Source organism: Hyperolius riggenbachi, chromosome 1 (assembly GCF_040937935.1).
Source record: "Hyperolius riggenbachi isolate aHypRig1 chromosome 1, aHypRig1.pri, whole genome shotgun sequence".
NCBI lineage: Eukaryota > Metazoa > Chordata > Amphibia > Anura > Hyperoliidae > Hyperolius > Hyperolius riggenbachi.
Genome location: NC_090646.1, coordinates 605380353 through 605524531, shown reverse-complemented (window position 1 = coordinate 605524531; position 144179 = coordinate 605380353). Strand labels below are relative to the sequence as shown.

The 144179-nt window shown below is 44.6% G+C and overlaps 1 long non-coding RNA gene across 1 annotated transcript; it reads left to right on the top strand.

The window, feature by feature from the left end:
* Window positions 1-26849: 26849 nt before the first annotated feature.
* On the top strand, window positions 26850-92970 carry LOC137559001 (uncharacterized). Its single transcript, XR_011029748.1, has 3 exons — window positions 26850-27001; window positions 61983-62033; window positions 92794-92970. It is a non-coding gene; the product is annotated as an uncharacterized lncRNA (long non-coding RNA).
* The last annotated feature ends 51209 nt before the right edge of the window (window positions 92971-144179 follow it).

Below are 144179 nucleotides of genomic sequence, written 5' to 3'. Positions count from 1 at the left end.
CCACATACTAATAATTAATTTGTGCTTATAGGTTACCTGAAGCAAGAAAAAAGAAAATAAAAGAAATGGAATACTTGCTTTAGTAGTAGGAAGCCTCTTGATAGTTTAGGGGTGTTCCTCTTCATCTAGGACTCCACCAATCCAGCGCTGGGAATCTCCAAATACTACTGGTGCACAGCTTTTTTCTACATGCATGAGTGACTGCGGCGACAAACAGAGGCGATAGTAGGATAAAAAAAAAAGGTAAAATGATTAAAAATAGAGGAGGCAGAAGTCGACTTGCCTCATCCAGGTAGACACAAATTAGTAATATTGTATTATCAACAAAATCATTTTTATAATAATTATATGATATTAATAATTCCAAAATTCGGTGCAACACATTTTGCAGTTTATCACGTTTCGCATCTATCCTCTCTTTTAACTACCTCTTTTAATTACTCACTACACACCCCCTCCCTTGCTCGGTTCTGCCACATCAAATAACTTCTTTCAGCGCAATATGTTGATACAGTTTTTTGTACTATTGCACTATTATATTGGATGAATATGAACCGCAACGCATCTTTTTATATGTACATTTTTTCCTTTATATTTATTTATCTGTATATTTATGTATCTATTTATGTTTTTATTTACTTATTGGTTCATTTTTCATGCAAATGCATGCCATATCTAAGCCTACTGTCTCTGAACCATAGCTGTATACTCCATTCCTATTTCCTAATGAAGCAGGGTCATTCCTGCGAAACGCGTTGTCCCGAATCTTCAAGTATATAAATAAATTATTTTGTTGATACAACATCATTACTGTTTTGTGTCTACTTGGAGGAGGTAAGTCCACCTCCGCCTCCTCTATTTTTAAACATTTTACCTTTTTTTATCCTTCTGGTGCCTCTATTTACCTTTACATTGTACAGGTCCACCCTTGGTGGAGGGGTGATACTCCTTTATCTGATCTACAGAGAGTAACTTCTTAATAATGAGTGGGGACATGTCTAATCTCCCCACCTACTTATACAGTGGTTTGCGTGAGTGGTAACCCTTGTTTGTGAGTATAACGATACTTACATTTCCTTATCTCATCCATAACCAGTACATATTACACTATATTGGGCTCTTGGTGTCCCCTTCTCTGTGTCATCATGCAATTATCCACTAAAAATGGTATAATTAATGGCCATCTTTAGTGAACATGCTGAAATAATTCATAATTACTGAAGAGGCCAGCAGCGGGGAGAAGGGCCCCAAACTTTTTCCCTCTTCCATCAGGGCCCCTCCTATGGTCCCCTGGCTCTGCCACCCAGACCTACAGATCAGCCTGGCTGCATTGATGGGATTACCTTTTCCCACGTCGGGTCTCTTTGGTATTCTTGCTGCAGCTACTAGGTGTAACTGTCTTCTCTGCTCCGTCTTTCTCTCGGTCTAAAGTCAGCTGAAAAGGTAAGCCTCGTCACTACAGCCGCGCCTACCTGTAAGTCTGTGTTGAAGAACACAACTAGAGGAGCAGAGAAGGGGGGTCCTTTTGGAGGAGGAGGAAGGAAGAATTCTAGGCCACTCCTCCCCGCCAGTCCCAGCCCAACCAACCCCCCCCCCCCTCCTGTAGTCACTGTAGTCACTGTAGTCATGGGGGTTGCTCCCCCATAGATACGCCAGTGGAAGAGATTATACCTTGCCCTTTCTATATTCCTACTGAACCTTAATTTAGAAGATGATGACACTTCTTTCTGTAAACCAAAGTGCAAATAACCAGGTCATTGGAGATTATAAGTTTCATGCATTCGATTCATGGGGACCAATCATTATTCTGTGCAGCCGGAATTTTGTTAAGCATGTCACATTATGACAGGAAGTCTGACATCCGACGCCTCCGTGTGTAGATGTGTCTTGCGAAAGTTTTCAGGGACATGTTAAAAGGTGACTCCATTGTTACAGATCCTATTGCCTGAAGACAAATGTTTGTGCTGCGAATCCCTCCGATGTTTTATCCATGAGAAGCTCTATCATTTCCTTGGTGATCAAAGCCTTAAAGTGCAGGCATTGATGTACGGAGCTCAGGATGTGTCTGGTGTTACGGGCAGCGCTAAGATTTAATTCACTACAACAAAGTTTTCCAGCTGTCATAGAAACCTCAGAGAAGAGACCAGCTTGGGTCTTCTGGGGACTGAGAAATTACAAAAATCAAGGGAACTTCAGCGGGCTGATTGCATTTAAGGAAGAACAAAGTATTCCCCGAATAATTATGAGAGAAAACAAGGGGCCAGAGACTTCGTAATTACTTTCCTTTTTGAAAATAATTACCATAGCTGTCAGGGAAAAAATGACATTGTATTTCACACAATTACATTATCTTTTCTTTTGATTGTGTGCTATTATGACTTTATACCGGAATTCTACTATAGCAATAGCTTCTAAATGATTCACACTGGCTGATGCTTTTCATGATCAATACATGGAATGAATATGATAATATGCTCACTGTAACTTTACTCATTTTTTTTTTCAGGATTTTTATTCTTTAGGTTTCTGAAAATATATTCATTGTATGTATCCATCTATCTCTTTCCAGAGAGCATAAGTAAAAATATATAAGTTTACAGTCCCTAGGGCCAAATTCACTCAACTTCGGTAAGATTGCCATGCAATTTTACTATTACTCACACAGTAGCAGAGTGCAATACGCGCAACCCATGCTACCTGGGTAGCGCTTGCATTGCTGGGGCAATGCTACTTGTAGTGCTCACGTTGCTAAGGTAATGCTACTTGTGTAGCATGTGTTGCCCCAGCAATGTGAGCATTACCCAGGTAATGCGGGCAGCCCTAATGCACGTTGCATAGTCTGCATAAGTAATGGTAAAATTGCCACGCACTGCCTAATTTTAATGAAATTAATCTTAATGAATCTTAATGAAATGTATTGAATGTGGCACACATAATCTGCAAGAAACAGTGACTTTGTACCCTCAAACTACAACCTTAGTGTACCGCGTGGTGAGGGATATTTTAGCCCGCTGAGTCTTATATCATCAATATTACAAGTAAACCATATTAAGATATCATCTAAACTTGCTTTCCTTCAAATCCTAGTAAAAACCTATCCTGACATACCTTAAAGTGAACCTGTGTCCAACTGTTCATGGAGAAAGGCTCCGACCGAAGTAAAAAAATTGTGCCCTTTCTTTTCTCACTCACTAAACTGTTCTCATTGGTTAACTGTCACCGTCTCCAGTCATGTGATATCCAGGATTAGTGGTAGTCACCGGTCTAGTGGTACCTGGCCAAATGAAGCAGCTTAGCTAGGTAGGGTCAGTCACAATTCCTAACAAAATACAGCTTAACTTAAGGGGATCTTTATATATTGCCAGAGGTGCTGCTTAGGTTCCAAAAGATCTGAGGCCCTTCTGGGCTCTAAAAGTAGCGAAGATTGAAGGCAAAAAGTCGGTATAGTCAGCGCTGCGTAATATGTTGGCGCTTTATAAATACAATAAATAAATAAATAAACCAGTTGTGGGTGAAAATTACATAACATAAAATGACATGAACTCAGGTTGCATACTGTAAGCATGGTTTTCATGTGGCATCCTCACTTTACCCATGCAATGTTCCTTAATTACTACTCAGCAACAAGCAAGTGTCTGTGTTCCTGGTACAATAATGTCACACACATTGCACCTGACTGACACCTGGCAGAGGCTGTACACCTGTTCCTGAAGTCGCTTCCCTCCTGATGCGTCAAGGACAACACAGTGTCAGATGTGCAGGAAGGGGATGGGGAACAGCTTATTAATGATTATTATCATTTAAAACATTAATAGAAGTGATCATTACAAGCACAGGGCCAGTAAAGAGCTAATACTGTGGTTGAGGGAGGGCCCTATGAGGCCCCTTTCTAGCCCAAGGGCCCCGCGGTGCAGTCAAGACCTCTGCAACCCCAATTGCTATGCCACTGGTCCAGCTACCTGTTCAGTTTGACCATTATTCATTGACCCACATAATGATTAATGGATGAACAATCAGTGGTGCTCAGCAAGATTTTAGATATCCGAACTACCCAGATAATCTGAACCTTTCCACTATCCGAACTTTGAATAGCAATTTGGATATTTTTTTAAATCCGAATAGACTATTCGAGTTAACTCGGAGTTCCCATCTGAAATCCGGGTGGATAGTTAGTTCAGATATCCGGGCAGAAGCCAAAATCACCTTCAATGGCAAAAAAACCTTTCAAAGGCATCCAGGCCGAGAGAGAGAGTGAGTGAGAGAGAGAGAGAGAGAGAGGGGGGGGGGGGGAGAGAGGGAGAGAAGGAGAGAGAGACATCCGAAAGAGGTTTTTGCCATTTGAAGAGACTTTTGGAAGCATTTTAAGCCATTTTCAGGTCACTTCCGTTTCTCTATCTGGATATCCGAATCTGGACGGATATTGGGTTCGGATATCCGAGTTTACTCGAATACCAAAAAGTTCGGATCCGGATATCTGGGTATCCGGATCCGAATCAATTCGGATTTTAAAAAGGGGTATCTGAGCACCCTTTGTGGACTGTGTTGCCCCTCTGTTTTAATGCTGCATAATAACAGAAGTACCTAATTGTGTGTTCCTTATCCCTGTACTTTCTACACAAAATACCCAAGTCTGTCTAGATTCATATTTGCCCATTCCTTGTGGATATTTATTAAGTGATACCCGCATTCAGAACTAGAACTTTATATTTAGAAAGTAGATGCCACTAGTCATGTGACCAAAGTTTCACATTATTTTTGAAGGTACATATTTCCAAATATAAAGCCTAAATTAGTGATTAAAAAGGCAAATCTGACTATCTGTAAGATTTGTTTGAATTGCTGTCTTGAGTACTGCGTTTAAATATAGCATGTGTGCATTTTTCTATAAACTATTAACTACTAACTATAACTGGATGGATCAAAGCAGAAATATTAGTTTGTTCTCTAACTACGTGTCTTACAAATGTTCCTTTCCACCCTTCTGCTTCATGGAACAAGAATATTGCTGTGCAGGTTCCAGTGTAACTTGTTTGTTCTGCTGGCTAATAAAAGTGTTTGCCCTTTCCAAAAATATTGACCTGACAACTCGTCTTCTCACCCAACCTTTTTTTATGTTTTGCTTTTTTGCTGAAGAAATATTTACTTTCCTCTTAAATGTTTTATTAGTTCACTGATTCATCGCTAAGTCTTACTTTCCAGAAAATGTTCTTCCTGCTTTGAAATGGAAAATAGGGTGTTGCTCCTAGGGATGGTCGGAAATGCCAATTTCCGATTCCGTGGAAATTCCGATTTCCGGCACTGCACATTACCAATTCTGCAGATTTCCGAATTTCCAATTGTCGATTTCTGATTTTTCAATTTCCGAGTTCCGATTTCTGAGGAGTCTTTGTTTTTTCATTTTATCTCTGATTGGCCATACACTTCCAAGTTGACTTGTAAATATTGGACCAATCAGAAAATGCTGAATTATACCATGGTAATTGGAAAACTAAAGAAATTGTAGGCCAATCACAAGACTCAGATATACTCGGTAGTATCAGAATCTTGTGATTGATCCACAATTACAGCGGTACTGCTACTACTGCTATTACCATCACCGGAACAGTTGCATAAGACTCGTTGTATGAAAAGGGCCAAAAACATTATCAAGGACAACACTCACCCTGGTAACGCCTTGTTTGAACACCTTCTTCCACCAGGTAAACATTTTAGATAAATCCGCATACAAGCGAGCAGGCCGAAAACCAGCTTTTTCTCTTCCGCCATAAACTTGATAAACTCTGAATCCTTGCTGAAATAATTGACACTGTGTACAATTTTTTTTTGTCTATCTAATTCTTCTTTTTCTACCTTTGTTACTATTACTATGTTATATTGAATGAAGGAGGCACTCAAATGGCGTATAAACTTGCGTTTATCAAATCGGTAGCAAAACACTGTGTTTTGCTACCGGTTTGATAAACGCAAGTTTATACGCCATTTGAGTGCCTCCTTCATTCAATATAGTATATTTCCATTGTGAAGTGGTGACTCACAGAGGGATTGTGCACCGGCAAACCAGGTGTCATACCTGGTGTAGGAGCCCAGCTCAGCAACCCCCTTGCTGTCGTGTACTATTACTATGTTCCCTATATGCACTGTGGGGATTTAAAATTTGCACACTGAGTGACCTCACGTGAACATACTAAGATCTGATAACTGTGCAATGTTTATCACATTCTCTTATTTTTGAAAAGACGCCACAGCAAGTAAGAATCCAACTTGCAATCGTATCCAAAACTGTTGTGATCGTATCTATGAAGAAAAATCCACCACTCCAATTGACCATTTCTTTACTGAAACAATTGGTAAAGTGATCATTCAGAATCAACTGGGCCCACCAGCCTTTTGTTTCATACAATACACTTTGATTAAAAATACAATTGTTCAATAAAAATTGTACCATTAACAGGCACTTTTAGACTTTTAGTAATCAGACATCACATCAAAGGTGGGGGGAAGCCCAGTCATACATAACCAGGAAAAAGAAGTGAATAGACAGCTATGGTTAAAGGACTCAATAATGGGTTTTGGGTTTGGGAGGGACATACCAAGTCATTGAACACCAAGCCTAGTGGTAGTTGTGACCCTTATAACATAAGGTTCAAAAGAGCAGGTATACCGCTACACTCCAATACGGACAGAGCTGGACCTGGGTAACCACCCCATGGATCAAAGAAAGTAAGAGGGGTCCGCTTCAATATCACATCAGGTTTATTGAGCACTTATCCCAAAACAGCACAAGAAACACTCTGCTGACATGTTTCGGACCTAAAATGGTCCTTAACCGGTTCAGCACCGCAGTCCGAAAATCTCATGCATCCGAGCAACGTTCACCTCCCATTCATTCGCCTATAACTTTATTGCTACTCATCACAATGAATTGATCTATATCTTGTTTTTTTCGCCACTAATTAGGCTTTCTTTGGGTGCTACATTTTGCTAAGAATTATTTTTTTCTAAATCTATTTTAACAGGAAGATTAAGAAAGAAATGAAAAAAAATCATTATTTCTCAGTTTTTGGCCATTATAGTTTGAAATTAATATACGCTAGCGTAATTAAAACTAATGTATTTTATTTGCCCATCTGTCCCGCTTATTACACCATTTAAACGATGTCCCTATCACAATTTATGGTGCCAATATTTCATTTAGAAATAAAGGTGCATTTTTTCAATTTGTGTCCATCACTGTTTATAAGCTTATAATTTTAAATAATATAATAACATATTCTCTTGACATGCATATTTAAAAAGTTCAGACCCTTGGGTAACTATTTATGTTGTTTTTGTTTTTTTTTAATTGTATTTTTTATTTTTATTTTTAATAAAAAAAGTGTATGTGGGTAATTTTTGGTGTGGGAGGGAAACTGTTAATTTTAAATGTAAAATATATATTTTTTTTAATTAAAAATGAACTGTGGTGCAGTTTACTATTCGGCCACAAGATGGCCACAGTGAAAAAAGTCCTAGATGCGAACGATTTCGCATCTAGGAACTTAAAAGTAGGGGAAATGTTTCCTGGGGGCAGAAATACCACGCTCTCTGGAGAGAAAGCGTCGGTATTTCTGCGGGGAAGATAGATCGGTGAATGGGAATTATATTCCCATTCACTGATCGGGGGGCTAGCGGCGGGCAGCGGGAGCGCACGCAGGGGCGCGCCCGATCGCGCGCACGAGGCGGCGGCAGCAGCAGTGCCTATCTGGACGAGGAAGCTCGTCCAGATAGGCCGAACTGGTTAATCATAGCACATTTCATGTATATGCTGTGAAATGTGCTATGGTTAAAGTGAACCTCCGGACTAAAAATTGACTCAGCAGCACTGAAAAGGCTTAGTGTTTCTTTAACAGTTTCACAGCATCAGAACTTTTGTTTCTCTTATACAAACCTCATTTTTAGCTGCACAGAAGAAAACTGCCCGGGCTTTTTTCCCCTGATGCTGTGCAAAGCATGATGGGATTTCTGATTTTGTTGTTCTCGTTCTGCTATTTTGGTGCACTTGTTTTTTACATTTTGAATTTGACATTTGAAGCCTAGCGCAAGCAGCTGGGAGGGGTAATCAGGACACAGGACAATTGGAACTATGTCTCCTGCTCCTTGTCACCTCCTTTCAACCAAAAAGATGACTGTCCCCATGACAAAGATGGCTGCCCCCATGAATCACAAACATTTCCCTGTTCTTTTAAAACAGGGTGGGTAAGAGATTATATTACCTATCTATTCTAATTAACATAACTAATTTAACTTGATGACAGTATGCTTGTTTAGGCTGAAGTTCCCCTTTAAGGACCATTTTATATCCGAAACATGTCAGCAGAGTGTTCCTTGTGCTGTTTTGGGATAAGTCTTCAATAAACCTGATGTGAAATTGAAGCGGACCCCTCTTCCTTTCCTTATAACATAAAATGTATTTTTTAATTTGTTCTTTAAATCACAGTTTAATTATCATTGACTCATATACAAAATACATAACTATATAAGAGAGCAGCATTTAAATCTTATATTGAATAGGTTGTAACTACGATTAGGCTTCTTTCACATTTAAACTCTTTAATTTTGTGTATTCCCCTGAAAGCTCTATTTTAGGGTATTTCAACCCATAATGCTCCATTCATGGTTTGAATGTTTTGATAGTATATTAGTTGAGGAGTTTATCTTTACGACCTACAACTCCACATAATAACTCCCCTTTATTTTGATATCTGATAACCAGAAAGTGCCCTGACCTGTGTCCAATGTTGGAACCATGCAGCAGTAGCAATCAGCAGGAGTAGGAAGGGTGAGTATATGAATTAAAAACTATTCTAAGATACATCCCGTTAATAATCAAAACAGAAATCAAAATTTTTGACTGGGTCACCACTCACCAGGCATATAAAGAACAGACGAATTATTATACAAAATTATATCACAAGGCTGTTATTAAAATTGATACTGATAGGTAGATGACACACCACTTTTCATTAATTAGAAGAATTCTCTTGGGGCCTCAACATTTTTCAGTCTTGTGGTTCGGAAGGTGTGGTTAGCTTACAATGACGATAAAGGATGATTTGCAAATTCAGCAGTGAAGCATCATGGGAGACATCATATGTTCACTCCAATCGGAATAATCGTAACTATCTTCTGTTTTAAGAAGGCAAGCTTTGGTTTTCCATAACATTTTAGTAAGACGGCTTTTTGGTCCTTTACACACTCCTAGGAGTTCTGATTAACCATGAGCTTGCTTGGTAATCTGTAGAAATAGAGAGGTTTGGGAGAAAGTAATGCTAGACTGATATTAGAAATAACAGCACCCATGTCTCTTCTTTTATGTGAAATGCTACTTGGCTTAAATTTGATATTCAAATATCTACCCTTTAAATCATCACTGACTGCTGAATATATAAAGAAAAATCATACCTAAAGGTTATCAATCCTGATGGGAATAAATATTTTGCCTTTAATACAGTGACACGACAAAAGAGAAATGTTAGGAAATATAAGCCGACCTTTAGCAATAAATACCATTGTGAATAACCATTATTGAATCATTTGTGTCTATTATATGCAATGTTTAGATTGTTATGCTTACACAAAAGATTGCATTTACTAAATATTCTGTCACAGTCCGGCGAGGCCTCACTATAAAATTTCTTTGATTTCTAAAATCTACACTTTGTGAAAAAGAGAACTTCTACTTAAAACCCAGTTGCAGCCACAACTTTTATCTTTTTACATTGCTTTAGAGTTGAAAGGTTAAAACCTCCTTACAGTATAAATCCTGTATATATTTATAAGTGAGCTGCGGAGAGAAGTTATTACATTTATCTCATACTTTGTATTTCCACTTCTGCCTTCTCCCTTGTGCCTTCTTCCCTGTTGTTGGCTGATGGTGTAATGGTTAAGGGCTCTGCCTCTGACACAGGAGACCAGGGTTCGAATCTCGGCTCTGCCTTTTCAGTAAGCCAGCACTAATTCAGTAGGAGACCTTTGGCAAGTCTCCCTTACACTGCTACTGCCAATAGAGCGCGCCCTAGTGGCTGCTGCTCTGCTCTGGCGCTTTGAGTCCGCAAGGAGAAAAGCGCAATATAAATGTTATTTGTCTTGTCTTGTCTTGTCTTGTTGTGACAGATTCTTCTCTGCAATTGGCACTGTGTCCTATTTCCAGGAAGAATGATGGGAAAGTACTGATAACTGCTTTGATTGACAGAGCTGCTATTCACTCAGTATGGCCATAATTCCTATGACAGGAAGTGGAAAGGAGTGGCAGGATATTGAAGAAGAAGATTCCTCTGGGCTATGGGGTGACCTGTTTGAATGGGGAACCAGAGGGAACAGAGGTAGAGTTGGGCCGAACGGTTCGCCTGCGAACGGTTCCACGCGAACTTCGGTGGTTCGCGTTCGCGTCCCGCAGGCGAACCTTTGCGGAAGTTCGGTTCGCCCCATAATGCACATGGAGGGTCAACTTTGACCCTCTACATCACAGTCAGCAGGCCCAGTGTAGCCAATTAGGCTACACTAGCCCCTGGAGCCCCACCCCCCCTGATATAAGGCAGGCAGCGGCGGCCATTACGGTCACTCGTGTGCTGCCTGCGTTAGTGAGAGTAGGGCGAGCTGCTGCAGACTGTCTCTCAGGGAAAGATTAGTTAGGCTTAACTTGTTCCTGTCTGGCTGCATACCTGTTCTGTGAACCCACCACTGCATACCTGTGCTGTGAACCCACCACTGCATACCTGTGCTGTGAACCCACCACTGCATACCTGTGCTGTGAACCCACCACTGCATACCTGTGCTGTGAACCCACCACTGCATACCTGTGCTGTGAACCCACCACTGCATACCTGTTCAGTGAACCCACCACTGCATACCTGTGCTGTGAACCCACCACTGCATACCTGTTCAGTGAACCTGCCACTGCATACCTGTTCTGTTCAGTGGACCCGCCACTGTATACCTGTTCATTGAACCCACCACTGCATACCTGTGCTGTGAACCCACCACTGCATACCTGTTCTGTGAACCCACCACTGCATACCTGTTCAGTGAACCTGCATACCTGCATACCTGTTCTGTTCAGTGGACCCGCCACTGTATACCTGTTCAGTGAACCCGCCACTGCATACCTGTTCTGTTCAGTGGACCCGCCACTGTATACCTGTTCAGTGAACCCGCCACTGCATACCTGTTCTGTTCAGTGGACCCGCCACTGTATACCTGTTCAGTGAACCCGCCACTGCATACCTGTTCTGTTCAGTGGACCCGCCACTGTATACCTGTTCAGTGAACCCGCCACTGCATACCTGTTGTGTTCAGTGAACCTGCCACTGCATACCTGTTCTGTGAACCCGCCACTGTATACCTGTTCTGTTTAGTGAACCCGCCACTGTATACCTGTTCTGTTTAGTGAACCCGCCACTGCATACCTGTTCTGTTCAGTGGACCCGCCACTGTATACCTGTTCAGTGAACCCGCCACTGCATACCTGTTGTGTTCAGTGAACCCGCCACTGCATACCTGTTGTGTTCAGTGAACCCGCCACTGCATACCTGTTGTGTTCAGTGAACCTGCCACTGCATACCTGTTCTGTGAACCCGCCACTGTATACCTGTTCTGTTTAGTGAACCCGCCACTGTATACCTGTTCTGTTTAGTGAACCCGCCACTGCATACCTGTTCTGTTCAGTGGACCCGCCACTGTATACCTGTTCAGTGAACCCGCCACTGCATACCTGTTGTGTTCAGTGAACCCGCCACTGCATACCTGTTGTGTTCAGTGAACCTGCCACTGCATACCTGTTCTGTGAACCCGCCACTGTATACCTGTTCTGTTTAGTGAACCCGCCACTGTATACCTGTTCTGTTTAGTGAACCCGCCACTGCATACCTGTTCTGTTCAGTGGACCCGCCACTGTATACCTGTTCAGTGAACCCGCCACTGCATACCTGTTGTGTTCAGTGAACCTGCCACTGCATACCTGTTCTGTGAACCCGCCACTGTATACCTGTTCTGTTTAGTGAACCCGCCACTGTATACCTGTTCTGTTTAGTGAACCCGCCACTGCATACCTGTTCTGTTCAGTGGACCCGCCACTGTATACCTGTTCAGTGAACCCGCCACTGCATACCTGTTGTGTTCAGTGAACCCGCCACTGCATACCTGTTGTGTTCAGTGAACCCGCCACTGCATACCTGTTGTGTTCAGTGAACCTGCCACTGCATACCTGTTCTGTGAACCCGCCACTGTATACCTGTTCTGTTTAGTGAACCCGCCACTGTATACCTGTTCTGTTTAGTGAACCCGCCACTGCATACCTGTTCTGTTCAGTGGACCCGCCACTGTATACCTGTTCAGTGAACCCGCCACTGTATACCTGTTCTGTTTAGTGAACCCGCCACTGCATACCTGTTCTGTTCAGTGGACCCGCCACTGTATACCTGTTCAGTGAACCCGCCACTGTATACCTGTTCTGTTTAGTGAACCCGCCACTGTATACCTGTTCTGTTTAGTGAACCCGCCACTGTATACCTGTTCTGTTTAGTGAACCCGCCACTGCATACCTGTTCTGTTCAGTGAACCCGCCACTGCATACCTGTTGTGTTCAGTGAACCCGCCACTGCATACCTGTTGTGTTCAGTGAACCTGCCACTGCATACCTGTTCTGTGAACCCGCCACTGTATACCTGTTCTGTTTAGTGAACCCGCCACTGTATACCTGTTCTGTTTAGTGAACCCGCCACTGCATACCTGTTCTGTTCAGTGGACCCACCACTGTATACCTGTTCTGTTTAGTGAACCCGCCACTGCATACCTGTTGTGTTCAGTGAACCTGCCACTGCATACCTGTTCTGTTCTGTGAACCCGCCACTGTATACCTGTTCTGTTCAGTGAACCCACCGCATCAGTGCGCATACCTGTGCAGTTAAGTGAACCCACCTACCTACGTGAGTGCACGCAGTGTGATATACCACTCCGTGCATACCCGATATGGACAAAACAGGTAGAGGAAGAGGTAGTGCCAGAGCCAGAGGAAGGCCACCCGGCAGGTCTTCGCGAGGTCGTGTAAATGTAATTTCGTGTGGACCTGGCCCACAGTACAGTGCTCGGAAGAAGGCACGTCCCATCACCTCCCAAGATTGTCAGGACGTGGTTGAGTATTTAGCGACACAGAACACCTCATCTTGCTCAGCCACCAGCGCTACCACTAGCACCACTTCCGCTGCATTTGACACTTCGCAAGAATTATTTAGTGGTGAAATCACTGATGCACAGCCATTGTTGTTACAGCCAGATGAATTTTCACCAGCTCATATGTCTGAGTTACGCGGCAACACTATGGATGTAACGTGTCAGGAGGATGAAGGACCTACTGATGGTGCAAGTTTGGATTTGTCTGAGGCAAGCGAAGCTGGGCAGGATGACTACGATGATGATGGTAATAGGGATCCTCTGTATGTTCCCAATAGAGGAGATGAAGAGGGGGACAGTTCAGAGGGGGAGTCAGAGAGTAGTAGGAGGAGAGAAGTTGCTGAAAGAAGCTGGGGCAGCTCTTCGTCAGAAACAGCTGGTGGCAGAGTCCGGCACCATGTATCGCCACCTATGTACAGCCAGCCAACTTGCCCTTCAGCATCAGCTGCTGAGGTCCCCATAGTGCCCACATCCCAGGGTGGCTCAGCGGTGTGGAAATTTTTTAATGTGTGTGCCTCAGATCGGACCAAAGCCATCTGTTCGCTCTGCCAACAAAAATTGAGCCGTGGAAAGGCCAACACTCACGTAGGGACAAGTGCCTTACGAAGGCACCTGGAGAAAAGGCACAAACAGCAATGGGATGGCCACCTGAGCAAAAGCAGCAGCAGCACACAAAAGCAAAGCCACCCTCCTTCTCCTCTTCCTCCTCCATCAGGTGCATTATCTGCTTCTGCCGCTTTCTCCCTTCCACCTTCACAGGCACCCTCCTCCACTCCGCCTCTGCCCTTGAGCGGTTCCTGCTCCTCTGCCCACAGCAGCAGTCAGGTGTCCATGAAGGAAATGTTTGAGCGGAAGAAGCCAATTTCGGCCAGTCACCCCCTTGCCCGGCGTCTGACAGCTGGCGTGGCGGAACTGTTAGCTCGGCAGCTGTTACCATACCGGCTGGTGGACTCTGAGGCCTTCCGTAAATTTGTGGCCATCGGAACACCGCAGTGGAAGATGCCAGGCCGCACTTATTTTTCGAGAAAGGCCATGCCCCAACTGCACCGTGAAGTTGAGAGGCAAGTGGTGTCATCTCTTGCGAAGAGCGTTGGGTCAAGGGTACCACGGATGCCTGGTCTGCCAAGCACGGGCAGGGCCGCTACATTACCTACACAGCCCATTGGGTGAACCTGGTGGTGAACGATGGCAAGCAGGGCGCAGCGGACCAAATTGTGACACCTCCACGGCTTGCAGGCAGGCCTCCTGCCACCTCCTCTCCTCCTGCTACATGCTCTTCGCTGTCCTCCTCCTCCTTGGCTGAGTGGCAGTTCTCCTCTCCAGCTACACAGCCCCAGCTCCGCAGGGCCTATGCTGCATGCCAGGTAAGACGGTGTCACGCCATCTTAGACATGTCTTGTCTCAAAGCGGAGAGTCACACTGGAGCAGCTCTCGGGCTGCTCTTAAGAAACAGGTGGATGAGTGGCTGACCCCGCACCACCTGGAGATAGGCAACGTGGTGTGCGACAACGGCAGTAATCTGCTTGCCGCTTTGCATATGGGGAAGCTGACACACATACCCTGCATGGCACATGTCATGAATCTAGTGGTTCAAAGATTTGTGGCAAAGTACCCTGGCTTAGCGAATGTCCTGAAGCAGGCCAGGAAGTTCTGTGGGCATTTGAGGCGGTCTTACACAGCCATGGCACGCTTTGCGAAAATTCAGTGCAAAAACAACATGCCGGTGAGACGCCTCATTTGCGATAGCCCGACTCGCTGGAACTCGACCCTGCTCATGTTCTCCCGTCTGCTAGAACAGAAGAAAGCCGTGACCCACTACCTCTACAACTACAGTAGAATGAAACAGTCTGGGAAGATGGGGATGTTCTGGCCCGACAACTGGACACTGATGGAAAATGCATGCAGGCTCATGCGGCCGTTTGAGGAGGTGACCAACCTGGTGAGCCGCAGTGAGGGCACCATCAGCGACTTAATTCCCTACGCTTACTTCTTGGAGCGTGCTGTGCGTAGAGTGGCGGATGAAGCTGTGAATGAGCGTGACCAGGAACCGTTACGGCAGGAACAGGCATGGGACCAATTTTCATCAGACCCAGCTGTTTCCTCAACACCTGCGGCAGCACAGAGGGGGGAGGAGGAGGAAGAAGAGAAGTCGTGTGCAGAAGACGAGTCAGACTCAGAGGATGATGAGCAAGGTGTTTCTTTGGGGGAGGAGGAGGGGACAGCGGCAGGAGAACAACCTCAGCAGGCATCGCAAGGGGCTTGTGCTGCTCAACCTTCCCGTGGTATTGTTCGCGGCTGGGGGGAGGAGGTTGACTTACCTGACGTCACTGAGGAAGAGCAAGAGGAGATGGAGGGTACTGGATCTGACTTTGTGCAGATGTCGTCTTTTATGCTGTCCTGCCTGTTGAGGGACCCCCGTATAAAAAACCTCAAGGGGAATGAGCTGTACTGGGTGGCCACACTACTAGACCCTCGGTACAGGCACAAAGTGGCGGACCTGTTACCAACTCACCGGAAGGTGGAAAGGATGCAGCACATGCAGAACCAGCTGTCAACTATGCTTTACAATGCCTTTAAGGGTGATGTGACGGCACAACGCCAGCAAGGTACCACTGCCACTAATCCTCCTCCCGTGTCCACGCAGTCAAAGACAGGACGCTCCAGCGATCTCATGGTGATGTCGGACATGCGGACGTTCTTTAGTCCAACGCCTCGCCGTAGCCCTTCCGGATCCACCCTCCACCAACGCCTGGAACGGCAGGTAGCCGACTACCTGGCCTTAAGTGTGGATGTAGACACTGCTGTGAACAGCGATGAGGAACCCTTGAACTACTGGGTGCGCAGGCTTGACCTGTGGCCAGAGCTGTCCCAATTTGCCATCCAACTTCTCTCCTGCCCTGCCGCAAGCGTCCTGTCAGAAAGGACTTTCAGCGCAGCTGGAGGCATTGTCACAGAGAAGAGAAGTCGCCTAAGTCACAAAAGTGTTAAGTACCTCACCTTTATCAAAATGAATGAGGCATGGATCCCGGAGGGCTGCTGCCCGCCCCAAGACTAAGTCAGTCCCCGCACTCACAGCATCTCTGCCTGCACGCCGTGTGACTGGCTGCTTGGCCTGCCCCAAGAAGACTAAGTCGCTCCCAGTCCCTCCACACAGCATGTCTGCCTGCAGGCCGCTTGACTACCTTCTCCGCCACCACCAACAGGGTCCGGGACTCCAGGCGGATTGCTGAATTTTTTAGGCCGCTGCTAGCAGCGGCCGCTGTAATAATTTTTCTGGTGCGTGAACATGACTGCCTAATTTTTCTGGCTGCACTGCGGGCAGCTGCAACAACAAAAGAAAAGGCATGTACATGCGCCCATTCCCCTTCGTGATCATTACCTTGCCGTGGTGAAGGGGCTTGCGTATCACAATGAAGCAATGACCGGCGCCTAGATGAGTGTCTCGGGGGGCACACCCACGATAATAAGGTCGTTGCCTCATTGTGGTCAGACCAAATTTGATCAGCTGGACAGTCACTGTTCTGTCATTCAGCTACATCAGCCAGGCGACCATATGGGCTGTAAAGCCACCAAAACCTGCACTCTCGCCATGGTGCGCACCAGTCCAGCACGGCCGTCACTACACAAACAGCTGTTTGCGGTGCGTTACACGGTGAGTTTGGTGTGTCAGTGTGAAGCAGTACCTTAATTACACTACCTGATTGATGTATACACATGCAAGATGTTTGAAAGCACTTTAGGCCTGTCATTTAGCATTCAATGTGATTTCTGCCCTTAAAACGCTGCTTTGCGTCAAATCCAGATTTTTCCCCGGGACTTTTGGCATGTATCCCACTCCGCCATGCCCCCCTCCAGGTGTTAGACCCCTTGAAACATCTTTTCCATCACTTTTGTGGCCAGCATAATTATTTTTTTTTTTTCAAAGTTCGCATCCCCATTGAAGTCTATTGCGGTTCGCGAACTTTAAAGCGAACCGAACCTTCCGCGGAAGTTCGCGAACCAGGTTCGCGAACCTAAAATCAGAGGTTCGGCCCAACTCTAAACAGAGGTCCAGTCTATAAAGAGGAACTGTGTACCCACTAAGACTACAAGGGTTAAGGTGATATTTTTTCACTTTTAACTGCAGTTTACCAGCAAGACTTTATAATATTGGTGTCCCTGATTATAAAGATTTTCTACATTTCCTGTTAAGGCAAGCGTTATGGTAAACTCTGGTAAACCTCCTCAACAAATACATAAATTAAAAAAAGACTTGGTGACTGGTGAAGCAACATCTGTTGAACCTCCTCCTAAGGTGGTAATCTCAACTAGTGCGGCACATCGAACATTCTCTCCCGCATAGCATTAGGGGGGGAGGCAGCAGTTGCCACCAGCATTAGGGACCTACATGGCCCAATTCAGTCAGGTTTCCAGGAAAATAAGCAAAAGCTACAAGAGCTTTATTGAGAAAAAAGCTTCTCATAAGCTTTAAGTGCTGTAAAGTTCAAATGGGAGATAATGTTGAATGCTTGAAAAGCAACTACATTTGGCATGTGTTCTGTAAGCATTTCATAGGTGGCCAGACTATTATTATTATTTAGTATTTATATAGTGCAGACATGTTCCGCAGCGATGTACAGAGTATATTGTGTAATCCCTACTATAGCCATATGTCTATATATAGTGCATTGTTATATTGTAGTCTAATGCTGGATACACACAATTTCCCGTCCGATTGACGGGTCGATTAATTATTTCCGACGTGTCCGATCGGCTCCCGGTCGATAAAGCAATCGATTTTGCACACTTATCGTTAGAAAATCGATTGCTTTATCGATTGAGAGCCAATCGGACATGTCGGAAATAATCAATCGATCCGTCAATTGGGTGGAAAGTTGCATCTTATGTACCCAGCATAAGGCCAAGTTAGGGTAAAGCCAATTAACTTATCTGTATCAGGAAACCGGAGTGCCTGGAGGAAACCTACACTGACAAGGGAAGAACATATAAACACTGCAGATAGTGCCCTGGCTGGCATTCAAACCGGGGACACAGCGCTACAAGGTGAGAATGCTAACCTCCACACCACTGTGCTGCCCACAAATAAAACACTTGTACACCACAATGACTGACATTTTCCCAGCATTCCTAGCGTTTGAAATGCTGTAAAAAAAAATGTTATGGAAACACAATAAAAATGTTCACCCAAATGCCAAGAAACATGCTGATCACATTTTCGTGGCATTTGAACACAGCCTTAAGCATTTACATCAGCTTTACGCTACCTGATGTGAGGGGAGTGAATTATTTCTCTGTTCAGCATTAGGTAATCTGATCTCACATCGAGCAATAAATTAGCAAAAGACTTTTCCGGCTGCTTCACACACAATCCCACTTGTTATGACCTTCTCATGAGTAGCATTTGATATTTACCGGATAATTAAACAAAAAGTATAGTAATACACATAATAAATGAATAAATAAATAAAAACATACACATTGGCCGTAATTCACTAAGCATTACCTAATTTGGTAATGCAGAAAACAGCTGATTTTACTGATCATCTTGCCAAATGCCTGTTACTGCACTGAAAAGTAGAATTACCGACTAGTGAGCTAAATTACTGACTTTGTGGTTAATACCTTAAGAAATGTGACGAAATTGCAATTCACAAGGGTAAAGCATTTAATAAGTCAAGTAAAAGTGTTTAATATTTATCTCCAGCTCTGACCAGCCGGTAACTCACACTCTCCATGTGGTAACATTGACAAGTGTAGGAAACAGCCAATAGGGAGAGCCACACAGTCCTGCAACTCACCCCATTTGGTCCGATACACTGGAAGGCGGGACTTCAGAATGCAGAGCAGGAGAAGGAGACATTATAGAAGGCTTTTCTGTATCCCTTTAGATGTTAATATCTATATACTGGTATACAGAAGAGCTCCCTCTGGTGGCTGCAGCACATCTAAAGGGAAGCCGGGGATGCACTGGACAGAAAAACCCAGACTCATGCACTTCACTTGTGGGAAGCCTCACAGCTTCCTGCCTGACCTGCTTCATGGCTGGTGACATAGCGGAGCGGTCACTCAGGGCGCCGGCTTCCAAGTGGGGCCTATAGCTAGTTACCTATATTGAGGGCACCTACACCTGATTTTCTATACTGGGGGCACCTATAGCTGGCTACCTCTACTGAGGGCACCAACACCTGGTTACCTATGCTGGAGGCATTACGCCTGGCTACCTATGGGGGGATGGAGACCTTTAACTGACTTCCTATACTGGGGGCACCTATACTTGGCAATCTATATTGAGGGCACCGACACATGAGATCCTATACTGGGTGCACCTATACCTGGCTATACTGAGTCTGAGGGCGTTTTTTTTTTTTGGGGGGGGGGGGCGGGTAGTGGGCGCACTGCGGCTATAACGCGTGGTGCAAATTGTTGGTGCTGTGCTATCATTCTAAATTGGGGGGGGGGAGGGGGGGTGAGAGGGAGGCTAACTTTCCCACTGATTGTTTTTATCAATATTCTTGAGAGGTTCTAGCCTTTATTTTTAAGTATATTCAGGATAATGCACTCTCTCCGTCCATAATAGTATTTATTCTATTATACATATGTGATGTGTCACGGAGATCTGAGAATTTGGCGTGATGTGTCACAACGTCAAAAAGGTTGGAACGACTGTCCTAGGAGATATCTTAGGAAAAAAGGTGATTTACATATGGGCCTGTGTTTGTGTGTGCGTGTGTGCGCGCATGCATGAAGAGGATGAAGGGGGCACAAAAATCAGGTTTTGCTCAGGGCGCCGTGAAACCTAAGGCAGACCCTGGCTGGTGAGGCTTACCGAACAGGCCTTAGTGAATTGAAGCATGTTTTTTTCTGTAAATTACCGAATTTCTACCACATGCGGGAAATCTTAGTGAATTTGTGAAAAAAGTGTTAAATACAGAATGTGATATTTTACAGATCTAAATTATTTTACCGAACTGCCCTTAGTGAATTGAGGCCGTTGTGTTTCAATAACACCTTATCTAAACACATTTACAACACGGCTGTCTTTATTATTATAGTGGATTTGCAGCTACTTGAAAATGAACATCTGCTAGAGTCAAGTAGAATGTAAATGTACAAGGGCAGGCTAATTGTAACGATCGGTGGGCGCAGAGAGTATCTGATTACCGGTGATCTGCAGTATCACCGGAAATACAGATATATACCAGATTATAAGTGATCTGCAGTCTCACCGATAATCCGATATACAAACTAACCTCTGTTCGCCTGAGTAGAGAGTAGTGTTTGGTGCAACAGTAACACTTAGAGGACAAGGCCTCAATGCAGCAAGGAGTACTGCACAGATTCCTTCCGCAGACCTGAGCTCTCCAAGACGGGAGGAGTCAGACTGACAGTAGGAAGGTATATCTGAAAGTGACCCTCAGGAGGAAGGATCGCTAACAGAGCGAGGAACCGCCTCTAACGGTAAGGTCGGTTCTCGAGGTCGGACAAGCCAGGTCGTACACACGGACAGATAAAGTACAAGATCAGGAGGCAAAGGCGGAGTCAAAGTACAGGCAGGGTTCAGCAACAGGGTATCAGATATATCGGGGTACAAAATCAGGAGGCAGAAGCAGAGTCAAGGAACGAGCCGGGGTTCGGCAACAGAGTATCAGAAATATCGAGGTACAAGATCAGAGTTCAGGAGGATAGTCAAGGCAGGCAAAAGTCATAACAGATAATCACAATCAAACTAGTACTTTAGCTATCAACAGAATCTAGCTAAGTGTAGGATTACAGCTCCAGCTGGTCCCGGCACACTTGCGGATCTGACTACGGATCTGGGTGCTCCCACATATGTGATCGCACGCCAGACAAAGAGCAAGTGAACAACCAGCAGTATTTATACTCTAGGACCTTTCCAGGACCTCCCTAATTGCTGGTCCAATGGGAGCAGTGGAATTTGTCAGCTGACCCAGCTGATCAGCCGACTCCCTTCTAACTGCTATTTAAACTCTGCCTCTGTGTTCGCGCGCGTGTAAGTCTGAATCTTGGTGGACTATCAGTCCCAGCCACACCAGTACTGTCTTGCAATGTATCTAGTGAACCAAGTGCGGGAGCCGCCTCCAATGCGGATTCCGCCGTTCCCAATGCGGATTCCGCCGCTGTCCCTGAGCGGCATGCAGCGTTTTTTCCGCGTTGTGGCGTCCTGCTGGACGCGGAAACAGCCGCCTCACCTTGAGAGGTCGCGGCTTTTCCGCGTTTCATTACAGTACCCCCCCCCCCGAGGAGTGGACTCCGGACAACTCCTACCAGGCTTCTCGGGGTGTAAGGTATGAAATTCTTCCCTCAACTCATCTGCATGCATGCGAGTCCCTGGGACCCATTGTCTCTCCTCGATGCCATACCCCTTCCAGTGTACCAGGTACTGTACCGAGTTCTGGACAATGCGTGAGTCCAAAATTTTCTCTATTTCGAACTCGGGTTGGCTGTCCACCAGAACCGGAGGAGGCGGAGTAGGGCCCACATGGACTGCGGGTTTGAGCAGAGACACGTGAAACGACCTTACGCCCCGCATGCTGGCAGGAAGATCAATAACGTAAGTGACGTTGTTAATTCTCCTAGTCACGGAAAATGGACCCACAAACCTGGGGCCCAGTTTGGCAGAAGGCTGCTTCAAGGTCAAGTGACGTGTGGACACCCAGACTAAATCCCCTGGCTGAAATTTCCATTCCACGGACCGTCTCTTGTCCGCTTGACCCTTCTGATTCTGGAATGCCTTCTGCAAGTTCCCCTTAACGATTCCCCAATTGTCCCTCAGTGACCTCTGCCAATCCTCCAGTGCTGGAAAAGGAGAAGAGACAATTGGAAAAGGGGAGAATTTGGGTGACCTCCCTGTCACAATCTGGAATGGAGAGAAACCAGACGAAGAATTCTTTAAATTATTTTGTGCGAATTCCGCAAAGGGTAAAAATTTTACCCAGTCACTCTGAGCTTCCGCAACGTAACATCTCAGGAATTGCTCCAAAGACTGATTAATTCGTTCAGTCTGCCCGTTTGTCTGTGGGTGGTAGCCTGACGAAAAAGACAATTTCATGCCCATCTGGTTGCAAAATGCCCTCCAGAATCCAGACACGAATTGGACTCCCCTATCTGACACAATGTCTTCCGGAATGCCATGCAGCCGGAAGACGTGAATGATGAACAATTCGGCCAGTTCTTGGGCCGAGGGGAGTCCTTTCAGAGGCACAAAATGGGCCATTTTGCTAAAACGGTCGACTACCACCCAGATGACCGACATGCCTTCGGACCTGGGCAATTCCCCCACAAAATCCATGGACAGGTGGGTCCATGGCTCACTCGGGGTGGGCAAAGGCTGCAACCTTCCTACAGATGCAAGCCGGGAGGGTTTACTCTTGGCACATACCGCACACTCCCTGACATACTCCTTGCAATCTGTTGCCAAAGAAGGCCACCAAGCGCACCTGGCAATCAGATCCTGCGTTCTGGCAGCTCCAGGATGACCAGCATTCTTATGGTCATGAAAGAGTTGCAGGATTTGTAAGCGAAATGGTAGAGGGATAAACATGACCCCTTCAGGTTTTCCCTCAGGAACATCCTGCTGAAAGGGACCCAACACCTCTGTCCAATCCTCCCAGGTTTCCGTTGCAGCTAATACTAGTTTCTGTGGGATGATGGACTCAGGAGCGGGGGACTGTGCTGTCTCTGGTTCAAAACACCTGGAGAGGGCATCCGCCTTGGTATTCTTACTACCTGGAGTATACGTAATCAGGAATGTGAACCTCGAGAAAAACAGAGACCATCGGGCCTGCCGAGGGCTTAATCTCTTAGCCCCCTCGATGTATTCCAGATTCTTGTGGTCGGTATAAACCGTGATCGTGTGCTCCGCTCCTTCTAGCCAATGACGCCATTCCTCGAAGGCTAACTTAATGGCTAGAAGCTCCCTGTTGCCTATATCGTAGTTTCTCTCCGCAGGAGAAAACCTCCGAGAAAAATAGGCACACGGGTGTAATCTACCCTGTAAGCCTGAACGTTGAGACAGCACAGCTCCCACTCCAACCTCTGAGGCGTCTACCTCAACAACGAAAGGAAAAGAAGTGTCCACGTGTCTCAGTATGGGTGCTGAGCAGAACAGTTCCTTTAACGTAGAGAATGCCTGTAAAGCCTCAGGAGGCCAGTGAGTGGTGTCTGCCCCTTTCTTTGTAAGACTGGTGAGGGGTGCGACTACTGTGGAGTACCCCTTTATGAACCTCCTATAATAGTTTGCAAACCCCAAGAACCGTTGCAAAGACTTCAACCCCACCGGCTGCGGCCACTCCAGTACCGCGGAGACTTTGGCAGGGTCCATAGACAGGCCCGAGGTGGAGATTATATATCCCAGAAAGGCGACAGACGTAACCTCGAAAATACACTTCTCAAGTTTTGCGTACAACAAATTCTGCCTCAGCTTGTCCAGTACAAATCTGACATGGGTTCTGTGATCAGGGAGATTGTTAGAAAAGATAAGAATGTCATCCAGGTAGATTAACACAAACTTTCCCAACACCTCCCTAAATACCTCATTAATGAGTTCCTGGAAAACGGCCGGGGCATTACATAACCCGAAGGGCATCACTAGGTACTCGTAGTGCCCGTTAGGTGTATTGAAGGCCGTTTTCCATTCATCGCCCTTTCTTATGCGCACCAGATTGTATGCCCCCCGTAAATCCAGTTTCGAAAAAATCCTCGCATCAGTGACCTGTGTGAACAAATCGTCTATTAACGGCAACGGGTAGCGATTCTTCACTGTGATTTTATTTAGGCCCCGGTAATCGATACATGGTCGTAAACCCCCGTCTTTTTTCTTAACAAAAAAGAAGCCTGCCCCGGCCGGCGACCGGGACGGGCGAATGAAGCCCTTGGCCAAGTTTTCACTGATATACTCCTGCATGGCTAGTTTTTCAGGTCCAGACAGATTATACAAATGGCCTCGAGGGGGCATACAACCAGAACGCAGGTCAATGGGGCAGTCGAAAGGGCGATGCGGGGGCAATTTATCCGCAGCCTTGGGACAGAACACGTCAGCATAATCCGAGTACTGTTCAGGTACACCTTCCACTTGTACCCTGGTTTGACCTATCGTCAGCCTCCCTAAACACTGCTGGAGACAACGAGGTGACCATGCTGTTAACTGCCCCGTGGCCCAATCTATCTGTGGTGAATGGATTTGTAACCACGGCATGCCTAGGATGATTGTGGAGGTGGACATATGTAATACAATGAACTGTAGTTTCTCTTTGTGCAGCACCCCTATAGTGACTCCCACTTCTGATGTCTGTGATAACGGATGATTCCTCTGCAGAGGGGAATCATCCACTGCAGTAACCTGGACGGGTGGTTTTACTGGGGTGAGTGGAATACCCAACCTTTTAGCAAACTCAAAGTCCATAAAATTAGCTGCAGCGCCAGAATCAACAAAGGCTTCCGTGAGCTCGGTCTTACCTTCCCATGTAATCGTACACGGGAGGAGCAACCGTTTATCCTCTAGTGACCGCTCCGACCGACCAATCTGTATTGACTCGAGAGAAGGTGGGGTCACTGGGGTTGTGGCGCAAGACACCCTTCTGACATGGTGACTACCCCTGGTTTGTCTTTGATAGCGCAACCTGCGGTCGATTCGAATGGCCGCTGAGATGGCCTCATCGACTGTTCTGGGCTCGGGTTGACTTAACATTAGGTCGGAGACCTCATCCGACAACCCAGATAGGAAGTAATCTAAGAGGGCATAGGTGTCAAACCTGGCCGTAACTGACCACCTACGAAATTCGGCCGCGTAATCTTCGACTGCACCCCTGCCTTGCCGTAAAAGCTTAAGCTTCCGCTCAGAGGTCGCAGCAAGGTCAGGGTCGTCGTAAATTACCGCCATGGCCTTAAAGAATTCCCCTACCGAGGTCAGAGCTGTATCTGTGGGGGGCAGGTTGTACGCCCAGGACTGGGAGTCGCCAGTTAACAAAGTTTTAATAAAGATGACCCGTTGGGTCTCAGTCCCCGAGGATCGGGGTCTCAACTCGAAATAAGATAACACTCTACTCTTAAAATTCCGGAAGTCAGACTTGTGGCCGGAAAATTTGTCTGGTACGGGCATACGTATGTCATCACTAGGAGGGGATCGCACTGAATCAACTGACGTCTGGAGGGTTCGCACAGAGCCTGAAAGGACATCAATCATAGTCTTGTGGCTACCCAGCACTTGGTTGATGTTTTCCACCGAAGTGGCAAGTGCGCCCAGACGGTCAGTGTGTGCGTCCATCTGCATTTTTTGGTCTGGCGTTCTGTAACGATCGGTGGGCGCAGAGAGTATCTGATTACCGGTGATCTGCAGTATCACCGGAAATACAGATATATACCAGATTATAAGTGATCTGCAGTCTCACCGATAATCCGATATACAAACTAACCTCTGTTCGCCTGAGTAGAGAGTAGTGTTTGGTGCAACAGTAACACTTAGAGGACAAGGCCTCAATGCAGCAAGGAGTACTGCACAGATTCCTTCCGCAGACCTGAGCTCTCCAAGACGGGAGGAGTCAGACTGACAGTAGGAAGGTATATCTGAAAGTGACCCTCAGGAGGAAGGATCGCTAACAGAGCGAGGAACCGCCTCTAACGGTAAGGTCGGTTCTCGAGGTCGGACAAGCCAGGTCGTACACACGGACAGATAAAGTACAAGATCAGGAGGCAAAGGCGGAGTCAAAGTACAGGCAGGGTTCAGCAACAGGGTATCAGATATATCGGGGTACAAAATCAGGAGGCAGAAGCAGAGTCAAGGAACGAGCCGGGGTTCGGCAACAGAGTATCAGAAATATCGAGGTACAAGATCAGAGTTCAGGAGGATAGTCAAGGCAGGCAAAAGTCATAACAGATAATCACAATCAAACTAGTACTTTAGCTATCAACAGAATCTAGCTAAGTGTAGGATTACAGCTCCAGCTGGTCCCGGCACACTTGCGGATCTGACTACGGATCTGGGTGCTCCCACATATGTGATCGCACGCCAGACAAAGAGCAAGTGAACAACCAGCAGTATTTATACTCTAGGACCTTTCCAGGACCTCCCTAATTGCTGGTCCAATGGGAGCAGTGGAATTTGTCAGCTGACCCAGCTGATCAGCCGACTCCCTTCTAACTGCTATTTAAACTCTGCCTCTGTGTTCGCGCGCGTGTAAGTCTGAATCTTGGTGGACTATCAGTCCCAGCCACACCAGTACTGTCTTGCAATGTATCTAGTGAACCAAGTGCGGGAGCCGCCTCCAATGCGGATTCCGCCGTTCCCAATGCGGATTCCGCCGCTGTCCCTGAGCGGCATGCAGCGTTTTTTCCGCGTTGTGGCGTCCTGCTGGACGCGGAAACAGCCGCCTCACCTTGAGAGGTCGCGGCTTTTCCGCGTTTCATTACACTAATCAGCTATATTTCATTCACATGTATATGTCTAATAGGTCACTAGATGTATATTATTCAGAAAAACTGCCATGAAATGTGAAACAGTGACTACAGTGCAACATTAACCTAAAATGCTACATTCTGTGTTATCTCTGCAGTACTGCCCCTTTAAATGCTAAAATATGTTAATCAACTCAAGTCACCTCTCACCCTGTCTAGATGCCACCTGTAACAGAACAGCTGAATGCTCCGACCCTGTCCATTACTCATTACCGTGGAGATCAGATTGTATTTGCCGCTTGACGCTGGGGCCTGAGTTGTCCTTGGCGCTCCAGCAACAGATGCACGTTTACAACAACAGGGCATGATGGGAAAACTCTCTGAGGTAAAGAAAGGTGACAACTCCCCATTATGTTATCATGTAAAAGTTTCACAGGATTAAAAATGAGAAGTGTGCTGTTAGTATTAAAGGACAACTATTGATAAAAAAACAACTTTTATTAAATACTCTGTATTAAGGTTCACATTACCACTAGTGCTAGCAAGGGAGTAACTTGAAATCACTGGCCTCTTCTGCAAAACTTTTGATGGGGCCCCCTCCCCCCTTTGCTAATTCTACACAGCTTAACTGAGAACCAATGTACACAAGACCTTGCTGGACACTGAATAGGGACTGTCTGCAGATCTTTGTCTACAAAACCTTGTATTATTCCTTATCAGTGGCTGAGAAGATGCAGTCATTAGAACAAATTGTGCAGAGAGCAGAAAGTTTTCTCTCTCTGTGCCTTTAGTTGTCAATCTCTCAGGACAGGGAAATGAAGGTTCTCCCCTCACGTCGCCCCCTGCGGCTTCTGGGCCCCCCTGAGTTACGCCCCTGAGTGCTAGGGTCACTTTCTTTATTCTCACAATTCTCTCTCTCTGCTTTGATATCATCCTTCACTCCTCACACAGGCAAGATGACAATGTACAGTATATCCATGCTATTTAGTAGGGATGAGCGCATGAATTTCATTTCATTTCATTGAGAGTCAGAGTACTGGTGTGCAATTTGTATAGTTTGTATAATGCACAAATAGTGAAGAATGACGACTGAACATGCTAAGATACATGAATGCAAAATTTCTATGCAAAAGCAACCATTAGATGCAAAATTGTAACCTATTGTGAGCTTATTTTCACAAATTCACACTTCAAGACTTCTACAGGAAGCCCTCTGACCAAAATTATAAGCAGGGAGGGGATGGTCATAGCCAAAAATCAACCATAACAGCAGAGGGAAAGCAACCCTATACAGTCATATACAGGTCCTTCTCAAAAAATTAGCATATTGTGATAAAGTTCATTATTTTCTGTAATGTACTGATAAACATTAGACTTTCATATATTTTAGATTTATTACACACAACTGAAGTAGTTCACGCCTGTACACAGTGGCTCTGGATGTTTCTACTCCAGACTTAGTCCACTGCTTCCACAGGTCCCCCAAGGTCTGGAATCGTTCCTTCTCCACAATCTTCCTCAGGGTCCGGTCACCCCTTCTCGTTGTGCAGCGTTTTCTGCCACACTTTTTCCTTCCCACAGACTTCCCACTGAGGTGCCTTGATACAGCACTCTGGGAACAGCCTATTCATTCAGAAATTTCTTTCTGTGTCTTACCCTCTTGCTTGAGGGTGTCAATGATGGCCTTCTGGACAGCAGTCAGGTCGTCAGTCTTACCCATGATTGCGGTTTTAAATAATGAACCAGGCTGGGAGTTTTTAAAAGCCTCAGGAATCTTTTGCAGGTGTTTAGAGTTAATTAGTTGATTCAGATGATCAGGTTAATAGCTCGTTTAGAGAACCTTTTCATGATATGCTAATTTTTTGAGATAGGAATTTGGGGTTTTCATGAGCTGTATGCCAAAATCATCAATATTAAAACAATAAAAGGCTTGGACTACTTCAGTTGTGTGTAATGAATCTAAAATATACAGTGGTGTGAAAAACTATTTGCCCCCTTCCTGATTTCTTATTCTTTTGCATGTTTGTCACACTTAAATGTTTCTGCTCATCAAAAACCGTTAACTATTAGTCAAAGATAACATAATTGAACACAAAATGCAGTTTTAAATGATGGTTTTTATTATTTATTGAGGAAAAAAAACTCAAAACCTACATGGCCCTGTGTGAAAAAGTGATTGCCCCCCTTGTTAAAAAATAACTTAACTGTGGTTTATCACATCTGAGTTCAATTTCTGTAGTCACCCCCAGGCCTGATTACCGCCACACCTGTTTCAATCAAGAAATCACTTAAATAGGAGCTATCTGACACAGAGAAGTAGACCAAAAGCACCTCAAAAGCTAGACATCATGCCAAGATCCAAAGAAATTCAGGAAGAAATGAGAACAAAAGTACTGTAATTGAGATCTATCAGTCTGGTAAAGGTTATAAAGCCCTTTCTAAAGCTTTGGGACTCCAGCGAACCACAGTGAGAGCCATTATCCACAAATGGCAAAAACATGGAACAGTGATGAACCTTCCCAGGAGTGGCTGGCCGACCAAACTTACCCCAAGAGCGCAGAGAAAACTCATCCGAGAGGCCACAAAAGACCCCAGGACAACATCTAAAGAACTGCAGGCCTCACTTGCCTCAATTAAGGTCAGTGTTTACAATTCCACCATAAGATAGAGACTGGGCAAAAACGGCCTGCATGGCAGATATCCAAGGCGCAAACCACTTTTAAGCAAAAAGAACATTAAGGCTCGTCTCAATTTTGCCTAAAAAACATCTCAATGATTGCCAAGACTTGTGGGAAAATACCTTGTGGACCACCGAGACAAAAGTTGAACTTTTTGGAAGGTGCGTGTCCTGTTTAATCTGTCGTAAAAGTAACACAGCATTTCAGCAAAAGAACATCATACCAACAGTAAAATATGGTGGTGGTAGTGTGATGGTCTGGGGTTGTTTTGCTGCTTCAGGACCTGGAAGGCTTGCTGTGATAGATGGAACCATGAATTCTACTGTCTACCAAAAAATTCTGAAGGAGAATGTCCGGACATCTGTTCGTCAACTCAAGCTGAAGCGATCTTGGGTGCTGCAGCAGGACAATGACCCAAAAGACACCAGCAAATCCACCTCTGAATGGCTGAAGAAAAACAAAATGAAGACTTTGGAGTGGCCTAGTCAAAGCCCTGACCTGAATCCTATTGAGATGTTGTGGCATGACCTTAAAAGGCAGTTCATGCTAGAAAACCCTCAAATAAAGCTGAATTACAACAATTCTGCAAAGATGAGTGGGCCAAAATTTCTCCAGAGCGCTGTAAAAGACTTGTTGCAAGTTATCGCAAACGCGTGATTGCAGTTATTGCTGCTAAGGGTGGCCCAACCAGTTATTAAGTTCAGGGGGCAATTTCTTTTTCACACAGGGCCATGTAGGTTTTGAGTTTTTTTTCTCACTAAATAATAAAAACCATCATTTAAAACTGCATTTTGTGTTCAATTATGTTATCTTTAACTAATGGTTAACGGTTTTTGATGAACAGAAACATTTAAGTGTGACAAACATGCAAAAGAATAAGAAATCAGGAAGGGGGCAAATAGTTTTTCACACCACTGTATGAACGTTTAATGTTTAGCAGTACATTACAGAAAATAATGAACTTTATCACAATATGCTAATTTTTTTAGAAGGACCTGTATATTAAACTATGGGCACTGAAGTTAAGAAATGACTACCACATTATTATTGCAGCTGTAAGTATCCACCATCACAATTCCTACTTTAACCTTTAACATGAACCTGAACCAAGTGAAGGTATTTAAAAGAAACACATGATGCACCTACAAATAAATATTAAATACTTATCTCAACATCAGTTCCTCTCAGAACCTCGCAATTTTCTTCTTACAAATGCTTCCATCCAATTCTGACAAGATCTTGGCAGACTTGTCTCTCAGGAAGCTGAAAGCCTTACCTGACAGAAACTATATCAGTTGCTGTCAGTTATAACTGAAAGGACAACTGATGCGCAAGGTAATGTCCATGGTTCTTTATGGCTCTAGCAATATTACTAGTTAACTGCTAAATTCTGATCAGAATGCTGTTAGAAGGTCATCACCATTTCTAAAAGGAGGATGGAGAATTCAATTGATCACAGTGGCCAAACAGAATGCAGGAAAGGAGAAAGATTGACGGAGGTATTGGAGAGATTGGAGGTAAGTATGACATGTGTATGTTTATTTTCACTTTTATTTTTCAGTTCAGGTTTGCTTTAAAGGGACTGTGCTCTCCTCTTTCATTTGATGCCTGAATCGCCGTTCTACACAAAATAGTTCTCATTCGATTTCAATTTAAAAATCACAGCTGCCATCTTGGCTATGTTATAACTTTTGGGTCACCCCTGTCTTCTCTGTTAGAGAAGTGCATCACTGAATGAAGCAGGAAGAGGAAGTGACATGCATGGCCAGTGCAAGAGGCTCCTCCAGAGGGATCATAGCATGACTTTGTTGGAAGTCGTTTGGCTTAAGGGCCTGTTTACACTACACGCAGATTGGATGCAGAATGGATGCAGAAAAACTGACTCCAATGAATGCCTATGGGAAAATCTGCATCAGAAAAATCACGTTTAGTGGAAACAGGCCCATAGGCTTTCATTGGAGTCCGTTTTTCTGCATCCATTCTGCATCCAATCTGCGTGTAGTGGAAACAGGCCCTAAAGGCATACCCATGAGAGGTGCTCGGAGTCCCTTTAAGTTGGACAATGATGACCATCACAATGTTACTAGGGATACTAGGAATTCGACAAACCCATTTCTTAGACAACATCCAGCAATGTAGAACTCATCTACCTAACCTCACACTTTTTCAGGGTAATTAACCACCTCCTAGTTTGTGGACCAACAATATAAAATACTTTTATAAATCATATTTGCTAGTCTCCCAGCTACTTTACAGATGAAACAAAATGGAAATTAGCAAAGTAAACTCACTCTGGAGTTGGAAACTCACACTGCCTAATGGAAATACACTATTCTCCAGAAATAAAAAAGATTTAAATCAATATTTGATGGCTTGAGGTACGAGAGTCTTCGTTGACATTCTGGAGTTCTGGGATGTCATTCAGGAAGGTTCCCTGTTGTGTAACAAGATTCTGCACATCCAGACAGGTCGCAGCTACTGAAGCAGATAAATGAGGAGGAACTGTGAGTAATACCAGCAGATGGTTCCAGGCAAAATCTTGCTCAAACCCCATGCTGACAAAATTAAATTTCTGATATCTGCCACCCATAAACATGCCGTGTAAACCAAAGATCTTTAATAACACATAATATTTTTAGCTGCCGCACCTGTCATACCTGCGGTGTGCTTTTTCAGCTGCGCAGCAGGTACATCAGCGGAAGAGAAAAGAATGCTGTATTCAGTATCCGTAGGTTTGTTTCCATCTCTGTGCTCCTGCTTAGAAAAACGATCCATAACTTTACTAAAACTAATGTAGCAGTAACATCAGCATGTACTGTAGGTAGTCCCCAGTTAATGAACAAGATAGGGATTGTAGGTGTGTTCTTTCCTGAAACTATCTATAAGTTAACACACTCTGCCATCTGTCCCCTGAACCTCCTCTATGCCCAAAATTCATGATTCCATGCTCTCACAATGCATATCAAATGTATTAATATCAAAAGCAAATATATAAATAATTCTTCTTGACAACACCCTCCCCTCCTACATTCGCTTCTGTGAGGACACATGCATCCCAACCAAAACCTTCAAAGTCTTCCCAAATGACAAGCCTTGGTTCAACAGCAATCTACGACGTCTCCGGAAAATCAAGGAAGAGGCGCACAAGTCGGGCACCCCAGAAGAGTTCAGGGAAGCCAAAAACACCCTGAACAGGGAACTGAAAGCTGCAAAGAGGACCTACTCTAACAAGGTAGGCCTCAGCCTCCAGTCTAACAACTCGCGGGAGGTCTGGAAGGGTCTCAGGGCGGCCATGAACCTTAAACCCCCCCCAGCAACACGCAGTCCCCAGCCTCCAACTGGCGGAGGAACTCAATGAGTTCTACTGCAGATTTGACCTCCAACCCAAGCAGCCCGGGGTCCCAGCATCCCAGCCAGCACTGGATCCCATGGCACCCGCGACAAAGGACTCCCGGGGCCCCCCAGTGGCCAATGCCATCCCCACTCTGACCTCAGTGCAAGTGGAGGATGTGCTACAACACCTTCGCAGACTCAATCCCAGGAAAGACTCAGGCCCGGACGGGGTGTCCTCACTCTGTCTGAGAACTTGCGCAAACCTACTAACTCCCATCCTCACCTCTCTCTACAACAGATCCCTATCAGAAGGGAAGGTCCCCCCTGCTTCAAAAGGTCCACAATCATACCAGTCCCCAAAAAACCAGGGAACACAGAGCTCAACAACTTTAGACCTGTAGCCCTGACCCCCATCATCATGAAGGTATTCGAGAAGCTAGTGCTGGACCACCTGAAGCACTCCACCAATACCTTCCTCGAACCACACCAGTTTGCCTACAGGGAAAACCGATCAGTAGACGATGCCTTCAATGTCAGCCTGGCATACATCTCAGAGCATCTCGACAGGCCAGGAGCCTACGCCAAGGTCCTTTTCCTCGACTTCAGCTCGGCTTTTAACACCATCTGTCCGGACATTCTGATCGACAATCTTGCGCACCTCGGGGCAGATTCCTTCCTCTGCAGGTGGATTAAAGACTTTCTATCCAACAGGACACAACGGGTTAAGCCGCACCTCCAGCGAGAGAATCACGAACGTTGGCGCACCGCAAGGGTGCGTACTGTCTCCACTCCTGTTCTCGCTGTATACTAACAACTGCACCTCAGCTACTGACTCCGTCAAAGTTATTAAATTTGCAGATGATACCACGCTTATTGGCCTCATTGATAGAAACGGGGAGGATGCTTATCTAAATGAAATTGAGAAGATCTGCGATTGGTGCAAGACCAACAATCTTGTTCTCAACACGGCAAAGACCGTGGAACTGATTGTGGACTTCCGGAAACTCCCTCCTGCCCCTCTCCCTGTGCTCATCGACGGGTCCGAGGTCTCCAGAGTTCAAAGCGTCCGGTTCCTGGGCACAACCATAACAAGCAACCTCAAATGGGAGCAGCACATTACCAGTACTCAGAAGAAAGCACAGCAGAGAGATAAAAACAGGGAACACCAAGAGCCCCAATAGTGTAATTCGTACTGGACAAGGTGGCAATAAGTTTGTATTGCTAAATACTCACAAGTCAGGGTCACCAGCAGGCAACCACTGTAAAGGCAGGTGGGGAGATTGTCCTGACCCCACTCAGGATTAAGAAGTTGCTCTCTGTAGACAGGAAGAAAGGGTAGCAACCCTCCACCAAGGGTGGACTCAAAATTGTATACAATGAACAGAGGCGCCAAAAGTATAAGATTAGATTAAATGAGCTTAAAAACCAATTTAAATGGCAAAATTGAAGGAGGAAGTGGTGGTCTTACCTCCCTCAAGCAGACATGACAACGACTGCGATTCAGACAGTCAAACACATTTATTAGGAACTCCAAAAAGAAATGCAACGCGTTTCGCAGGTTCAACCCCGCTTCATCAGGCAATATAGGGAGGAGTATCAAACAATCTGCACAAGGATTCAAATTAAGCGCCTCTGTAGACAGAGGCGCTTAATTTGAATCCTTGTGCAGATTGTTTGATACTCCTCCCTATATTGCCTGATGAAGCGGGGTTGAACCTGCGAAACGCGTTGCATTTCTTTTTGGAGTTCCTAATAAATGTGTTTGACTGTCTGAATCGCAGTCGTTGTCATGTCTGCTTGAGGGAGGTAAGACCACCACTTCCTCCTTCAATTTTGCCATTTAAATTGGTTTTTAAGCTCATTTAATCTAATCTTATACTTTTGGCGCCTCTGTTCATTGTATACAAAGCACAGCAGAGGTTATTCTTTCTACGCCAATTGAAGAAATTCGGGATGGCACGGGAGCTGCTTACCAACATTTACACCGCGACCATTGATCCATCCTCTGCTGCTCCATCATCGTCTGGTATGCAGGAGCAACCGCTAGGGACAAATACAGACTCCACAGAGTGATAAACACAGTAGAAAAGATCATTGGCACCCACCTGCCCTCGCTAGATCTCCTCTACTCCATGAGAATGAAGTCAAGGGCCTCCAAAATTTTACTCGACCCCTCCCACCCGGGCAGACGCTACTTCAAGCCTCTACCATTGGGACGCCATTTCAGATCCATCCCCTCCAAAACCACCAGGCGCATGAACACCTTCTTCCCCCAAGCAATTCTCCTGTTGAACTCACTGAACTCGAGACCCCCCCCCCTTCCCCCGGTCTACACCACTGAGACACTCTAGCCCTCAGGGCAAACCTTCCTCACAGCCGCAAACTCTGACCATCCCAAGACCCAAGCTTGAGCGGCCCTGCTTCACACGTTGACCTTGTATGTTTTGCTTTGCTTGCTTATGTCTGTCCTGTGTTGTTATATGTTCCTGAATTGCCATTTGCCATGTGAATCACAAGCAATTCCGGGTACACCATCCGGTGTACTTGGCGAGAATAAATTTGATTCTGATTCTGATTCATTAAAACCTATGCCGGCTTGAAAACCTGGAGCGCTCCTCACATCCATACATTCCAAAACACAGAGCTCATAGTTCTGGCCAGATTTTAGGTGGTCACTACGCTGTTATAAATGTAACCTTATGCAAGGTACACAACATACAATCTTCTGTTAGATAGATGGTTCGATAGAAAATTTCCGGCATGTCCGATCTTATTTTCGATCATTTTTCCGGTCGATTTCTCATAAAAGTGAAAGAAAAAGATAAGAAAAGATAAGAGAATCAAAAACCGATTGGACGGAAAATCAACCGAAAAAACGCATCGTGCGTACCTAGCATTGAGGACTGTTCCAAGACAATTTATCTCCTGAGATCTTAAGATAAGATAAGATCTTCCTGTACTGTTTCTTTATGGGCCAAGCTTCAAAGGACTTCCCATGTGCATTAACCGCACCTTTGAATACAAACTTTTATGCAGTCCTCTTCTACTAATTGCAGCCGCTATCGCAGCTTTCCTCTCTATAGACTTATTAAGCTTGCAAGGAACTGAACTATAGTCTATCACTGCATAGCAGCACTCTCCAAATTTCAACCACCCTGCTGGTAAGATGCCTCCTCCAGTTTGCATCTGCGGCTTCCCCCGGCTTTCCCCACCGTTAGTTTACCTTTCCGGGCTCTTTTACTTTCACTGGCCGGCCAGGCTGTCAGCATCCGCGTGTAAGAAGAGGGACGTGAGCCATCACCACACTGTCACTTCCTTGGCTAGATTGACCACGAATGCATACATGTTACGCCCACCTAGTCTAGAATAGATCCACAGCAAATGGATCTATCCTGACGAAGCCCACGTGACTAGGTGGACGTAACACGTATGCATGCGTGGACAATGCACAATGTTTCATAGTTAGTTTGGTGGGGGAAAAAAAGACACCCGTCCATTAAGTTCAACCAGAAAATAAATAAAATTTGTTAGACCCAGGGGCGTATCTGGGTAATATAGAGCCTATGGCAAAAACTTAAATTGCGCCCCCCCCCCCCCCTTCCCTCAGTTATAGCTCCATACCCATCTAAAAACAGCAGCCTTTCTTGCATACATGTGTTATGGTTGCCTGTGTTTTGGCCCGGGATATTGCTGAAGTTGCTTTTTTGTAAATATATTGCTTCTTATTTCCTTTCTGTCCTCTTTTCTAACACTAAGCCAGGTGCATTCTACATACATAAGTTAAGTAGCCATGTTCCTCAGATAACAGAATTAATCTGGTTTGAGGTCTGAGTGACGGGAGGCACAAGGGCAGGGATGGCGGCACAGCACAGGGGTAGGCATGAGGGTGCAGCATAAGGGCAAGCATGGCTGTGCAACACAGGAGCAGGAATGGCACCCATGGTGCTGTGGCGCCCATGGCACGAGCCATGCCTGTACCCCTCTAGATATGCCTCTGTCTGGACCCCCACACATCCCAACTGATCCAGATGAAAGCAAAACACTCGTACAAGGCTTAGTCCAATTAGCCTTAAAAGAGAAAAAAATCCTTCCCAAATCCAGATGGCAGAGATAAAGGGCTTGATTCACAAAGCCGTGCTAACTGTTAGCACGCTGGTGAAAAGCCCATTATCCCGCCTAAACTCAGTTTAGGCGTGATAAAATAAACTTGCGCGCAACTCCATTAAACCCCATGTGACGTTTTGCGCGCACCGGACTTTGCGCGCACGTTTTTCCCTCAAAGCGCTGCTACCCTACTTAGTGCAATGCTTATCAAGCCCAAAAGTCTTTAGGCATGCTAACTAGGTTAGTACCGCTTTGTGAATCAAGCCCAAAATCCCTGGACCAACACCGCCATTCCCGGTGTTGATCCAGGGATTTTATCTCTGCTATCTGGATTTTGGGAAGTATTCTTTTCTCTTTTAAGGCTAATTGGACTAAATAACCTAGTAATTATAGACATGGAGGTTTATCAATGCAAGAAAAGCATCTAAACAACCTCCTTCCAAACCCCACACAGCATCTCAATATCATGAAGACTGTACTGGCTTTTCCCTGTGGTCTTTAAAGGAGAACTGTAGTTAGAGGTATATGGAGGTTGCCATATTGATTTCCTTTTAAGCAATACCACCACAGAACTCAGCACACTCCCCATTGATGCATCACATCTCCCAGCATGTACCTATAGAGGCTCTGCAGCTCTGACTCTGCCTGGGTGACATCTGGGGCACCACAGAATAGATCCATAGCACGTGCCACTGATCTTTGGGGCTAGCAACGCCCCTGGTGTTTAGTTTAGAAAAGTATAAGCTGGTTGTAAATTGAAATAGAAAGGTAATTTTTAATAATATGAAATTCACACCCAAAAATTTGCACAGCACTGAAGCGTGTTTGCAACATGTTTCCGCCCTAGAGATAATATATTGTATAGAATTTATTTTCTTGCACTAAAAATACATACTTCAAAATTAAATGGCAATAAATGGAAAATGTACAAGCATCCGTTCCTTATTATTATTATTAAAAAAAAAAAAATCTAGTCACATGATGACAATCTTCACTAGTTATAAATAGATGCATTAAAGGGCACATTGCCTCCTGTGAACTACATCTCTCTGAAGTGGCATCAGGAGTGCAGCCTGCAAAGCTGCAGTAATTCACATCGAGACTTGCGGAAGCTTAATTACAGACTGTTCTCCAGTAATTGTGCAGCTAATGGAATGCCAGCCTGACAGCACGGTGTGCAGACAGCAGGCCTGTTTACTTGCTATTTCATTTACGTATTTCTGAGTATAGCTAAAGTCTGTGAATTTGTAAGGCTGCTGTCATTATTTTTTCGCTTCCCTTTTGAGTTTGCATTTTTATATGTACTGATGCGTTTTATTCATTTTCTTGTTAATGCTCCTGTTACGTTATTATCCTTTATTTCATTATTTCCCAGAAAGCTTTTTCTCTGAGCTAAAAGTAAACCTGACAGGAGAGAAATATGGGAGCTCCCTCCGCTTAGTTTTTTAGAAATTGCTCATCCTACAGATCACAAGAGATTCAGCAAACCTGGGCTGGATCTTTTGGAGTCAAACCACACCGGGGATCGTTGATACGAGCCGCTGATAAACACACACAGACACAGACCCACGCGAAGCACAGGCACGGTTTGATTCACCCCAATGACCTCTCTTATGGCGGCAGCCGCTGTGGCTCCTCCTACTAATCATAGCTGCCTGCAGACAGCCTCTGCATGAGCATAAACTACGCCAGTGCGAATTTACGCATCGTAGTTCGCATCTACGCATCGTAGTTCATAGGTGAAGTTTCAAAACTACGCTTATGAATTTACGCGTAGCGAAGTACAGCTACGCGTAGCTTGCACCCACTATGCGTAGTTGACAAGTGTATTGCGTAGTGAACTACGAATGCGTTACTCGCGTCTAATTTTCCACGTGTGATTGTATGCTTACAAATTAATGCATTGGAAAGGGGAATGAACGCATAGAAGAGTTCCCAGTATAAGCCTTTAAAGAGGAATTTAATGCGTACATTTTCTGCATACGGGCATAAGCATCCGCATAAACTACACTCCGCACTACGCATAATTGCGTATTTTAACGCGTAGTCTACGAAATGCATACGGAACGAATATTTGATTTTGAAGACGTAGTTTGGCGAAGCGTAATTGCGTTAAACTACGCATAAGTTCCAGCGTAGCGAAGTTGGCTGACTACGACCACCCCTGCTCTGCATCATGTTGTATGTAGTGTGTACACATGTGACTTGCTGCCCTCTAATTTTCTGCTGCCTAAAGCACACGTTTCACGGGTCGCGGACCACTTTCTCAGGTCAATACAAAATGCCTTGAACGAATAAGGGATAGAGTGTAGGAGCTTACACTCCATCCCCCATGCCAGTGATCTGCAAACTTGGCTCTCCAGCTGTTAAGGAACTACAAGTCCCGCAATGCATTTGCCTTTATGAAGCATGACTGTGGCTGTCACACTCCCCCAATGGATTGTGGGAGTTATAGTTCCTAAGCAGCTGGGGAGCCAAGTTTGCAGCTCACTGCCCTATGCTATCAAGGCATTTTGTATTGACCTGAGGAAGCGGGCCATGACCTGTGAAACGCATTGTCAAATTGCTTTTTGAATAAAAACATTTTTCCAGTGGAACTGGTGTCTATATCTCCTCCTGTAGAGGTAGCAATTATCTATCTTTTTTATTTTTTATTTATATTTTAAAACACTAAAATAGAAAACACATTGGGCACCTTTATCCTACCCATTATGAGCCATGGGTGCCACACTGGGGGTCGCTGCTCCGTAGCAACCCTGGTGTTCTCCATACATGTTCTAGCTTTTATCTAGGGGACATTCTGCTGCCTGGTTACATCGTTTGGGGAGATAAGCTGCTTAACTGTTATTTGGGGGATATGCATAGGCTGACCTATTGGGATACTCCATTCATACAGGCCATACTTCACCTCAACTCAGATACAACCAATTAAACCAAGACTGAATATTTGGAGTGTTCACTCCCTTCCCCAGGGGGCAGATTTATTTTTTATTATGATTAATTAGTATTTAGATAGCGCCGACATCTTCCGCAGCGCTTTACAGAGTATACAGTATATAGGCTCGTCACTAACTGTCCCTCAGAAGAGCTCACAATCTAGTCTCTACCATAGTCATATGTCTATGTATGTATTGTGTAATGTATGTATCGTAGTCTAGGGCCAATTTTGGAGGAAGCCAATTAACTTATTTGATTGTTTTTGGGATGTGTGAGGAAACCGGAGTGCCTGGAGGAAACCCACGCAGACACAAGGAGAACATACAAACTCCTTGCAGATGTTGACCTGGTTGGGAATTGAACCGGGGACCCAGCGCTGCAAGGCAAGAGCACTAACCACTATGCCACTGTGCTGCCCAATTTTCAGTGTTTGCTATAGGTGTTGTTTTCCCTAGATATGCCTCTCGGTGTCGGGTAGGGTAAAAGGATTGGCTAAAGTGAACCAGATGTGAAAATAAACTGATTAGATGAACAATTATATTTATCCTCCTATTCCTAAAAATGACCTTTTTTAAGTATCCCAGGTTTTTTGTTTTTTATATATTTAAACCTTTACAAAGTTTGTTAAATATTTTACTGTCTTTAATCAGTGGCAGCCTATTAAGAGTCCCAGAGTTAGAAAAAGGTCAATAGTTCATGTATTTGATCTCTCCTGCTCTCAGATCTTATATTCTGCCAGGAAAACTTTTATGGATGTAATTAGCTTATCAGTGATGTTTAATACAGTATATTACTGACAAGGTACCGACAAGACAGAAGCTGTCACTTCCATCCCTAGAAATGAACTCTTTCCGGCAGCCAAATAAAGCAAGTAAAACAGTCTGGTTATTATTATGTTTTGTTCTGTACATACATGTTAATCTCATGTCACATGTCGCCTCAGGTACACTTTCATTGGAGATAACTAATTAAAGTACTGTCCCAAAGAACATATAGAAGAGTGTTAGCAAGCATGATTTACTAATGGCTTTCTGGCCACCTGAATGAACGTGCCCCAGTTTTATGCATGGCATCTTCTATAAAGCGGCCATGCTGTACTATTGTTGAGAAACACTGAACTAGACTGCCAAGTTCTAACTTGCCATGAATAACACAACAGAGTTTTTGAAACAAACTTTTTTGTTTTTGTTTCTTTTTTTTCCGCCCTCAGTACTTTCAGCATGAATAAAACAGTGGCTTACTTTCTTTAAACTCCTTTTTAATAAGTTTTTAAAGGAGATGTTGATGGAGTTATTTAACTGGTAGCTGCCATTCGACAGTTAAAAAAAAGCTCTGCCAAGTTAGTGTGCTGTTTTATCAGCAGAACTGGCACAAGACTCCTGTGACATCCTTAATATTTCTTCCATCATCGGGGATTCCTGCCAAGAAACAGGATCCCAGAAGACCTTACTTTGGTTTTCTATATGAATCTTTTCTTTAAAGTGTGTATTTCACAAAGTTCAGAAAAAAGAATTAATGAATTTTACAACAAAATATCCACCGAGGATTCCCACCGTCGTTATTCTGGAAAAAAAATCTCTTGAGGAAAACTCATGATAATTTAATTTACAACACTCAAGAAAAGTCCTAAAATTAGTGTAAAAATGAGTGCCTGAAATGAAGGGGTGAACTTAGAATACCCAGGTTAAAATGGAGCTAGAGTGGTTAGGAAAAGCTGCTTCTGTGTAATGAGCTGCTCTGCTGTCTGCACAGGCAGACAGCTTTTTGACCATTTTGTAGCTCTGAGCGTTGCACGTCTCTGGAAAGGAGACCTGTTTTTACTCTGCAACTTGCTGAGCTGCTGTTCTGGTGAGGAATTTGCATCCACTTGTCATGCAAATTGCTTAGCTGCTTCCTTTGATGGCTTGCAGTATAAATGCCATTTCCTCTCAGAATCCCTTGCTGGTCATGATGGTTTGTTCCTGCTAACTTGCCTGGAAGTCTCAGCCCTCTGCTCATAGTAGGCTATTATTGCGATTTTTACTTTTTATTATATTCATCAAAAAAGACGTGAATTTTGTCAAAAAATGTTTTTTTTAACTTTCTGTGCTGACATTTTTCAAATAAAGTAAAATTTCTGTATACATGCAGCACGAAAAATGTGGACAAACATGTTTTTAATAAAAAAAAACCCATTCAGCCTATATTGATTGGTTTGGGTAAAAGTTATAGCGTTTACAAACTATGGTGCAAAAAGTGATTTTGAAGCATCTATGACTTTTCTAACCACCTGTCATGTTTCATGAGGGGCTAGAAATCCAGGATAGTATAAATAACCCCCAAATTACCCCATTTTGGAAAGAAGACATGCCAAAGTATTCACTGAGAGGCATGGTGAGTTCATAGAAGATTTTATTTTTTGTCACAAGTTAGCGGAAAATGACACTTTGTGACAAAAAAGAAAAAAAAAAGTTTTCATTTCTGCTAACTTGCGACAAAAAAAAATGAAATCTGCCACGGACTCACTATGCTCCTCTCTGAATACCTTGAAGTGTCTACCTTTAGGATTTCACAGGTCATTTTTGTTTCAAGACTACTCCTCACGGTTTAGGGCCCCTAAAATGCCAGGGCAGTATAGGAACCCCACTAATGACCCCATTTTAGAAAGAAGACACCCCAAGGTATTCCGTTAGGAGTATGGTGAGTTCATAGAAGATTTTATTTTTTGTCACAAGTTAGCGGAAATTGATTTTAATTGTTTTTTTTTCACAAAGTGTCATTTTCCGCTAACTTGTGACAAAAAATAAAATCTTCTATGAACTCACCATACTCCTAACGGAATACCTTGGGGTGTCTTATTTCTAGAATGGGGTCATTTGTGGGGTTCCTATACTGCCCTGGCATTTTAGGGGCCCTAAACCGCGAGGAGTAGTCTTGAAACCAAATGTCGCAAAATAGCGTTTACAGATAGTGACGGGGAGTGATCGATGGGTGATTAGGGGGGTGATTGGGTGCAAACAGTGGCATGGGGGGTGGGCAGGGGGGTCTGAGGGGTGCTGTGGGCGATCAGGGGGAGGGGGGGGGAAATCAGTGTGCTTGGGTGCAGACTAGGGTGGCTGCAGCCTGCCCTGGTGATCCCTCGGACACTGGGACCACCAGGGCAGGAGGCAGCCTGTATAATACACTTTGTACACATTACAAAGTGTATGATACACTTTGTATGCGGCGATCCGGGTGCTAGTAACCCGCTGGCGCTTCCGAACGGCCGGTGGGTTACAGTGCGAGGTGGGCGGAGCCAGTCCCCGGCGGAGGATCGCGTCACGAATGACGCGATCGCTCCGCCCATGCACGTACAAGGACCGCCGCCTCTGTGCATGCGGCGGTCCTTGCGGGATCCACTTGCCAGCCGCCCCTGTGCAGTGAATAGAATAGAGCTGGCCCCAGTAATGAATAAAGCTGCAATGAACAGACTACCTTTTTTTCAGCAATTATGAAATTAAACTGCACAAAATTGCAAAACAAAAAAACAAAACATGATTTGTCAGGTCAGCCATTTTAATGAGCTGTAGGTGTATAGGTGATGCTAGGATGTGGGGAGTCTGATAGGGTGCATGTCATGCATGTCTAGTCTCCCATCATCCTACAGTGATGTACATTATTGATTCACCAAAATGTGCTACTCTGGGCAGATTTACAGCTGAGGCATCAGCACATTAAAGGGCGTCTTATGCTATATAACCTGTGCTTGGCAGAAACAGCAGAATTTATGCAAGCAGTACAGTAAGTAAGTGAGGTCAAAGTTATGCAGGCGGAACACAATTATAGGAATGTCGATTGATTTCAATGGCAATGTATTGTTCATTTGACATCTCAATCACATGCACGTGTCTTGAACACATCCCTGTTGTAAATTAGGAACTTGTATTTTCTCTTTTCTTTACCTAGTGCACTTAATGTAAGCAGGCTAAACCCCTTCCTTTACAGCTAAAGCCTCTTTAAAACAGAAAGAATTTGTGATAATTCAGGTTGGAGTGAGCGCCGAGATGTCTCCCAGTGCATCACTGCTGAATATATGCAAATTCACAATTGTTGCCCTTAGAAGCTAAACACACCTCTGCTGATGTACATGGCCTTTTCCTTCTCTTTAGCCCTGCGTATTTCACTCCTTCATCCCCAATTTGGTGCAGAGAGTGAGGCAGAAGTGTAGGAACAGACTGGTATTCAAGGACTTTATTGCACACATGCGCACACAGAAGTTAAGGGACATTGAGTCAGGTGTGCAGCCAGGTCAGTAATTGAGGGAAGGGCAGCCAGTAGACTTACCTATCCAAGCTTACTGATAAACTATAGCGAGGCAGTTCAATTCTATTTTAAAGTCCTAGTTTTCTCTCCCAGATTTTTCATTGTTTGTGAGGGTCCATAAGGGACTATAAGGGACAATTTCCATATTTAGTCCAGTCTTTACATAGAAATCCCCTTTCAAAAAAAAATCAGTCACATGAGCCAGAGATCTGTGCACAAAGTATAGAGCTGTAAGTAGAATGGACTCTTTTTTTGCTGCGCAGGGCAAAACCTGACCCCAACCAACCACTCAATCTGCTCCCTCCTGTAGAGCAGTATGGGGAGTGGATGCTGATCCCTCCCAGCTCCTCCCTCTCTACCTCATGTGAAGCAAGATTGGTTGTCTAGGGAAAGTCCTTCAACCTTCTATACAGTTATATCCAGTTAGCACATTCAGTCCAATCAACCCCCAAGTTGATGATGACTGCCAAGACTGAACCTGGTCTACGAAAATCATCTTCACTTCTTATAGATTATTATTATTATTATCATTATTAAAACTATATAACAAATTCCAAGACACAAAAGTATGGGAGAGCCCTGCCCTTGCAATAGGTTTTTAATTTATCTAGTAAGGAATACGACTTGGCCAGAGGTTGAAGGGGGAATGACCTAAGTCAAAACATTTGCTTGTCGGAAAAAGCGAGTTTTGAGTGGTCTCTTAAAGATTTTGAAGGTTGGAAAGTGATGGATGTGGTTTGGAAGGAGATTCCAAAGGAGGGTGAGGCTCATGAGAAATCTTGTATACGTGACTGTGAGGAAGTGATTCTAGAGCAGGCCAGAAGAAGGTCGTGTGCAGTTCTAAAAAAAAAAAGATTCAACCTATTTTCACCAAAGAAATTGAAGTGCTGACAAATGCTACTATCTGACCTGTCAAGTGCAACCTGATAACATATAAAATATGGAGGTTAATCACTTAATATTTCTCAGAAATTCCTCCCTACTTGACATACATTATCCTCTATTCTATACAATGTTGACTCTATGAAGATAGATTCCTTTGTTTTCCCACCGCCTCATCTGCTCATTCCATGTTCTTCCTTAAGAATAGTAAATGATGGATTTTTGACATGCAGGCAGGTGGGTAAGAAGGCAAATAAATTGGCTGTCTGATTGCTTTTGTATCTTTTGTCATCATCAGGAATTGGAGTTTTACATAAAGTGCTCCTGTCTATGAGCGTAAATCTCACACAAAGAGTAAGAAGCTGTATCCTGCCGAGCTACACAAGTATGCATACCGCTTCCAACAAAGACTTACACAACTGATAGCAATGGGGACTGGAGAAGTGACTTGGTTCATGTCTTGTGTAAATACATATATGAGATTCCCATCAAAGTAATGCAAACAAATTTCTCAAGCAAAATAAAGGCAACATTGTTAATCTCTTGGAACTCCACTGGCCAGGCATCCTTATCACATACGTGAAAAAGGAAAAATGGGTGCCGGATTTCGTTAACTTAAAATCTACCAATATTCTTTGTTTTTAAAATCTAGAATGGCCTTGATTCATCATTGTCTTTGAGATAACTTTTTCCAGTTTGTTAAATTACCAAATTCGAAGTTTATCGACTTCTAGTTGTATTCATCAAGGTTTCTCCGTATTCGGTGTGAATTCGATAAAATATCGATAACAATTCGGTAACATGTCGATATTTCCATTTTACAGCAGTAATTTAACACAAGGCCATAAGATTCCCATGGAATTGTGGGTAAAAGGCAGTCCTTTGAACACTACGTAGCAACATTCTGAATAGGGCTTGACACCTGGACCAGGATTCTGGAAGTGGCTTGGGACAATCCCACAATTTCGCCAGCTGCGGCTTGATAGGAGCCTTTTCTAAAGAAATGCAGTGCAGCTAGCAAATTAATTAACCCTGGCACTGCCTGTGTTCTCTTACAAGATGATTCAAGAGAAATGCAGATGTCCTGTTATAGCAAATAAATCCATTCTCTTGCAAATTGATATGGTTCTAGACCTTATTCTTCCCCTTCTGCGCCTTTGAATCACTTTCAGCTGGTACATAACCACTTCAAATGGCTCCATCTTCTCTGTCAGCAATGATCTGACAGGAATAACAACAGAGCAGTGCAGGAGATAACTAATCCTAAATGTAATGCTAAACCACGCCCACTTTCATTTTTATGTATTGCACTTTCTTCCGTTTTCATGAATTGCACTTTCTTCCGTTCTCATTCAAAGGCCTCGATTCATAAAGCATTACCTCATGCGGTAATGCTGAAAACAGCAGACTTTACCGACCACTTAGCAAAATGTCAATTCATAAAGGCTGTTACCGCATGAAAAGCTGACATTACCGACCAGGGAGCTAAATTACCGACTTGGCTGCAGTTACCGACAACACATGTCAGTAAATTGTCAGCAAATGTCAATTCATAAAGCCTGCAACATGCGGTAAGCCAGGCGGTAGTTACCGACACCTCTGGTGAGGTCTTAACAAGTTACCGACAGCTCTGACAGCTCTGATTAATGCAAAGTGCAGAGATCCGAAAGTCTGTTTGATTCATCTGTGGAGAGAGCCAGAAAGCCCTCTGTGTGAATCATTTCAGCAGGCAGGGAAAGACTGTGTGACTCATCTGTCTGAGTCATCAGTGGTAAGAGCCGGCTGTGTGAGTAATTTCTGCAGGCAGGGAAAGACTGTGTGACTCATCTGTCTGAGTCATCAGTGGGAGAGCCAGAGAGAGCCGTCTGTGTGATTCATTTCTGCAGGGCAAAGAGGGAATCGGGACACTGCTCTACTCTACCGCTGAATGGGCTGCGGTAATTTACCGACCTCCAAGGGCAGCTGGGGAAATCTTTATGAATTAGCACACAGACCGGGAAAATACCGAGTGCGGTATTTTCCCGACAAGATTTTTGTTATCGCACTGCTGTTTATGAATCGAGGCCAAAGTCTCCGCCCCACTACCTGCGAGCTGGATCCTCACCCAACTGGATCCTTAATGCAATGCCCAGAGCTGATCAGGCTAGCACTTCACAAGATCACTCAGTGCTCCTTGCAAAGTGGACTTTTCCCAGAAGAACTAAAGAAAGCAATCATAAAACCTCTCTTGAAGAAATCATCACAAGATCCTGATTCTGTAACCAACTACAGACCTGTGGCGACCTAACCATTCCTATCAAAAGTTATCGAGAAAGCAGTCGCCAACCAGCTGGAAGCTAGGCTTACAGATAACAACATCTTTGATACTTTTCAGTCAGGATTCAGGAAAAGGTACAGCACTGAAACGGCATTAGTCCGAGTAATGAATGATCTACTTACTGCAAGGGACAAGGGTGATTGCTCAATTCTGATTCTTCTTGACTTGTCTGCAGCATTTGATATTGTGGATCATGAAATAATAATCCAGCGACTGAAGAATTACTGTGGCCTAAGGGGTACCGTTCTTAGCTGGTTTCAGACCTTCCTATCTGTCAGGACACAGCAAGTATGTCTGGGCACACAATACTCTAATCCAGTGCCACTTTCCTATGGAGTTCCACAGGGTTCTGTACTATCAACATTACTCTTTGCAGTCTACATGCTCCCACTGGGCAAAATAATCCAGAATTATGGCCTAGGATACCATTGTTATGCAGATGACACACAACTGTATCTGTCCTTCAAGCCTGGCACCCAAGACCCATCAGCATCCATAAATGCGTGTCTAGTGGATTTACAAAATTGGATGAACACCAGCTGGCTGAGGCTGAACTCTGACAAAACAGAGGTGTTGGTGGAAGGTGGTCCACACATGATGGATAAAGTTCAAAACGCTCACCACCTCAAACTAGCAATTGGGGGAGATACTGTACAGTATAAAAAGTCTGTGCGAAACCTTGGGGTGATCCTGGATGGAAATCTAAAACTCAAACAGCAGATATCAGCTGTCGTCAAGTCTTCCTTCTTCCATCTAAGAAATATAGCGAAAATCAAACACCTTATCCCAGCTGAAGACCTACCTGCCCTGGTTCATGCATTTGTATCCTCCCGCCTAGACTACTGTAACGCCCTGTTCATCGGATCTACAGATAAGGTTCTGCGCCCCTTACAGCTAGTACAGAATGCTGCAGCCAGACTCCTAGCCAATGCCCCCCGCAGCTCACACATCACCCCAGTACTGCAAACTCTTCACTGGTTGCCAGTAAAATGGAGAATCAATTTTAAGATCTGCCTGCTGACATTCAAGGCTCTACACCACATGGGACCCAAATACATAGCGGATCTATTGGAACTTTATGCCCCTCCACGCACCTTCCGCTCTGCCAACAAGATGAAGCTGGTTATTCCCAGGATACACTTAACATTTGGTGCTCGGGCCTTTTCCTATGCAGCCCCTACTCTATGGAACTCACTTCCACAATCAGTACGAGAGGCTCCCTCTCTGGACAGCTTTAAAAAAAGGCTAAAAACTCACCTCTTTTCCCTAGCCTTTGAGACTGCATAATGCAGAGTCCCCAGGGAGAAAAGCGCTATATAAATATTATTGTTATTGTTGTTATTGTTATTGTTTTAACGCATCACTAACGAATGATTACCAAATTATTACGGAATGCTCGCTAACAGCTGTAGATAAATTTGATGAATTCTGAAATCAACTTAACGAATTCGGTATTTTACCGAACTGTCGTTAACCAATTCGATAAGTCTTAATGAATCGAGGCCAATGTGTATATTATCATAACAATATTTCGGTAATAATAATATAATAATATTTTATTACAAAGTAACCTTACATTACAAGGTTACATTACAAAGATTCTGACCCTAATCATTCCTCTCTGCACACCTAACCCTAACCACCCCCCATGTCTAACCCTAACCAACCCCCCATGCCTAGCCCTAACCATACCCCCACGCCTAACCCTAACCGCCCCCCCACCTCAAACCCCAACCACCCCCCAATGCCTAGCCCTAACCACCCCCCACTTCTAACCCCCCACACTTCCAACCATAACCCCCACTTCTAACCCTAACCATACCCCACACAACCGCCCCCCCCCCCCCCCCCATGCCTAACACTAACCGTTACCCTCACACAGTGCCCAAAACATCCATGAGCCACGGGTTTCCAAATTTCCTGCTACCTCTCATCCCTTTGAAACATCTTTTTATGGCCAAAGGCCACAAACTCCACAAAATAACAGGATGATGATGTTACCCGTTACATTCTCATACACTGGCAGTAATTCAACTCCATGCAGGTATGTCTAAACATGCTAAAAGCAAGAACACCATTATACCTACAGCGTGCACTTATCTGGAGTGGATGGCCTCTTTTACAGATCACAAGGCTGGAACAGACTGTATTGTCTTTTATTGTAGAATACTCAGTACAGATCATTAACTTAATTGCAGCTTCTCTGTTGTCACTTGCATTTGCCTTATTACATTAATGTAGCCTCGTATCATTGTATGCCACAGCTGCTGCTAAATCTATTTCCAGCGATATCCTTGAATAAATGGCAAATGTAGACATATATCTGTGTACTTAAAATAAATGACATGTGAAATGTCTGTCCTGACATGTTTAAAGTGGACCTGAACTCTTGCACAGAAAAGAAGGAAAGCCAGAAGTTGACAGGCAGAAGAGAAGGCAGAATGTAATAAAAGAAGGTGTCAGAAGAATGCAGAAGGTAACAGATGAAGGCAGAATGTGATCAGTGGTGTACCTAGGGCATTTGACACCTGGTGCTGGGTATTAACCCCCTTCTGACCACCTAACGCCGATCAGCGGCGGGAGGGTGGCAGCCCCAGGACCTCCTAACGCCAATCGGTGTCAACAGCAGTAGGTGGGGATTAGCAGGAAACGCTCGCGGACGTGCACGATTGTTCCCTGCCGAGCCACGGAGCTCCGTGTTCAGCTTGCCAGCCGCAGTCGCTGTCGGTGAACTTTCCCTAAGAGAGGCTCAAGAAGTGCTAATGCCTATGAGAGCCGATCACACTGATTGTTTTGCGGGGGGGGGGGGGGGGGGGAGGGAAGGAACTCTTGCACAGGAGAAACCGATCCCTTGGCAACAGACATGTCTGAAAAGATGGTCAATTTAGCATTGGATTTGTTAAGAAGTCCTTTGATCCGTTGGCTTCTGATCTGATAGACAGACTATTTAGACTGTCCATATAAAACCAAAGAATATAGAGCTCAAACAGTCATTAAATGCGTACAGTCTATCAAATAAATGTTCATTATAACTCTTGTTGTGTCCATAAAGTGACCTCAATCAATTCCTATGCAGTATTCCAAGCCTTCCTTCTATCCATCAACAGGGGAAAACAAAATATGCTCACCGGATTCACATGCTGATCATAGTGTAATACTGTTTCAACTCAGTGGTCCTCAAACGAAGGCCCACGGGCCAAATGCTTCCCCCTGAGGCTTTTTCACTGGCCCCCCCATCCCACAATCTATTACTTATATATACGGTCTACTGCATCTTTAAATATCTGTGACACACATGTAGAATAGCAGTGCTGGCACCACCCATCAACATGGGTCCAATTGGACTGCATGTTGCCACCTGAATATGCTTCACTGCCTGTAGCAAAGATGTTCTTCGGGCGCCACATGAATAAACTCCTCCTAAATAAAGGCTGCACATGTTAACAGGTAATAGTTTACACTACCTAGGCTTAATGTAATGTTTTCTACATTTCGTGTATACTCCGCCCCTCCAGCAGTCTGAAGTATGTTTGGCCTTGACCAAAAAAGTTTGGGGACCCCTGGTTTCAACTGAACTGCATCAGCAGCCTTCACCAATGAGACCTACGTGTTACAAAACACCAGAAAGTGTCACCATCCGCCGGTAAATAAATAAAGCCTCTCACCGACTGGAATGGCTGATCCAGCAATAACATTCAGGGCCTCCCCTCAGATTCCACACAATCTTCCCCAGATGTCAGGCACATAACCTTCAAACACATCCATAGTGTAATACTGTTTTATTCCAAAAGCCATTAAAAGAAGTGCAATTAAAATTGAAATAAAAGATTGCACATATCAAACTTTCCACGTGTGTCTAGCGTCTCTGGTCCTGCGAAGCTGCTCCGGTGGGTCAGCCATTCCAGCCGGTGAGAGGCTTTCTTTATTTACCGGTGGATGGTGGCACTTTCTGGTGTTTTGTAACACGTGGGTCTCACTGATGAAGGCTGCTGATGCAGTTCAGTTGAAACAATATTACACTATATTCAGTTTATTTCTTTGCATGATCGTCTGAGGAGGATGTGAAAGTACCATTGGGATATTGGCTATGCGCATGCGCATTTGCTGGTCCATATATGATCAACATGTGAATCCAGAGAGCATATTTTGTTTTATGCTGTTGGTGGATAGAAGGAAGGCTTAGAATACTGCATAGGAACTGATTGAGGTCACTTTATGGACACCACAAGATTTATAAGGAACATTTATTGGATAGACAGTACGCATTTAATGACTGTTTGAACGCTATATTCTTTCGTTTTATATGTTCATTTTAACTGCTAGACGACCGCGTCACGCCAATCGGGACGATCGCGACACACCGTGTGACACGGCTGTCCCCCTGGGAGGCAAGAGGATGATCGGCTGTCATAAGCTGATGCCTATGACAGCCAATCACGCTGATTGGCTGGCGGAGGGAGGGTAGTAAAAATAAGAAAAAAAATAAATTAAAAAAATAAATAAATAAATATTTAGAAAAAAATAAACAAACATCCTGTGAGCGATCACAGCCCACCAACAGAAATCTCTGTTGGTTGGCAGAAAAGGGGGTCACTTGTGTGCTAAGCTGTACAGCCCTGCAGCAAGACCTTAAAGCTGCAGTGGCCTATATTGTTAAAAAATGGCTTGGTCACTACAGAGGTGTAAGCCTGTGGTCCTCAAGAGGTTAAAGGGAAACACCCCTTTTGGAAATAGCGATCCAGAAATCTATTGCATAGTATATTTGAAGCATATGTGGTATTAAGGAGGAGCGCATTGTATTTTCTGAAATACATTTAGATTTTCAGTGGGAACCCAGCCTTATGGGGTCCACTCCTAACTGAGATTCTTTGGGGATCACTCTAGATGTCTTAGTGAATCCAGCCAAATCACCATGTTTAATAATTTAAATCTAAATAATGTGTTATTGCTTAATTCTCTTTTTTTTACCTCTTGCAATTTAGATAGTGAGATTTAGTAAAGTAGCGAGGAGACCGCAATTAATCAGCAATGGCATCATAATACTGAGCAACATGGGCGTAACAATCACCCCTGCAAACCCCTGCTATGGCAGGGGGCCCCAGAGGATTCGGAGGCCCCTCCTCCTCCTCTCTCTCCAAAAACATAAGTGCAGTCAATTAGCAAATAAAAAAAACAAAAACTGTCCCAGCCACCTCCTCCCGCTATGGAGAGTAGCGGAAGCGTCTGTAATTTTTTTCCTCTGCTGCCATTCGCCAGCTCCCGATCACGTGACCCTCATGGGGTTTGGGGAACAAAGGGGCCTCATGCTATTATTTTTACAGGGGGGCCCTTTTAAGGATAGTTATGCTACAGAAAGTGGAGCTCGAAAAGCATTAACAATTTTCTAACAGCACTAAAACAGCCTCTCTGCAACTCGCTGCTCCATTTGAGCTCTTCCCTTTACAATAGTAAATGTCATTAACCCCTTCCCGACTGCCTAACGCCGATAGGCGTTGGGAAGTGGCAGCCCCAGGACCGCCTGACGCCAAAAGGCATCAAGAGTGGTGGGCGGAGATTAGCGGGGATGGCGCACTCCGCTCCATCAACAGTCTGCCAGCGGCGTTCGCCGTCTATTTACATTGTGCAGCGCTGTGATCTAATGCAGCGCTGTACTGGGGACAGTCCTGTCACTCTGCTGCCCCCTGGAGGGGAAAGACAAAGGATCGCTCTCATAGGCTAATGCCTATGAGGGACGACCCTGCTGATTGGATCTCAGAAGGAGGGAGGGAGAGGTTAGGAAGAAAATTTAAAAAATACAATTTTGTATTATAAATAAAGGAACATTTGAAAGCACAGGCTGTAGACAACATGGGCTTGATTCACAAAGCGGTGCAAAGTGTTTGCACGCGAGTGAAAACCCCTTTATCACGCCTAAACTCAGTTTAGGCATGATAAGAAGAAACTCGCGCGAATTTCGCGCGAGTTAGAGCACAAAGCGGTAATAACTTTGCTAGTGCAAAGGTTATCACGCCTAAAGTCTTTTAGGCGTGATAACTGAGTTATCACCGCTTTGTGAATCAAGCCCTATGTCTGCTTTCATGAATCAGGAAGTAGAAACTGTGCAGATTTATTTTAGGATTTGTATCAGCTGCAACAAAGAAATGTTTTTTGTTTAAAGGTTATTATGCTGTTGTGCATCTTTTAGAGCAGAGAGGAGTTCTAAGTTCAGGTCCACTTTAAGTGGTTATACTCGTCAGTTAGAAAGGTAGAATTACTGATTACAGTAAAGATGCACACTGATATAATATAAATGCAGCAAGATGGCCAAGCGGTGGTTTATAGGACTGTAATGACTGCTTGAAGATTGTAATATCTTTGCTGTTGAGACGGGAGGATTGTGTGCGCGGGAAAGGAATGATGCTGTGTTTGGAGCTAATTGCGGTCATAAGTTTATGCAGACATTTGCACTAGTGGGTATTGTATTAGTGCCGCAATGAGATAGTTAAAGTGTAATTTCACTTTCTTTAAAAAATGTATTGCGTAGGTCAGTCATTTAAACATAAAACATTAGGAAATATATTATTCATAAAACTACCTTTCCAGCTCGGTCTGCAGTCAACAATTATTTTCTAAATTATGCTTCCTAGCAACTATGGAAACCGTCTAAGTTTAAATTGATGTATCCATTCCAAATTTTTGCATCCCATTTTCCCTGTTCATTAAAGTAGCTATGGCTAGTTACGTCTGCAAGAAATTCAGAATGCATTATTGTTAGAATTATCTTTTTGATTAAGAAAAAGATCAAATTGGAGTCCTCCATAAAAATGTATAGCATTTAAGAAGAGAGATATCTAGATCAGTAGTGTCTAGATCAGGCCTGGGAAAACTTTGCGCGGCCCGGGCGGCATTCTTCGGACTGTGGGCTGCTTACCTAACATTCCTGGGCTCCTCCTTCCTTCCAAATAGAAGAAAGGTCCAACAGCTCGGACTGCTGAATAAAGTAATTTCTAGAGTTGGGCCGAACCTCCGATTTTAGGTTCGCGAACCGGGTTCGCGAACTTCCGCGAAACGTTCGGTTCGCGGAAAAGTTCGCGAACCGCAATAGACTTCAATGGGGAGGCGAACTTTGGAAAAAAAAATTCTGCTGGCCACAAAAGTGATGGAAAAGATGTTTCAAGGGGTCTAACACCTGGAGGGGGGCATGGCGGAGTGGGATACACGCCAAAAGTCCCCGGGAAAAATCTGGATTTGACGCAAAGCAGCGTTTTAAGGGCAGAAATCACATTGAATGCTAAATGACAGGCCTAAAGTGCTTTAAAACATCTTGCATGTGTATACATCAATCAGGTAGTGTAATTAAGGTACTGCTTCACACTGACACACCAAACTCACCGTGTAACGCACCGCAAACAGCTGTTTGTGTAGTGACGGCCGTGCTGGACTGGTGCGCACCATGGCGAGAACAGGTATGCAGTGGCGGGTTCACTGAACCCAACAGGTATGCAGTGGCGGGTTCACTGAACAGGTATACAGTGGCGGGTTCACTGAACAGAACAGGTATACAGTGGCGGGTTCACTGAACACAACAGGTATGCAGTGGCGGGTTCACTGAACAGGTATACAGTGGCGGGTTCACTGAACAGAACAGGTATACAGTGGCAGGTTCACTGAACACAACAGGTATGCAGTGGCGGGTTCACTGAACAGGTATGCAGTGGCGGGTTCACTGAACAGAACAGGTATACAGTGGCGGGTTCACTGAACAGTACAGGTATACAGTGGCGGGTTCACTGAACACAACAGGTATGCAGTGGCGGGTTCACTTAACAGAACAGGTATACAGTGGCAGGTTCACTGAACAGAACAGGTATGCAGTGGCGGGTTCACTGAACAGTACAGGTATACAGTGGTGGGTTCACTGAACACAACAGGTATGCAGTGGCGGGTTCACTGAACAGGTATACAGTGGCGGGTCCACTGAACAGAACAGGTATGCAGTGGCGGGTTCACTGAACACAACAGGTATGCAGTGGTGGGTTCACTGAACAGGTATGCAGTGGTGGGTTCACAGAACAGGTATGCAGTGGTGGGTTCACAGAACAGGTATGCAGTGGTGGGTTCACAGAACAGGTATGCAGTGGCAGGTTCACTGAACACAACAGGTATGCAGTGGTGGGTTCACTGAACAGGTATGCAGTGGTGGGTTCACAGAACAGGTATGCAGTGGTGGGTTCACAGAACAGGTATGCAGTGGCAGGTTCACTGAACAGGTATGCAGTGGCGGGTTCACTGAACACAACAGGTATGCAGTGGCGGGTTCACTGAACACAACAGGTATGCAGTGGTGGGTTCACTGAACAGGTATGCAGTGGTGGGTTCACAGAACAGGTATGCAGTGGTGGGTTCACAGAACAGGTATGCAGTGGCAGGTTCACTGAACAGGTATGCAGTGGTGGGTTCACAGTACAGGTATGCAGTGGTGGGTTCACTGAACAGGTATGCAGTGGTGGGTTCACAGTACAGGTATGCAGTGGTGGGTTCACAGAACAGGTATGCAGTGGCAGGTTCACTGAACAGGTATGCAGTGGGCTCACTGAACAGAACAGGTATGCAGCCAGGAACAAGCCAAGCCTAACTAATCTTTCCCTATGAGAGACAGTCTGCAGCAGCTCGCCCTACTCTGACTAATGCAGGCACACGAGTGACCGTAATGGCCGCCGCTGCCTGCCTTATATAAGGGGGGTGGGGCTCCAGGGGCTAGTGTAGCCTAATTGGCTACACTGGGCCTGCTGACTGTGATGTAGAGGGTCAAAGTTGACCCTCCATGGTGCATTATGGGGCGAACCGAACTTCCGCAAACGTTCGCCTGCGGGACGTGAACGCGAACCACGGAAGTTCGCATGGAACCGTTCGCAGGCGAACCGTTCGGCCCAACTCTAGTAATTACCAGGGAGTCAACCAGTCCACACCCAGATCCATCAAAGGTGCAGGGACAGCTAAGCAACAGGAAAGGATGACTGGGTCTCGACCTGGATCTGTGCAATTATAGCGGTGATTTATTATACCATAACAAGCAGAAACACAATGTTTCGGCCCAACAGGCCTTTGTCAATGCCTTGATAAAGGCCTGTTGGGCTGAAAGGTTGTGTTTTTGCTTGCTATGGTATAATAAATCACTGCTGTAATTGCACAAATCCAGGTCAAGACCCAGTCCTTTCTTGTTGCTCCTCTCCTTGTCCCTCCCTCCCTGCAGAGTCATGAGTGGGCGATTAGCTGGGGTAAAAACTCACCTACTCACCACTTCCTGCATCGCAACAGGCCATCATGTGAACCACACACTGGCACCCATGGAGACGCAATGCAGCAAGCAGTGAGTAGGTGAGTTAAGCTCCTGAGCGTTACGCCGCTCAGGAGGTCTTGCAATTTTTTGCCCGCTAGTCCCACCAGAGATCCCGCGGCCAAAAACCCTCTAGCTAGCACTAGGCTAGCTAGTACAAATACCTGGCACCACCCGCTCCCCGCTGCTCCCCTGTTTATACATTACCCAGCCTGGATACAGCAAAAGGCGCAGCCTCCCTGGACAGCTCCGGTCTTCACTATGGGGAGGATCGCATATGACGTCATGACCTCGCCGATGTCATGACGTCATGCGCAAGCCCAATCCTCCCCATAGAAAGACCAGAGCTATGCCGGAAGGCTGCACGATTGCTGGATTCAGGGGGGTAATGTATAAACGAGGGGATCGGGGGGGATCGCAGAGGAGCGGCGGGTGCCCGACACTTGAACTAGCTAGCCTAGTGCTAGCTAAAGGCTTTAAAGTCATTTGGAACAAAAACTTTATTATGGGGGACTCCTGGGGCCACAGAGCGGTATGCCCGACACAGTGTCAGGCAGAAATGGAGGAAATCACATCTCAATGCTGACTTCCTAGATTACAAGGCCAAACTGTTACTCTTCCACACTGCCCTCTCTGAGGCTAAACAAAGGTACTTTGCAGCACTGATTGTAACCCAAGCTTCCAACCCTCGACAGCTTTTTGCTACCTTCAATTCCCTCCTCAACCCCACTCCTCCCCCTCCCAGCTCCTCCCTCTCAGCCAATGACCTTGCCAACCACTTCACCACTAAAATTGCAACAATACGCAATGAAATTTCCCTCCTCCATCCCTCCCTTACCAATGCGTCTCAGGTTGTCCCCTTGCCTTCCCTCCCAGCGGCTCCCTTGTCTCATCCACCCCTCGCCTCTTTTGCTCCTGCCACCATTGATGAAGTCAGCCTGCTGCTAGTGGCTTCCCCCCCCCCCCCCCACATCCTCTCCCTGTGATCCGGTACCCGCGAATACTCTTCGTCCCCACTTCCCTGACCTGGCCCCAGTCCTCACCTCCTTGTTCAATCTCTCCCTTTCCACAGGCATCTTCCCCAAAGCATTCAAACAGGCCACTGTGCTTCCCCTGCTGAAAAAACCCTCACTCGACCCATCCCTACCCTCAAACTACCGCCCAATCTCCCTCCTTCCCTATGCTTCTAAACTCCTCGAACGCCTAGTCCACCAGCGCATTACCCAATACATCAACACCAATACCCTACTTGACCCCCTACAGTCTGGATTCCGACCTGCGCACTCAACTGAAACAGCCCTCGCCAAGGTGGTCAACGACCTTACCCTTGCCAAGGCCAAAGGCAGTTATTCCATCCTGCTCCTCCTTGACCTCTCTGCAGCATTTGACACTGTTGACCACTCCCTCCTCCTCCAATCACTACAGTCCATGGGCATCCATGGGCTTGCCTTGGCCTGGATCTCCTCCTACCTATCCAATCGCTCCTTCACCACTTCCTTCAATGGCTCCTCCTCAACTCCTGCCCCCCTTTCAGTTGGGGTCCCCCAGGGCTCTGTTCTAGGCCCCCTTCTTTTCTCCATATACACTTCCTCAATTGGCAAGCTTATCTCCTCCCTGGGCTTCAATTACCACCTTTATGCAGATGACACTCAGATATACCTCCATACCCCCGATCTCTCAGCCACCACCATAAACAAGGTCTCCTCGTGTGTCTCAGCAATTTCCTCCTGGATGTCAGCTAGGTTCCTAAAGCTTAACCTAGACAAAACTGAGCTCCTGATCTTTCCACCCCATGCTGCTGCACTCATCCCAGGTGTCCACCTCACAATCGACAACACAACCATTCTCCCTACCTCCCAGGCCCGCTGCCTGGGTGTCACCTTGGACTCTGACCTCTTCTTCATCCCACACATCCAAAACATCACAAGAGCCTGCAATTTCCACCTCCGTAATATCTCCAAGATCCGCCCATTCTTAACCCCGGATACGACCAAACTGCTCATCCATGCCCTCATCATCTCCCGCCTTGATTACTGTAACTCACTCCTTTCTGGCCTCCCCCTGAAACGCACTGCCCCCCTTCAATCAGTGATGAACGCGGCTGCAAGACTCATCCATTCTTCGCACCGCTCTGCATCCACATCTCCCCTTTGTGAATCCCTGCACTGGCTCCCTATCCGTCTCAGGATAAGTTTCAAGATTCTATGCCTGGCGTATAAATCTGTGCACAAAACATGCCCTACCTACATCTCGGAGCTTGTTCACAAGTATACACCAGGTCGCCCCCTCCGTTCCTCCAACGACCTTCGCCTCACCACCCCGCGCATTTCACACTCCCATGCCCGCCTGCAGGATTTCTCAAGAGCTGCCCCCACCCTCTGGAATGCCCTTCCACCACCCATCAGACTTGCTCCCTCTTTCAACACATTCAAGCAAGCCCTCAAAACCCACCTCTTTATGATGGCCTACCCACCTCCTACCACACAGTAACTCTCTAAGGAATATTTAACAGCCCCCCCTAGTGTTTCCACCCCTCCCTTTAGATTGTAAGCCTCTGGCAGGGTCCTCCACTCCCTAGTGTAATCTACAGGATCATGTGCTCCTGTCCTATGACAGCCTGTACTTGTATTACTGGGCCTACCTAACCAGCCCATATTGCATGATCATGTATTTTGTACAATTTGTATGTATAACTTTGTTCTATGTGTATAACCCTATGTATGTCATCCTTGTATCATTGTATATATTTATTGTCCAGCGCTGCGTAATATGTTGGCGCTTTATAAATACAATAAATAATAATAATAATACCACTAAGGAGGTTAAAACCCCGATAATCACCCGCTTGCGACTGCAGGGAAAGAGAGGAATCCGTGTACAGCACGCATCGTAGTTTGCTCAGTGATGGTCTAGATATAAGGTTGAATTAAAAAAAAGTCCAGCCAACCAGCATAGAGATAGGTAAGTTTCATCATCACTGCCAGCTCTGCATGTGAGGAATACTTATTAATAGGAGCATTAACAAGAAGCCTGTTTGTCAATGGAGGTCCTGTCTGCTACTGGGCATTCTGCATGTTACTAGGATCTGTCCTGGAGGTGCTGTCTCTTGTTAGGCTTGTTGTTTGTCACTAGGGGCAGTCTATTACTGGAGGTCTGTTTTGGGTCGAGTCTTTTATTGGAGTTTTATGATGATGATTGGGGGCTGAAAATGAAGGGGAGGGGGATGCCATCTGTTAACAGGGTCTGTCATGATCACTGTTACTGGTGAATCAGGTTATTTTGGCGTGTGGCGCTGAACGCTGTGCGCCCAAGCTGTGTGCTGTCATAGCAGCAAAGCAACGCTGCGCGCCCCATGTAGCGGTAATTTGGGGCTCTGGCGGCTCTGAGTTTAATAGCAGCAGGGAGAGCTGTCATTTGGCTCTCCCTGCGCTGAACTGAGCGGCGCCACAACAATATGTACTCGTTACTGGGGTCTATCAAGGGATCTGTGTTTTACTTGGACATGTATGCTGCTTAATTATGTTATTATGGGGAAAAAGCCAGCCTAAATTTGTTAATATTCTGCCCATTTTTATTTGAGGTACATCTTTGGTTACATTTTTTTAGGGGACATACCGCCTAATTGTTATTTGAGAAACATGTATACACTTACCTATTGCCATACTTTATTCTAACAGCTCATGCTTTACTTCAACTTGGACATAACCAATTCAAGTTGAAACTATACCTAAAGGATTTGGGGGGCGCACATGTAAATCAACCCTTTCTCCAGTGCTGTCCTTCCAGGAGCCCTCGGAAAGGCCCTCCACAGGCTTTGATAGCACCTGTTTCCCTGAGTGCTCCCATAAATGGGCAGCTCTGTACTGCGCAGTAAGGAGCCACCCTTCTTGGGGAGCACTCGGGAACACGAGTGCTAAAGGCTCTTGGAGGTAGCATTATTTTACCAGGGGACAGGGCTGGAACAAGGGACAGAAAAAGCTCAACAGGCTCCAGAGCCTTGTCTCTCCATAGGTACCATATTTTTCGGACTATAAGATGCTCCTGACCATAAGACGCACCTAGGTTTAGGCTTCTTGCACACCAAGACGTTGTGTTAGGTGCCACGTTAAGGTCGCATAACGTGCACCTAACACAACGTATGGTGCTGCAAAAGCCGACGGTAGAGTGAGCCGCGTTCGGCGGCTCGATTCCTATAATGTCTCCCAGAGTGGCGCTGATTGGCCAGCGGGACCACGTGATGCGGAGCGAGACACTCCGCATCACGTGGTCCCGCCGGCCAATCAGCTGCCGCCAGTGCAGTGAATATTAAGTAGCCATGTGCGCGGCTACTGTAGCTGGCTCTCCCCGCCTCCTCTCCGCCCCCCACTGCGCATGTGCAAACAGTCTAACGCGGCTATAGCCGCTCCAACGCCGTAGCATGCTGACTTTGCACCGAACGTGCAGCATTACATGTAACGCAACGTGGGCTGTGTGAACAGCCCACTTGTGTTACATTGCTGTGCGTTGGGGGAGCGTTACAGGCGCACTAACGTGCGCCTGTAACGTCTTGGTGTGTAAGCAGCCTTAGAGGACGAAAACCAGGGGAAAACAATGTATACTACTATATACCTGATGCATCCATGGTGAAGGGGCATATTGTGGCCCCTTTGTACCTCATGTCCCCTTGTACCTCTTGTATCTCCCTGTGTCCTCCACTGTCCCTCTTGTGTCCTCCTGTGTCCCCCATGTATTTGCTTCTGTAATCCTTGTGTCCTACTCTATGCCCCTTTGTGTCCCCCTGTGTCCACCGTTTGTCGCCCTGTGTCCTGTTCTGCATGGACACAGTACAGGGAGTCCCTGACATTGCGGCGGCTCGTACTGGCAGGCGTTCACAAGTCAGGAACTCCCTGCATTTGGACTTTAAGACGTAGTGACCTCCCCCCCCCCCCCCCCCCACACACACACACTTTTGGAGGAGAAAAGGTAAGTCTTAAGGCCCATACACACGTCGGATTTCCGCGAACGACAGGTCGTTTGAATGTCCCGTCGTTCGCCCGCTAAATCGGGCGTGTGTACAGACTATCGTTCGCTTGATAAGAGTGAGTTTGAGCGATCCGCCGGGAGGATCGCTCAAACTCACTCTTATCAAGCGAACGATAGTCTGTACACACGCCCGATTTAGCGGGCGAACGACGGAACGACGGGACGTTCAAACGACCCGTCGTTCGCGGAAATCCGACGTGTGTATGGGCCTTTATAATCCAAAAAATACAGTAAGTATCTTTTTTTTTCACTATAAATGTGCTTTAAATCATCCTGTGTTCCCCAGGAGCCCTCAGTGTGCTGATCTTATCTACAATATACTGCTCACACAACACTCATCAGTGCTTCTGTGCCTGAACTGTTTATGCCTCCAAGGAAATGTAATTTCCGCTACTCTGGGGACTCTGACTTCAAAAATATGTACGATTCCATTACAGTTACAAAAATGTAATCAGTTTTAATGAGTTAATTACAGAAATTATTTTCATTTCCACAGACCTTTCGGCTCCCCTCTAGATGTTATCCTTTCAACAATTAGATATTGAAGGTAAAATTAAATGCAATTTATTTTTTGGAATATTCATTTAATGGGAAAAGCCTTTCAATTAAAGAATAGTTACCCACATTAAAAATGCTAAATATTATGTTCTAATGTAGACAAGATATCATTTTAACGCCAATGAATAGCTGCCAAATGTGACTTTGTGCTTAGGAGTGTATTGTGGTAATAATGAAGACAAGTTGTGCTTTTTTTTTAATCGTTCTCATTTTGTTAAGAAGGCTGCCAGAGTATACTTAATATTCCATGTAAAAGCTGTTTCTTACAGTGTTTCAAAAGGTTTCTTAATCCTATTGTAGCTGTGCATTTGTGTATCAAAGCTGGAGTCAAAAGGCTCTGAGTTTTAGTATAAGTGCATTGAACGTTTTGTTTGCTTTTAATACTTTGTGTTTTACTGTTCACACTTTAATAGTATTTATTTTATCTACAAACTCTGACTACTTTATGCTGCTTTACTGCTCTCTTTTGATCATAGCATAGTAAGGGTTTTAACTTGTAAACAACACCACATTACTTACTTATTGCGAAACTAAGCTGCTATAAATTGCCTTGCTTTTAAATAGAGAGCACAGCACGCGTACGTACAAAAAGGGTGCCCGGACAAAAAGGGCGCAGGGTGTAAACGCCAATTAATAATTAATCATTAATAGCGTTTATAAAAATAGTGTGTTATATTTCGTTTACGAATAATGTTTTACAAAATTATAAATCATTAAATAATGTTTATGAAATCGGCAATTGTGAAAACGTTAATCTTCCCTGTTTCAAAAGTGAAACTTATAATTACGTTTATTAAAAAAACGATAATATATGTTTGATTGTTATAATTATATATTATTGTGAATAACCTTAATTTATGGTTTGTTCTTATAATAAAATCTGAAAATACTCTTTATAACGATGATATAAATATAACTACGTTCGTAATAAGTGTTGTAAAACATTAGTAAGTATTACTAAAATTTTACTAAAAGTATACCTAAGCCTACTCTCACACAGAACCCTCCGTGTACCTATCCTTAACCCCTAGACCCCCCTGGTGGTGCCTAAACCTAAGACCCCCCTGGTGGTGCCCCCCTGGTGGTGCCTAACCCTAACCACCCCCCTGGTGGTTTATATTGTACTGTAACTATACTTAACCCTACTCTCACACAGAACCCTCCCTATACCTATCCCTAACCCCTAGACCCCCCCTGGTGGTGCCTAAACCTAAGACCCCCCCTGGTGGTGCCTAAACCTAAGACCCCCCTGGTGGTGCCTAAACCTAAGACCCCCCTGGTGGTGCCTAAACCTAAGACCCCCCTGGTGGTGCCTAACCCTAAGACCCCCCTGGTGGTGCCTAAACCTAAGACCCCCCTGGTGGTGCCTAACCCTAAGACCCCCCTGGTGGTGCCTAAACCTAAGACCCCCCTTACTGATCGCTTTATTATGTGGATAATAATGTTTTACTAAGTGTGGCTGCAAAAAATATATTGCAATTTACGTTACGTACTGATCGCTTTATTTTGTGAATAATAATGTTTTACAAACAGTAAGGGATAAAACTTTAAATAATGTTTTAATTAGTTAAATAAGATAAATATGTTTAGTATTTTTATAAACGTTATTCGGCACGGGTGCATTTTATAAACGTAAATCACCACAAGCACAGTTATAAATCATTAAAAATCTCCGGGCGCCGTTTGTAAACGTTATTTATCTCCGGCGCCCTTTTTTCCTGCTCGGCGCCCATTAAACGTTATTTATTATGAGAGTGAATGGCGGCGCCCTTTTTGTCCACTAGCTGCCTGCGCCCTTTTTTCCCGCTTCCCACAGGACTGATCCTCAGCATGTTTCTGCACAACTATTATAAGGAATATACCTAGTAACGTTGATTCCGCTGAGACCCGATCGGAATCTGTCACTTACGGGTCTTGGCGCTTGTTCCCCGCTGATGATGCAGCTGCTGGAGCGCAGGCCGCACATTTTGATAAATGAAAAATGTCCGTGCAGCGCTCACACATCCTTTTTCACATAAAGTTCCACTGTATACACAGTCTTCAATCTCTAGAATCAAATGGGTACTCTCACCAACGTTCAAAGGCTGACTTGTCACAGACCAGCTATATTGGCATTACAGGTAGATTCCACTCCTAACGATCTCCTTGCAGGACCACGACCATGCTTGTACTTGTTCCTCAGAAAAAAAATATGATATAACATAGCAGAATACTGTATCCACTCGGACCTATTAAACTTTCATGCGTACAAAAATGAGTGCACCCTCCACAGTGAATGCACCACACTCCTGCACCCATGTTCAAAACTTCACCAGACACAACAGAAGGGATACCAGCTCACCAGATCAATATGCTGATCAGATCTGGACCAGCAGTTCTCGCATATATAACTCCACTCGAACCTTGCTCTTGAATGACACTTGACTATCCACAGCTCTTTCCTCAGGGAAGAGAAAGTGCAATCCTCATAGCGTAACACAGTATGCCACTTCAATAATTATAAACTTTCAGCATATGGATCTGGTGAGTCAACTAACAAGTGTGCATATAGTCTCGCATAAACTTTGTCACATATCGCCTGCAACTTCTGCTATCTGTTGCATAACCTTGCATTCAGATTAAAGGGAACTGTGTCATAACTTGCATCAACTATAACCTGTTGCTATAGTGCATGCAAATCTGCTTGAACTAGTTCATAACCCAGATCCATCACCATTACTGTTGAATAACTTTGCATGAAGACTTGTCATACCTGTATTACTTATTATCTGAACTTTGCATGTGATACTGCTGAAGTGTTGAACTGTGTTACTAGCCTTATTAGTGGCTCCTGGTGGTATATCTGTCTTCTACGTCAGCTTGTAAGCGTTGCTCGCTTAAGTCCTAATTAGGGACAGCTAGTGGTGTGCCTGGCAGGGACAGTGTAGGTGTCAAGCCAAAAGCTCAGCATGAAAGCGAGGCAACTGGCTTTGTATATAAGGGAGTAAAGATGGCAGCCTTCATATTCTGTTCTCTTCAGGCCCCTTTGACACTGGAAGGTTAAACCAACATTGTGCTACCCTATTTTACTGCAGGGGGCCACAAAAGCAGTGAAAGTCTATGGAGATGCAAGGGCAGCAGCGCATTACCACATGCTTAATGCATGGTGCTTAACCCATTCAGGTTCCGTTGTTTTCACGTGAGAAATGTTCACCTCCCATTCATTAGCCTATAACTTTATCACTACTTATCACAATGCAATGATCTATATCTTGTTTTTTCCGCCACCAATTAGGCTTTCTTTGGGGGGTACATTTTGCTAAGAGCCACTTTACTGTAAATGCATTTTAACAGGAAGAATAAGAAAAAAATGGAAACATTCATTATTTCTCATTTTTTAGCCATTATAGTTTTAAAATAATACATGCCTCCATAATTAAAACTCACGTATTGTATTTGCCCATATGTCCCGGTTATTACACCGTTAAAATTATGTCCCTATCACAATGTATGGCGACAATATTTTATTTGGAAATAAAGGTGCATTTTTTCCATTTTGCATCTATCACTATTTACAAGTTTAAAATAAAAAAAATATAGAAATATTTCATCTTTACATTGATATTTAAAAAGTTTAGACCCTTAGGTAAATATTTACATGTTTTTTTTTTTTTATTGTAATGGGTTTGTTTTTTTTTATAGTAAACATTTTATTTGGGTAGTTTTGGGAGGGTGAGAGGTAAACAATAGATTTATAATGTAAATGTGTGTTAATTTTTATTTTTTTTTCCTTACAGGTGTAGTATTACGTTTTGGCCACAAGATGGCAGCCATGAGTTTGTTTACATGACGTCACTCTAAGCATAACACACGCTTAGAGTGACTCATCGGAGAGGGAACGGCCAGAAAGGAAGCAGCTTCCGAGAGAAGCTGTCGCTTTTTCAGCGGGGGAGAGGAATCAATGATCGGGCACCATAGCCCAATACATTGATTGATTCCCTGGCTACCGAATCCGCGGCCGGGAGTGCGCGTGCACGCGAGCGATCAGCCGCGGGAGCGCGCGGTAGCGCGCATGGTTCCTGGACGTAGAAACTACGTCCAGGAACCAAAATAGGTTAAGGTAATGGAAGTCTATGAGCAACGCACATAGGGCTTGATTGTGTTTTGTGCACGATATAACGCGCATAAAGTTTTTCGCACGCAAACTCAAAATAGCATGCGAAATCGTGGCGGTTTTCATGCGAAACTGCTGCGATTTTGCACGCAAATTCGCGCTTGCACTCAAAAATGTTACGTGCGCTATAACGCTAGCGCGACCATGATAGGAGTTATCACGGCTTTGTGAATCAAGCCCATTGTGTAGATGATGGATCATGATGCACGGCGGCACACAAGCATGGATCGACGGGAATCTCAGGGAATCCCAGTGAGGTACTTCCTGCCCAACATATGGCTTATGGCCCATAAATATGGCAGCTTCCATATTCTTCTCACTTCAGCTGTCCTTTAACTCTCCTTACAGTTAGGGTGAAAAATAAGTAAGCTTTATGAATCAAACCCTAGGTGTGTTGCTTACCATGCTGTTGCTGCATGTGAACCCCTTGTCCATACAGCTGTGTGGGCACTGACCCATCTCAGCATTGCAATGGACCACTTTATCTGAGTAAGGTGTGTGATAACACATCAGTGGCATAGTTAGAGATTGGGGCCCTATAGCAAAACTTTCATGGGGCCATCAGAAGAAGGCACTCTTGAGCAATGCCACCTGCCCCTACCCTATGTAATTGAACAATTTACATTCTTATGCAATGCAATTGTGAGCTCCTCCGAGGGACAGTTAGTGACAAGACTATACAGTATATACTCTGTACAGCGCTGCGGAAGATGTCGGCGCTATATAAATACTAAATAATAATAATAATAATGTAGACTGCATATAGTCAGTGGGCACTGAGACAAAGTTAGAGGGTGGAGGAACACAGGAAAGTTAATAGTGAATATATTAAGTACCACCTGGGGCCCCTCTGCTCCAGGTCCCAACAGCAGCTGCTATGGCTGCTATAACTATTGCTATGCCCCACATGCATTACAAATCCGTTCTTCATGCTCTGAAAATACTGTACACCTTTTAATCACAATGCCCGCATTGCAGTGTGGAGTTTAAAGAGAACCCGAACTGAAAATAAAAAGTCAAAATAACCATACACTGGTCATACTTACCTCCTGTGTAGTCTACAACTCAATCTATTTCTCCTCTCCTGCCTCCCATTTGTTCACTGTGATCAATGGATTTCTCTGTCCTCCATTTAAAAAATGGCCATTACCTCCTAACAGCTTCCTGCTCCGTACACTGTTAAACTGTAATATCACCCACTTGAGCCATAGGGAAACATGGACTTTACCTTGCACATTCAGTTGTAACTGACAGCAGCTGATATATAACTGACAGCAACTGGTATATTTCAGTTCTGACAAAATATTGTCAGAACTGGAAGGGATCACTGTAAGAAGAAAATGGTGAGCCTCTGAGAAGAACGGACGGTGAGGTTAGTATGTAATATTCATTTGCAGCTATGTCATGTGTTTATTTTAAATAATTTTCCTCGCTTCAGGTTCACTTTAAGCAACGGACAGTGTGAACTTTGCCGGGAGCTAATTCATCATTTTCTAGAATGTTCCAAGGTGTTTAAAAGCACAGCTACTAATTTGTGTTTAAAATTGTGAACTGCAATAATTATATGACAAGTAAAATAATCTGTCTGTCAACAATAGTGGGAAAAAATATTTTGTCCTGTGCAAAGTAAATGTCTTGATTGATATGCCAAATTTATAGTATTTTAATAAAAAAAATTTAGAGGGACTATAGAGTGAGTTAAAAAATGCACCCTATGGCCTTAATCCACTAAGCATTACCACATTCAGTGTTGCAGAAAACAGCTGATTTTACCTTGCCAAATGCCAATTCACCCAACCTATTATCACACTCAAAAGTAATATTACCAACTAGTGAGGTAAATAATCTCGGTATTTATCTCCAGCTCTGACCAGTCGGTAATTCCCAATCCCCATGCAGTAAAGGTTGACAGATGTAGTAGACAGCCAATAGGGAGAGCAGGACAGCCAATAGGGACAGCCACACAGCACTGCTTCTCACCTTATTTGATCCGATACTCGGGAGGGAGGGATTTCAGAACATCAGAGCAGGAGACATTTAAAGTAAACCAGAGACAAAGGGGGTGGAGAATTCATACCTGGGGTTTCCTCCAGCCCCCTCCAGGCTTATAGCTCCTCACTGTCTTCCTGTTCCTACTGGATCTTCTGCAATTGGCCCCGGAAAGTCCTCCAGTCTGGGATGTACTGCCCATGCGCGGTCCGAACGTGTGTATGCCCCCATTGCTGGTAGCAGTCTGCACCTGCGCAGTACTACTGCACAGGTGCAGAACAATCTTGGCCAAGGGAACGCAACAGGGGAGCAAGCGGCCAGACTGCGCCTGTGCCTTCTTGCCCCGACTGCAGGACTCTTACCGCATGGGGAAATCTATGTGTCTATGTGTACGTAAAACTCTGACATTTTTGTGGCAGGGGTCTTGATAAATAATCCATTGGCCCATATGCAATTAACTTTTTCTTTTCAGTTTTCTCCTTGGTGATATTTTTAAACTTGTCAATAAAATGCATTTTAAGCCAACAGAAAGCAAGAAAATACTCAAAATAATGTTGATAGTACTTTTAAACCTATTTTTTGGTACTTTTATAGTTGAAAAGTGCTGGGAAGTTATTTTAAAGGGATACTGTAGGGGGGTCGATGGAAAATGAGTTGAAGTTACCTGGGGCTCCTAATGGTCCCCCGCAGACATCCTGTGCCCGCGCAGCCTCTCCCCAATGCTCCGGCTCCGCCTCTGGTTCACTTCTGGAATTTCTGACGTTAAAGTCTGAAAACCACTGCACCTGCGTTGCCGTGTCCTCACTCCCGATGATGGCACCAGGAGTGTATTGCTCAGTCCCAGTATGGTCTGTGCCTCCGCCGTGCGCTCCTGGTGACATAAGGGGAAGCGAGGACACGGCAACGCAGGCGCAGTGGTTTTCAGACTTTAAAGTCTGAAATTCCAGAAGTAAACCAGAGGCGGAGCCGGAGCATTGGGGAGTGGCTGCGCTTGCACAGGATGCCTGTGTGGGACCATTACAAACCCCGGGTAACTTCAACTAATTTTCCCCCGACCCCCCTACAGTATTCCTTTAAGTTGAAAATGAAAGATTATCACCTAGGAGAAAACTCAGGTGAAAAAGTAAATTGCATATGGCCCACAGAGTGTTAAGCTATGAACTGTATATAAAAATATATGGAAAAAGTAGGACACCTAGGGCTTTATTCACTAAGACACATAGCATGCCTTATCAGAGATAACACGCCTTATCAAATTTAACATGCCTTATCAGAGTAGCATAGCGAACTTATGCCTGCTAAATGGCAATGAGGAGAGCTCCATTCATCCTGCCCTGGGCCCCTGTAGGTTTGTAGCGCTCGCTATGCTACTCTGATAAGGCGTGTTAACTTTGATAAGGCATGCTAACTTTGATAAGGCATGCTATTTGTCTTCGTGAATCAAGCCCCTAGAGCCCAATATAATGTAGTATGTACTGGTAATAAATGGATAATGACAAAGTACCGTAAGTATTGTTATAGTCACAAACGTGGGCAACCACTGTATAAGCAGGTGAGGAGATTAGACCTGTCCCCACTCAGAATTAAGAAGTCGCTCTCTGTAGATCAGGAAAAAAGGGGGTATCACCCCTCCACCAAGGGTGGACTGGTACAGCGTAGAAGTGAACAGAGGTGCCAGTAGGATAAAAATAGCTAAAATGTTTAAAAGTACAGGAGGCAGTGGTGGACTTACCGCCTCTCAGCAGACACAAAATAGAGTTGAAAATATATCAACAAAATAAATGTTATTTATACACTTCCAAGATTCGATTCACAAAGCGTTTCGCAGGCATGACCCTGCTTCATCAGGCAGTAGAGGTTTTGTATATAACAGTGCAGGTCTAAGACTAAGCCAAGTGCCTCTGTATGTATGTATATGCGCTAAATCGTGTTAAAAAATGTATGAATGAACTTTCCACAATTCATTCAAGAAATCAATACAACATGATGTGAAGAATGCAAAGTGTTTTTTAAAGGATGACAGACAAAACGGTAAACAATTGAATTGTTAAAAGATGGCGAGGTGCTTTGTGGACACATTGTTTAATAATCATTCATAGCCCTGTACACATTGCTGACTATGAGCGATTATCTGCCGATGCGATCCATCATGACGGTCGTTCAAAACGCAAAGGAATCATGGCGGATCGTTTGTTTAACTTGTCGTTTGATTCTTTATTGACTAAACGATACAGAAATTAATCATTCATTTCGGGTGACTTAATAGCCCCGTGTGCACAAGACATAGGGCCCGTTCTTACTCATTCTTACTTGGGTGATTAGCAGGCGTGTACCGCTAATCGCCAAATCGCCGGTGATCACTAGCGCTTTTTAAAGCTCAAGCACAATGTTAACTAAATGGCAATAATCTCACTGCTGGCAATTCGCGATTAGTGCTAGATGCAAAACATGGTACATGCAGCATTTTTTTGAGATTTTTGCATAATCACGATCACCCAAAAAACGCAAAAGTGTCCAGTGATTTTTATGTGTTGATCACGTAAAAATCGCTGGTATAAAGTGCTAGTGCTAATCGCTAGCATTTTGCGTTTGTCAGTGAGACCGGACCCTTAAAGTGGGATAAAAGTCTGACATTACATTCAATAAAAATGTGTTTTCCTACTTTTTATTACCCATACAGTTATCACATTTGCTTTTGTGTACAAGTAATATTGTCTGCTTACAATTACAAATTCCCAAAGTACAGTTTATCTGCCTTGAAAGCTGCCATTGCATTTTATTGCATACCTGCTGTATTTATATATTAAAATCTATCTAGTGATGATCACTTCTCAGCTCTTTCTGCTTCTCAGCTCAATACAGCTCAGCTTCAATGTTTACTAAATGTATCCGACGAAGGAATGTAAAGAAAAGATCATGTTATCACCTCTTTCTATCTGACCAGAAGCTGCCAACTAAAGCAAGGCGTTTTCTACTGTAGAATAAAGTGCTGTGTTTAATTGTTTGAATGCTGTTCTGCTACAATCTTTTTTGAGGTCGTAGATTTTATGGTGTAAATAATCTTTTACAACAAAGCGGAAATGCTGAGTGTCATGCCACTTTACGTGAAAACCAATCAGATTTCACCTTTCATTCTCTGGGGTAGATGGAAGCAAATAAACTGATTGGTTGCTGTCAGCCTCAGCTCCATCTGCTTTGCTTCAGTTTTCAGAAATCACCTACAAGAAAATGAAAGGACCATTGAGAGAATAGATTTCATTACAAATTACAAACTGGTTCTGAAGTTACAGAATCCTTTTCCAGCGCACCTTAATCTTTCTTATAAAAATTGAAAGTAATTTTTCTCCACCCACCTATCCGCTGACATGTCATTACTAGTATGTGACAGTGATTTCATTCTGATTCATAGACGTCTAAGGAACTTCTGAGAGCTGTTATTTGAAATGTGAATCACACAGATTTACTTTTATTAATTTAGCAATAGGTCCCAGTCCAGGTAGGCTGTGGCATCTTTATAGTATTCATACAGTCTGCTATTTCCTCTCCAGGATGTGTCATTCTGCATAAATGTTATACAGCAACAGAGAAGGTCACACTCTGAGCCCCGCAAATCAGGGAAACTTTGCTCCAAGCAAGAAATATAACATAATACACAAACTTCAACTTGAGTAACAGAACTAGATCAGAACAAGAAAAAAACAGCAGAACGAGGGATTGAGATTGATGGGTCCATAACAGCTTTGCAGCAGGCAACATCTAGGCAGATATATGCTGCACAAAAGGCAGAGGAATCAGTCTTTGAAATTTGAAACCCAGAATTAGCCGATAGCCAAAATGTATTATTATTCTTTAGTATTTATATAGCGCCGACATCTTACGCAGCGCTGTAAGGAGTATATGGTCTTGTCACTTAATTGTCCATCAGAGGGGATCACAATCTAATCTCTACCATAGTAATATGTCTATGCCAAATCCGAATCCAAAAAGCTTTATTGGCAGGACCAAATACGTTTAGCATTGCCAAAGCAAACAAAGCATTAACATGAGGGGGGGGGGGTGAAGTTGTGGGAATAAGGGAGGGTTATAGGGGGTTGAGATATATAGTCCATAGGGGTGTGGAGGATGTAAGGGACAGTATGGGTGGCTGGTATATACAGTCCATAGGGGAGTGGGTTTGGGGGGTAAACAGTCTATGTGGCATCATGTTCCTCTCAGTTGGTGGCAGGCATTGACATATCGGGCAGCTATTTGTACGGTTTATTCCTCTTCCCTCAGTAGGATGTTGAGTTTCCTCTCCCCCTCTGTAGAGGAGAAAACTGGGATGTGGGCGGAGAGGCTCTGGAAGTGGGCAGTCCTTACAGCTGCATATTTGCTGCAGTGTAGCAGGAAGTGGGCCTCATCCTCCAAGTCCCCCTGGTCACATTGTCTGCACAGTCTCTCCTCCCGGGGCTTTCATGTCTGTCTGTGCCACCCCGTCTCTATCTCTAGGCTATGGGCACTCAGACGCACTGGCGTAACAACAGGGCCAGCAGCCCCTGCTCCCTTGGGCCCGCTCGGGGCCGTTTTGTGGGGGCTGGAGGGTGGCAGCATGAGGGGAAAGCCTTGGCCACAGTCGGCGAGGAGAGGGGAGGTTCCCCCCCTCTCCCTCACCTCGGGGCTCTCTACTCTGCGCTCCCCTCCAGCTTAAGTTACAGTGTGGGCAGTGGGCAGCGGCGGGCAGAAACAGACCGTTCCACGGGGGATGGGGCATGGGATGACGCGAACCAGAGCGATGGGAGGATGAGGGGTGGGTTCAGAAGCCGGGCGGGTGGGTGAGGGAGGGTTTACACATACCTACTCTTCTGTAGCAGCAGGTGGTAGAGGCTTTCATCTTCTTCCGCGTCATGTGACTACATGACGTGTCATGTGACTAGTCACATGAGGCGCTGTGTAGTCACAGCGGAAGAAGAGGAAGCCTCTACCGCCGGCTGCTGCAGAAGATTAGGTATGTATTTGCTGGGGAAATTGAGTGAAAATGGATTCAATCAATCATTCACTTTCCATTTTTAATGTGAACCGGGCCGTGTACAGAGCCATCCTTTTGGCTCCAAACGCAAACCGGACCCTGATAAGGCATTGTTATAAGGCTATTTGTTATAGTGAATCAACCCCCTTATGTGAGCATCTGTTGTTTTTTTTTTTCTTTTTAGATTTGCTTCAGATCAGACTTACTTTTAATAAAGTTTTTGTAGATGTGCAAAATAAAGAATAAATAGTACAAGGTGCATACAAATTAAAGATGCAGTATAAACAGACATTAAATATTACTTTATTATACATACTTCACTGAGCAGTTTTGCTTTTAATTTCTACACAGACTGTTAGTCTGCGAATATTAATAAAACAAGAACCACACACCGTACCAATAACTCTTCACCATTAACATGTGATGGTTGATATTGGCTGATGGCTTTCTGCAGTTGAAAGCAATACAATCTCAGAAGTGGTAAAATATTCATAGGATTTATAAATAGGCCATCTAACAGACAGCTACAAGCAGCACTTCACAGATCATTGCTTGATATTGCAGGCAGACAAGAAACGTGATAAAAAGTTTCCAAGTCTGAAAAACACTTCATATTCCCAGCTTAGATTAGTGCTGTCCAGCTGGCCTATCACAACTACATCTCCTGCATGTTAGCTATGCATGCCAGATGATATATTTCGTAGATGACTACAGATAGACAGTACAAACATATGTAGTGAAATAGAGACAGCATTATTGCTGAAACTTAAAGTCAGAATTCTGTGACAAACGTGGAGCATTGCACCCACCCCTGTAAAGGGTTATGTTAACCCTCCTGGCGGTCTATTAAAAACTGCCAGGGGGCAGCGCTGCCGTTTTTTTTGTTTTTTTTTAAATGATGTAGCGAGCCTAGGGCTCGCTACATGATAGCCGCTGCTCAGCGGCATCCCCCCAGCCCCTCCGATCGCCTCCGGCGATAGGCGATCAGGAAATCCCGTTCAAAGAACGGGATTTCCTGGAGGGCTTCCCCCGTCGCCATGGCGACGGGGCGGGATGACGTCACCGACGTCATGAACGTCGTGACGTCTAAGGGAGACCCGATCCACCCCTTAGCGCTGCCTGGCGCTGATAGGCCAGGCAGCGCAGGGGTCTAGGGGGGGGCTCTTCGGCGGCACGGATAGCGGCAAATCGGCGCAGATCGGCCCAGCAGGGCCTGAGAAAACCTCTTGCATGGCTTACCCCGAACTACGTTCGGGGTTACCGCCAGGAAGGTTAATAGCAGTGTTCTCCTCTTCAGGAGCAAGACCACCCAAGCAGCGTCTATAGAAAAAAAGGCACACAGAAAGTTGGTGCACAGAAAAAAAAAAAGTGTGAAAAATCGGTATTATATACCATTATTCAACTATGGCTAAGCCTAAGCCTACTCTCACACAGAACTCTCCCCCCAAAGCTTAACTCTAACCTCATCCCCCCAAACAAACTACCTGCCTGACGCCTAACCCTAACCTCCCACCCCCACACATTCAGGCTGGGTGCACACATAGCAGAAACGCTAGCGTAAACCGCTGTGTTTCATGCAGCAATGTTAGTCAATTGTTAGTCAATGGGACGCAGAAAAAGATGTGGAGAACTGCAATTTACAGTATGCGTTTCGCGAACACTGGTTTTGCTCCATATTATGCAGGATGGGTGCCAAAACGCACATAATGAAAGTCTATGGTGACGCATATGCATAGCGTTTTAATGCGTTTTTTATGCTTTCAAAAAAAAAAAACTGATGTGTTTCCTGTTGTCTTCCTAGTGAGTTTCATAAATGTAAATATAAAAATGCATAGAAAACGCATATGCATTTTACCTATGCAAACCACAAACGCATGAAAAACACATCTGCATTAAAAACGCGAATGCACCAAAAACGCACAAACTACGTACCTGACGCCTAACCCTAACCACCCTAAATACGTCTCAATGCCAACATTTCTACAAATTGCCTGCTTTGCCCAACTTAGTCTAGCTTCTCTCCAGGCCAACACTGGTAACCCTCACATACCTTTCTTACGTTTATATTTCTCATGAGCTATAGTATATGAACAAAACCATTCAAACTATTCATACAATATAGATTGCATCAACAGTAAATAGTAAGCACTATTTACACTATATCTTTTCTGATTTATATTGTATGAATTTTTTGTATTGTTATGGTTTATGAATTTTAGTTTGCAAATTCATTTTAATAACTATTGTTCACCAATTACCCCACAGTTGTTATATCTAAACAGTGCTGCTCATCCAGATTCCAGATATCCGTATAACCCAGATATCCGACCTTTTTTTAGCTTTCCGATTCGGATTCAGCTTCCAGATTTCTGTGGAAATCTGGATAGCTATCTGCGGATAGTAGGCTGGCAATGCGGATAAATCCGACTATTGAGATACTGTAACTAAGTAGATGACGTCCAGGACATCATTGAGCCAATCAGAGGGCTCCCAGCAAAAGCCCTAGCAACCAATCACAGAGAGGAACCCTGGCCAGCCCCACCTGACCTCATTGAGCCAATCAGAGGGCTCCCAGCCTAAGCCCTGGCACCCAATCACAGAATGGAACCCTGGCCAGCCCCCTATGTTATAAGGAGGCCTGCCATGATGAGAAATATCGTCCTTGCTTGTGAATGCTCACTGAGAGACATGCTCCAGTGCTGCTGGCCTAACAAGGCTGTACACAGTGATAAACCTAAAGCTGTTCAGTGATTAACCCCATTCACTATCACTACACTATTGTTGTATTGTTAATTAGCTTGATTTCATTGTGTGACAGTCAGAGTGTGTGCTGCAGGGCTGCTGCAGCTGCTATGTGTCTGTGTGTGTGCTGTGCTCAGACCAGGCCAGCTGCTGCCTGCTGGCCAGCTATTAGCCTTAGCTAGCTACAGTATAGGTTAGGGATTAGGGAATAGGATTACTGTGTTATTGTGTAGTTAGTACTGTAGTACTGCAGTCAGTGCTAGTAGTTGTTAGAGTAGTAGTACTACTGTGTTAGCTTACTACAGAACTGCTGTGCTGCTGAGCAGTGCCAGTGTGACAGTTAGTGTCTTCTCCTCTGCTGTCTGACTGTCACTCGGCATGTGGCACTTGGCACGTGTAACGTGGCACTTGGCACTTTGCTTGTGGCAGGTGGCACTTGGCATATGCAAAGTGCGACATGCAAAGTGCAAAGTGCCACGTGCAAGGTGCAAAGTGCCATGTGCCAAGTGGAAAGTGCAACGTGCCAAGTGCAAAGTGCAAAGTGCCACGTGCAAAGTGCCACGTGCAAAGTGCCACGTGCCGAGTGCCACGTGCCAAGTCTACTACTATTACTAGTAGTCTACTACTACCAGGTATATATTGTAAATGTATACAGAGTTAGCTTAATTCAATTGCAGTGCTGTTACAGTGTGTGATAGATAGACAGATAGTTAGTGTGTCAGTGTCTGCTACTCTGCTGTCACTCCGTTAGTTGAAGTTGTACTAGTCTACAACTATCTAATACTATCTACTACTATTACTACTACCAGTTTTATATAGTAAATTTGTACTGAGTTAGCTTAATTCAATTGCAGTGCTGTTACAGTGCTGTTACAGTGTGTGACAGATAGAAAGACAGACAGACAGTTAGCACTGTCTCTCAGCCTGTGTTTCCCACCGTCAGGGTCCACACAGAACAAATCTTCTGCTGTCATTCTGCCACCAGCTATTACGCCACTACAATAGCTGCATCTACCTAGAGAGAGAGAGAGAGAGAGAGAGAGAGAGAGAGAGAGAGAGAAGAGAGAGAGAGAGAGAGAGAGAGAGAGAGAGAGAGAGCTGGTCCGGACTCCGGAATACCGCCGGAATTAAATGGAAGCGGAATTTGGGATCGGCGGTATGTGGAATTACCGCGGAACGGAAAAATTGCAATTCCGAGCATCCCTAGTCCACACACAGAACTATCTTCTGCTGCCAGTCTGCCACCAGCTATTACACCACTACAATAGCTGCATCTACCTCCTCCTCCTGCTGCTGTCTCAGCCTGTGTTTCCCACCGCCTGGGTCCACACAGAACAATCTTCTGCTGCCAGTCTGCCACCAGCTATTACACCACTACAATAGCTGCATCTACCTCCTCCTCTTGCTGCTGTCTCTCAGCCTGTGTTTCCCACCGCCAGGGTCCACACAGAACAAATCTTCTGCTGCCAGTTTGCCACCAGCTATTACGCCACTACAATAGCTGCATCTACCTCCTCCTCCTGCTGCTGTCTCAGTCTGTGTTTCCCACTGATAGGGTCCACACAGAACAATCTTCTGCTGCCAGTCTGCCACCAGCTATTACGCCACTACAATAGCTGCATCCACCTCCTCCTCCTCCTGCTGCTGTCTCTCAGCCTGTGTTTCCCACCTCCAGGGTCCACACAGAACAATGTTCTGCTGCCAGTCTGCCACCAGCTATTACACCACTACAATAGGTGCATCTACCTCCTCCTCCTCCTGCTGCTGTCTCTCAGCCTGTGTTTCCCACCGCCAGGGTCCACACAGAACAATCTTCTGCTGCCAGTCTGCCACCAGCTATTACGCCACTACAATAAGTGCATCTACCTCTTCCTCCTCCTGCTGCTGTCTGTCAGCCTGTGTTTCCCACCGCCAGGGTCCACACAGAACAATCTTCTGCTGCCAGTCTGCCACCAGCTATTACGTCACTACAATAGCTGCATCTACCTCCTCCTCCTCCTGCTGCTGTCTCTCAGCCTGTGTTTGCCACCGCCAGGGTCCACACAGAACAAATCTTCTGCTGCCAGTCTGCCACCAGCTATTACGCCACTACAATAGCTGCATCTACCTCCTCTTACTGCTACTGTCTCTCAGCCTGTGTTTCCCCCTGCCAGGGTCCACACAGAACAAATCTTCTGCTGCCAGTTTGCCACCAGCTATTACGCCACTACAATAGCTGTATTTTGTTGAAAAAAAAAAACTTTAATTTTTTTTGAGATGTCTGGGCTAGTGGTGCTCATCTGAGCTAGGATATTCGAGTTACTCGGATATCCTAGCTCTTTTTTCACTATTCGAGCTCGAATACCGAGCTCGAATAGTATTAGCTATCCGGGCTGTGCTATCCGAGCGCACTCGGATAGCAAGCAGCTATCCGGAGATATCCTAGCTATCCGAGCTCGGATAGCGTCACGAGCTCGGATAGCGTCACGACAGACGTCACATCGAGTCCTCACAAGCGAATCAGAGGGCTCCAAGCCCTCTGACTGTAGCCAATCACAGAGGGGGAGCCTGGCCAAGCCCCCCTCTATAAATAGCGGACGCCATCTTGCCTCACTCGTCCTGCTTGCGACTTACTGACTGATTGTACTGAGAGACTGCTCCAGTGCTTTTTGTCTGTGTGCAAGTGCATTGCTATTGTTCTAAACCTAGCGTTTTTACACTCCAACACTTGATCTTCAACTGTATTGCTTTGTATTGTAGATAGATTGTATTTTAGGCAGTTGAGGTTGTGTGATTAGGGACTAGGGAGGGAGAGTCTGTCACTGGTGCTGCTGCTGCAGGCCTGCAGCCAGCAGCTAGGCCCTGTGCCTGCCCTGCTCTGTGCTCTTGCTCTAGTCTCTAGTTACCTCACCTCACACGTGTGCTCTCACCTGTCCTTACTGTACTACTTCTGTGTTAGATAGATATTGTACTATTTTATAGTTAGCAAGGCCCAGCTTTACTGCTATACCTGTCCTGCTGTATCTGCTCTCTGCAATCTAGTCACACCTGTTGTATTGTTTAGCTAGATTCTTCTATTGTTTAGTTAGTGCTGTAGTGTACTCTAGTCTGTGTATAGGTACCGTCCGTCACCGCGTTACCTAGGGTCTTTGTGTGCGCAGTCAGTGCACGTCTGTGCTGTCCGCACCCTCTCATTGGTTCTACACCCGTCCTATTGTTTATTACTTCTTTTGTGTATTTGCTGACTTGTACTGTAGTCTGTGTATAGGGACACCGTCAGTCAGCGTCAGCTAGGGTCTTTGTGTGCGCAGTGCGCACTCTCTCATTAGCGCTACACCGATCTCTGCTGTAGAGTACACCTGTTCGTCACCTCACACACCCACCACCACCAGTCCCACCCCATTAAAGTACCCCACTTGTCCCACCTGTTTTTTTTCATTTGTATAATATTAAAAATATACAATGTCTGGCACTGGCAGCCGCGGTCTGTGCAGGGGCAGCAAGGGCAGCAAGGGCATCGCCAAGAGAGGAGGTCGTGGGCGTGGCAGCCGCACCACCACCACCATGCGCAGTTCTGCGTCTGCACCAGTGGCTATTCCGCCATTAGCCACTGGCCGTGGACGCCTTGGCCGCCCAACAGCTGGGAGTCACGCTGCAGAGACACAGCAGCAGCGTGTGGCCCAGATGTTCCTCCCACCGCCAGGTCGTAGCCGTCCTATTGAGGAGAAGGACGCAGACGCTGTGGTGGAACTGATGGTGGATGAGCAGGCCACCATTAGCTCTGGAACAGAGTCCTCCACCCCCGCCACCACTCCTGTTCGCAAGAGCAGCAGCAGCCGCCCAGCACTGCCTGGGGAGCAGGAGGAGGAGTGCAGTTCTCTAGCCCCAGCGGGCGACACCAGCACCCTGTCACTCAGCACCTTCTTTACCCCAAACACAGCGAGGGTATTGAGTGCTGTTGCGGCAGAATTTGAGGAGGAAGAAATGCTGATGGGCACTTTGGGGGATGATGCTTTGGACAGTCAGACAGTGGTGAGTGTCCATCAGCCCATGCATGCAGAAGGGGAGTTTGGGGGATCCCAGCAGGACATGTTTGTGGAGGGGGAGGATGATGATGACATTGTGAAGGACAAAGACTGGTTGCCACCAGGTCCTAGGAGTGGGAATGTCATCAGCTCTGAGGAGGAGGAGGATGCGTCTGCGGGCCTTGCTAGAAGAATCAGCATCGCAGGCATGCGCAGGATCACAAGTGGGCGTGGTATGCAGGCCACACAGCGTGCTGATCAGGAGACGAGTTCTGCCAGTGCCACCACCAGCCGCACCAAGAACCCCCCCCCAACCACCACAGTGAGACCAGCGGCAGCAGCACCTTCCAGCCGAAGGGGCAACTTCACCTCCCCAATATGGAATTTTTTCACCCTTCCATATTTGGAGTGCAAGTATGCCACCTGCAACCAGTGCCGCAAGCAGCTCAGCAGAGGGAAGGAGCCCTCTGCGTTTGGCACCACCTCTCTGGTCAACCACCTTGCAGGGGAACACTTTCACGAGCATGAGGAGTTTGTGAAGTTGAAGGAAGCTGGCAGTGGCAGTCCAGACCCGCCACCACTGCAAAGCCGTCGGCAGCAGGAGTGCGTCAGCAACGCACTGCTCCTCCTCCCTCTGCAACTCCTGCCGCCGACACTGAGGCCTGTTCTGGCAGCCAGGCCTCAGTGGCCTCCTCTGCTCCCTCCACTGCATCCCGTGCCAGCAAAAGACCTCGCCAGACCCTGCTCAGCGACACCTTCCAGGGGGTGGTCAGGGTTCTGCCTCCCAGCAGCCGTCGCGTGCGTCAGCTGAACGGCTTGCTGGCACGGGCCATGTGCTCCCAACTCCTGCCTTATTCCCTTGTGCAGGAGGGGAGCGACATGCGTGCGCTCCTGATGTGTGCAGCCCCCGATTGGCCAATCCCCAGCCGACATTATTTTGCACGCACGGCCATCCCTGCACTTCACCGCTCTGTGATGGCCAATGTCGGGAGAGCGCTGGAGCACGCGGTGGGTCAACGGGTCCACGTCACCATGGACTCATGGAGCAGCCGGTTTGAGACAGGCCGCTATCTGTCCTTCACCGTGCATTGGGTCAGCTTGGTGGAAGGGGGTGAGGAGGGGGGAGCAGCATCGGCCGGCACTGCCAGAACAGCAGCAGCACCAACAACGCAGTGGGTGGTGCAACCATGCAGGGTCAGCAGAACAGCAGCAGGTTCCTCTGATCCGCTTCCATCCTCCGCCACAACAGCCCAAACCCCCTGCCTCAGCAGCAGCGTGAAGCCCCGCCACTGCCAAGCGCTGCTGGAATTGGTCAGCCTGAGGAAGACCAAATTGACGGCGAACCACGTCCTGGCCAAACTTCGAGAGCAGGAGAGGAATTGGCTGACCCCCAGAGGCCTCAGAGTCGGAGAGGTGGTGTCCGACAATGGGGCAAACCTGGTCGCTGCCATCAGCAGGGGAGACCTGACCCACATCCCCTGCCTGGCGCACGTCCTGAACCTGGTAGTCCAAAAGTTCATGCGGACCTACCAGGGGATGGACCGACTACTTGAGGCGGCAAGGAAGGTTGTGCGTCACTTCCGGCACTCGCCTACAGCGGTGGCGAGCCTGGAAGAGGTGCAGAAGGAGCTGCACCTGCCACAGCACCGGCTCATGCTCGATGTTCCAACTCGCTGGAACTCCACCCTGGCGATGTTGGAGCGTCTGGTTGAACAGAGGCAGGCTGTCAGCCAGTACGTTGCACGAGCAACAGTTGCCTCCCTCACTGCAACTGGGCGTGCCGCCACCAACCTCCCGTCCATCATCTCCACGGAGGACTGGGGGCACATGCAGCAGGTGTGCTCAGTCCTGGCACCCTTCCTGCAGGACACCAACATGGTGAGCAGGGACCATGCAATGGTGTGCGAGTGGGTCCCCTTGGTGTGTGTGCTGGACAGGGCCCTGTATGCACTGGTGGAAGAGGGAGCGGCAGCCTTGGACCAGCAGGAGCTGCAGGCAGCTTCACAGGCCACCTCTGAGGATTAGGGCTCGGAGTTGGTGGAGGTCCCTGACCTTGCTGCTGATGAGGGGGAGCAGCAGAGTGCAGCTGGACTGGTGTGGGGGTGGAGAGAGGATGAGGTGGAGGAGGCAGAGGAGGACAGCAATGTCGGCTCTGGGGCTGCCAATGATGTGCCAACAGAGGTGGCCAGACTGTTCCCAATGGCAGCGCACATGCTGAGGTGCCTGCGCAAGGACCCAAGGGTGATCCAGATGAAGCAGAGGGAGGACATCTGGATCTGCATGATGCTGGACCCACGTCTGAAGGGGAAGCTCAGCCAGTTCCTGCCTGCAGGAGGAGACCGTGCGCAACAAATTAGGGATTTGCAGCTGTCCCTTGTTGAGCGCTTGGAGGAAGCCTTCCCTCAGACATCCACCCCCACTGTCCAGCCAGCACAGAGGCAGCAGCAGGTGCCTGCATCCACCAGCAGCAAGCGCTCGTGCACCACAGACCTGCTGACTCTGACCCAAGAGCTCTACATGAGTGTAGAGCTGCCAAGGACTAGAGAGGAGGTGCCTGCAGCAGCATCCTTCTCCAGTCACAGGCAGTGCTTGACCCGCATGGTGGCTGACTACATGGGGTCCTTCAGCGGGCTTGACAGCGTGGCCCCTGTTGATCCCATGGAGTATTGGGTCAAGCACCTGCCGATCTGGAGCGAGCTTGCGCAGTACGCCCTGGAAGTGCTCTCCTGCCCCCCTTCCAGCGTATTGTCAGAGCGTTGCTTCAGTGCAGCCGGTGGAGTCGTCACTGAGAAGCGATCTCGTCTGTCTCACAAGTCTGTGGACAGACTGATGTTTCTCAAAATGAACCAGGCTTGGGTGGAAGGCGAATTCATGGCCCCTGTTGTCAGCGAGAGGGGTACATGAAGTGACGACTGGCACACAAACATACACCTGCTGCTGCTGCTGCTGCTGCTGTTATATTTCATCCTGCTGTCTGTGTCTCCACTGCTAGGGAACACATTACAAGGCGCTGCTGCCCAAGCGCCACCAGCTATTACGCTCAAAAATAGCTGCATTAATTTGAAAAAAAAAAATTGTAATTATTTTAGAGTTGTCCGGGTTGAAAACTGTGCTGTCCCAATTGTGTATTGGACACAATGTGGGCTTCACGACCGCTGTCTGGAACCTCATGCTGTGTATTTACGGCCCTGAAACCACCGCTAGGACCCAGGGCCTACTATGTCTCGCTGCCTGCCCTCCTGCCTGCTGCCAAATGCCAGTCTGCCACACACACTTATCCTCCTCACGCTGCCTGCTGTTATATTTCCTCCTGCTGTCTGTGTCTCCTCTCCGCTGCTAGGGAACACGTTACAAGGTGCTGCTGCCCAAGCGCCACCAGCTATTACGCTCAAAAATAGCTGCATTAATTTGAAAAAAAAAATTTTCAATTATTTTAGAGGTGTCCGGGTTGAAAACTGTGCTGTCCCAAATGTGTATTGGACACAATGTGGGCTTCACGACCGCTGTCTGGAATCTCATGCTGTGTATTTACGGCCCTGGAACTCCCGCTAGGACCCAGGGCCTACTATGTCTCGCTGCCTGCCCTCCTGCCTGCTGCCAAATGCCAGTCTGCCACACACACTTATCCTCCTCACGCTGCCTGCTGTTATATTTCCTCCTGCTGTCTGTGTCTCCTCTCCGCTGCCAGGGAACACATTACAAGGTGCTGCTGCCCAAGCGCCACCAGCTATTACGCTCAACAATAGCTGCAATAATTAAAAAAAAAAATTGTAATTATTTTAAAGGTGTCCGGGTTGAAAACTGTGCTGTCCCAATTGTGTATTGGACACAATGTGGGCTTCATGACCGCTGTCTGGAACCTCATGATGTTCATTTATGGCCCTGGTACCACCGCTAGGTACCAGGGCCTATTATGTCAGTCACATCACACTGCCTGACACACATTACTCCTCCTCCTGTAGTTGCATTGAGCTTCTGCTGTCTGTGTGCTGCTACCACTGCCAGGGAGAACAGAAGAAGAACTATTTTCTACTGCCACCTGCCCACCCACTCTCCTACCGAGTACCGACCGACTATTACCACACACTACAAATAGCTGCAAGCCTGCAACTACTACTTCCTCCTCCTGCTGATGTCTGTGTTTTATCACTGCCAGGGTACACAGAAAAAGGCGCTGTGGCTTGCAATGTGCCACTACCTACCTATTATGCCATCAACACAAATATAACTATGGTGTTATTACAATAAAATATTTCCACAAATGAAGTAAAAAAAATATTACAAAAGAAAGGAAAACCAAGACACATAATATAATGATAGAGAATAAGAGGAAGAAGAAGATGAAGATATAGAAGAAGAAGATATAGATGAAGATATAGAAGATGAAGAAGAAGAAGAAGATATAGAAGATGAAGAAGAAGAAGAAGAAGAAGAAGATATAGAAGAAGAAGAAGAAGAAGATATAGAAGAAGAAGAAGATATAGAAGAAGAAGAAGATATAGAAGAAGAAGAAGATATAGAAGAAGAAGAAGAAGATATAGAAGAAGAAGAAGATATAGAAGAAGAAGAAGATATAGAAGAAGAAGAAGAAGATATAGAAGAAGAAGAAGATATAGAAGAAGAAGAAGAAGATATAGAAGAAGAAGAAGATATAGAAGAAGAAGAAGAAGAAGAAGAAGAAGAAGAAGAAGAAGAAGAAGATATAGAAGAAGAAGAAGAAGAAGAAGATATAGAAGAAGAAGAAGAAGATATAGAAGAAGAAGAAGAAGAAGATATAGAAGAAGAAGAAGATATAGAAGAAGAAGATATAGAAGAAGAAGAAGAAGAAGAAGAAGATATAGAAGAAGAAGATATAGAAGAAGAAGAAGAAGAAGAAGAAGATATAGAAGAAGAAGAAGAAGAAGAAGATATAGAAGAAGAAAATATAAAAAAAGAAGATATAGAAGAAGAAGATATAGAAGAAGAAGATATAGAAGAAGAAGATATGGAAGAAGAAGAAGAAGAAGAAGAAGAAGAAGAAGAAGAAGAAGAAGATATAGAAGAAGAAGATATAGAAGAAGAAGATATAGAAGAAGAAGAAGATATAGAAGAAGAATAAGAAGATATAGAAGAAGATGAAGAAGATGAAGATGAAGAAGAAGAAGACGTAAATGAAGACTTCCAACTTACAACCATTTTGGACAAACCTTCTCATGCAAACACTTTTCATGAAGTTAATTTACTTTTTTTGATACCTTTTTTATAACTACTACATCACCACATACTCACTTGATGTTTTTCTTCATAAAAAAGGTGGTTTCATGCATCATTGACCTTCTATACAAGTTTTACAAGCTACTTAAGGCCAGCTCGAATATTTTACTCGAATACAGACTCGGATAGTGACGTCGGATATCCGAGGTCGAATCGGATATTCAATTACATCGGATATCTGACTTCAAGTGAATTCGGATAGTTTACTATCCGAATTCAACCAAACTCGAATAGGATAATAAGGTATCCGAGCAACACTGGTCTGGGCTGAAAACTGTGATGTCCCAGTTGTGTATTGGACACAATGTGGGCTTCACGATCGCTGTCTGGAACCTCCTGATGTTAATATACAGCCATTTCTTTTATTATACCTCCACACATAAACAATTGCTGTTTTTCTTTAAAAAACATGACGCTTCATGCATCATTTACTATAAAAGACGTTTTGGAATTTAAAGGCCAGTTCCGGATTTCAGTTCGAATACCGGTTTTTCCCGGATAATGGGTTTGGATACCCCAGATTGACTCGAATTTCCGAATCGTTCGAATTAGAATATTCGGACTTATCCGGATTTCGGGCTATCCGGATTAGAACCCACTCGGATACCAAAAAGAGGTATTCGAGCACCACTAATTCCCACTTCCTCAGGTCAATACAAGACGGCTGTGTATCTGTGTTTCAGAGCACCGAATGCTTGATGGTCTTGACTGTTTACTGACTGTTAACCTCGCTGCATGGTGGGAAATAACGGCTATTTCCAACTGCCAAGCAAGCAATATCTCCCCATGTGCATAAAACTCTCAGTAACGAGCATTCCATACAGATCACCTGGCAGAACTAAAGATATCACCACCTGTTATAAATTTCAAAATGTAAGTCAGAGAGAGGAAAGATTTTACAAAGGGAAAACACTTTCTAAATAATCTATAAATTGATGTTATAAAAAATAAGCAATTTTATTCCTTATGTTGTTTTCACTACAGTTCCTCTTTAAATTATTGTAAATGTCATTTTTATTAGTAACAGTAAGGCACACATAATCTAGCACGCAGCTCAGTCAAAGCTTCTAATTTATTCCACACAGCCTTCTTTAAGAATCACATTAATGGGTTGGTGACAGAGTCCTAACATGCTTCATCCATTTCATGGAAGCCAATAACCAATAAGCATGTTTTTACACCTCTTTTGGCTAGACGCACTCAATGACAAATCAAAGACGCTAATTGCGCAATGATAAATCCGTCAATGGTCCTTTTGGAATTGACAGAGGATTACAATGATCCCTCTGGGCGAGAATTGCTGCAACACGAAACTTCTTTTAAAATTACGATGTTAATAGGATTCACAATTTCAAGTGAAGGCTTTGAAAGTCCATGCAAGGCATTTGGGAATATCTACTGGGACAAAAATAGCTGGAGGGGGGCATAAAATGCAAATTTCTACATAAGAGGAGAAAGGGTTGTTTTTATGTATGTTTGGCCTCCTGAAAACTTCAACCTCATGTTTACAAACACATTCCACTCATCTGCTAACTTCAAACCTTCTTTTCAAAAAGAGCCTCAAGACAAAAACTTAATTATTCCTTTTTTGTAAAGTTGTTTTATGTGTAGGGCATGGGGGAATCCATATGTTTACATTGTGATTATTCATTTAATCATAAGTTTTAGAGCAAATTAATTGACTAAATTATTTTGCTCAGAGAAGAGAAATGACTTCTGGCTATATAAAACTCTCATGAACTCTTGTGTGCACCACTAGATTAGCACAAAGTTGTCACTTATTATCTTTTATGTCCATATAACGCAAAAGGCTTTCGTTTACTAATCCTGAGGTTTGAAGTCTGTCAGAAAAAAAAAAAGCTTGTGTCTTTCAAAGAGTTTATAAGGCTAATTTTCTGCTGGCTTTCTCCACAGTGGAAAAATACCAGCGTTTTCTTATCACAAGCAAAAAACGATATTCAGTTACGTTATAAGGATCCATCAGCATGTTGTTCAGTTGAATAAAAGGAACATCTATTATAAGCATTGCAAAAAATAGTACTAGCAATGAAACACTGTGCTTAACAAAATCAAAACTCTCAGAGTTCTGTTTTGGTGGTGCGCTAGTTTTCAACAGTCCAACATAAAGTGAACCTAAACCGAATGACAAAAACATAGTTTCCCTTACCTGGGGCTTCTACCAGCCAGCCTGTGTCCACACTGTCCATCAATTAATGATCCTCCGGTACCCCGCCGCGGGGCCTGGAGGATCGTTGATGGACGGCGTGGGTAAAGGTGAGCTGCAGAGGGCTGGTAAAAGCCCCAGGTAAGTGAAACTTTTTTTTTTTTGTTATTCGGTTTAGGTTCACTTTAAACAATATCTTATGTATACAGCGCTACACAGTACATGCATAAGTTGTGAACTTGATGTGCGGAGAAATTTCTTCAACACAATAAATGTGCACAGTCCAATGTCCACTATCCAAACACCATGGTGGGCACAATTCTAGGCATCAACAGGTCCTGAAAAACACACAGTGCGCCCCTCCACCACACCCCTTCAGCAGTGAACTCACCGCTAGGAAAGACACTAAAGATTATGGGTCACACTACAGAGCTTGCAGGGTTGTTTACAGGCCTCCCTCTGTCTTAAAATGTTCCTTCTCATCCACCTTCGTTCACAATCCTTCTTTATGCATGGATAATTCATCTCAAGTAAAACATAATGCTTTCCATAGTGTAAAACAGGACTGAACTTTGTTCTTAAAAAATTGTGCACTCAAATTTAAAACCAGGAATCAATTTGCTCGAGTTTTTTTGCGGACTCTCCCCCACTAGTTGGCGGCGTTGGCCTCTGGACCGGCTCCCGTCTCGCGCTGTAAAGCCCAGGATGCCTGAAACTCACTGCCAGCCTCTCTTTCTTGTCTGGGTGTAGCTCCTCCCTACATGTTTCGCCACGTATAGTGACTCATCAGTCAGTTACTTTCAGCTTTTGGAGGTGATGATGACTAGGGATAATCAATGAGATTCAAATAATTCCAAGGTGATGCAAAATGAATAAAAACTGTTTCAATAAATGTATGCAGCTGGAAAATGGACCAATAAAATCCCACCTTGGTTTCATTCAATTGGTCTATTTTCGAGCAACATAAAACTGCATTAAAATTTGCATAATTCTGCATGAACTCAAAATGATTTGCACATTATTGACCATCCCTAGTGAGTAAACATTGGACATTAGTGTAGCTTGCAGAGCTTGGGGAGGGGAGGCTCAGGGGAAGAAAAATTCTTCTTCTTCTTCTTCTTCTTCACATGTAAGAAGCCTACAACTTTGAATTACAATACAGTACTTCTAATCTCTTCTTGTACATCACAGAGCTTGAGGACTCCAAAATTTTATGTTTATTATATTTATAAACTTAATGTTTACAGGTCCATTTTAATCACTTAAAGCAGGCTTTCTCAACCAGGGTTCCTTGAGGACTCTGCAGGGGTTCCTTGGCATTTTACCCCATCGTGGGGGAAGAGCACACTATAATAGGTGGTACTGTAACAAGAAGCACTAAATTGGGGGGTCAGGAGACAGTATAATGAGTGGCAGTGTAATAGGAGATAGTGAAATTAGCAGCCTAACCTATTTAAAGACAATGCCTCCTGAAAAATAAATGCAGGGGTTCCTCGAGACCAAAAAATTGTTTGCAGGGGTTCCTTGAGATCCAAAAGTTATTTACAGGGTTCCTCCAAGGTAAAAAGGTTGAGAAAGGCTGACTTAAAGATTATCTACTGTATAAAAAGACAGAGCTCGTCTCAGGCGTACATCTGAAAATGTTGCACACTAATTTGGGCAAGGGCTTAATAGAAAAAAACGCATTTTGTATCCGTAGCAGAATATCGGTAAATTTACCAATATTCCACAACCTAATTGATATAGTGACATATAGTGAATATTTGCCCATATTTCACTATGACCTAACCTCTCCCTACACTCACACAGAACCCTCCCCTTGTGGGCAACTAATGACCCGCCCCACAACTAATAACCCCCTACCCCCACAACTAATAACCCTGTCCCCAGGCAACTAATAACCCTCCCTCAACCAAGTAATAACCCTCCCCAGAGCAACTAATAACTTTCCCCTGGGAAACTAATAACTGTCCCCCTGGGCAACTAATAACCCTCTTCCCGGGCAATTAGAAACCATCCCCCCATGGCAATTAATAACCCTTTCCCCAAGCAACTAATAACACCCCCAAGGCAACTAATAACCAACCCTCTGGCAACTAAGGCAGCACGGGAAGAGGGCAGCATGGTGGCGTTATGGGCAGCATGGTGGCATAGTGGGCAGCATGGTGGCGTAGTGGTTAGCGCGCTCGCCTTGCAAGGAGTTTGTATGTTCTCCCCGTGTCTGTGTGGGTTTCCTCCGGGTACTCCGGTTTCCTCCAACATCCCAAAAACATACAGATAAGTTAATTGGCTTCCCCCTAAATTGGCCCTCGACTACAATACATAGACATATGACTATGGTAGGGACTAGATTGTGAGCTCCTTTGAGAGACAGTTAGTGACTAGACCATATACTCTGTACAGCGCTGCAGAAAATGTTGATGCTATATAAATACTAAATAATAATAATAACCCTCCTCCGGGCAACTAATAACCCTCCCCCAGGCAACAAATGATAATCCCCCGGGCAACTAATAACCCCCCACACCAAAAAATGGTAGCCGCAAAAAATGACCACGATTCTGAGGGGTGCCAGCGTGATCCCCTGCCTGGATGAATTACCCCCTCCCCCCATCCTGTATCATTAAAAAAGGCTCTGTCTTTTTAACATCAAGTACTCTTTGAGATTAATATGAAGGTGTTTGCAATATACTGTGTTCAAACACTCATTGAAGGAATTTTCGGGAAGCTTTAATTTATGCCGGAGTTATGAGAGTAATGAGCATCCCTGAAAATGTGCCCTGTGCACCTGACACAGTCCTGAATGACACAGCCCGCTATCTGCATAATTTACCTGACTAAATATAAAACTTAATGGAGGCGCATTTTGTGAGGCTTGGTGATTACGGTGCGTGAATCTCTTCCAAATTTCTAAAAATTGCAAGCAATTCAGTTTTATGTTCTTGGTAAACACGTAAAATGAAAAGGTTTTATCACAAAAGCAGGTCATTATATTTCAAGTACATTTTTCCATGATTTAAATATATTTAAAGGGAACCCGAGCTGGCAAAGTAATGCTAAAAACAAAATACTACCTGATCTGGGGGGGGCTATAGGGATCAGGTAGCGTCCATTACCACCGCTCCCGCACCTCGCAATGCCACAGCATTCAGTAGCAAAAAATGGCCATGGCCTCAGGCCATAACGCTGCAGCTTTGGCTCTATGCTTATCACAAAGCACAGAAACGTGGTGAAAGGGGCGAGGAAGGGGCAGAGCTGGCCGCTGCGGCTCCTCCTGATTGCATCATTACGCGATGCAAGAGAAACCGTTAGGGGGAACCTTGAATGGAGAGAGGACATTGCTGATTGAAGCGGGTCGCCATGGAACAGGTGAGATGTTGCAGCTTGCACAGCGGGAAGGCATAGCGGGAATAGGGGAGACACAAAGAGGCACAAGGGAGACACAAGGAGGCACGAGGGAGACCAAGGAGACACAGAGGGGGACACTGGCTTGAGCAGAACAAGAGGCAAAGCAGGGAGGCAGAGAGAGGCACAAGGGAGACCTAGGGAGCCACGAGGGAGACCATAGAGCCACAGAGGGGGACAGAGATGACACAGAGAGGGAGACTGGCTTGAGCAGCACAAGAGGCACAGTGGGGAGGCATAGCGAGGCACAAGGTAGACAAAGGAGACACAAAGGGGGACAGAGATGACACAGAGGGGGACACTGGAGGCACAGGGGACAGAGATGGCACATTGTTCCAACTTGATAATGGATTCAGGTTAAGAACGAACCTACAGTTGCTATCTCGTTTGTTAACCAGGTACTACCTGTATTTCCAAATAAAATATTGTCACCATACATTGTACTTGGGACATATTTTAAACGTAATAACCCGGACAAATGAGCAAATAAAATGTGTGGGTTTTATCCACAGCAGCATGCTTTAATGGCCGAAAACCAAGAAATAATGAATTGTTTCCATTTTTTTAATATTTCCTTTAAAATGCATTTATAATAAAAATGATTCTTAGCTAAATGTACCACTCAAAGAAAGCCTAAATGGTGGCGAAAAAAAACAGATATAGATTGTTTTGTTGTGATAAGTAGTGATAAAGTTATTGGCAAATGAATGGGAGGAGCACTGAAATGTGAAAATTGCACTGGACCATAAGGGAAAAAAACCCTTAGACGTGAAGTGGTTAATTGTGTACTTCATTTTAAATATGCTCTCCCCTAACCACAGCGTTGAAACACAGCGTACTGATCCAGCAAGCCTTGACTTAGCTCTGCCTTATTTCAAAAAATAGAATTCCTCTGTAGCATTGAGATTATGCTTTTTCTCCACATGACTACAGGCTGAGAATGCTTCCTTGGTCCTCCCCCTCCTTTCACCGGATCGTTGGAAGCCCAGAGAGAACATGGTCCAGAAGTCACACAGAGATTGGATGTATTTCTGTATAGAAGAGCCCACGTGAGCTCAGCCTGCTTTGAAGTAATAGTGCTGATAAGCTTTCTGCTCTAGAAAGTTAATGTGTTAATCAAAGCACTGAATTAAAAGAGAGAGCTAGCTCCATGCATGTTGACACAAAATGATTCTGCTTGATAAGTTTGTTGGCAATTAATGACTGCAGACAGTTCAGAAGGCATACTTGATCACGCTGCTCAGAAGGTTAGGCTATAGGTGCGCAGGCACTGAGGCAGGAGAGACAATCCATGTGCTGTTATTAGAGTTCACTGAACCCTATAACAGTGCTCCTGCAGGGTGGACTCCTGTCAGGTAGTATCTTCCAGTACAGGGGACAGCAGCTAAACGTGGCATGTTTCCAGTCAGGGCTGTGGGTAAACGTGAATGTTTGTACATTTTTTATTTCAATTTTTGTAAACTGCAACTACTCCACAGGCAATTTTTATTGATATGTTTTAGGGCTCATTCACACCTAAGGCCTTTTGCGGGGTTTTTTTTTTTTTTGAGAGATGGCGATTTTAAAAACGCCCTAAAATTGCTAGTGCAATGAATCCTATGGGATAGTTCATATTTGAGTGTTTCGTCAGCTTTCCGCTCAGCAAAGCATGAACCATTTTTAGGGCGATTTTGCTACAATGGAATGTATAGGAAAAGTGCAAAACGTTCACAAAATCGCTTTGTGCGGTGATTTCGTTCGCACTTTTAAGAATAAATACATTGTATTCATTCTTTTCCAGGTCAAATAGTTCACTTCCTGACTTGCGTCAGGAAGTAAAAAAAACAAATTGCTCTGCAAAAGCAATTTGAAAAAAGAGCTTTACAAAAAATCGTAGCGCGGAGGTAAACGCTGGGATGGGGGGGGGGGGGGGGGGAATCACTGTCAAAAAACGCTGGCATTTGCGATTTCGATTTTAGATGTGAACACAGCCTTACTGCAAGTGTAAACGTTTAATGTGTGGATTAATACTGATTTGCATCTGATTTTGTCTAGGGATGAGCTTAGGAATACCATGGAATTCCGATATCCAAGTTTCCAATCAGAAATTGCCGTGGCGGAAATCGAAACAAGGAAATCGGAATGAGAAAATTGGAATTCTGCGAAAGTGGTATTCTGAGTACCAAAACTCGGAATTTTAAGGCCAATCACAAGTCGGAATTATTAGGCCAATCAGAGCATTCAGATGTGTACTGCGGTTGGCATTCAGAATTGCAGATTAAACATAATATAACATACATCTGCAAAATCCAAAAATGATTGTATCCCTTGGTACTTCGTTTTCCCCTATTTATAGTCTTGTAGAAAGACTCTTTGTAGAAAGAGCACAGCTACCTTGTTTGTTTGAAGTATGACGTGTTCATTTCACGTCATTCTCCTGTGCTCATTCCAGGCCAATCACACTTAATAATCCAATTTCTAGTGAAAAATCTGATCGGAAGTGAAATACAATGATGATCGTGTACATTTTTGCAATCACGCCTATACATAATTACTAATTGTTAATCCAATTGATTTTGTATAAGCATTCATAATTATGCATGAACATAGGTAGCAATTTTGGTGGCAATAGCATGTATGGGGGTTTGCTATTCACCAAAGTGGTCATAAAATGATGCGTAATTTCATGTGTAATTACAAATGTTTACAATTACATACAAAACGAATTAAGCTTTTCCCCAAAATTTCGCATTACGATTAAGATGCGTAAATGCGAATTATGATGCGTAATTATACATAGGCGTAATTTCTGATCATCACAAGTGAAATATCGTAATAAATCGTTCACTACACCATCAGCGAACCAATCTTTGCTTCCTATCTATCACAACAGACAAGAAAATCCAAATTTTAAGTTGATGAAAATTCAATTGGTCGACTGTTTTTAGAATCGTTCGTTATCGATTATGCCCATCAGTGGAGATTATTTACAACCAATCTGATCGAAATTATCTGATCACTCAAACGATTTTTGGACACGCACGCACACACACAATCAGGAATTTCACCCTCTAGTCTGTTCTCGGTTTTAATTAGAAAAATTGTATAAAATTTAAAAAATTCATTTTCTTTCTGTAAACATGCTACTTTGAAAGCATATAATACCCACAAGCTGTTTGCAGGCCACAAAGTACATTCTAAAACATATTTGTCAACTTTTCGCATGCATGGAGGTACCAAATACTAATGCCTGCATTTTTTGGGATTGAAAATCCAAAGCAGATTTTTTTAGCAGCATACTTCATTTATTGCAGTGCAGAAAGACAAAGCCTGTTGTCTACACTAAGTAGCAGGGACAGGTGGACTATTGCAAACATTTGTAAAATTTAAAATACACAAGTAAATGTACTCTAAATTGTTTTATTTATTTATTTTTGCTATGTAGCTCTCACTGACACTAGGTAGTAAAAATCTGACAGGTTTTGGACTAGTCCAATTTCCCATGGTGGATTTTCAATATTTTTTTATTCTTTTCCAAAGCACTCCCTGGAAAGGATCTTTTACAATGGTGTTGGAAAACCAGTCTCGTCCCGTGCACACTATTCTTGCAGTTGAGGTCTGCCACTGCTATCCATGAATGCTTTTCAAAATAGAATAAGAATTCTTGAAAATGCTCCACGAGGAGATGGATTAGTTCAAAAACTTTCAGATGTCATATTTTTACTGCCTTCTGTAAGTGACAGAAACATAGACAAAAAGTAATTTATAGTGTTTTACTCTGTGGCAAATGTACAACTAATACACATGTATTTTGCATTTCACATATTTCTGTGATTGTTGTCCTTTAAGGATAAGTACACTAATGCTTCAAGTTATGACAAAGGTATCTGAATGTACAGTATGTATTTTGTGAATGTGGAGTTTCACTTTAAAGGAAACCTGAGACAAAATTATGTCTCTGGTTTTATACTTACCTTGGGTTTCCTCCAGCCTCCTTGAGGCCACTCTGTCCCTTGCCGTCTCCCTGGGCTGCTCCCGTCCCCCATTGGACAGCCTGGTACTTATTGTGCAGATGCAGAACACTCCCGGGCCCCGGCCACGGGAACGCAACCGGGGCATGAGGCTGGGCCGTACATACGTGACTAAGCATGACTTGGCCAGAGTACCGTGTTGTCCGGTGGAGGAAGGGAGCGGCCCGGGGGAGAGGGCAAAGGACTGAGCGCCCTCAAGGGGGCTGGAGGAAACCCCTAGGTAAGTATAAAACCTGAGACGTAGTTCATCTCAGTTACACTTTAAGCAGAACTGACATTTTAGGAGCAATGTTGAAAAATTATTACTATGAGTCAGACCCTCATCCAGGACCAGGTTTCTGGACAAGGGGAGTCGCAGTCAAAACTGCCATTTGGGAGTTAAAGAGAAACTGTAACCAAAAATTGAACTTCATCCCAATCTGTAGCTGATACCCCCTTTCCCATCAGAAATCTTTTCCTTTTCCTAAACGGATCATCAGGGGGCTCTGCATGGATGATATTGTGGTGATACCCCTCCCACAGTGTGATGTCAGGACCATGGTTCTGACATCCGACTGTGGTAGCCTTGTTGCAGTGTAACAGCTGTTTCCAAGTGCCAAAAAAGCAAGCAGCATCTCCTTCCAGTGACATCACCTGCCAGCAGTAAAAATGTCACCCCGTGATAAATGTCTGAATGTAAATCAGGGAGAGAAAAGATTTTACAATGGTCAAACACTGACTAAATCATTGATACATAATTATTGTAAAAATTAAGCACTTTTTTATGACATTATTTTCACTGGAGTTCCTCTTTAAAACTTGCAAAATGTAATCATAGGCATGAAGACTGATAGATGGAGGTATTCCATAAGTGACAAGCCCATTTCTTAAACCAATTGCCTTGAAAGTGAATAGTCATCTACAAACAGTACAAGAACAACTACTCTTGATTACTAGACAGGTTTGCTCTGTGATTTAAAAAAAAAAAATGACTGTCAGAGCAGCAAATTAGAAAAGTCGCAGACGGCCGCCCATTACTCATAGTTAAGTAAGCAAACAAATCAAGCCGAAAGAGCGGAGAACTTCTCATTTTGTTTTCACTAATCTAGCCTGCGTAATAAGGAAGAGTAAACTGATAGCGTGTATATTAAATATTTGATTGGAAACGATGTCACTGCCACAGCCATGCAGCAGGGCAATCAATCTCTCTATCTTGCTATTAAGTCCTTTGTAACTTCCAAACTTCTGCAAGTTGCGGCCCAGGCACTTTATATCCACCGCGGACATTTCCGCCTTTCGTTTACCCAGCCTCTGTTTTAATATCGGGTTTGTTTTTAATAAAATCCTTCAGATATGACTTTCAGCTAGATTTCTTTTTGTGCTAGAGATGTGTTGTTTCATAATGTATCGGCACAGCCGTCGCTCTGAAATGATAGATTACATGGCGTTAAAGGGAAGCTGAGAGGGATATGGTGGATCTATATATTATTTCTTTTTGAAACAATACCCATTGCCTGGCTGTCTTGCTGGCCCTCTGCCTCTTATACTTATAGGCATAGACTCTGAACAAGCACGCCGATCAGGTGCTCTTAATGAAGACTGACTGGATTAGCTGCATGCTTGTTTCAAGTGTGTTATTCAGACACTACTAATGCAGAACCCCAACCCGAATTCTGCAGGATTATCCCGGGTTGGGGGGTCTTTCCCACAGTCCCGCAGTACCCCTCCCCCCCTCCTTGTGTCCCGGTTGGCAGGGAGAGAGAAAGAAAAATGATAGAGGCACCAGCCACAGCGAGGAGTAATGCCGTGATTCAGGGAGAGGGGCTGGCATAATTCCTCCCGCGTACGTTAAAAAGGGGCGCTGGGAAAAAAGGGCGCGGGGTTTTAAACGATAAGCATGGATAACGTTTAAAAATGTATTGTACTGTATTTTGTTTAAAATTAATGTTTTATAAAGTTATAAATCATTAAATAATGTGCATTAAATCGCCAATTGTAAAAACGTTAATCTTTCGTTTAAATAGTGAAATGTATAATAACGTTTAAAATTTTTTTTACTAAGTAACCCTCCCTGAACCTACCCCTAACCCCTAGACCCCCTGTTGATGCCTAAACCTAAGACCCCCCCTGTTGGTGCCTAAGTAACCCTCCCTGTACCTACCCCTAACCCCTAGACCCCCCTGTTAGTGCCTACACCTAAGACCCCCCTGTTGGTGCCTAAACCTAAGACCCCCCTGTTGGTGCCTAAACCTAAGACCCCCCTGTTGGTGCCTAAACCTAAGACCCCCCTGTTGGTGCCTACACCTAAGACCCCCCTGTTGGTGCCTAAACCTAAGACCCCCCTGTTGGTGCCTAAACCTAAGACCCCCCTGTTGGTGCCTAAACCTAAGACCCCCCTGTTGGTGCCTAAACCTAAGACCCCCTGTTGGTGCCTAAACCTAAGACCCCCCTGTTGGTGCCTAAACCTAAGACCCCCCTGTTGGTGCCTAAACCTAAGACCCCCCTGTTGGTGCCTAAACCTAAGACCCCCTGTTGGTGCCTAAACCTAAGACCCCCCTGTTGGCGCCTAAACCTAAGACCCCCCTGTTGGTGCCTAAACCTAAGACCCCCCTGTTGGTGCCTAAACCTAAGACCCCCCTGTTGGTGCCTAAACCTAAGACCCCCCTGTTGGTGCCTAAACCTAAGACCCCCCTGTTGGTGCATAAACCTAAGACCCCCTTGTTGGTGCCTAAACCTAAGACCCCCCTGTTGGTGCCTAAACCTAAGACCCCCCTTAGTGCTCACTGTATTGTGTGTAGAATAATGTTTTAAAAACAGTAAGGGATAAAATATATTACAATTTACATTACGTACTGATCGCTTTGTTTCGTGAATAATAATGTTTTACAAACAGTAAGGGATAACATTTAAAATAATGTTTTATTGAAATAAGAAACGTAAATCATCACAAGCAGTTATAAAACATGAAAAATCTTCGGGCGCCGTTGGAAAACGTTATTATTCTCGGGCGCCGTTTTTTTCCTGTTCGGCGCCCAGTAAACGATAATTATTATAGGAGTGAATGGTGGCGCCCGAATTGTCCACTAGCCTCCTGCGCCCTTTTTTACTGTTACCCATTCCTCCCACCCTCTCCATGGGCCCCTATCCTGTGTCCCCGTGCAGCAGTGCGGGCGTCTATCTCACTTGTCCGTGCAATCCGGTGGCCAGCTTCTTTCTATTTCCTGTTTCTCAGCGTGACGCATCATGGGAAACAGGAAGTAGAAAAAGGCTTAAACGCACGGACAGGTGAGTTAGACGCCCACACAACTGCACCAATACTCTGCAAGGGGACACAGGACATGAAACACAGGCTTATGTGAACTTGGAGGCCGTAACTGTATCAATATTAGTGAAAAATCATCCTGTACACTAGAAGCAGTAGGAAAGGGCAACCATGGATACATGAAAGAAATGTTGCAGCAGCGTAGCAATCCCCGCATTCTCAGATCCACAGGTTCTAATAATCTAATCATACCCAGAGTCCACTTGGAAACTGTTGGTCCCAGAGCCTTCTGACATGCTGCCCCTACGTTATGGAACTCCTTACCTCAACAGATCAGGACAGCTCCATCTCTAGAGGTGTTTAAATCTAGACTGAAAACCCACCTGTTCAGTTTGGCATTTGCAGAAATATAACTTTTGTTGTGTGAATACTTCATCCTACTACCAACTACTGAATCTGAGAGAGTCCTACTGGAGAAAAGCACTATAGAAATTTTATTGTATTGTATTATTGTATGATAAACAATTAGCAGAAACCTTCTGCACACCTGGTTTGTATTGTAATTGTATAGTGTAGCTGAAGTGAAGACGTCTCCCTGCCACCTGGCGATATTCATACCTGCTCGTCCCAGCCACATTGTTGTTAGCAGTCAGTGTGGTTAAAGAGCTATGGTCTGTCCACAGTGTAAACCGTTGGCCCAAAAGATATGTTCTCCATTTTTCCATAGCCCAAACACATGCTAGAGCTAGAGCTTGTTTATCAACAGTAGAATATTTACGTTCTGCAAAAGCAGAAAACTCAACAGTTCTCACTACCTGAACTGTATGGGGCTGTGTAAGGACAGCACTCAGACCACTATCTGAAGCATCAGTAGTAACAACTGTAGGTAGAGGATGCATCAAAATGCATGATTTTTCACAATGAGTTGCTTATCATTATCAAAACTAAAACAGCCTCTCGCCAGACCCATGTGGTGTTTCCTCAAAGTAATGCATGCCAAAGACCAAGGAATATAGCTAAAATACAGAGAGAAAGCAGAAGTGTTAGATATCACCCAAGGGTTAAAAGCGAAAAATCTTTAGTGAGAATCATTACATATGTTTGATAATTAGGTATTCTGTTGCAGGGTCTTCCCAAACAACATAATCAGGCAGCATGTGCCCTTTCACCTCCTCCCGAAAACATAATTAGGCACAGGGTCCTTTTAGACAACATAATCAGGCAGCATGTGCCCTTTCACCTCCTCCCGAAAACATAATTAGGCACAGGGTCCTTTTAGACAACACAATCAGGCAGCATGTTCCCTTTCACCTCCTCCCCGAAAACATACGGTAATTAGGCAGAGGGTACTTATAGACAACATAATCAGGCAGCCTTTTACCTTAAAGGGAACCTTAACTGGACGGGAGGTAAAGAGTTTTACTTACCTGGGGCTATTACCAGCCCCCTGCAGCAGTCCTGTGCCCTCGGCGCCGCTCTGGGATCCTCTGGTCTCCTGCTGTCACTTAGTTTCGTTTTTGACGACTCACCAGTCGCCGGCCGCCATGCGTATTATTGGACGCATTCACCAATGCAATTAGCGCTATTGCGGACCGCAACGCGTACAAAAATGCGCGTTGCCGCATTCCGCACGCGTAGATATGCGGCAACGCGTATTTTTGTACGTGTTGCGGTCCGCAATAGCGCTAATTGCATTGGTGAATGCGTCCAATAATACGCATGGCGGCCGGCGACTGGTGAGTCGTCAAAAACGAAACTAAGTGACAGCGGGGGACCAGAGGATCCCAGAGCGGCGCCGAGGGCACAGGACTGCTGCAGGGGGCTGGTAATAGCCCCAGGTAAGTAAAACTCTTTACCCCCCGTTCAGTTAAGGTTCCCTTTAAACAACATAATTAGGCAGCACATACCCTTCAGATAGCGTAATACGGTAGAGTGTTCCTCCCAGCATTATCAGGGTGTAACCCAAGCTGAAAGCAGTGGGTACCCCCAAATAACAAATAGTATTCCTCCAAACACAATTAGGCAGCATGTTCCTAAATAATGCTCTGTAAATTACTGGATGTTACAAATACATAGATTAGTGCTACACTTGATTTTTCCTGCTACCCTTTTACTGAAGTCACAACAATACCAGGTAATCATAGGAATCTTTCAAATATTTTTTCCCAATCTCGTTCTGCTAAACAGCATTGTGATAAACACAACATAACCAAGGGAGATGTGTATTTGAACAGGTAAAAAAAAAAATTAAAATTGCCTGTGACAAAAATCCAATTACTTTTAATCCCTCCGCTGCAAAGTATCTCCCCCTTTGTGTTTCCACATGGTATCACTGCGAAAACTTTGGATGGTTGATAACTTGTATGGTATTTGGAAAGCCATAAAATCAATATAGATGCATCGTTTCCAGGGGAATAGAAAATCCTTGTGTTTTGATAAAACAGCCGTACAGCCATAATTTGATCACAGCTTAGATTCCACAAATGTGTTTCCACTAGCTCTGAACACACAGCGTCTCCTTCATAAAACAGAATGTAGTTACATCATGCCACCCTTTCTATCATGAGTCTAATAACCGAGGAGTTTATTACTCATCTATGGGCCGTGAGTAGGGCTTTTATAAATCATCACTGGACACCCCAAAGTATAATATGCACCTGGAACAATGGGCAAATTGCCTAGATACACAAACCTGTTATAAATGTAGGCAATGGAAGCTAAGCATGTTATCACCAGATTGCTGCTCAGTGGTGCTGGTGCGGTCATTACCATGGTTTGCAGTTCTGTGAGGTAATCCGTTTACAGTTCCTCTGTGGATTCATCAGTCTGGAGATTTGGGTCTGTAATAGCAAGACTGAGGATGAACGGCCTAATTTTGGCACCAGCACTTGGTTATTAGCTAATGCCAGTATTCTGGTGTTTATAGCCAGTAGGAAGAATTGAGGGAAAACGAAGAAGAGGACAACAGATGTAAAGGTGGATAGACAGCATATGAACAGCTTCATAATAGATAGCCAGCCTCTTCAGACAAGCAACCAATGCACTTTTACTGCTAGTTTTCAGGGAACTATACCCCACAGTACAGTGGCCACAATTTGCATTTAGCAACTGATCCCAGTCTCCCTAGCAGGGTCTTTTCTTTCATGAGGCAAGGTGAAACATTTGCATTAGGCAGCAGAGATTACGGGGCAGCATGTTTGTACTGTGTTTACACTAACAGCCAGGGCCGGCCTTTGCTATGAGCGACCTGAGCGGTCGCTCAGGGCGCCATGCTCTCAAGGGCGCATGCGCCCTGTCGCCCCTTGCCGCCCCGCTGTCTCTCCCTGCGTTCTCTCCATCTGTAGTTAGAGCAGGACTACAAGAACATGGTCGCCGATGTCCACAAATGCGGACAATCGGCGGCCATTTTCTTGTAGCCCTGTTATAACTACAGATGGAGCGGAGACGGGGAGAGAAGAGTGACGTCGGCGCTGGAGCTGGATGTCAGGTGAGTCAGTCTCTGCTCGGCCCGCTGCCACAGAAGGGGAGGGGGGATTGCCTGGGGGCATACTGGGGCAAACTACCTACACTGGGGGCATACTACCTACACTGGGGGCATACTACCTACACTGGGGGCATACTACCGACACTGGGGGCATACTGGGGCAAACTACCTACACTGGGGGGCATACTACCTACACTGGGGGCATACTGGGGCAAACTACCTACACTAGGGGCATACTACCTACACTGAGGGCATACTGGGGCAAACTACCTACACTGGGGGCATACTACCTACACTGGGGGCATACTGGGGCAAACTACCTACACTGGGGACATACTACCTACACTGGGTGCATACTACCTACACTGGGGGCATAATACCTACACTGGGGGCATACTGGGGGCATACTACCTACACTGGGGGCAGCTATGCTACTACACTGGGGGCATACTACCTACACTGGGGGCAGCTATGCTACTACACTGGGGGCATACTACCTACACTGGGGGCAACTGTACTAGCTACACTGGGGGCAGCTATAGTACCTATATTGGGCAACTATACTACCTACACTGGGGGCAACTATGATACCTATATGGGGACAACTATGCTATTTACACTGGGGGCAACTATACTAGCTACCTTTACTGTTGCAATTATACTACCTATGCTTGGCTACCTACACTGAGGGCACCTACACATGAGTTCCTATACTGAGGGCACCTATACCTGGCTACCTACCTACCTATACTGAGTCTGAGGGCATTTTTTGGGAAGGGGCACACCACAGCTATAACGAGCGTTGCAAATTGTTGCTGCTATATTTGGGCCTGTGTGTGTACGTGCGTATGTGTGTACGCGCGCAAAGAGGATGGGGGGGGGGTACCGAAATCCGGTTTCGCTCAGGGTGCAGTGAAACCTATGGCCGGCCCTGCAAACAGCAGTCAGAGTAGGAGGAGAAGCGAGAGGTGAGCGAGGTGAAGAGGTCATAAGTGGGGAAAAGCAGCTTGTTGTGCTGTGTGAGGAGTCTGACAGTGAGTGAGGAGGGGGGTGAGACAGGAGAGCAGCAGTGTTTCATTTGGCTTGCACAGCAGAATGGAGGAGATGGCATTGCTGTTCTGACTGAGGCGGAATGGAGTAGCTGAAGGTTTGTTTGTCACAACCAGTGTGTTATTGTGTTGAGCTGCAGCATGTCATGTGAGAACGTTAAATGAAGCAGAGTAAATTGCCGGTGCTGTGCGATCATTTCAAATTGGAAAAGAAGGAAGGATGCATCCTCACAAGTTTGCGTCACGCAGCAAAAAGTCTAGAAGCGGCCCTGCTCCCTAGCCCTTCATAGAAAAGCTGATGTCAGAAATATATTTTGTATCATTTCAAATAACTCTCACCTATATCTGCAATACCAAATCAAGCAGGGGCTGTGCAATTTAGCCATAGACAGGATAGAGGGTTCGGCAACACATAATCGTAGACTGTGACCAGCAGGGGGTACCTGATGCAGGTATTCCTCTCACACTCCCCTCCCTAACTAATCTGCATACTAGGAGCTGCAAAAAAGACATTTAAAAACACTGGTGGGGGCCCCAGGCACAGTGTTTGTGTGTTTTTAAATGTCTTTTTTTGCTAGTTATGTAGTCTATGACTACGTGCGACCGAACCCTCTCTCCTGTCTATGGCTATATTGTGCAGTTCCTGCTTGATTTGGTATTGCTGACATAGGTGTGAGTTATTTGCACCTTTTATTGGCTGACAGGCTGTCTGCAGACCTATATGGATGGCAGAGTGCTGTCTGGGAGTGAGTATTTGTCCCTCTTGTATTTAGATTAGCTGCATGCTTGTTTCTGGTGTGATTCAGACACTACTGTAGCCAAATAGATCAGCACGGCTGCCAGGCAACTGGTATTGTTTAACCACCCTGGCGTTCTGATTAAATCGCCAGGGTGGCTGCGGGAGGGTTTTTTTCAAATAAAAAAAAAACTATTTCATGCAGCCAACTGAAAGTTGGCTGCATGAAAGCCCACTAGAGGGCGCTCCGGAGGCGATCTTCCGATCGTCTCCGGCGCCCAGAATAAACAAGGAAGGCCGCAATGAGCGGCCTTCCTTGTTTTGCTTATATCGTCGCCATAGCGACGAGCGGAGTGACGTCATCGACGTCAGCCGACGTCCTGACGTCAGCCGCCTCCGATCCAGCCCTTAGCGCTGGCCGGAACTTTTTGTTCCGGCTGCGCAGGGCTCAGGCGGCTAGGGGGGCCCTCTTTCGCCGCTGCTCGCGGCGAATCGCCGCAGAGCGGCGGCGATCAGGCAGCACACGCGGCTGGCAAAGTGCCGGCTGCGTGTGCTGCACTTTATTTGATTAAAATCGGCCCAGCAGGGCCTGAGCAGCGACCTCCGGCGGTGTTGGACGAGCTCAGCTCGTCCAGACCGCTCAGGTGGTTAAAGAGGCGCTGTCAGCCATACTATCTCAGGAAAAACAAAACAAATATATAAGTAGATAAATACTTGCTCTACTTACATAACATATGTATTGTACTGTCCACGTTATGATTCCTGTGAATTTTATAAAGGAAAAGTAGAGAATCCTATTCTAGACAGTTTCCATATTTACTGTGGCTATGTTGAAGCCAGTCGTGATGTAATATCCGCCCTTAGTCTCCTCTGCCTGATTTGCCCGCCCTTCACTATAGAAAGTGCATTATTTAAGCCTGAGAAATATTTGCCAATCAGAGAGGAACAGAGGTGTGGGAGGGGAAAACTGGAGGGAAAGAGGCTTCAGCCAATCAAGTTGCTTTAGTTAAGTCTGAGGGGAAATAGAGAAGCAAAAAAAAGACAACCCAGCATGCCCTGCAACTTCTCTTTTGTGTACCAAATTTTATGTGTACCAAATAAGAGTCAGGTAAACTGGGGAATGATAATTTATCAACAAGAAAAGTATTAGTAATTTTAACTTTTGGATTGCCTGATTAGCAACCTTATTACTTGTTTACCAGATAAAAATAAAGAATTGATTTTTGATTTTATGCCCGACAGTTACTCTTTAAAAGGAACTAAAAATGGCAGCCTCCATATTCTTCTCATTATAGTTGTCCTTTAATGCATGCCTTATTTTTATTTTTAAAATGTTAGCGATCTGAAGTTGGAGTTCCTTGGTTTTGACACCTGGGCTCAGGGGTCTGTTTGGGGTGCACAGAGGAATTTTTTGAAGTACTGTTAGGCAGCTGGTTGCATCTGCTTTTAGGGACTTGATTTCATTTTTTCTGACAGTTTGACTTTAAACAAAACTTAATTATCGTGCTTGGTAACCTAGGGGATTTTCTTGACTGTTCATGTCTTCGGATTCATTAAAACCCATTATAAACTATATCCAGGTAAGAATAATCATGTAGAAAGCCTTGACACAGTCTTCTAAGTGCTGGTAGCAGCGTATTGTAGTTCACTCAGTGGACCATCAGGAAGTCGAGAAATACATGATTCATACCAATTATGTAAGGGTTTCAATAAAATATCACTGATGAGAGACTACTGATGAAGACTCTATTAAGTGATGTAAATTCACAAACTGCCCTCTGAAATATGGAAGATAAATGACTTTACATGTAGATAGTTGGAGAATCCTTGTACTTTAGAGCCACTGAGGGGCCTGTGAGATTCCGCTGTAAGTGGGAGATCTGTTCACAGACTAACCAGACAAGGCAGGTTACCTCCAGTAATGCAACTGGTTACCTCCAGTAATGCAGGTTACCTCCAGTAATGCAACTGATGGGATGATCAGGTCGGGTATGGGTTATAAACCATGCAAAGTGCAACCAAGTACTTACTGATATGTTATCATTGCAGTTGTCTGTGAGTTAGCCAAGTCTATTTACCCTTGAGTGGCCCATTGGGTGTCATGTTTTTAACTGTTGTCATGAGGTTACCCAAGTATGTGGGTGGCGTCCATCTAAAAATGGTGCAGGGAGAAAAATGGCGCACCGTTCTGCCGATAAATGTTTTTATTTACCGTTTTTATGTAAATACATTAAAATGGTAAATAGTGTTTTCTGATACATTTATTTCATAACGGTGGGCCATTAAAAAATGCAGGGGGGCTACTAGTATAGGCAGCGGGGGATGGGGGAGAGAGGCAGCAGGACACTGGAGGGAATAGGCATTGGGGGAGGATGTGTGTAATATGCATACATTACCTTGTCCCAGGCCGCCGATCGCCCCTTCCCTCCGCTCCTTCACTTCCTAGCTTGTTTGCTTGTAGTCCTGCAGCCGGCTAATCACCATGCGGGGACTGAAGCCACATGGTGATTGGCTGGCTGCAGGACTACAGCAAACAAATGGAAGAAGTGAAGGAGCGGAGTGAAGGAGCGATTGGCAGCCCGGGACAAGGTAATGTATGCATATTGCACACATCCTCACCCGATGCCTATTCCCTCCAGTGTTCGCTGCCTCTCTCCCCTCTGCATTTTTGAAGACTTATAACGCTATTATCGTTATAAGTGTAAGGCACACTGCCTGCGCCATTTTTTAACACATATAACGCTAAATAGCGTTATATAATGTAAGTCTATGCGGCGCCCTTTTCATTCCCCTGGCGCTGTGCGCCATTTTTAACTTTCACGTGTGGGTGGTCCATTTCAAGCAGTTCCGACCAACAGCAGAGATGAGCAACTGACAATTGTGTGTGTGCATATATATATATATATGTGTGTGTGTGTGTGTGTGTGTGTGGCCTTTTTTTCTCTTCCAAATTTTGCTAAAGTTTTAACCCATTAGCAGCTTCAATAGAGTTATCTTGTTTGAGATAAGTGCATTGCTTTTGACCTCAGTCAGCAGAACTTGGTGTGCTGTTAATTGGAATGCTTTGATCTCTCTCTACTAGCAGAAAACCGAAACTAAAAGCAGAAGTCCTCTAATATTGTCCCACACTACCCCTAGTGACAAGTAACCATAAATACACACTACAGCAGTTCTAATTAGAAGCAGGAAAATGTAACAAATAAGAAATAAAAAACTGCTAAAATAAATTGGCCTGGAGCACTTGCAAGCCTCTAAATACATTGGATGCTAAAGGGTTAAACAGCAATCCAGCAAACTTTACAGTATAGCAAACAACAAACAAACAAACACAGAACATTTATATCGCGCTTTTCTCCTGGCAGACTCAAAGCGCCAGAGCTGCAGCCACTAGGACGCGCTCTATAGGCAGTAGCAGTGTTAGGGAGACTTGCCCAAAATCTCTTACTGAATAGGTGCTGGCTTACTGAACAGGCAGAGCCGAGATTCGAACCCAGGTCTCCTGTGTCAGAGGCAGAGCCCTTAACCATTACACTTTCCAGCCAGGATTGAGTCTTCCAGTGAACTCTGCCCTTTGTTTATTGCTCAAAAGAAGCACAGCCAACATTCCCATGTCGTCATACCCAGGTTGCTCAAATAAATGGATCAAACAGATGTTAGCCAAGACTCTGATAGGTCTTTAGCTTTATGAACAAAAGTAATGATTGGTCAACATTTATAAACACAGATTCATCAGTGCTTAGCCTGTGATCAATCAGTTCACTGGTCTAAGAACTGTGCTGATTGCAGGGGACTAGGGGGACTAACGGATGGGGGCAGCGAGGAATGGGGTAGTGTCGGTTTACTGCAAGGGACCAGGAAGACTTCAAAGGGCTGGAAGAAGCCCCAGGTAAGTAAATGGGCAATTATTTTTTTTCACTTAAGTTGTCCTTTGATGCTTACCACTAAACCATCTGCCAGGAAAATGTTGCTGCTCCATTATGTCTCATCTGCCATTTTTCCCTGCCAAGTCATGTTTTATTGTAGCCATTTTATTAATACACACATACTCGGTATGTGCACATGGTGCTCTGTGTTCAAACAGCTTGTGGTGTTACCAATATATAAGATCCTGTACCTGCACTCCTTACTGATCCTGAATTCCTTGACCGTGTTTGATTTACAGTTACAGTTACTGACCTTAGCCTGTATCCAACAACAATTGCCTACGGCCTCCCTCAACCTCTGCCTGCACTTGATTACTATTGGCTTGCTGCCTGCTTAACCCTCTGCCTGCAACTGACTACTATTGGTTTGCTGCCTGCCTCAACCTCTGCCTGTACCTGATTTTGTTGGATTGCTGCCTGCTTCATCCTCTGCCTGTACCTGATTGTTGTTGGCTTGCTGTCTGCTTCACCATCTGCCGGTACCTGATTACTGTTGGCTTGCTGACTGCTTCATCCTCTGCCTGTACCTGATTACCATCAGCTTGCTGCCTGTTTCACCCTCTGTCTGTACTCTTGGCTTGCTGCCTGTTTCACCCTCTGTTTGTGCTCTTGGCTTGCTGCCTACTTCACCCACTGCCTGTGTTCTTGGCTTGCTGCCTGCTTCAACCTCTGCCTGTACCTGATTACTATTGGCTTGTTGCCTGCTTCCCCCTCTGCCTGTACCTGATTGCTATTGGCTTGTTGCCTGCTTCACCCTCTGCCTGTACTCTTGGCTTGCAGCCTGCTTCAGCCTCTGCCTGTACCTGATTACTATTGGCTTGTTGCCTGTTTCCCCCTCTGCCTGTACCGGATTACTATTGGCTTGTTGCCTGCTTCCCCCTCTGCCTGTACCTGATTACTATTGGCGTGTTGCCTGCTTCACCCTCTGCCAATACTCTTGGCTTGCTGCCTGCTTCACCCTCTGCCAATACTCTTGGCTTGCTGCCTGCTTCACCCTCTGCCAATACTCTTGGCTTGCTGCCTGCTTCACCCTCTGCCAATACTCTTGGCTTGCTGCCTGCTTCACCCTCTGCCTTAACTCTTGGCTTGCTGCCTGCTCCAGCCTCTGCCTTTACTTTTGGCTTGCTGCCTGCTTCGCCCTCTGCCAGTACCCAACTATAGGCTGCTTGAAGCCTGTCTCAAGATCTGCCCATACCCGACTACTGATTGCCTGATATCTGCCTCGACTTCTGCTTGCACTTACTCAGATGTACTTTAATCTACTGTATATGCAATTAACCCATATGTGTTCTTTTTTTCCACAAAAATATGCACTAAATTAGCTCAAAACTTGCTCATGGATATTAAATGTTTTTGCATTTTGAGATAAAGCAAAATCAATAAAAATCCTTACAGAATGCGTTAAAACAAACATTAAAGTTACCTAAGTCTTCTAAATCAGCCTCATGTGGTTTATTTGCCCATTTGTCAGATACGAGCATTAGAATAAAAATAAGATCATACACAGAAAGAAAATGAAAATGGTCTCAAATATCCCCCGTTAGGTTATATCTTTGTGGCATTAGTAACAGTTTTATACGGACGTGACTTGGGTTTTCGTTTTTACAGGTCCTTTAATTTCTTTCTCCTGAAGGTGTTTATTGATTTTCTATCATGCTGGTTTTTATCCTCACAGATGCAACTTGTGTACTGCACAGTTTTGGCAATGTCACATACGATGCTAAAAACCGTACACAAAGCAGTGGTAGATCTAGATTCCTTTGTGCTTGGTGGCCATTTATCTACAGTACAAAGAAGACTTGTTTGTTCTGTTTCCCCTCTGAAAACACAACAGGTGTTGCCAGATGATAGAGCCATTCCTCAGATTGGGGCATTCACTGTGATATCAACTAATTAGCGATAGCGAGCCCATCTATTGCTTCTCTGCATAGCGGAAAGCCGCAATCAATTGTTAAGGAAATCCTAAATAATGCTGATAAGATAAACACAGACAGCTGAGCAAGACAATAAATAAAGTAGACATAGGCTGTCAGGATACAGGAATAGGAGAACTAAGTAACAACTAAAATAATGCTTTGTAATATTTCATGATTTAACTTAGCGCAGGTAATATAGAATAGAATTGTTCCCAAACTGCAACACTTCAGACAAAACTTTATTATACATAACGGTTAGTGACATGAATTTCTGCTAATCCCTTTCTCTTTGTCTTGATATGTACACTCTCTAAAGCTGGGCATACATAGATCGACTAAGGGCTCTTTTCCACTATCCGATCGCGATCGCAATCGTGTTTCAATTTCCACCATGCGATTGCGATTGAGCTACTATACTCATTATAGTACAGCTCAATCGCATACAAAACGCGGCAGGACGACGATTGCGCTTTGACCAAAATCGCATCGCAATCAGATCGCACTAATGGAAATTGCTGCTGCAGTTTCCATTAGTTTAATGTGCCTTGCGATTAGAAGCAAATCGCAAATCGCAGGCTAGTGGAAAAAGGCCCTAAGGCCTGATACACCAAGCTGATAAAAGTGAGCCAAGCACCATTTTTAGCACACAGGACATCTCAATAACATTTAATGTGCATGTCAACAATGTGGCTCATTAATAAAAAAAAAATAAAAAAAACAATTTCACCTCTTCTTTTTACATTTAAACGTTTGGTAGGGGCCTTTATTTCATCCTCTTCCGTAGCCTGCCCAACTACAGAAGTTTCAGGCAGATAAAGACTGATCTAATTATTTTATTGCACATGTTAGCACAGAGCAAACAAAAAGCTTTCATCAGCAGGGGGCGGGTAGATTGAACACTGTGCTTCAAAGAGTTTACAGAAGTCACAGATACTATCTTCACACCTACCGTTGGATAAATAATGGGCAACTAGAAGGGGAGGGGGAACATAGTAGCCCCTATAGCTATTAGAAACCAGGAAAAAAAAGTGTTGTTTGGTTTCCTTTAACCACTTAAGGACCAAGGGATTTCCGGCTGATCTGTGCTGCGTGGGCTCTCCAGCCCGCAGCACAGATCAGGATTGAAGCAGGGTGACCAGACTTCCCCCCTTTTTTCCCCATTAGGGGGATGTCCTGCTGGGGGGGGTCTGATTGTGGCCGAGCGGGGGGGGGGGGCTCCTCAAAGCCCCCCTCCGCAGCGATTTTCCGCCTCCCTCTCTTTCCCTCCCTCCCCTTCGCTCCATGGGCGGCACAGGACGGAGATCCGTCCAGCACCGCCTCTAATAGGCTTTAGCCTATCAGATGCCGGCGATCCCCGGTCAATCAGAGGCCGGAGATCGCCAACGGCGCTGCTGCGCAGCAGCACCGTATGATGTAAACAGCAGGGATTTCTTCCCTGCGTGTTTACATTTAGCCTGCGAGCCGCGATCGGAGGCTCGCAGGCTGTTCACGGAGACACCCTCCGTGAACTGACATGGAACGACCGCCCGTTCATTTCCATGGAAGCACCACTTCGACCTGCCGACGCCTATCGGCGTTAGGCGGTCGTTAAGTGGTTAATCTCTATCTGACTAGAACTTGAAAGTGATAGTGATTGTTTCCTACATCTCATAGCAGAACCAATTTCAAGATTCTCCTGCTGAGACCAATCAAATTGCAAGTACTGTACTGCATTGTACTGCTATGGTCCATCGATGCTCCACTGTTCCTGCCACCTACCTTTTCTTGACATTGCCCCAAGATTTAAAGAAGGAAGGAAGAAGAATACAGAATAATACCTAATAAAGTTTATTATTAAATTTTTTGCATTAAATAGGCATAGGGTCAAAATAACCCTATTTACCTGGAGGGTGCAGGACATCTGGGATTTCCCTTATTGTAGGGGGCTCCCAGACTCCAACATAAGCTCCCCAGGACATATGCACCCCCACCTCCCCCTGGCACCGGAGGATGGGAAGAGCCCCTTGTCCATGATATGGACAATGACTCTGCAGAAGAGGGGCAGGCTTTGTCGCCACTCTCTTACAGAGCCCCATATCATGTACCATGTAGACTGGTATGGTTAGTATGGCAAAGCACCACTTAGGTTGTACCAGCATGCATAGGTGGCAAAGGGTTAATTAAAGCTTTTGTAAAGGGGGGGGCTACATTCTTTTTCTTCTCTTAGGCATGGCCCCTCCCATTTAACCATTCATTAACATTTTGTCATCCATGCGAGCTGGTATTACAAGGAGCATCGCCTGATTTATGCTCTTTACACTCAGACATCGCTCATGTGAAGCTGGCAGTATAATTTGGCTGTAAATTCTGAGCGGTGTCAGGTGATAAGAAGCTTGCACGTTTTGAGCTTCTTATCACCTTAAATTGCATATGGCCCTCTGGTTTTAAGTGGTGCATTAGAGATGCTATTTTTCTCACATGCAAAAGTGAAAATGATTGTTACTTTCAGGCAGGGAACACACCTGACTGTTTTCGTACGCGTTTTCTGCACAGAAAAACTGAGAACACATGTTAATCAACGGGCTAGTGCACATTTAGCGTGGTTTTCATGTGTAGAAAAAAAAGTGACATTCTGCATCAGGATTCTGCACATTTTGTCCGTTTTTTGTATCAATTACATTAGCTGCAGTGAAAAAACGCGCGCATTTTCCTGCATAGAAACACACTTAGGGCCTGATTCACAAAGCGGTGCTAACAGTTAGCACGCTGGTGAAAAGCCCTTTATCACGCCTAAACTCAGTTTAGGCATGATAAGTTTAGGTGTGATAAGTTTAGGTGTGATAAGTTTAGGCATGATAAGTTTAGGTGTGATAAGTTTAGGCATGATAAGTTTAAGCACCAACTGCGTTAGCACCGCAGTGCACAGCTGATCAAAAGTTTTGCGCTAGCAAAGTCTGGTGCACTTCGTATAGAGTTTAATGGCGCTGCTTTGCGTGCGGGACTTTGCACGCTATCTACGCATGCCTAAACTTATCACACGTAACTTATCACACCTAAACTTATCACGCCTAAACTGGCTTTTCACCAGTGTGGTGCAAAGGTTATCATGCCTAAAGTCTTTTAGGTGTGATAACTGAGTTATCACCGCTTTGTGAATCAGGCCCTTAGTGTGCAGAAAACGTATGCAGAAAAACGCGTGCAGAAAACTGAAAGACAAGTGTGTCCCCTGCCTCAGCTTTAGGAAGCGGAGTTGTAACTTGCATTGCTTTTTAAGTAGGAGGTTTTTGGATTTCTTTTAAGACCACTTTGTGGTTCTGTTTTACCACAAGTCTTAGTGACAGCCATTATTAAAGAGTACCTATACCTTCATCTTCGTGACCATATGTACTTCTGCACACCTGATGTATCTGCTATACCCTCGTATTGAACAGTAAATCTGCATCTAACAAAAGCCTAGACAAAAAATAACACAATACATAATATTTATTATTTATACAATATTCATGTATTGATTATTTATTCAGTGTTTGCCCATTGTAAAAAATTTTCCCCTCCCGGATTTACATTCTGAAATCACTGGTGGTGACATCACTGGTGGTGACATCACCTCCTGCCAGGTAATCTGTATGGAATGTTCGTCACTGAGAGTTCTATGCACAGAGGGAGATATTGATTGCTTGGCAGTTGGAAAAAAACGTTATTTCCCACAATACAACAAGGTTCACAGACAGCAATCTGTCAGGACCATGATCATAACATCACACAGTGGGAGGGGTTTCACCACAATATTAGCCATACAGATATCCCTGATGATCTATTCAAGAAAAGATAAATATTTCTCATGGGAAAGGGGGTATCAGCTACTGATTGGGCTGAGGTTCAATCCTTGGTTAGCGGTCCTCTTTAAACACACTAGAGGGTCAGTCAGGGCCGTCTGTGCCGAGAATGTAGCATGTGTACAACCTCTCCAAATTTTCCTATTGCACCACAGAGAGATCTGGAGTAGTGTTGATCGAACACCCAGTTATTCGGGCTGCTTTAGCAGGCATGCTCGGGTCCCCATTGACTTCAGTTAGGCTCGGTATTCGGCCCAACATCACGCACATCTGGACCATGTCCGGCCAAGCCGACCCGAGCCCGAATAACTGGGTGTTTGATCACTAATCTGGAGTAAGGGATTTCCCCGGTGGAGCACATTGTTTTCTTCCTTACCCCTCCTGCTGGAAGCCACTTCATCATGTGCTGCACCGTTGTCCCTATTTCCCTCTCCATAGCTATAGCTTGGCAACGCATCTGTACAGCACTCTTGGCCCCAAATGTCACATGCAAGGATTGGGACTCATTTAGATGAGGAATAGCTCACTCCATCAGAGTGGGAATAGCAGTGGGGAAGGGCAGACTAGCATGACACTACAGACTGGCCACTCTTGGGGCGCAGACACCATGTAATAATTAGAGGAACCACAGTAGAAAAATCTACTTTAGAAGTGAAGTAGTGTAGGCTGTTATTAGGGGCGTAGCTACAAGTCATGGGAACACCAGCAACATTTTAATGCTGCCTCCAATGTTCACACGCTTTCCTTTACCTACCCTCAGAGGCCCTCACAGCTTGAGAGACCTTCTTGTGATGGTCATAAAACAAGTATGGACCTCATAAATTTCAAACCCATAGCAACTAAAACACCTGATCTCAAGGATCTCACCTCTTTATCAGAAGGAGTGAAGTTGTCATTGGGGCCCTTTACAGCCCTGGCCCCTCTGCAATTGCAAAGGCTGCTCCCCTGTAGCAGGACGGTTCTAGCTACAATGGGGCCCTGGGGCAACAGTAACTTGGGAGGCCCCCTGATGCGTATCTCTCAATCAAATCAACCCTGGGGACCCTGAGCCATCTGCCAGGCCTGATCTAATCCCCTCCCCTTCCCCCACATCACACAATATCATAGGTGTCCTACATACAATAGCAATAAAAACTATGTGAACCCTTACTAATACTAGTACCACACAAATAATTGCAGTCATCTTTACAGGACGGCCACTCCTAGGGAGAGTAGCAGCAGTGCTGAACTTTATCCATTTATAGGCAATTTGTCTTAACGTGGACTGATGAACTGCAGGGCTTTTGGAGATACTTTTATAACCCTTTTCAGCTTTATGCAAGTCAAAATTCTTAATCGTAGGTCTTCTGAGAGCTCTTTTGTGTGAGGCATCATTCACATCAGGCAATGCTTCTTGGGAAAAGAAAACTCAAAACTGGTGTGTGTTTTTTTATAGGGCAGGGCAGCTGTAACCAAAACGTCCAATCTCATCTCTTTGATTGGACTTCAGCTGGCTGACACCTCACTCCAATTAGCTCTTGGAGATGTCATTAGTCTAGGGGTTCACATACCTTTTCCACCAGTACTGTGAATGTTTACGTGGTGTAATCAATAACACACCATGCCAGGTCAGCAACTGCTTGCACTTCACCATGCAGCTCACTGAGTCGCACTGACGTCATCCGGAGTGTACTGTGCAGGTGCCAAACTACTGTACCTGTGCAGTACAGTCCAGATGACGTCAGCGCGACTACGTGAGCCACATGCTGGAACGCAAGTAAGCCTCTTGTACCGGAGGGAACTCCGGGCCACTGGTAGGGAGCGAAGCTGCGGTGAGGGCACAGGACGGCTGCCAGGGGCTGGAGGAAGGCCCAGGTATGTAGATTTTTACTTTTTATTCATCCTGGACATTTCCTTTAAACATCCACTTGCTAATAGAGATAAGCAAAATGGGTATACAGTAGCCACCCTGCAGTGTCAGAATGCAGAAGCCGGTACCAATACCTTCTTCCAGGCTTTCTTTTAGAGGCTATTTTTAAGCAGCGAGTTCTGCAGATGGCCCTATTTTTTCAAAAGATGAATGAAACACATTAAATGAATTTCCCCTCTTCACTAACGCGAGACTATTTAGCGGGTAAATGGCAGTTTGGGGAGTCCTGAACCTTTAAACTATATAGATCCCATGACATGTGACATTTTCATTTCTTCTTATCTTCACTTGAAGCATTATTTTAATAACCTAGAAAACTGAATAAAATATATTAATGAACACTGAGCCAGAGCATGTCAGAAAATGTTTAGGAGTTCTGGAAGATCCAGGAAAGGTTGTGGGGAAGCTGGAGCTTTCGTGTCATAATACATTACTCATCAGACCGCGGCGGTAATAAGTCATGAACTGTGGGGGCAGCTGGGTGCCCTGCAAGGAACAAGCCTAGATTTCTGTCTGACAGCGTCATTTATAGACATTAAACTGGAAACAAGCAGCTCCGTCTGTGTTTGTCTGCAGGATTAGTATCTGAACACACAGAGCACTGGTGGGTGCAGACAATGGAGTCTGTGAAATTTTAAAGAGGACCTGAACTCTTGCACAGGACAGAAGGAAAGCATAGAGAAATGCACCCTGTATGTATTTAAAGAGTTTTAAATGCTTTTCCTCCGGTGCTCTTCCCATTGCTGTTTGTGCCTTTTCTCCATGTGCCTTCGTAAGGCAGTTGTCCCTACGCGGCTGTTGGCCTTTCCATGGCTCAATTTTTGGAGGCAGAGAGAACAGATGGCATTGCTCTGATCTAAGGCAGACACACTAAAAAAATTTAAAACCGCTGAGCCCCCCTGGGGTGATGGCACTATGGTGGCATCAGCAGCTGACCTTGAAGGGCATGTTGGCTGGCTGTACATAGATGGCAATACATGGCGCCGGACACTGCCACCAGTTGTTTCTGACGATGAGCTCCCCCTGCTTCTTTCAGGAACTCGTCTCCTCCTACTCCTCTATGACTCCCCCTCTGAACTGTCCCCTTGGTCATCTTGTCTCTTAGGATCCCACGTGACATCCGTATCATCGTCATCATCATAATCATCCTGCCCAGCTTCGCTTGCCTCAGACACCTCATAAACTGCACCAACAGCACATACTTCATCATCCTCCTCCTCACACGTTACATTCATAGTGTCTCCTAACTCAGACATATGAGGTGGTGTAACTTGCTTAGCGCCTTCATCTTGTTGTAACAGTAGTGGCTGTGAATCAGTTAATTCCCCACCAAATAACTCCTGCGAAGTGTCAGATGGAACGGATGTGGTGCTAGTAGTAGCGATGGTGGCTGGGGAAGATGAGGTGTTTTGTGTTAAATAGTCAACCACGTCCTGACAATCTTGGGAGTTGATGGGAAGTGCCTTCTTCTGAGCACTGTACTTTGGTCCAGGGCCACACGAAATCACATCAGCACGATCTCAAACAGACCTGCCGGGTGGCCTTCCTCTGGGTCTGCCTCTGCCTCTACCTGTTTGTCCATATCGGGGGGGGGGGGGGGATGAAGTGAAAGGTATGCACTAACTTGACTAATACAATGTGCAGCCACACAGGTGCAGTTAACAGGTATGCACGGAGTGGTATATCACACTGCGTGCGCTCACGTGGGTAGGTAGGTGCACTGAACAACAGGTAGGTATATGCAGTGCTGCTGGGTATTACAAATGTGCAGCTGTCACACACACACACGTACCCTGAGCAGGTACAGTGACTGGTGGTATTAAATAGCACACTGCATGCGCTCACGTGGGTAGGTGGGTGCACTGAAAAACAGGTAGGTATATGCAGTGTTGGGTATTACAAATGTGCACCTGTCACACACACGTACAGTGACTGGTGGTATTAAATAGCACACTGCGTGCGCTCATGTAGGTAGGTGGGTGCACTGAACAATAGGTAGGTATATGCAGTGCTGCTGGGTATTACAAATGTACACCTGTCACACACACACACACAGGTACCGTGAACAGGTGCAATGACTGGTGGTATTAACAATGCGTGCGCTCACGTAGGTTGGTAGGTAAGTGCACTGAACAGCGAACAGGTGCAGTAATTGGGATGGGATTACAAATGTGCAGCTGTCTGTCACACACACAGGTAGTCACTGAATGTGCTTGGCCTGGCAGTGGCACAGTAGGAATTACCACCCATAGCCGGCCTTTGATATGAGCGACCGAAGCGGTCGCTTAGGGCGCCGGCTTCCAAGGGGGCGCCTATAGCTGGTTACCTATACTGGGGGCACCTACAGTTAGGTTAGCTGGTTATCTATACTGAGGGCACCTAAACCGGATTTCTTATACTGGGGGCACCTATAGCTGGCTACCTTTACTGAAAGCACCAACACCTGGCTACCTATACTGGAGGCACCTACGCCTGGCTACCTATGGGGGGGGGTGGAGACCTTCAACTGACTTCCTGTACTGGGGGCACCTATGTTTGGCAGCCTATATTGAGGGCACCTACACATGAGATCCTATACTATGGCACCTATAGCTGGCTACCTACCTATACTGAGTCTGAGGGCGTTTATTTTTTTCTGGGGGGACACTGCGGCTATAACGTGTGGTGCAAATTGTCTTTCTTTGTCATTCTAAATGGTGGGGGGGGGGGGGGGCTAACTGTCCCACTGATTTGTATTAATATTGTTTTTATTAATATTCCTGAAAGGTTCTAGCCTTCATTTTTAAGTATATTTAAGATAATGCATGCTTTCCATCCATTTGTGGTTATTAATAGTATTTTTTCTATTAGACATATGTGACGTGTCACAGAGATCTGAGCATTTGGCGTGATGTGTAACACACGTCAAAAAAGGAATTGCATATGGGCGTGTGTGTGTGTGTGTGTGTGTGTGTGTGTGTGTGTGTGTGTGTGTGTGTGTGTGTGTGTGTGTGTGTGTGTGTGTGTGTGTGTGTGTGTGTGTGTGTGTGTGTGTGTGTGTGTGTGTGTGTGTGTGTGTGTGTGTGTGTGTGTGTGTGTGTGTGTGTGTGCACGCATGTGCAAAGAGGATGAAGGGTGACACAAAAATCAGATTTTGCTCAGGGCGCTGTGAAACCTAAGGCCGGCCCTGTTACCACCAAGGGGCCAAAGGCCAGCTGCGACTGACTGACAGGGCTGTATATAAAGCAAGTAGGCCATACAAAAAAAAAAAAATAGATCACAAGAACAAGATTAGCTCTCAAAAGAGCTGTTGAGGGGTGCTTTTTTAGCAATAAGAATCAGCAAGGAGCAAGCTAACAAGCCTACCTACAAGAGCCTAACTAAGCTTTCCCTATGAGAGTCAGCAGCAGCTCTCCCTTCTCTAATTACTGCAGGCACACAAGTGAGTAAAATGCCTGACGCTGCCTGCCTTTTATAAGGGGGGGGCCTCCAGGAGGGAGTGTAGCCTGATTGGCTACAATGTGCCTGTTGACTGTGATGTGCAGGGTCAAAGTTTACCCTAATGATGTACACACTGTGAACTTGGCCACGGTCCTGGAACCCCTTCAGGAAAATTAATCCTTGAACTGCCGGTGCTACGCCTCACTCAGGTCACCCACCTGAGGGTAGAATCATGCAAACAGTGAAGAGGCGGCACACAAAAGGCTTGCTATTTAAAGCATATATTGATGGTGTTGCTCCATCAATATATGCTTTAAATAGCAAGCCTTTTGTGTGCCGCCTCTTCACTGTTTGCATGAGTTTACCCTAATGATGTAGTATAGGAGGCGGGTCGAACCGCCATAAAGTCGGCATTCGTTCACGAACGCGAACCACAGAAGTTCGCGAGCATAAGTTCGCAGTCAAACCGTTCGGGCCATATCTACTGACCATGTCCATGCCTTCATGACCACCATGTACCCATCCTCTGATGGTTACTTCCAGCAGGATAATGCACCTTGTCACAAATCTTGAATCATTTTAAATTGGTTTCTTGAACATGACAATGAGTTTACTGTACTAAAATGGCCCCTTCAGTCACCAGATCTCAACCCTTAGAGCATCTTTGGGATATGATGGAACAGGAGCTTCGTGTCCAGGATGTGCATCCCACAAATCTCCATCAACTGCAAGATGCTATCCTATCAATATGGGCCAACATTTCTAAAGAATGCTTTCAGTACCTTGTTGAATCAATGCCACGTAGAATTAAGGCAGTTCTGAAGGCGAAAGGGGGTCAAACACCGTATTAGTATGGTGTTCCTAACAATCTTTTAGGTGAGTGTAAATCATAAGTTAAGGCACATAAGGAGAGATAAATCACAAGGTAAGACAAGTAATAAGAGAAAAATAATGAAATAATGACATAATGCATATGGGCCCCTGTCAATAAAATGCCTTTTAAACCCCCCAGCAAGCAATAAAATACACAAAACAATTTTTTATCGTAGTTTTTCTACTACTTTTAGAACTTTTTTTAGTTGTGAAATTCTAAAAAATTATTTTAAAGAGAATATCAATAAAATGCCTTTTAAAAACCCCCAGTAAGCAAGAAAATACACAAAACAATTTTTTATCGTAGTTTTTCTACTACTTGTAGAACTTTTTTCAGTTGTGAAATTGTAAAACGTTATTTTAAAGAGAAGATGAAAAATTATCACCTAGGAGAAAAAAAATTGCACATGATCCAAGGTAAAATAATTCATTAGTTAAGGCAGATAAGGAGAGAAAAATAATTATTTGAGGCAGTTTAGGAGAGATGCATAATTAGATAAACAAATAGATATATTCATTTGTTAACACAGAACGTCTTCTCTGCTCTAAAAGAAACGTAACAGTACAATAACATTTAACCACTTGAGGACCACAGTGTTAAACCCCCCTAAAGACCAGGCCATTTTTCTCATATTGGGCCACTGCAGCTGTAAGAGCTTGCTGCAGGGCCGCACAACACAGCACACAAGTGATTCTCCCCCCACACTTTTCTCCCCACCAACAGAGCTCTCTGTTGGTGGGGTGTGATCGCCCCCAGGTGTTTTTTTTTCTTTTATAAATATTTTATATTTTAAATAAATGTACTCTTTTTTTCTATTTAGGTCCCTCCCTCCATCCCTTTGCCTGCCTATCACAGCGATCGCCGCTGGGAGACTGAAGGCGGAGTGGAGATGCACGTGCATCGGTGCACGATCTCCTGCTAACCCCATAGGAAGCCGTTCATGCCAATCGGTGTGGAGTGGTCCTGGGGCTGCCACTGCATTCACGCCAATTGGTGTGGAGCAGTCGGCTAGTAGTTAAACAAAAAAAACAATTCTTTGTTACAGCTGATACAAATCCTAATAAAAATCTGCACTGTTTATACTTCCTGGTTCATGGAAGCCGACATATTGTTAACATCCTGTGCTTTCAAATGAGCTTATCTGCCATCTGTGCCATAGCAGTCATGTGATACAGGGGAGATATCAAAATACAACTTGTGATTAGACACAAATGAGGGGGAATTTAACAGGCTAAACTCCCTAAATACATACAGGGTGCATTTCTCTAAGTTTTCCCTCTGTCCTATGCAAGATTTCAGGTCCACTTTAAGACAGATGGAGGGATGCTATTCACTACATTGCTGTAAAATTTACATGCGGATCCACTTGGTAAAGACCTTCGTTTAAAAAAAAAGGTCACAGTGAATAAGGAGGCTTTTATTATCCGGAGACGGAAAGGTCTCACACACAGTGAGATCCTAGTCATGGTGGGTAGAGCCAAAGATGTTCATGAGTGAAGGAGCAATCACATTGGATATACTGATTGCTTTGCTATTGCACTAGCCATTGACGGTGACTCCACTTAGCTATATACCTGCTGCCACATGTGTAATACTGAGCCAGGGAGAATCCTCAACCAGACCTATGGCAGCCTGCAGAAAAGCTTGCAGTGACACTCCTTCTGTGCATGTTGGCATCTCTGAGCAAATATTGAGTCCAGCAGATATTGGCCACCTCCCTAATGGCCATCTGGACATGTAAGCCTTCGTCTATACTCCTGGGCTTGGAGTCTAGGTATGATTGAGTGACTAGTTTTAATGGGAACTTATGTTTAGTGGATTTGTTACCAAATAAACAAAGGCGATAATATTCAAATAACTTAGAACTATATTTAATAGCTCAGCGCTGCATAATATGGTGGCGCTTTATAAATACAATAAATAATAAAATAATAACTCACTAGCTCCACAGCTCTTATCGTAATAATGCAGAATGTACAATAAAGTAGAATGCCATGGTACATGCTGCACAAGAAATTGAAAAGGTTTCTTAAACGGCAGATGTCTTATTCATATCAGGGACATGCTAGATTATACTGAAGAGGTGTTGAGTAGTCAACTCAAAAACAACAGCTATTCTGTTCAGGTTGAACAACAGATGAAACCAATAAATGTCCTACTACTGTATGTCTTTTGTCAGATTTGTTAACGATGATGAAATTCAAGGGTATTTTATCAACATACAGTGTCTGTAAACCAAAGTTCTTTCTTGGGGAAGCTTGGAATCTGTGCTGAGAAGTGCCTCATGATGGGTGGTTGGCTCAAAGAGAGGTCACAACACCCTACTTGCTTCCCAGGGAGGTGTCTAAATCTGGTGCCGGGATAGTGTAATGGTTGAAGGCTCTGCCTCTGACACAGGGGACCTGGGTTCAAATCTCAGCTCTGCCTGTTCAGTAAGCCAGCACCTATTTGGTAAGGAAACCTTGGGCAAGACTCTTTAATGCTACTACTGCCTACTGAGAGGGCCCTAGTGGCTGCAGCTCTGGCACTTTGAGTCCACCTGAAGAAATGTGTAAATGTTATCTGTCTTGTCTAAATCTCATAAATATTAAATTAAAAAAAAAGTCCTGGATGAGGATACAAAATAATTAACTTTATTCAAGTAAACTGGAGGCAAATAGAATACAAACAAAACAAAAGGATCCTCCAGCCGCTCCCATGTCCTCCTGGAGACCACCACCGCTGTCCAGGACCCTCTTGTAAGTTGCAAGCACAATCATCTTTATGCAGCAGTGCTGCACCCATGCAAGCATTCTGCACTGTAGCGCAAAGCTGCTGGTGGACGAGCGCCACTTACTGCGCAGGCGTGGCCATGCTTGTGCAGGTGCTGTATGGCCACGCTCGTGCATGAAGAGAGCGTGGCCACGTAACATATCTGACAACTCTTGTAGAATATGCTTCAGGGGTCCCCACAGCTATGGTGGGAGCCAGAAGGACATGATAAGCCTTTGCAGGACCCAGAGGCTTCCCTCTTAGGTAGGTTTTTTTTTTGTATTCGTTTTGCTTTGGGAACATGTTATTTAAAGACCAATTCATTCAAGTTTGTAAAAAAAACTGTATGCAGATATTTACAAAGAGCACATACATTTCCAGCTACATTCTGAAATGCGGGGGCTTAGCAGATGAAGAGTTATCCACAGGTTATTTGAACTTAAAAGTGAATTGCCAAAGTACTTCCAGCAAATTAGTAGGCTGCGTTATGCTGAGCGTCTTAAGATGAACAATGGCAGCAAAAGCTAGCCTGCCTCTCAGACATCCTCGTTTTTCAGCACCTGAACCACTTGAACAAGTCTCTTTAAAGGCCAAGGGAAAATGTTCTGACTTTAAGTGACACCATGCTTGGATCTCAAAAGACATTGCATCTTTGAAAAAATCATGTTTCAAAAAATCGTAAAACGTCTACAGGTGCATCTGCAAGTTTACATGTCTTACTGAACAGCTAAAATACCTGTCTCACTTTAGCCTGAAAGGGTAAAACAATAAATCAATACATTGCAAAGTGAGAAGTTAAAAAAAATTGTAATGTAATTTGTTCATATTGTTTGATCTACATTCATCTTGCACTTAAGATTTCTGGCAGCGCTACAGGACAATTACTTGACTTAAATGGTAACGGAACCAACTAGGGGGAATGCGTTGCTGGATCTGATCATTTCTAATAGACCAGATAATGTATCAAATGTGCAGGTTCAAGAACATTTGGGAAATAGTGATCACAACATGATAACGTTTGATCTGGTGACCGATAGGCCACGGGGCAGCGGGACCACTAAAACTATGAATTTTAGAAAAGCAAAGTTCAATCAAATTAGGCAGGCACTAAGTTTGGTGAACTGGGATAATGTACTACAAGGGGAGGACACTGAAGGGAAATGGCAAGCTTTTAAACTTATTCTCAATCAATATTGTAGTATGTATATCCCAAATGGAAACAAAATGTCTAGGAATAAAAATAGGCCTCTATGGATGAATAGAAAGGTTAGGGATAAAATGAAGAGGAAAAAGAATGCCTATAAAGTCCTAAAACAGGAGGGGACCGAGGCTGCACTAAGCAATTACAAGGAGTGCAATAAAAATTGTAAAAAAGAAATTAGGCTGGCAAAGATCGAAGCTGAAAATCAAATCGCTAGGGATATCAAATCTAACCCAAAAAAGTTTTACAAGTACATCAACTCTAAAAAAAGAAAGGTTGACTGTATAGGACTCCTAAAGGATGAGGGTGGGAACTCAATGGTGGATGACCAAGGTAAGGCAGAGTTATTAAATGCTTTCTTTGCTTCCGTCTTCACAAAGGAAACAGCACTGTTGCAAATTACAGAGGCAGAAGAGTCTCAATCTTCTAACTGTAATATTAAATACTTAACGCAGGAAGAAGTGAAGGCAAGACTAAATAAATTAAAAATAGACAAGGCACCTGGCCCGGATGGCATGCATCCTCGGGTCCTAAGGGAATTAAGTTCAGTTATAGATAAACCCCTTTATCTTATCTTTTGTGACTCTCTTTCAACTGGCAGAGTCCCAGTGGATTGGCGTACAACCCACGTTTTCCCATTATTTAAGAAGGGCAAAAAATCAGATCCAGGAAATTATAGACCTGTAAGCTTAACATCAGTTGTATGCAAACTATTTGAGGGGTTACTAAGAGATACTATACATGACTTCATAGTAGAAAATAATCTTATTTCTCAGCATCAACATGGGTTTACTAAAGACAGGTCCTGTTTGACTAACATGCACAGCTTTTATGAGGTAGTGAATGCTAATATGGATATTGGGAATGCTGTAGATGTGATATACTTGGACTTTGCAAAGGCCTTCGACACTGTTCCCCACAAAAGTCTGGTGCAAAAGATGAGGATGCAAGGACTGGGTGCATGGATAGGGAACTGGCTAATGGACAGAAAACAAAGAGTTGTGGTCAATGGATCGTACTCAAAATGGGAGACTGTTAGCAGGGGGGTCCCACAGGGGTCTGTACTGGGTCCAGTGCTCTTCAATTTATTTATTAATGACCTAGTAGATTCAGTAGTGAGCAATGTTGCTGTTTTTGCACATGATACAAAATTGTGCAGAATCATCAACTCTCATGGAGACAGGGACATATTGCAACAGGATCTGGATAGGATGGCTATATGGGCACATAAATGGCAGATGAAATTCAATGTTGAAAAATGTAAAGTCATGCATTTTGGTCGTACCAATGGTCTAGCACCATACAAAATAAATGGGATACAGTTGGGGACATCACACTTGGAGAAGGACTTAGGAGTACTCATCGACAACAAGTTAAATAATCGTACTCAATGCCAAGCCGCTGCAGCTAAAGCTAACAAAATTTTGGGATGCATTAAAAGGGAAATAAAAACTCGAGATGCTAGTATAATATTGCCCCTGTTTAACTCTCTAGTAAGGCCACATCTGGAATATGGAATTCAGTTCTGGGCACTACATTACAAAAAAGAGGTTGCAGTTTTAGAGCAGGTGCAGAGACGAGCAACAAACTTGATACGTGGGATGGAAGGTCTCGCTTACCAAGAAAGGTTAGATAAACTGGGTTTATTTAGTCTAGAGAAAAGACGCCTTAGAGGAGATCTAATTAACATGTATAAATACATCAGAGGGCAATATAATAGCTTGGCGGATGAGCTTTTTGTCCCTAGGCCTTCTCAAAGGACTAGAGGACATGATCTGCGCATGGAGGAAAAACGTTTTAGCCATTTATTTAGGAAAGGGTTCTTTACAGTAAGAGTGATTAAGATGTGGAATGCATTGCCACAGGAAGTCGTTATGGCAAACTCTATACCTGCATTTAAAGGGGGCTTAGATGCTTTCCTTGCGTTGAAAGACATCCATGGCTACAATTACTAGGTAATGCCTAATGATGTTGATCCAGGGATTTTTATCTGATTGCCATCTCGAGTCGGGAAGGAATTTTTCCCTTTTGGGGCTAATTGGACCATGCCTTGTAAGGGTTTTTTCGCCTTCCTCTGGATCAACAGGGATATGTGAGGCTGGAGTTGTACTTTGTACTGGTTGAACTCGATGGACGTATGTCTTTTTTCAACCATAATAACTATGTAACTATGTAATCATCTTCGTTACTCGCAGACAAGAAAAATAACATACAGCACAGCACCAACTGCCAGTGGCGTAGCTAAGGAGCTGTGGGCCCCGATGCAAGTTTTACAATGGGGCCTCCCATGCACTCTATACATAACAATTGATACGGCGCACCAAAACCTGCCAATGGCAACTACAGTGTCTGAGGTGCAAGAAGGGGATGGGCAACAGTTTGTAAATGATTGCCACTATTGAAAGTATCTATAGAAGTGATTATTATGAGCACAGGACCAATAGAGAGCTAAAACTGTACTTGAGGGAGGGCCCTTCGGGGCCCCTCTGGCCCAAGGGCCCCGATGCGGTCGCAACCTCTGTAACCCCTATTGCTACGCCCCTGCCAACTGCCATTAATTATAACCACACTCCCTAACAATGTGATAGGCTCAAAGGTTCTTTATTTATTGATATACATATGCACAAACAGAGATATTGGTTGCTTGGCAGTTGGAAAAAGATGTTATTTCCCACAATACGAGGCTCCCACTGTGTGATATCAGGACCTAGGTCCTAACATCACACTGTGGCAGGGGTTTCACCACTTTTTTCATTGTTGTGTTTTTATTTCATTTAACCCTTTGTGGAAATGGGTAAGGGGTACTTTGTACCCCTATACTCATTTCTCCTGGGAGGGGGGCAGGCATCTGGGGTCCCCTTCTTAAAGGGGACTCCCAGATGCTACCATGAACCCCCCCCCCCTCTCCCCAGGGTGTCGTTGCCCCCACCTCCTCCTGGGGAATCGGAGGTGGGAAAGAGCCCCTTTTTTCCTTCTTGCTAATGGTTTTGTAGCCCAATCCAGCCTTGTGCAGGTCTACAATTTTGTCTCTGACATCCTTGGACAGCTCTTTGGTCTTTACCATGTTGGAGAGTTTAGAGTCTGCCTGAATGATTGATTCTGTGGACAGGTGTCTTTTATACAGGTGACTAGTTAAGACAGGTGTCCTTAATGAGGGTGACTAATTGAGTAGAAGTGTCTAACCACTCTGTGGGAGCCAGAACTCTTAATGGTTGGTAGGGGTTCAAAAACTTATTTCACTCAATGAAATGCAAATCAGTTGCTATCTTTTATTTAAGGTTATTTTTTCGATTTTCCTTTTGATGTGCTATCTGCCACTGTTAAAATAAACCTACCATTGAAATGATACTGTTCTGAGACTTTTCATTTCTTTGTCATTGGACAAACTTACAAAATCAGTGAGGGGTCAAATAATTATCTCCTCCACTATATATATATATATATATATATATATATATATATATATATATATATATATATATATATATATGGTTCCCACTAGAACACTGATAAAAACTAGCATTTTTGCCTGGTTAAAGTAGGACTCACCAGATCGGGGACACTTTGGCGCAGTTGGCGAGCTTAAACGCGTTAAAGCGTAACCAAGAGTCCCTGTCACTGTTTTCCTGTTGTGTGCTGCAGCACCCTCTGTATTTATATATTTCTTATGGAGATTGGGGTTCTCCAGTGCTGCGTGCATGCTTTGCATAAAATTCGGTTTGTTTTCCACATTTTGTCATATTACTGCCACAAACATGAATCAATTTTATTGGAATTCCACGTGAAAGACCAACACAAAGTGCTGTACACATGAGAAGTGGAACGAAAATCATACATGATTCCAAATTTTTTTTTTACAAATGAATAACTGCAAAGTGGTGTGTGCATAATTATTCGGCCCCCTTTGATCTGAGTGCAGTCAGTTGCCTATAGACATTGCCTGATGAGTGCTAATGACTAAATAGAGTGCACCTGTGTGTAATCTAATGTCAGTACAAATACAGCTGCTGTGTGAGGGCCTCAGATGTTGTCCAAGAGAATATTGGGAGCAACAACACACGTGAAGTCCAAAGAACACACAAGACAGGTCAGGGATCAAGTTATTGAGAAATTTAAAGCAGGCTTATGCTAAAAAACATTTCCAAATCCTTGAACATCCCACGGCGCACTGTTCAAGCGATCATTCAGATATGGAAGGGGTATGGCACAACTGTAACCCTACCAAGACAAGGCCATCCACCTAAACTCACAGACCGAACAAGGAGAGCACTGATCAGAAATGCAGTCAAGAGGCCCATGGTGACTCTGGACGAGCTGCAGAGATCTACAGCTCAGGTGGGAGACTCTGTCCATAGGACAACTATTAGTCATGCACAGTACAAAGTTGGCCTTTATGGAAGAGTGGCAAGAAGAAAGGCATTGTTAACAGAAAGCATAAGAAGTCCCATTTGCAGTTTGCCACAAGCCATGTGGGGGACACAGTAACCATGTGGAAGAAGATGCTCTGGTCAGATGAGACCAAATGGAACTTTTTGGCCAAAATGCAAAACGCTATGTGTGGCAGAAAACTAACAATGCACATCACTCTGAACACACCATCCCCACTGTCAAATATGGTGGTGGCAGCATCATGCTCGAGGGGTGCATCTCTTCAGCAGGGACAGAGAAGCTAGTCAGAGTTGATGGGAAGATGGATGGAGCCAAATACAGGGCAAACTTGTAGGAAAACCTCTTGGAGACTGCAAAAGACTAGAGACTGGGGCAGAGGTTCACCTTCCAGCAGGACAATGACCCTAAATATAAAGCCAGGGCAACAATGGAATGGATTAAAACAAAACATATCTATGTGTTAGAATGGCCCAGTCAAAGTCCAGATCTAAATCCAATCAAGAATCTGTGGCAAGATCTGAAAACTGCTGTTCACAAACGCTGTCCATCTAATCTGACTGAGCTAGAGCTGTTTTGCAAAGAAGAATGGGCAAGGATTTCAGTCTCTAGATGTACAAAGCTGGTAGAGACATACCCTAAAAGACTGGCAGCTGTAATTGCAGAAAAAGGTGGTTCTACAAAGTATTGACTCAGGGGGCCGAATAATTACGCACACCCCACTTTGCAGTTATTTATTTGTAAAAAATGTTTGGAATCATGTATGATTTTCGATCCACTTCTCACATGTACACCACTTTGTATTGGTCTTTCACATGAGATTCCAATAAAATTGATGCATGTTTTTGGCAGTAATGTGACAAAATGTGGAAAACTTCAAGGGGGCCAAATACTTTTGCAACCCACTGTATATATATATCCCAGGTAGAGTAGACCTCAATGACTACATGGGCATCGGTTCTCTCCAAAACATCCAAACAGTGCTCTGCTGGGCCTCTTAATATTTTAGATTACAATATTCTGGCAGTCACTGATCAACAAGGACAACCACCATAGCCTCAGGCAACTGATAAGAATCACAAAATAATCTATTTACTCATTAATTTTGACTGCACAACATACAAGTAGGCTGGCATGAGGTTTCAGGCCACAGCTGCCCTTCTTCAGATGACCTTGTGCCAGCCTACCTGTATGTTCTGCTGTCAAGATTGATAAAGCTGACCAAACTCTTATACACCACACAATGAGAAGTTTTCATTCCACATATAAGTGTTGTAGGAATCAATTGCACTGTGTCCTGTGCCTTTGTTTAGCTGCATCAGAGTGTAATTATTCTTATCAGTAACTGGGACTGATAAGACAGAGGGTTAACCATTTCTGTGCTCCCTGCACAGTTCATCCTGTTAAAACTTCAGTTTTTTTTTAGGATTTCCATAAATTGTAATGAAGAATTTTTTGTTCCCCCTAAAGATTATAATTATGTGGCTAATCTTTTAGAGCAGAGAGGAAGTTGTGAGTTTAGATGGATCCACTTAAAGGACCACTTTTGAAAAAATCATAAAATTTAAAATACATGTAAATGCATAGTAATAAGAAGTATGTTTCTTCCAGAGTAAAATGAGCCATAAATTAATTTTCTCCTATGTTGCTGTCACTTACAGTAAATAGCAGAAATCTGGCAGATGCGACAGGTTTTTGATGATCCCATCTCTTCATGGGGCATTCTCAGCAAGGCTTTTAATCTTTATAAAGACATTCCCCGAAAAGGATTTTTACAATCATGCTGGCCAGCCTCCCTGCTCACTGTACACTTGTTTGGCATTTGGATGGAGCAACTGCCATTTACTAAGTGCTTTTGAAAATAAGCAAAACCCTGAGAATCCCCCATATGGAGATGGGCTCATCCAAAGCCTGTCGGATCTGCCAGATTTCTGTAAGTGACGGCAACATAGGAGAAAAGTAATTCACGGATCCTTTTACTCTGGAAGAAATGTATTTCTTATTTGTATGTGTTTACATGTATATTACATTTTACAATTTGCGCAATTGTGGTCCTTTAAAGAGAACCTGAGGTGAGTTTGAAGAATATTATCTATACAGAGGCTGGATCTGCCTATACAGCCCAGCCTCTGTTGCTATCCCAAACCCCACTAAGGTCCCCTTGCACTCTGCAATCCCTCATAAATCACAGCCACGCTGCTGACAAACAGCTTGTCAGAGCTGGCTGTGTTTATCTCTATAGTGTCAGTCTGCTGCTCTCCCCACCTCCTGCAGAACTCCAGTCCCCGCCTGCATCCCTTCCCCCCCTGCTGATTGGAGGAAAGGGACGGGGGCAGGGACCGGAGCTATTCAGGAGGCGGGGGAGCAGCTGAGACTGACACTACAGATGTAAACACAGCCTCACAGCATGGCTGTGATTTATGAGGGATTGCAGAGTGCAGGGGGACCTTAGTGGGGTTTGGGATAGCAACAGAGGCAGGGCTGTGTAGGCAGATCCAGCCTCTGTATGCAGATAACATTCTTTAAACACACCTCGGGTTCTCTTTAAGCCCTGATTTCAGTGGTTTTTGACCATCGCCGCTCTTCCACAATGGAAACTGCACTCCCCAGAATAACATTCGGTATTCTTACAGTGTGATGCTTTGGGTGTATGAGCACTAAACCCCATCCCTGCAAGAACAACAAATCCAGACATGAAAGTTGTGTTAAAGCCTCCAGGATGGAATGTATCACATTTACAGTTATACATTGATTCCACTTTTATCTAGGATTTTGTCATCTTTCATTATGCAGATGGCTCCCTGCTGATGGAGATGAAAAAAAGAGGAGCAGGAAATACAAACGATGCACTGATCACCTGCTGGGGTTATTTTTCTGCTTACAGTAATCGTGTTAATAATAACTGCAAAAAAAAAAAGAAAAAAAAAAAAAGAAAAAAGAACCACTTTAAGACAACATACAATCTAACAGGAAGCAGTGATGCCACAGGACACGATCAGGATTATGTAAAATACTCACGTTTTGGCGGCAGCAAAAATTCGAATAAATATTAATTCATGTCTGTGCAGGAGTAAAACGTGTTAGATTTGTCTTAATTAAAGGAATGTGTAAAAAAAGGACATAAAAATATTCATTGGATTTTTGCTGAGGGTTTCAGAAATAAACCGATTCATGTAAACTGGGTCTGAATCAATTAAATCCAATTACAGGAACAAAAGTGTATAAGTAATTGCCGCTCTGTAGTACTTACCAATGGTGGTGTCATCAAAAAAAGAAGCTCTAAATATTTTCTTTTATAGCAGCCTTGTGACCATTAAGATCAGGGGTATCAAACTCAAACACAAAGTGGGGCGAAATTGAACATTGGGAGCAAGTTGCGGGCCAACCTCAATGACTAGTGGCCACCTCCCTCCCCTATGCAGTTCCCTGGTTTCTACTGGCCCTCTCCTTCCCCTATATAGTTCCCTAGAGTCCAATGCCTCCTCCCTCCCTTCCCTGGTGCCTAGTGGTCCTCACTCTATCCCCTTTACAGTTCCCCAGACTCTAGTGCCATCTTCCTCCCCTATACAGTTCCCTGATGTCTAGTGGCACACCTCCCATCCTTATACAGTTCCATGGTGTCTAGTGCCTTTCCCTATATGGCTTCTCTAGTGATCTAGGGCTTCACCTCAAATATAGTTACATAGTTATTTTGGTTGAAAAAAGACATACGTCCATCGAGTTCAACCAGAACAAAAGTACAACTCCAGCCCGTCCCCCACATACCCCTGTTGATCCAGAGGAAGGCGAAAAAACCCTTACAAGGCATGGTCCAATTAGCCCCAAAAGAGAAAAATTCCTTCCCGACTCGAGATGGCAATCAGATAAAATCCCTGGATCAACATCATCAGGCATTACCTAGTAATTGTAGCCATGGATGTCTTTCAATGCAAGGAAAGCATCTAAGCCCCCTTTAAATGCAGGTATAGAGTTTGCCATAACGACTTCCTGTGGCAATGCATTCCACATCCTAATCACTCTTACTGTAAAGAACCCTTTCCTAAATAAATGGCTAAAACGTTTTTCCTCCATGCGCAGATCATGTCCTCTAGTCCTTTGAGAAGGCCTAGGGACAAAAAGCTCATCCGCCAAGCTATTATATTGCCCTCCGATGTATTTATATATGTTAATTAGATCTCCTCTAAGGCGTCTTTTCTCTAGACTAAATAAACCCAGTTTATCTAAACTTTCTTGGTAAGCGAGACCTTCCATCCTACGTATCAATTTTGTTGCTCGTCTCTGCACCTGCTCTAAAACTGCAATATCTTTTTTGTAATGTGGTGCCCAGAACTGAATTCCATATTCCAGATGTGGCCTTACTAGAGAGTTAAACAGGGGCAATATTATGCTAGCATCTCGAGTTTTTATTTCCCTTTTAATGCATCCCAAAATTTTGTTAGCTTTAGCTGCAGCGGCTTGGCATTGAGTACGATTATTTAACTTGTTGTCGATGAGTACTCCTAAGTCCTTCTCCAAGTTTGATGTCCCCAACTGTATCCTGATTATTTTGTATGGTGCTAGACCATTGGTACGACCAAAATGCATGACTTTACATTTTTCAACATTGAATTTCATCTGCCATTTATGTGCCCATATAGCCATCCTATCCAGATCCTGTTGCAATATGTCCCTGTCTCTCTGAGAGTTGATGATTCTGCACAATTTTGTATCATGTGCAAAAACAGCAACATTGCTCACTACTGAATCTACTATGTCATTAATAAATAAATTGAAGAGCACTGGACCCAGTACGGACCCCTGTGGGACCCCACTGCTAACAGTCTCCCATTTTGAGTACGATCTATTGACCACAACTCTTTGTTTTCTGTCCATTAGCCAGTTCCCTATCCATGCACACAGACTCTTCCCCAGTCCTTGCATCCTCATCTTTTGCACCAGACTTTTGTGGGGAACAGTGTCGAAGGCATTTGCAAAGTCCAAGTATATCACATCTACAGCATTCCCAATATCCATATTAGCATTCACTACCTCATAAAAGCTAAGCATGTTAGTCAAAAAGGACCTGTCTTTAGTAAACCCATGTTGATGCTGAGAAATAGGATTATTTTCTACTATGAAGTCATGTATAGTATCTCTTAGTAACCCCTCAAATAGTTTCCATACAACTGATGTTAAAGAGACACTGAAGCGAAAAAAAAAATATGATATAATGAATTGATTGTGTACTATGAATAATTACTAGAAGATTAGCAGAAAAGAAAATATTGTCATATTTTTATTTTCAGGTATATAGTGTTTTCTAACATTGCATCATTCTCTAATATGTGCAGATTACACAACACTCTGCAGTCAAAATGATTCTTTCAGAGCAGTCTGTGAACTAATGACCTCTCCTCTGGCAGAGAAAAAGAAAACTGTTCACTTACAGTTGAGATAATAAAAGTCAGAAGACCGCCCTCTCCACGACTTTGAAAGTCGTAGAGGTTAATGGCTTTTTGGAATAGAGATAACAACTGGAGTTTCTTAACTCTTCCTGTACTGGAAACAATTACACTGATGTATCTGATCTTAATGTTTTATTTCTTAGCTGTGCTACACATACAAATCATAATATCATAATTTTTTTTCCGCTTCAGTGTCTCTTTAAGCTTACAGTTGCCCTGGTGGTCTAGAATGGGCAAACACAATGCAAAGTGGGGAAAGCACTTAAGGGCCAAACTTGATGGCTCTTCAGGCCACAGTTTGACATGTACGATTTAGATCTTCTTTGTCCAAACTCAATTTGGACACCAGAGGAAGGGCACCTTGTGCAGGCCTGATGACCTGATGCCCATAATGTACTATGGGAAGGCATGTGTCCCAGTATGCCAGAACTTATCTCACAGTCCAGAACTAACAAGAACAGAGCTCTAACAATTACGTGATTGGTCCATTTCGAATCAACATAAAATATGTAAAGGCACTTACTCCCTTATAGACACTAGCAGCTACAAGTACTATGATCAAGGGAAATGGGGGTGGGAGCGAGTAGACTTGGCTGTTTACTATTATTCTCGTACCTGGACATTTGTTATACGTATTGAAGAAGTCTTCACAGTTTTCATGATTTTAAATATTCTTGCCTTACCAGTTTTTCCACCTTCCCATGTCCCCAGTTTTTTCATCAAGGAGACCAATTCTAAAGAGAACACATTTTCTCATACATTCAGTAAACTAGCCTTGTTTGCTACCTCACATCTCATCTATGGCTGCCTTTAAACCTCTGATGTCTCAAGGGCTCTGAACGGGAGCACTCTGCATTTGACTTACTTGGGTTTGCTCATCTTTCATTGAAATTGCAAGGGGTCCTCAATCTTCTTCTTGGAGCTTTGAAGCACAGTTTCAGTTTATTTTAATTTAGTTTTGACATCTGTGGGGAAATACTAAGGCCTTATGCACATTTTAGGTAATCTTTGTCCAAGACAGTGGTTTGGTTTCATCTTGGCTGAGAATTTATCATGTGTACAGCCATCGTTCTGACATCAGTTAGTCGTCTGCCACACCAGACCACTAAGCCCGGCGTTTTCTGCCAAATATTTGTTTACTGACAGTTCTGTGCACATAGGGAGGTACTGCTTGCTTAGCAATTGGAAAAAAATACATTATTCCCACAATGCAATGAGGTTCACAGAGAGAAAACTCATTGAATTGTGGGAAATAACAGCTTTTTCCAGTTGCCAAGAAAGCAGTACCTCCCTCTGTGCATAGAACTGGCAGTAGACAAATGTTCTGCAGAAAACACCTGGCAAGACTAAAGATGTCACCACCTGTGATACATTTCAGAAAGTAAATCAGGGTGGGAGAGGAAGCATTTTACTATGGGCAAACACAGATTAAATCATTTATAAATTAATAATATTGTGAAAAAATAAGCAATTTTATTCATTACATTATTTTTCACTACAGTTCCTCTTTAAGTGGGGACAAAAAGTTGAGATTTACTTACCTAAGGGCTTCTTACAAGTCCCTCACTGTCCTCCCGGTCTCTTCTGGTGTGCTGCTGTCACACCATGTGCTGTCCCAGGCCGTGCACACTTCCTCAATCACGGCACTGTGGCCAGCAGCGTTCTGCACCTGCATACTTTGTAAAACTTGCAACCTGCACCGGTGCAGAAAGCTCCCGGGCCAGGCATGCGCATTACTCTGCATCTGAGCCAATCGTCAAACATTAACAGGGGCCACAGTGGCACAACAGAGCGGACCAGGAGATCAGTGAGAGACCTGATACACAGTTAAGTCAATCCAAACATTTTTGGCACGCTCAAGAGGCCACCCGGCATTGTCATGCCTCTTGCACACTACATGCGATTCCGATTTTTCATCGATTTTCACATCCGATTTCCGATTAATTGGAATCGGTACTGCATGCTGTTTTTTTTGCATTTTTCTTTTGATACCATCTAGGGAAAATCGGAATCGCAAATCGGATTTGCAGTGTGCACAGAGCCTCAGGAAGTCTTGCCCAAGTACTTCTTACTGAATAGGCACTGACCCTAGCCAGGATTCAAACATCCAGGTCTTCCATGTCAAAGGTAGAGCCCTTAACCACAGCTGCAGCCACTAGGGGGCGTTCGGTAGGCAATAGCAGTGTTAGGGAGTATTGCCCAAGGTCTTCTTACTGAATAGGTACCGGCTTACCAGAAGAGCCGAGATTAGAACCAAGGTCTCCTGTGTCAGAGGCAGGGCTCAGTACACTACCCAGCCACTGTGCAACATGTCTGCATCCCCTATATGCATTATTTATGCCTGCAGTGAAACCAGTCCCTGTTAGTATAGGAACTTGCAATAACAACTCTTCCCAGACTCTAGCATATACAGTATATATAGTGTCTATGATAGTGGCTAACAGAGAGAGAATCCAGCAAACTCCTGTCCAGATTATGCCATCTGCATGGGTTAAAGCTACACTGGCTTCTCCAGGGAGCGCAATGGGAAGACACAGATGTTAACAATTCCTATGCCCAGCTTACTGCTGGTGTGCCTACTAGAGCAGCTCATCTCAGGAGGGCTGAATCAGCCCAAGAAGCAGTCATATGAGCTGATTTTAGCTGGACGCCACACAGAGAGGATTGTTAGAATGTAAGTGGATTTTGCTGAAGCATGCAATGTTTGATGGGAACTTTCGACATCTCTATTTCTTCTATTCAGTGACTGCTCAGGGAAAACTCCTGGGAGAAGCAAGCCCGGGGTCCGGCGAGCAGCACACATGCCTTCATCCAGGGGAGACATGTGGAGAGAAGTCATTACACTGCTGCTCTGCCAATCAGGGCACTGCTGGACAGTTTCGTCAATGCGCCATTAGCGGCTTAATGAACAATTGCTCATGACAATGTGCTAGGCTACACCTGTTACAGAAATTAGAGACTGGCTGGCCTCCTGCCTATGGAAAACAGAACAAAATCAGGAGCTTAGAAATAGCTGCAACCAACATTCTACCATATCACCGTAATGAAAAAAAAAAAAGATATCTGTTCATTCTGAGACAAGGTACAATCATTTAATATTATTTCTTTTGCGCTGCTATTGGCAAGGAACTGGATGCATGGCAACTTTTATTTAAAGAGGAACCTTTACCAAGGATTAAACTTCATTCCAATCTGTAGGCGACAGGGGGAGGGGGCCATCCAAATTTTTGCAGGGGGGCCCGGTGATTTCTAGTTACGCCCCGGCAACAGGGGGATCTGTATGACTGTTATTGGGTTTGATTCACTAAGCTGCGCTGCTAAAGAGAGTTAAAATCCTCAGCGCACGCTACAGGCTGCGTAGCATGTGCTGCTAACTTACGCGCACTCCCTTGTATTTAATGACCGCTTCTTTACTCCTACCCTGAGCCCTGTCGCAACCTGTAGCTGTTTAGTGCTGGATACACACCATGTGTTTCCGTGTTCGATGCGGCCGTCGATACGCGTCGATTCGATTATTTCCGACATGTCCGATTCAAGCTTCGATGGATTGTTAGGTCGATTTGCCATACTTTACATGGCATTCGACCTAAAAATCATCGAAATTCGTTCGGAAATGTTCGGAAATAATTAAATCGACGCGTATCGACGGCCGCGTGTGACGCGGAAACTCATGGTGTGTATCCAGCATAGGATGTGATACCCGGCGGCCTATTGGGCCAATCAAAGTGCAAGAATGAGGTTCTGAACAGCTACAGTATGCAAAAGGACTAAGGATGGGAGTAAAGGAGCGGCAGGGCCGGCCTTAGGTTTCACAGCGCCCTGAGCGAAACCTGATTTTTGTGCCCCCCTTCATCCTCTTCAAGCATGCGCGCACACACACGCACACACACACACAGGCACATATGCAATTCACCTCTTCTCCTGAGATATCTCCTAGGACAGTGGCTAGCAACCTTTTTGACGTTGTGACACATCACGCCAAATGCTCAGATCTCTGTGACACGTCACATATGTGAATGGATGGAAAGAGTGGATTATCCTGAATACACTTAAAAATGAAGGCTAGAACCTTTCAGGAATATTAATAAAAACAATCACTGGGACAGTTAGCCGCCCCCCCCCCCCCCCCATTTAGAATGATAGCACAGCACTGACAATTTGCAGGGCGCCCCCCCCCCCAAAATAAAAACGCCCCCCAATCTCATGTGTAGTTGCCCTCAATATAGGTTCACAAGCATAGCTGTCCCCAGTATAGGTGTGTCCCCATAGGTAGCCAGGTGTAGGTACCTCCAGTATAGGTAGCCATGTGTTGGTGCCCTCAGTAAAGGTAGCCATCTATAGGTGCTCCCAGTATAGGAAATCAGGTGTAGGTGCCCTCAGTATAGGTAACAAGCTATTAGGCGCCCCCTTGGAAGCCGGCGCCCTGAGCAACCGCTCTGGTCGCACAGGTCAAAGGTCGGCTATGAGGAGCGGCCACTAAATACAAGGGAGCGTGTGTAAGTTAGCAGCACGTGCTACACAACCCGTAGTGTGCGCTGAGGATTTTAACTCGCGCTGCTCAAACTAAGCTTCGCGGCTTTGGCAGCTTAGTGAATCAAACCCATTGTGTTGAAATCCCTCCCACAGTGTGATGTCATGACCAATGTCCTGACAGTTTGCCTTCTGTGGACTTCGTTGCATTGTGAGAAATAACGGCTTTTTACAACTGCCAAGCAAGCAGTATCTCCCTCTGAGCATAGAACTCTCAGTAACGAACATTCCGTACAGATCACCGGACACAACTAAACATGTCACTGCCAATGATACACTTCAGAATGCAAAACAGGGAGTGGAAAGATTTTATAATGGGCAAAAACTGACTAAATAATCTATAAATGAATATTGTAAAAAAAAAAAAAAAAAAAAAAAAAAAAGCAATTTTATTCATTATGTTATTTGCACTACAATTCCTCTTTAAAAGCAAATAAAAAAAGGATCTTGAAGATTGTACCAAGCTGTGCTACAATCCAGTTTTTTCCTATCAACAAGTACTGTGAATCCCCTTTTTTTCATAACTCTTTTTATAGCCTTTTATTACACAAATTATATGCATATCACATATTCCCCCCCCCCCCCCCCCTCGACCATCCGCCCTGCAATCTATTCATACCCCCATAGCTATAAGCTCAAAATATGCTAACCATGGTCCCACAGCCTGTTAAATTTTTGTGGACATTCCCTGTTGAAATTAGGGATGGTCGGAAATGCCAATTTCCGATTCCGCGGTAATTCCGCATTCCGCCATTGCCAAATACAGATTCCGCTTTCCGCTACCAATTTCCGCATTCCAATGCAGTATTTCCGCCGGAAATCGCGGAAATTCCGCCCGACTTTAACATCGATTTTCTCAAAAACTATAACGTCTTTTTGAAAACTTTTTTTTTTGCATCTTGTTCAGAAGATTCTGTTTAATAAACCCTGAAAATTTGGTGTTTCTAGGACGTACGGGGGCTTTGCTATTAACTGCTAAAGTCGGCAGATTTTTACTGTAATGTAAATGCAGAAGATAGGCAGAAGCAGATTTTCTGCATTTTACATTACATTACATTACAGTAAAAATCCGCCGAAAAAGCCCCCGTAAGTCCTAGAAACACCACATTTTCAGGGTTATTTAAACAGAATCTTCTGAACAAGATGCAAAAAAAGTTTTCAAAAAGACCTTATAGTTTTTGAGAAAATCAATGTTAAAGTCGGGCGGAAATTTCCGCGATTTCCGGCGGAAATTTCCGCGATTTCCGGCGGAAATTTCTGCGATTTCCGGCGGAAATCCGCCTAACGCACTTGCATTACCGATTTCCGCATTCCGATCGGAAATGCCATTTCTGATCGGAATTTCGGAAATTGCATTTCCGTGGAATCCGAATGAGCATCCCTAGTTGAAATAGGTAAGTTTATACATATGCAAAGCATTTCCAGCTAACCTAACCCATTCATTAACTGTTGGGGGCTGCACTGTGTTCCAAAGTAAAATCAACAATTTCCTGGCATAAAACACAATGGCCTCAATTCACTAAGCTTAATTCCTGTCTTTAATAACTCTTCTGAGCTGTTTTACAGTTATCACCATGGTGATATAATTGTGATAACTGTAAAACAGCTCAGAAGAGTTATTAAAGACAGGAGTTAAGCTTAGTGAATTGAGGCCAATATATTCCACAGTGTGATCCTCCTCACACCCGGATAAATGTCTTCAGCAAGCCCCAACAGACAGACCTTTGGAGTTATCGTTACTGGAATATTAAACACCTTACTTGAAGAGGCACTTAAGCCTAATAACAAAAAATTGTTTTAGGGGCTTCTACCAGCCCCCTGCAGCAGTCCCGAGCCCTCGAAGTCGCTCGCGTATCCTCTTGACCCCCGCTGCCAGCTAGTTTCGACTTGCTGACAGGCCTGACAGGTCCGGCGATGTGTAGTCTTCTTCGCTTTCCTGTCCGCAATAGCGCTATTGCAGACGGGAACGCTAAGAAGATGACGCATGGCCAGGCCTGCGCTGGGGCAGTGAGTCTGTGGGGCGAAAACTGCTGAAAGTAGTTGGCGGCCGGGGACCGGAGGTTCCATGAGTGAACTGCGAGGGCACAGGACTGCTGCAGGGGGCTGGTAGAAGCCCCAGGTGAGTAAGGCCTCTTGCACACTACATGCGATTCCGATTTTTTATCTGATCCAATTTTAGATTCCGATTAAAAAACGTACTGCATGCTGCTACGTTTTTTAAACAGAATTAAAAATCGGACGTATAAAAAAACGGAATCGGCCTAAAACTGATTTCTTATGACAGGCTTAAGGATCACTTTAATATCTCCCCAACTCCAGGGATTGCTCTATAAAAAGATAAAAATCACACATAGAGCTTGTGCTGTCACAACAGCCTGTTTATTATTCTGTGTATTGGTATGCCCTTTCTCCACCTGCATTTTTTAGTTACATGGTCTGTCCCACTAACCACTCCCTGTGCTCAGAGACCTCCATTTTAGATGTGTGAATGTCCCGACCTCAGTTGGCAGTAGGGCTGTAGAATTATTGTTTTTTTTTACCTCAAAGGTAACTAAAAGATTCTATAACTTAAAGGGAACCTGTACTGACTAAAATTATTTAAAATAAACACATGAGGTAACTTCAAATGAGCATTAAATAGTTACCTTGCCATCCGTTCCTCTCAGAAGCTCACCATTTTCTTCTGACAATGATCCCTTCCAGTTCTGACACCATTTTGTCAGAACTGAAATATAACAGTTGCTGTCAGTTATATATCAGTTGCTGTCAGTTATAGCTGAGTGGACAACTGATGTGGCTGGTAATGTCCATGTTTCCCTATGGCTCAAGTGGGCGATGTTACAGTTTAACAGTGTGCTGATCAGAAAGCTGTTGTGGGGTAATGGCCATTTTGAAAATGGAGATCGGAGAATTCCATTGATCACAGTGGACAAACAGGACGCGGGAGAGGAGAAAGAGATTGAGGAGTAGACTACACGGGAGGTAAGTATGACCTGTGTATGGTTATTTTGACTTTTAATTTTCAGTTCAGGTTTTCTTTAAAGCTACCTGTATCCTATGCATTCTGAACTGGATTAAAGAAACATTGGAACCTACAACTGCAATATTTTCTCTTGATTTTTTCACACAATCATCTGAATCGAAGTGGGGTAAAATTTCCTTCTCAACCTTACTAGACAATAGACTCTCTCCTGTCCTAGTTTACAAACAACTATTCGAACCCAAAACCCATTAGTATCTCCTGAGGTTTAAATATGTCCATAAACATGGCCTACTGGCCTTCAATATATCAGCATGCCAATCATTTAACTGCTTCCAATTACATTGGCTCACAGTGATCACATGGTCAGGAGCCAATAAAATTGGCTCCTGACCGGCTCACAGAGCTCTGCTGTCATACCGACAGCAGAGTAAGTGGGCTGCAGTGACAGAAGAGCAGTGTGAACGGCAATAGAGAGGGGTCCGTGCAGTGTGATGTCGGTGAGCCCTGTTTTTGTACCCAGAAGTCTCTGGTCCTTAACTCCATGGCTGTAAACCTGAGTTTAGCTGGGGCTAAGAATCAAATACTGGGGCTAGCTAAATTGTCTGCTGCTGCAACTTACCTGGGTCCCGTGTGATAGGCACTGTCCAGTGGGACTCCAGGCTCCTATTACCGGCCACCGGGATCCCCATCTCCTCTCTTCTTCTTGGATCCCGGTGGCCAATCAGCGGCGGTACGGGATCGTCATGACGTCATCGGGGCTGGTGCCTAATTTTAATGTGGACCCGATCTCTCGCACAGGACAGAAGGAAAATGAAGAAATGCACCCAGTAGGTATGGGGAGAGTTTAGCCTGTCTAATCCCCCTCTGGACCCCATCTCACTTGCGCAGGACAGAAGGCAAACAGAGAAAGGCACCCAGTATGTATGTAGAGAGTTTAGCCTGTCTAATTCCTCCTCATTTGTCTCTAATCACAAGTTGTAATTTGATCTCTCCCCTGTGTCACCTGACTGCCATGGCAGAGATGGCAGATAAGCTCATTTGAAAGCACAGTATGTTCCCAACTGCTTCTGAGCTAATTGCTTCTGCTAACCTGCCTTACTGTTACTGATTTTTGCCAGGATTTTGACTACTCTCTGCCTGCCGCCCGCACTGACCTCTGCCTGGATTTTGACTACTCTCTGCCTGCCGCCTGCACCGACCTCTGCCTAGATTTTTGACTGCTCTCTTCCTGCCGTCTAAGACTGATAGAAAAGGGAAAAAAGTCTGAAAGGAATCACACTTCTACTGCAAAGATAACATAGTTGAACACAAAATGCAGTTTTAAATGATGGTTTTTATTATTTATTGAGGAAAAAAAACTCAAAACCTACATGGCCCTGTGTGAAAAAGTGATTGCCCCCCTTGTTAAAAAATAACTTAACTGTGGTTTATCACACCTGAATTCAATTTCTGTAGTCACCCCCAGGCCTGATTACTGCCACACCTGTTTCAATCAAGAAATCACTTACATAGGAGCTATCTGACACAGAGAAGTAGACCAAAAGCACCTCAAAAGCTAGACATCATGCCAAGATCCAAAGAAATTCAGGAACAAATGAGAACAAAAGTACTGTAATTGAGATCTATCAGTCTGGTAAAGGTTATAAAGCCATTTCTAAAGCTTTGGGACTCCAGCGAACCACAGTGAGAGCCATTATCCACAAATGGCAAAAACATGGAACAGTGATGAACCTTCCCAGGAGTGGCTGGCCGACCAAAATTACCCCAAGAGCGCAGAGAAAACTCATCCGAGAGGCCACAAAAGACCCCAGGACAACATCTAAAGAACTGCAGGCCTCACTTGCCTCAATTAAGGTCAGTGTTCACAACTCCACCATAAGAAAGAGACTGGGCAAAAATGGCCTGCATGGCAGATATCCAAGGCGCAAACCACTTTTAAGCAAAAAGAACATTAAGACTCGTCTCAATTTTGCTAAAAAAACATCTCAATGATTGCCAAGACTTGTGGGAAAATACCTTGTGGACCGCCGAGACAAAAGCTAAACTTTTTGGAAGGTGCGTGTCCCGTTAAATCTGTCGTAGAAGTAACACAGCATTTCAGCAAAAGAACATCATACCAACAGTAAAATATGGTGGTGGTAGTGTGATGGTCTGGGGTTGTTTTGCTGCTTCAGGTCCTGGAAGGCTTGCTGTGATAGATGGAACCATGAATTCTACTGTCTACCAAAAAATCCTGAAGGAGAATGTCCGGCAATCTGTTCGTCAACTCAAGCTGAAGCGATCTTGGGTGCTGCAGCAGGACAATGACCCAAAACACACCAGTAAAACCACCTCTGAATGGCTGAAGAAAAACAAAATGAAGACTTTGGAGTGGCCTAGTCAAATCCTGACCTGAATCCTATTGAGATGTTGTGGCATGACCTTAAAAAGGCAGTTCATGCTAGAAAACCCTCAAATAAAGCTGAATTACAACAATTCTGCAAAGATGAGTAGGCCAAAAGGGAAGCGGGAAAAAAGGGGCGCAGGCAGCTAGTGGACAAAAAGGGCGCCACCATTCACTCTCATAATAAATAATGGGCGCCGAGCAGGAAAAAAGGGCGCCGGAGATAAATAACGTTTACAAACGGCGCCCGGAGGTTTTTAATTATTTATAACTGTGCTTGTGGTGATTTACGTTTATAAAATGCACCCGTGCCGAATAACGTTTATAAAAATACTAAACATATTTATCTTATTTAACTATAATTAAAACATTATTTAAAGTTTTATCCCTTACTGTTTGTAAAACATTATTATTCACAAAATAAAGCGATCAGTACGTAACATAAATTGCAATATATTTTTTTGCAGCCACAATTAGTAAAACATTATTATCCACATAATAAAGCGATCAGTAAGGGGGGTCTTAGGTTTAGGCACCACCAGGGGGGTCATAGGGTTAGGCACAAGGGGGGGTCTTAGGTTTAGGTACCACCAGGGGGGGTCTTAGGTTTAGGCACCACCAGGGGGGGTCTTAGGTTTAGGCACCACCAGGGGGGGTCTTAGGTTTAGGCACCACCAGGGGGGGGTCTTAGGTTTAGGCACCACCAGGGGGGGGTCTTAGGTTTAGGCACCACCAGGGGGGGGTCTTAGGTTTAGGCACCACCAGGGGGGGGGTCTTAGGTTTAGGCACCACCAGGGGGGTCTTAGGTTTAGGCACCACCAGGGGGGTCTTAGGTTTAGGCACCACCAGGGGGGTCTTAGGTTTAGGCACCACCAGGGGGGTCTTAGGTTTAGGCACCACCAGGGGGGTCTTAGGTTTAGGCACCACCAGGGGGGTCTTAGGTTTAGGCACCACCAGGGGGGTCTTAGGTTTAGGCACCACCAGGGGGTCTAGGGGTTAGGGATAGGTATAGGGAGGGTTCTGTGTGAGAGTAGGGTTAAGTATAGTTACAGTACAATATAAACCACCAGGGGGGTGGTTAGGGTTAGGCACCACCAGGGGGGTCTTAGGGTTAGGCACCACCAGGGGGGTCTTAGGTTTAGGCACCACCAGGGGGTCTAGGGGTTAGGGATAGGTACAGGGAGGGTTCTGTGTGAGAGTAGGCTTAGGTATAGTTTTAGTAAAATTTTAGTAATACTTACTAATGTTTTACAACACTTATTACGAATGTAATTATATTTATATCATCGTTATAAAGAATATTTTCAGATTTTATTATAAGAACAAACCATAAATGAAGGTTATTCACAATAATATATAATTATA